At 41.4% G+C, this 144,179-nt stretch overlaps 4 protein-coding genes across 9 annotated transcripts in view; 2 read left to right on the top strand and 2 right to left on the bottom strand.

Annotated features, from left to right (window-relative positions):
* The window catches only part of ptprz1b (protein tyrosine phosphatase receptor type Z1b), a 97,274-nt gene extending 62,521 nt beyond the window's left edge, over nucleotides 1-34,753 (bottom strand). For all 3 annotated transcript variants that reach the window (XM_054739493.2, XM_054739494.2, XM_015955030.3), the window contains exon 1: nucleotides 34,546-34,753. In XM_054739493.2, the coding sequence (XP_054595468.2) occupies nucleotides 34,546-34,606 (61 nt within the window). In that variant the 5' untranslated portion in view covers nucleotides 34,607-34,753. The remainder of the gene's footprint in view (nucleotides 1-34,545) is intronic.
* Nucleotides 34,754-47,868: 13,115 nt separating this feature from the next.
* coa6 (cytochrome c oxidase assembly factor 6) lies at nucleotides 47,869-48,905 on the top strand. Its single transcript, XM_015955064.3, has 3 exons — nucleotides 47,869-48,041; nucleotides 48,193-48,348; nucleotides 48,459-48,905. Exons 2-3 carry the CDS (start codon nucleotides 48,205-48,207, stop codon nucleotides 48,552-48,554), a joined length of 240 nt encoding a protein of 79 aa, XP_015810550.1. The 5' UTR covers nucleotides 47,869-48,041; nucleotides 48,193-48,204; the 3' UTR covers nucleotides 48,555-48,905.
* Nucleotides 48,906-50,523: 1,618 nt separating this feature from the next.
* On the bottom strand, nucleotides 50,524-98,200 carry slc13a4 (solute carrier family 13 member 4). The gene is made up of 16 exons (XM_015955057.3): nucleotides 97,946-98,200; nucleotides 71,536-71,664; nucleotides 64,164-64,300; nucleotides 63,884-64,059; nucleotides 63,283-63,346; nucleotides 61,444-61,483; nucleotides 61,241-61,327; nucleotides 60,813-60,997; nucleotides 55,437-55,556; nucleotides 55,176-55,277; nucleotides 54,872-54,973; nucleotides 54,564-54,676; nucleotides 54,163-54,290; nucleotides 52,603-52,764; nucleotides 51,078-51,215; nucleotides 50,524-50,930 (listed from the first exon to the last, which is right to left on the bottom strand). The coding sequence occupies exons 1-16, from the start codon at nucleotides 98,066-98,068 to the stop codon at nucleotides 50,793-50,795; spliced, it is 1,944 nt and encodes a 647-aa protein (XP_015810543.3). The 5' UTR covers nucleotides 98,069-98,200; the 3' UTR covers nucleotides 50,524-50,792.
* A 5,664-nt stretch (nucleotides 98,201-103,864) lies between these two features.
* zgc:162331 (sushi domain-containing protein 3) lies at nucleotides 103,865-139,947 on the top strand. 4 transcript variants are annotated; one of them, XM_015955085.3, is made up of 7 exons: nucleotides 103,865-104,005; nucleotides 107,577-107,655; nucleotides 109,183-109,446; nucleotides 136,278-136,469; nucleotides 137,816-137,969; nucleotides 138,043-138,228; nucleotides 139,473-139,947. In XM_015955085.3, exons 3-7 carry the CDS (start codon nucleotides 109,200-109,202, stop codon nucleotides 139,807-139,809), a joined length of 1,116 nt encoding a protein of 371 aa, XP_015810571.3. In that variant the 5' UTR covers nucleotides 103,865-104,005; nucleotides 107,577-107,655; nucleotides 109,183-109,199; the 3' UTR covers nucleotides 139,810-139,947. The 4 variants fall into 4 exon arrangements, with proteins under 4 accessions (XP_015810571.3, XP_015810560.3, XP_054595474.2 ...); XM_054739499.2 differs by lacking the exon at nucleotides 103,865-104,005 and adding an exon at nucleotides 104,840-104,980; XM_015955074.3 differs by lacking the exon at nucleotides 107,577-107,655 and having other exon boundaries at nucleotides 103,868-104,005.
* Nucleotides 139,948-144,179: the final 4,232 nt, after the last annotated feature.

Genomic DNA, 144,179 nt, shown 5'->3' with positions numbered 1-144,179 from the left:
GATTTTGCAAGAGGTTTTGTAAATTGTGCTTGAAGCTGAGGTTTTGTGTTTGATGCTTTGAGAAAAGAGAGCAAGGTTTCAGGAATTGTGCTTTAGCAATTGAGAAAAACTGTAATAAGAGGAAAATGTGTTCTGTTCATTTTGTAGTTTTATGAAAATATTCTTGCTTTAGTCTACAGGTGGTCTAAATATTTCCCAAGAAGTTCATTTACATGTGAATTCAAATGTCTTATTGAGGTTCTGGATTGTTTCCTACCTGATTCTGCTTGAAAAAATGGTTTTCACCAAAACCACCTTGTATTCAGGATCGCCCAATATTCATCCTTTTCCATCTAATCAGCCGTTGGCAAATTGGAAACTCATATATGTTTTTACAATCCTGAATAAACTTTTGCCAGGCAACAAAGGAAAAATCTATATTTTTCCAGTCTATGAACACATTATTGCTCAGTGCTTTTATGTAGATGTATTTTACTTGGCCAAAACCAGTATTGGCAGGTCAGAACTGATTTTGATTGATATCAGCCTTCTAAATTAGAATTGGTGAATCCAGAATTGTTAAGGACCTAATCGTTCATTAGATCCCACATAAAGACAGATTAAGGATTAAAGCCGAAAATTGCAGGAACTATTTAGAACATCTGCATGCTGAAGTAAGAAACTTTTCTGAAAATTATTTTTAAAGGTTTCTGAACTTGTGGACATAAGATTTGGAACGTTTTTTGCCAGTTTGATATGAGATTTTATGTTTAGTGGGTCTTATTAGGCAAAACCAGCACAGCTGACAAGGATGTATGATCTGAAAACCAAAGCAGGAGAAGAAAGGGAACTCAATGACAAACAGAAAATATAAAACCAAAAACAAAGCATGTTCTCTTTCTTTGATGCTGCTCTGAGAACACCAGAAAAGCCCATACGCTGAGAAGATGAAAGCTGTGTTCAGTCAGATTTAGGTCATGGACAGCTACAGCACCACCAGATCGGCAGCACTAATTCTGCCCATGTTGCACAGCTGAATGCAGACTAATCCTATAGTTTTAGTGTCAAAACCAAATCTGCACATGCAATATCATTTTATACATTGACACTTTTTCCTATAAGACACTTATATTAGAAAGAAATTCTTGTAAAAAGCAATCAAAGCTGAGCATCAGAGTGAATTTAATTAAATTTGAATGTGAAATGGCTGCTGGTGCAAGACAGGCTGGTCTGATCTGGGATTTGAACTCCCAACCTCCAAGGGTTTACAGACAATGGTCTAAAAGAAGAGAAAATATTCAGTTAGATGAAGTTGAGTCAATTAAAATAACTTGTTGAGGTCAGAGGAGTATGCAACGCTCCATCACCTGCATTAATCACCTATACCGTTAAATATCTCAAACCCACAGTATGCACCAGATTAAATTAAATATACACGTCCCTTCCCTGACATTGTGTGTGTGTGTGATTGCGATGCCCACCATAAATCACAACATTGTGGTGTAGTTTTATTACAATTTGTTGTTTCTTCATCACTATTTTCTGTGATTGCATTTTTATTGAAGTATTCTTAATAAAAGATAATAAAAGCTTTCTAGAAAATCTGTAACTGTTCCAAAATGCTATTCTTTTTCATCCATTCAAGAACAGGACTAATAGCTGGCTCTGGTTTTTGATGGACGTATTAGGTCATAAAGGTAAGTTCCCATCAGCAGTGACAGGCAGATACAAAGGTCTAAAGAGGCCTGTGCAGTAGCTGTCATTCATCCGAGGCGGCAGTGGGATGACGTAAAGACACGCTGTTGAACATCTGAAAAGCCAAAGGAAGAGAGGCCCTGGTGTGCTGTGTTTTAAAGACTGGAGAAGATAGTGATGGGCTTTCATTGCTGCAGGCTGTCCATGTATGAAGCTCAGAACTGAGTTACTGAATTATTTTCCCCCCATCTGCTTTTTGAGATCTCCCAGTGCCTGGCATCATAGGTTTACAGAAACATGGCAGTTCTCAGGAAAGTGGTTTTATTTCTATTAAAAAAAAATAAAAGGCAAATTATTGAATTTATTGGTCTGGAAAGAGGTGACCAGTTAAGAGTCTTTTTTAAAAGACGCAATAGTTCTATGGTGTGTAGAAATGATGTGTTTTATGTGCAAGTGCAGTTTGCTTACAGAGCCAGCAGGTCTGTAGATGATGGTAGCAACATGGCTCTACACTTTCTGCAGCATCTGGACTCCCCCGGTAGCTACGCCAGGATCCTGTTTGTGGACCTCAGCTCTACCTTCAACACAATCCTCCCAGACCTCCTTCACGGCAAACTGTCCCAGATGAATGATCCTGACCCTACCTGCAGGTGGATCACCGACTTCCTGACGGGCAGCAAGCAACAAAAAAAATAAAAATAAAAAAAACACACACACCTACAAGTCAGGCTGGGGAAGAATGTCTTTGACCTGCGGACCATCAGCACCGGCTCCCCTCAGGGCTGTGTTCTCTCCCCTCTGCTCTTCTCCCTGCACCTCCAACCACGAGTCTGTCAAGCTTATCAAGTTTGCAGACGACACCACCTTCATCAGACTCATCTCTGACAGGGATGAGTCTGCCTACAGAATGGAGGTCAAACGGCTGGTGTCCTGATGCCACCACAACAACCTGGTGCTAAACACCCAGAAGACAGCGGAGGTTGTTGTGGACTTCAGGAAGCACACAGAACCCCCCAAACAACATGTTTCCTCACTCAACAGTCACGTCTCAGCCTGCAGGTAAAACATGCTCTGCAGATGCTAACAAAACCTTTATAAATGCTGAAAACTTATAGGACATGTCCAATCCTTGCCTTAAATGTAGTCGATAAAATTCTTATAATAGATTTTAAAGTTTTTGAGAAGTCTTTTGAGCTCATTTCAAAAATGTTGATACCATGAACCAAGTTCTGTTTAATGGGGAAAATACTAAAACATTATAATAATAATATTTGAGATGTTTGTTTGGGGCTGAATAAGGATTAAAAGGACAACCTACCTATGGTTGTCCTTCACTAACCAGCCAACTACAAACCTTTCCACCAATCTGTCCTTTGGAGACATTTTGACTTATATTCTCGTGTCCATTTTGTCTCTGGGCAGGAAGTGATTCGGCAACAAGAAACCATCTACTGTAGCTTAGAGTAAACCAAAGCTTCCTCCCAGTTTTTGTTTTTCTTCTGGCTCTTATTGGCTCGTGTCCAGCCAGAGGAGCATGTTTAGTTATGGCCTATCCAAAGTGTAAAGGCTAACATCTAACTTTTCACTCTTGACACTTGATTTTATGTTTCGACATCTTTGAGTAAATCTCTTCAATCAGACTACAAATGGAGCTGTCTGTCATCACATGATAACACGCTGTTCAGCCCATGGCATATACATTTCTGAGTCAAAGGAACTCCAGACGACAGCTGCCACAACTCCCCAACACACAACCTCCTCGTCACATAAAACACGACACCTGTTGACCTCATCGTCACCGACGCACATGACTGGCCTATACGTCTGAGGACGGACTATAACTTATATAGTGTTCAGCTGTGCCGAGTGTCAGCTGGGTAAATCAGTGGGGTTGACCTCTCAGTTACTTTTCTCAGTCTGTTGGCCTCAACCTGAGCTGCTGCGGCTCCTATGAGAGGATAGATTCCTACATTTGATAGTGGGCCAGAGGAAACGTAATTCACAGGCTTTTCCAACTGGAGTTATTTTGTGATCTAAAGATGAACGTGCGGGTGATTCACATACCTGCAGATTCCCAGTGTGACCGGCTCTGCAACCGTTTTTTTAGCACTCTCATGACCAAAATCCCCCTCCTCAGACTTCAAGCACTGCTTGAAAACCTACAACTCCCATCTGCAATCCACCAATGAAAATACATCCAAGGATTGACACGAACAGCTAGTGACGGGAGTGCAACACGAGAGTGGAATTAGCAACATTAGCAACAGTGGAAGCTACATGCAGGAACAAGCAGACCGCTCCAATCCAAAACCAAGGATTGGACCGTCCGGTTGTCTGTCTCACCAAACCACTACACTTCCACATTTACCTGGGTCCTTCATTCACTACACACTCAAGTATTTTGCAACAGAACACCACTGGTGAGAGAGGTTCTCGGCTCAATAATATCAGAAGAGGAGAAACAGCCGGCTACCACCACTTCAACTTTAGGACAAACTACCAGAGTCCCATAAAGAAAAACAACATTTGAAGTCACAGAAAACAAGATATTTGGACTTAGAAAACTGCAGCTGGTGTCTTCTGCTCGCTCTCAATGCAGGTTCTGGTATCAGGCAGACGTGGCCTAGGGATGAAGGTCGACAGGAGGGGTGAAAGCGTTTGTGTTTAAAAGCTAGCTTGTTTTGCAGATTTGCCTTTGCAGGTTTCATTACTTTTTCACACAGAGCAACGGTCTTTTAAATAGCTTTGTTCTCTTAATGAAAGAAACCACCTGAAAAGTGCATATTGTTTTTAATCAGGTGGTTTTTGTGTCGTTTAGAAATTCTTTTGTCAAAACATTCAAGTGCAAAAAAAATTTAAATTAAAATAGAAAAAAGATATGAGGACAAAAAGTTTGTAATGGTTTCATGTCTGGGATTCCGTGACTCAACGGGATGCTTTGATATCCCGTTTCATCTGAGATGATTATCTTCTACGTCTGAAGGAATAAACGAAGCCTCAGAGTGAAGTCCGGCAGCAGAGTTTAAAAGTTAATAAGATTAGGCTCAATATTAAACGTAGGATGCAGTTTCTAAGCTCAACAAGCAACGCATTGTTCCTCAGGGGACACCATGACATTAAAGCTGCAATGTAAAACCAACTAGAACTATCTTTCACCGAAAGCTCTCTTTTTGTGTGTGCATGCAAGTGTGTGTGTGTGTGTGTGTGTCACTCCAAAGGAGTACAAGAGCAGAAAACGTGTGTGTGAGTCAAACGGTGACCATGAGAATATATAAGACTTATGTTGGAGGTGTTAATGCATTCGAACAGCTGGGCTGCGCACGCACGCACACACACGCACACACGCACACACACACACACACACACACACACACACACACACACACACACACACACACACACACACACACACACACACACACACAACCCGTGTCATGTAACTCCCTATACATCCAGCCGGATAGGATTTCCAGAATTCCTTTACAGCCATTTGACTCCATAAAAGTCCAATAAAACTCAGATCCTCTGAGCTTTAACCAGTTGCATTAACGCTGGGGACGGCTGGAACATGATCCCTGCTTTCACTTGATGTTGGTGGGACAATAAGCTGTTTCAGGTAATCTGTTGCCAGCAACAGCTAATTTATTTTTTTGAAAATATCACCTGTTATAGCTACGGTGGCAAATTTGGAAAACAAATTAGCTTCAAACATTTTTCATGCCTCTTAACAATGCTCCAACATAGTCTCTAGCTATAAATATGTTGCGGAGATAAAAAAAAAACTGGAAAGATTAATTAACTGGTTCTCTTGCATTTATCTAAAAAAAAACACGATGAACAAGTTTCGGACTCAAACCAACCATTGGACCATCTGGTTGTTGGTCTCACCGAACCTCTGCACTTCCTGGGTCCTCCACTCTTTACATACACACGTCTTTAGCAACAAAACACCACTGGTGAGAGAGGTTCTCGGCTCAATAATATCAGAGAAGGAGAAACAGCCGGCTGCTACCGCTTCAACTATAAGACAAACTACCAGACTCCCATTAAGAAAAACGCAGTCATGGACAACAAATTTCCCTCTGGGAATAAAAGAGTATTTTTTAATTGAAAAGACATTTGGACCCAGCAAAGAGCGACTGTGTTTAGCGCTACCTCGTTTCCTCTGGAAATGCCGGCGTCCGGTTCCGGCAGAGCAGTCTCAGGGAAGACACCCAAGGGAAGGGGTGAGTGATCCGTGACCATGTTAGCGTTCAAAACCTAGCCTGTTCTGTAGATTCGCTAATGCAGCTTTAAGGATTTTCTCGCAAAAATATTGTATTCGTTAGCATAATCTGGTACATCAAAGGTTGAATTTTGCATAATGACAAACAATATTTAGAGATTTTATGTTTCTTATACAAACATTTCCATTTGTGCACTTATTTCTCAACAATCTGAGCAAAACAAAGTCGGTTTAAACCTAAAAACTGGTTCTTAGATGGATGGAGTACAAATCATCACAAATGTCCTCCAGTGATAACAATGGAAGACCTAGCCTGTTGATTTTTACAAATTTAAAATGAAGTCATAGATTATCCTGGGACTTTATGCATCTTCAAAAAGCAGATTCCATTCACATAATAGTAAAAGATGGTATTGTACAAGTTGAGCATTTATCAGAACAAAAGCTCAGAACACTGGTTTATGGAATCATGGAATTTACCATAAAACAAAGAAATTACTGAATTTGGTAACAAGTATCTGATCTAAGATATACAACAATTTCTGATCAAATTATGTTCTTTCAGTATATATTTCTAAAGCAGAGCTCCATCATACCCATTACCTGATTTTAGACCCTTCACACTCACACCTTTGATGATGAAGCGCTTTAAAAAGAGCATAAAAGGTATGATGGTTTCCTTATTAGATGGTAAATGAGACCCCTTTGCATTTGTTTGCCAAGATAAGGTGCTGAGGAAACAAAACTTTTTATTTTGGACAAACAAAACTAAAGTCTCATGAAAGGATTTTCTCTACTGCCTTCTGTGAGATGTAGTCTCACATTTTCACTGACCGCCTCACTTCTTTACCTGATCTTCATTGTAGCTTCTAGATTTTCTCACCCACAGAGTCCTATATGGTAGGTACATTTTCATGTGTCCAGTCGAGTCCCAGAATCTCAAACAAAGTTGTTTCCCATCTCCTGTGTTGTTTATTTTGTACACAGACCACTGCAGAACATCTGAGGTCTCAGACTTTGATCATGGTGATGCCTGACCTGATTTTAATTTCTGGTGTGATGAAAACTCCCTGATCTTAATGTGTCTAAGATGAACGAGCTAATCACTGACTTTAGACATTCTTATTGAGAAGGTTGAAATTCCTACAAACACCTTGGGGCTGTATCTGATTCTCAGTTCATCTGATGTAAACACAGAACTGATTGTTAAACCAAATCAACAAAGGACTCATGTTAACATGGAGGGTTAACTCTTTGATGTCTGCGAAACCGTTCTCTGTAACTTCTATCAGTCTTCTGTTGAAAGCCTTTTAACTTTCTCCATCTGCCGGATCAAGGGTCTGTCTGTGAGGGAAACAGCCTGGAACAACGTGGTGAACGTGTGCTTTAAAATTATTGGAATCCAGCAGTGGGACTGGGGCTCCCTTTGGATGAAACATGTGATGAGAAAGTCTGAAGAATGACCAACCAAGTGGACCACATGCTCTCAGAAGCATCATGTGCAGCAAATATTTGAGCTAACCAGTCATCGTGTTTATTTATTTTTTTCTGTTCTTTGCGATATGTGTATTGCACATGCCGATATCACAATGAAAATACATTTGCAATGTATTGTGCAGAGCCAGTGGTAGAGTCGTATTACTGTTTGCCAATCAGAGACGAGATGTCCAAATACCAGGAAATAAAACTCCAAATCCTGCTGTCTTTTGCTCACCACTCATCTGGAGCACCAGAGCTTATTTCCCTCAGAGATCAACTCACAAGGCATTCATTCATGCTAGAGACCACTGCAAATGTATGGACAAAATGAGTGAACTTGCACTTTAATATTTAACCACACACTAAGAAACCTTTTCAGGTGACAAAATGTTATGAAATGTCAAAAGATGGAATTATTCCCTAAATTAACACTGTTAGAAAAAATATAACTTATTTAGTTGGACCCTAAACCAGACATTCTTTGTATAGACGTGTCACTTAATCTTCTTTTCCATCACAGTAACATTTGTGTTAGTGAGTTTGTATGGATCACTCATGTTGCTAGATTGGATCAGCTGGAGAAGAATGGGAAGGACATCTTCTATGATTGGTGGTAATAATTTGGGTAGGTTGAATCAAAAAGCATAGCTGTACAGTTTCAACCAATAACTGGGTCACTAAAAACTGTATAACACCAGTCCTGTCCAGGATTGGTGTTGTACTTCAAAAAAGCTCGAAAACAGGATTGGTGCTATTCCCTAAAACCTATAACTCTGATATTGTTTGTTCCCATGGAACTCCATCTCCCATCTGGGTCTTCAATAGTTTAGAGAAGTGTTTCTCACATGTTTAAACCCTAAATAATAAAGACTTGGGTTGGGTAAAAACCAGGAGTTACAAAGATGTTTCCAACACATGTTGGCCCGAAGCTGGGAAATCGCTAATGAGCTGGATGAGCTACAGAGCCTGCAGGCAGGAGTTGTAAAATGAGGTTATGAATTAATACTGCTCAGATGCACATGTTCCAACTCACACTTTGAGGTGCTAAACAGTCACGCTAAACAAAAATACCATGATCCCGTTTTTTCTTTGAAAGCAGATTAATTTTTCACTGACATTAAACATTTTGTCTCTTTATATATTGTTTGATCTTAAAGAAGTTATATGTTTTTTAAATAAGGATTTGAATGAAGGCAACGGGACTTCTATGGTTTCTTGGAGACATTTTGCTTCTCATTCGAGGAGCTTTGGCAATTCTGACAGGAATATGGGAGACTCGAGCTTATAAACTGTATCTGTCTATTGTTGCCTAATGAGCAGAAACTACCTATGAATAAAAACAGAAGAGAAATTTAGAGGATGTATATTTAAATGTCTGCTTTTCCGTTCTGTTCTAATACTTGAAATTTTGAGTTAACAATTAACCTCTTTTATTAATCCAAAACAGTTATAAAATGTTTCATGACGTGGTCAGCTTTTGAAAAAAAAAAAAAAACTTTAAATCAACAATAGCTTTCTGATATCTTCAAATCCCAATTTAAAGTACCAGAGGGATTGACAAAAATAATCATTTGCTTTATTGTGATATATACTGATGTCAACCGATATAAAAATGAAAATCGTGATAGGAATCGCCCAGCCCTACAGGTACATGTTTAAATGGGACACCTAAACATTGCTCTCCCTGCAACACTCCAGCTCCTTCAGACCGATCCTGAGGTGTTCCCAGGTCAGAGAAGATTCAGTGGGATGCAAAGGTTTGGGCAGCCTTGTTAATAGTCATGATTTTCCTGCAGAAATCGCTGGTTGTTGCGATAAAATTTTCAGTATAATATATCATAAGAGACACACACAGTGATATCTGAAAAGTGAAACAAAGTCTATATGATTTACAGAAAGTATGCAATAATTGTTTAAACAAAATTAGACAGGTGAGTAAATTTGGGCACTGTTCTACTTTATTGATTCTAAAACCTTTAGAACTAATTATTGGAACTCAAAAAAGGTAGCCGAAGTCTCCTCCCTTTCGAGTCGGCTCATGGGTTCACGGAATAACGAAAAAATCTGCTTTCCCTTACACCCTAGATCACACATATGTTGTAAATATATTTAAATGAAAACTAATGAGATTTCAGCTTCTGTTTCCACAGTTAGGAACATATTGAGGAAATGGAAGAGCACAGGTGCAGTTCTAGCTAAGACTTAAAGTAGCAGACCAAGAAAAATCTTAGATAAACCGAAGAATGATGAGAACAGTCAGAGTCACCCCACAGAGCAGCACCAAACACCTACAACATCATCTTGTGGCAGATGGAGTCATTGAGCATCGTTCAGCTGTTCCGCGTAGTTTACACAAGGAGATGCTGCATGTGAGAGTGATGCAGAGGAAGTCTTTTCTCCACCCACAGCACAAGAGGTATGCTAAAGCACATTTGGACAAGCCAGCTTCATGTTGGAATAAGGTGGTGTGGACTGGTGAAAGTAAAATTGAGTTATTTGGGCATAACAAGGGGCATTATGCATGGAGGAAAAAGAACACAGCATTCCAAGAAAAACACCTGCTGCCTACAGTTAAAACATGGTGGTGGTTCCATCATGCTGTGGGCCAGTGCAGGGACTGGGAATCTTGTTAAAGTTGAGGAACGCATGGATTCCACTCAATATCAGCAGATTCTGGAGACCAATGTCCAAGAATCAGTGACAAAGCTGAAGCTGCACCGGGGCTAGATCTTTCAACAAGACAATGACCCTAAACACTGCTCAACATCTACTAAGGCATTCATGCAGAGGAACAAGTAGAACGTTCTGGAATGGTCATCTCAGTCCCCAGACCTGAATATTATTGAAATGCTGTGGTGTGAATTAAAGACAGCTGTCCATGCTCAGAAGCCATCAAACCTGAATAAACTAGAACCCCCCCCCCCCCCCCCCCCCCCCCATCCCTGATGGAACGGTCCAAGTTTTTCTGGTTAAAGACCAAAGCTGCTGAGTGTCACGGTGTGAAGACACCAAGATAACTTAAACTACGTCATCTGCAAAACACAAGGCTGTACCATTTTCAGTGATTTACTGATGCAGCCAGCAGGATGTGAATGATTTTATGTTTATCAGTTCAGAAAGTCCAGTTAATGGTCCTTTTTCAAAACATACATTAAAGTCAGTTTGAGTGGAAAATCCATTCAACATGCCTCCCATCAGCATTCAGACTAAATCTGCTTCGTTTCCATGACAACAGCCCACAGTGTCATGACAACACAAAAGAGCTTAATGGTGTCTAGAAAACCCCGACTTCCTGTCAGCTTCTTGCTCCGATTCCTTGCATCACCGCGGATACAAACCCATCCCATACCCTTCCTGTTTTTCAGATCCAGGTCATGCCCTCAGTTTCTCACTTTTGTGGCGGACGCTGAACGCAGGCAGACTTGCACGCCCGCGGATAGTAACACAAAGAGGCATGCATACACTCACAGACCTGTGTCTGTGTGTGAGTAAAGAAGCTGGTTAGCTCTTAGGGGATGGGGGTCAATCAAGATTCAAACCACTCATTGGTCACACTGGCAGATCCCTAATGAAGTTTCACACAAGGAGAAGAAACTTTATGCTGAGCTGAGATGCTGTTAACTTCTGCTCCACCAACAGAAAAGCTTTTTTCATCAAACAAATTTGTTCTGGCTGCCACTGAACTTCAGTGCTGCTGAAAAATAATGATTTCTCTTCAGTTTTAGGATGAACACCCAGAAATAAAACTGATTTTATTAGCAAGCTTACTTATAAAATTATTGTGCTTTTACGTGGCTTATGATGTTTTTGTGTTGTTAGATGGCATCAAGATTGTTCTATTTAGGTTCTGAAACTTACTTTTTTACAATTATTAGTCATTTACTGCTGGAGCTCAAAAACTGGTGGTGTTCATCTGGTTTGGGCAGATGATGGTTCTGTTAACTTCTTCAGGCCATGACCTTCAGCACACACTGTGGTCACTCTTAGCTGGTATGATAGTCAGATCCTCAAACTCTGAAACTGTTCTGAACAGATGAAATGCGCGCTTGAAATTGGGAGTGAGTCTTTGAGTCTTTACCTCAAGCAAAGAGGTTCAAGTATCTTCATGTCTTGTTCACAAGAGATGGACAAACATCTGTTATAAGGAGGGTGTTGATTCTGTCTGTTACAGACAGTGTTGCCAACTCAGCGACTTTGTCAGTGTTCCTAACGACTTTTTGACCCCCCGCAACGACTTTTTTCCCAAAAAGCGCCTAGCGGCAAACCTAGCGACATTTCTCAGGACCCGTTGCTACTTTCTGTAGAACTTTCTTGTAGATATTCCCCACAGATTAGCAACAAAGAAACCATTTGCACTCTGAACCGTTCTACCAGGAGTAAGGAAAGAGAATGATAATCTGCACATGTGCACGAGAACTGACCAATCATTAACCGTTTTCGACTGGGCGAATACAAAGGTACAGCTGCAGAGCTGGAGACCGCCGACTTACGTCTACTGCTGCTGCAGGCTCACGCTTCTACTAGAGACGGCGCAGGCGTCAACCTGCCATCTCTGGTTCTGCAGCCGTCAGACACTTTGGTTTTTCCTGCATTTGGCAAATACAGTCATCGGGAGTTTCAACTACCGTCCCCTTTACACGCGTAGCTCTGTGGCTCATCTGAATTTCCTTCAGAGACACAGGGATGGTTATACCATGAGACACCCGCTCCATTTTGCTCGGTGCACCGTTATTATCACGATGGAGAGAATACACAAAAGAGAAGTTGAGAAATTATGAGGTGTAAAAACCCCCAGCTTTTTAGGAAAATGTCTGTGAGAATGAGAGCAGGAGGTCTGAGGTATATCCTACAACAGAACTGTTTGGATCACCACATCATATCTGTCTTAATGCCGCTTTATTGATACTTCTGGAATTTATTTTAAATATCAAAGCAATTTGGGCCATTTTAATCATACGAATTAATAACATTAACACAGAAAATAGTTTTTTATTTTATTTTCCTCCCTTTTAGTCCTAAAAAGACCAACATGTTCTTAAAATCTTCAGTATGTATATATATACACATCTTTTAGATGCTATGGGGAAAATGAAAATGAAAGCCAACCTGGCGTGATGATGTCATAAATATGCAAATTAGCAGATTTGACATCATCTGGCGACATCTGGGTGACTTTCTGGGTCAACTTCAGCTACTTTCTATCAGGGGGAGTTGGCAACACTGGATACAGAGAAGGAACTGTGGCACAAGGATTAAGATAATCAAGAAGCCTTAAAGATTAGTTGAAAAGCTCCATCTTCCAGTGTTAGCTTGGAGTAGAACTCCTCATGGAAAAGGGTCAACTGCGGTGGTTTCAGCATCTGATCGAGTAAACTTCTTGCTTCCTCCCACTGGAGGTTTTCCAGGGGCTTTAAAGGGATGCTATGTAATGTTTTAATATTTTTAAATAATTTTCTTGAGCCAGAATGTGCTATAATGACCATTTAAGGGTTGATGAAATGTTACTCAGACCCCACCACCCTCTGTGGCCAAAATACCACACTTGCAACTTCAGAGTTGGCAGGTGGTGGAGGGAGCTGTGGAGTGGAGCTGACATGGTGGTGCTGCAGTCTGCTTTCAGCACATTTCCTGCATGTTTTAGATTGTGGACACAGCTGATTTGTTTGTGTCAGTGATGAATCACTCCTGTAGACATTAAAGCTGAGGAGCTTTAGATTAAGTTATTAAAAAGACGAACGCACAGCGAGGAGATACGTTTCACTTTCAGTATAATCCTTAAATTTTATCTGAGATTTTTGTGTTGAATGTTTTTTTTCCCTATCATCAGCAGCAAGGTTCTCTCCTTAGCTTCAGACCTTGGTGCCAGCCTCTTAAAAACAACAGTAGCTTTTGTATGTGGTCATAGACAGACACAGACAGCCATTGTGAGCAGCTGTAACTTCAGACAGACTTTCTCAACTGGAGAGACCACAGAGAGGCCATTGGCATTTGTTGACTGAACATTTGAGCATTGCTTTCAGGGACTTAGTTTCACTTTTCTGCTCCTTTTCACCCTTTGTTCTCTGGTATCCTACCATCGTCCTTTTCAGCTGCAGATCTTCTGCTCCCCGGCTACTTCCTTTATTTATGTGGAATGTATTTCCTTTCTTTGTTTTTATGACACAGAAATATATCTGAACATTTTAAGTAACTCTGACAAAAAGTGCTTGAACAACTATTGGAATTATCGGGTTGTTTGCTGTCCTTTCTTTTTTTGTATCTCCGCTCCAGTCACAATCTAAATTCTCTCTAGTTGCTACCTTATTTGTTACAGATTCTCACTCTGCGTCAGCATCAGTGTCTGGAGCATTCTATTCCCTAGAATTGTTCAACATATAGCATACCATACCATATACCATACCATACCATATAGCATACCATACCATATAGCATACCATACCATATACCATACCATACCATACCATATAGCATACCATACCATATACCATACCATACCATACCATACCATATAGCATACCATACCATATACCATACCATACCATATACCATACCATATAGCATACCATACCATACCATATAGCATACCATACCATATACCATACCATACCATATACCATACCATATACCATACCATACCAAGTTTATTTATAAAGCACATTTAAAAACAGCATGACAGCTGACCAAAGTGCTGTACAGTAGTAATAAAAAGGAAAAAAAAAACAAGATAAAAATCATATAGGAGATAAAAGGAATAACCTAGAAATTTTAAAGAAACATACTAGAGTAAAAAACAGAGTCACAATAAAAACATTAAAACAATAAAAGCTTGGTCATTGATCAAAAGCTACATGATAGAAGTAGGCCTTCAGTACAGACTTGAATCCACCCAGTTCTCTGAGATTTTTTTTTAATAAAATTCAGACTGTAAAGAAGATATCAAACTCATTTGTGGACACATATTTGCTTCATGTCGGGGGAGTGGGAGGTCGGTTTGTGTGTTCACTTATTTAGTGAACACAAGCCTCCCCAGTGACCTCAGAATTCGGCCTGTGTGATCAGATCTACAACCCGTCTTTGTACGTTTGGACCTGTATTTAGAGCTCTCCTTTAGCAAACGCATCACCCAGGATGCTAGTCAGAACCCAGTGGGAGCAGAACCTTTGTCACAATTCAGTTACCAACTAAAGATGATGTTCTTTTCAAAGTATCAAACTACAACTAAATGGGTCATCTCATAGAGCACCCTCGACATGCTGGCCTTACCGGAAAGAATTACCACCGTTTACCTTTAGCGTTGTATTGCGTTGTAGAGTGTCGGACTGAGCTGAGTTTACTGTCCAGGCTGCTCAACATTAAAGAGATCCAGCGGTCCTCGTGGCACATACAGCTATAGAATAATCGTATAGCAGACTACGGCTAAGTGGATTAAAGAATGGAGCACTTGTGAATATATGCTTTGGATTGGGAGGCCAGATGAAAAAGTGCTGCTTGGAGAGGAGAAGATGGAGAATAAGATGATAAAACATCAAAATAATCAATTATTCAGTGTAACAACTGTGGATTTTTACACTGCTAACTCAGTAAGATCTTAGTGAATGCTTCTATCCTTAACTTGGTTTGGATGGAGCTGTTTTTGTCATCTGTTTCTGTCTGCAACAAAATGTGAGCTATTTAACCTCTATCGTCCTCTTCCAAACCTTTCACTAAACAGAGATTTTTTTTCCATTAAAAACAAGAGTTAAGAAGGTTTAGGACAATCTTTCTAACACGATTTATTTCTGTTAGAGCTGATTTGTACTTTATTTTATTGGTTTAGATGATTTATAATCTGTTAAGCTTTGTGTGTGTGTGTGTGTGTGTGTGTGTGTGTGTGTGTGTGTGTGTGTGTGTGTGTGTGTGTGTGTGTGTGTGTGTGTGTGTGTGTGTTTTTATATGCCAATAGGGACCCTAAACTAAAGCCATGACCGTGTGGGACAAGCTGAGGTCACATGTGTTTTGTGCAGTTCTGACCTGGTTTGATAGTAATAAGTTTCAGGCAAAGTAGGCTACAGTGAGAATGTATCTTGCTGTAAATAAAATCTAGTGCATCTAGAATGAGAAAAAGCCATTTCTGCATGATGATGTAACAGCATTACTCATTAAAGGTGCAGTAGAAGATGTATTTGGGAGCATTTTTTGACATTTTGCTTCAAATGCTCTTTACGTGGAGCTGTACAGTGGGGCAGTGGTTAGATCTGTTGCCTTGCAGTAAGGAGGTCCCAGGCTCACATCCCAGCCTGGGGTATCTCTGCATGGAGTTTGCATGTTCTCCCTGTGCATGCGTGGGTTCTCTCCGGGTACTATGGCTTCCTTCCACAGTCCAAAAATATGACTGTCAGGTTGACTGGTCTCTTTAAAAATTGTCCTTAGGGTGTGCTGGGTTGATTGTCCTGTGTGTCTCTGTGTTGGACTGGCAACCTGTCCACGGTGTACTCCACCAGCTTGCTCGAAGAATGCAGGAGATAGGAACCAGCACCCCGTGACCCCGCATGGATAAGCTGATACAGACAATGGATGGATGCTCTTCACATACTGATGGCAACCAATATATTAAATGTTTTATATAGAAATTAAATCTGTTTATTCACCTCATCCAAACATTGTGAACATTCGGTTCTTAATTTTTTGATAATGATGCATTCATCCATCTAACTGCTTGCCTATGTGCTTACTCCATAGCCGTTTTGCCAACAGCACCACTCAGCCAGAAAAAGCGTGGTACAGCGTGGTTTAACACAGCTCACCTCAGAGTAGGAGGTTTTCCCTGCCAGCTCCATGACTAACAGTGGGTGTGCCCCTCATTGCGCTCAGAGGGAGGGGGGACCTGCAGCACTCGCAGGGAGGCTGGGCCATTACTCAAGACAAATTTAGCATGAGGTGATCAGTAAACAGTGTGAGGTGATCTGTATGCTACACAGAAACACAACTCAGCACTAAATGGTGGTGAGGATGAATATTCTGCTCAGTTTTATGGCTTTTTGTCTAACTGAACCAGGAAGAGGCAGCAGCCAAAAAGCACCAAAGCAACCTGTGACTCCTCCCTCTTGCAACTGAGCAGACGACAGTCATGATGCTGGCCTGGGTCAGCAAGCTTGGAACCTCAACGAATCAGAGACTCAAAAACAGTGGGAAAGTAGGGGGAAATACGTCCAGAAAAGGTGGCCAGACAGAACCGCACCCACCTGGGTCATGCCGATTATTGCCATTGGAAAATCCTTATACATGCACAGATCTTGGCTCAGAGCAGCTGAACAGGAAGTGAAGCCAGAGCCAGGCTGCCTAGTGTAACGGTCCAAATTTTCTGACCTTTGGATTGTTTATTAAGATAGTGGTAGTCCAACAGATTTTCAGGAATGCAACTCCTATCTTTAAGATGGAAAACACATTGCATTCATTTATCTTCTTTAGTCAAAAACACAGAAGGAAACAGAAGTTTTCTATCTCCACTATTTGATTTACTCAGAAATGGGTTAAATCCATAGTTCATAATTTAAGGAAACTACACTCTGGTTTACAACTGGTTGCTGTAAACCAGAGTTGAGCTGTTTTTGGGTGATTTCAACCATACATTGCTATGTATGGGTCTACGTGCTTCAGAGGCAAGCATTGTTGCTAAATACCTTTGAAAATAACCTCACAGTCTGATATCAATAGTAATATAACATGACAAGTTTATTAAGTAATATTTGTATGACCAGCAGCAAAAAAAAAGGTATCTCGCTCTCTCTCTCTCTTTCCCTCTCTCTCATTTCTTCCCTAGTGGATGCCAAGTGTGAGTTTTGGGAGTGTTTTGTAGCTTATTTGTAGAATACCATCAGGCTTCCTATTATGCCAGCGAATGCATCCTCTTCTGGTTCAAATGCTCACTGAAAGGCAGATGGCATCTCAGCAGTAGAACATATGATCACTGATGTCACATTCAACATGACCAGAAGCACAGTGTCCGAACTTCTCCTGGTGAGATGAGGAGAAAACCAATACTAACCATTACATGTGACATGTGACATGTGAACGTCTGCTACAGGATACACGCCTGTTCTTTGCTAGTGGACGGATGTGTCACACAGTTATCTGCTTTCCCAGTTTGGCCTAAACACTCTATATCTACATGGCTGTAACCGTTTAGTCAGATGTTTGCTTACTCAGAATACAAACAGCAGTTTCTTTGGTTGTGCAGGACCCAGTTCACTTTCATTATGGTGACTGCCACATGAGCCCTGTCAGTGGTTTCAGTGAGTCTTATAATGAATTTCAACATCCTTATGAAATAAAGGAAAAGACAGAGAACGTAGATGTTGTTTTTCCCAGCAAATTAGTACTGCTCAAAATATCAGCTGGTGAGTGAAACTGGCCAAACTTCAGCATGGTCGCTTTGATCAATGATCCGCCAATCTGAAACTGGTGGTTTTTGTTTTCTCAGTTACACAATAGCATCAACAGATCTCTGAAGTGGATGCTTTTACTTCTACAATCAATGTTTTCAAAAATAATCAATATCTTCACACTGAAACTTTTATATTATTGTATGTTTCCTTATGTCACAAAGCTACATGAGCTGAAGACCAAATCATCTACTGGGATATTTGCTACTTAGCTAATTATTTAAATACAGCAGTTTAAGGGAGGAAACATCAAACAGGAATGTTAAATGAAAAACAAGGGAAGCTGGAGTCGGCTGTGAACATCAGAAGGAGGCAATGCATAGCATGAACCACGCTGAGCTGAATCTGATTATTAATCTATAACCAGCAGGTCTCAAAGGGTGCTTCACCTCCAGATTTAAAACATTTGTGACTGCATGTTCTCGAGCTAAATTGTCACAACAAAGCAGGAAATGTGTGCCATGCTTCTACTCTCCTACGACTACAGAGTGACAAGTGTGATAATCGCTGAAATGTAGGGCGTATAGGAGGAACCGTGCAGGAAAGCATATGGCTCAGTGAGGATGGCTGGCAGAGCCGACTGGAGAAACAAGGCCAAACACAGCCGCCACAACTTCACGCAGATTTGTGTGTGTGTGTGTGGGGGGGGGGGGGGGGGTGCAGTTCAGACATATTGGAGGCCAAATGGTTGGATCAAAAACCTTTTACTTCACAACATAAATATCAGCTAAGACATTTAAATGTGAGCAGGGGGTTGGTTTTATTATATTGATAAAATAAATACAGAATCGTATATATGAAGTGAATGTTATAGAATATAATAATAATCTATCAAATCCAATGTTTTGAAATTTAGAGGTTTAATTGACCAATAGAGATGCACAAATTCAGGTTTTGAGATACCGATATCTGATTCTGGTACAGCTCTGACCTGCTTAGTCCATCTCCTAAAACGATACCTAACAAAGTAATGTTTGAACAGATATCTGAATAAATTTAAAAAGCATGATTCTACAAGTAATAATGTCCTCATTTGTATTGCTGGGACAATCAACAATGGTGTGTTCACAAAAATACAAAAACTAGTTTGAGTTTCAGATTAACCAATTCCTCATTAAACTGGTTAGGGTTAGCATGACTTAAATGTGCACAGCCAAGAATAAATAACAGAGATTTTTAGTAAAGCATCGATGATGGTGATTGAAGAACAAAATTAGATAGCAATATGTAAGAATGAAGTAAGAATGACATCCCGTTCTCAAATTTAGTTACTGCAGTCCATTTCTCTAAACAAACTGTTACTTCCTCACTCCTTGTCAGGAGTTTTGTGGCTGTTAGCACCAGAAGATTCTAGATGACAAGCAAAGACGAGTCATATTCAGCAAGTTGATGAATACATAGATTTATATGGTGTTTGCACTTGTGGGTGTTTTACAGTAGGGAGCACTTACTACACTTATTGAGGTTTTTCTCCAGCATTACAAGAAATGTCGTCGTTTCTCGTGTCTGTTATAGTTCTGAAAGACTCATTAAAGGAAGTAAAACACCACCATTTACTCATTTTTTCACTTCACTGCAATATCTATCCAACTTCAGCCACTTATCCGGAGTCGGGTTGCAGGGGCAGCTGTCTAAGCCGAGAGGCCTAGACTTCCTTCTCCCCAGCTACTTGGGCCAGCTCCTCTGGGGGAATCCCAAGGAGAGAGACATAGTCCCTCCAGCATGTCCTGGGTCTTCCCTTGGGTCTCCTCCCAGTTGGACGTGCCTGGAAAACCTCACTAGTGAGGCATCCAGGAGGCATCATCCTGACCAGATTCAAGAGCCCACCTCAACTGGCTCCTCTCGACATGGAGCAGCAGGTCTAGTCCAAGCGCCTCCCGGATGACCAAGCTTCTCACCCAATCTCTAAAGGTGAGCTAGGTCACCATATGAAGTAAACTCCTTTTGGCTGGATGTAGCCGCAATCTCGTTCTTTCGGTGACTACCCAAAGCACCAATACACCTATCAATCCCATGCTCTATTTTTCCCTCACTCGTGAACGATGCCCGAGATACTTAAATTCCTCCACTTGAGGCAGGAGCTCATCCCTGAACTGGAGAAGGCATTGTACCCCGTTCCAAATCAGTTGATATTCCTCAATACATATATAAGTCAAAATTAGAAATAACACAAAATTTGGTAGAACGAATGAATTGAAGCCATTTAGTTTGCATTTGATTTTTTTTTTCTTTTGAAACATTAACCCTCTGGAGGCAGGCGTTGCAGATTTGCAACAGTTAAATACCTACCTGGTTACTCCACATACGTATTTCATGAGCATTTTTTAACTCAGAAGTACCCTTGAAGGACTTAGTTGTTCGTCCTTTTATCGAAACTTATTTTGAGCCAGAGAGGGTTAAAATATGTAAAGGGGGTAGGGCCTTACAAGTGCAAACTTCAACGATTGTCACAAATTCTTTTGTTTAGGCCTGTCAGGTCTGACTGGCTTCCTCCCCCACCATTGAAGCCAACTTACCACCAGGTAGTGGTCAGTTGAAAACTCAGCTCCTCTCTTCAACCGAGTATCCAAGAAACGCGGTCTCATATCAGATGAAGCGACAAGAAAGTAAATCATCGAACTGCGGCCTAAGGTATCCTGGGGCCAAGAACACATATGGACACCTTTATGGTGTTTGTTATGAACAATCCATGAGGTGATTCAGATCAGGGGGACGATTCTTCCCAACTACACCTCTCCAGGTCTGTAATAAAAATGAACTTGTCATCTGTTGTATAATTGCTTTATACAAGTTATTGATCACTACTGTTTGTCAATCACACTTATCATGAGGATGTAATCAAGGAGAGCCGAACATAATGTGATCATGAGGATGTAATCAAGGTAATCCTGGTGGAGGTGTGCAGCTTTGCACGCACATCAGGGAATGTATAAGGAGCAGAGCAGAGCTCAGAGCTGTTAGAGCTGTTTTGAAGGATTCTACCTGACGAGGTTCTTGGATTACATGTGTTATCATGGATTACGTTTTCTAACTGGGGTGTTCAGCTCTCCACCCATAAGCAACGGTAAGAGAAATGTTTTGTTCATGATTGATAACTTGTATGAATGCTGGTTGAATAAAGCCTTGTTGTTCCTCTAATATTCAAGTTGTGTTTCATTGTTTCTGGCGTCGACTTGACAACGATCCTGATTAAATAAATATAAAGTGTAAAAAGAGACTTTGAGTCTTTTAAGGTAATTAAAATAAAATAAAACATTTTATTTTAGAACATTTTTGGCGTCACGAACAGGATCAGTCAAGCTATTCCAGCAACAATGAAGTGTTTTTGGAGAAGCAAAAAGGAGCCGAGTGCTTCTGGGGAGGGAACGCCGATTCCCGTGCCGATTCCCGGCTGGGAAACGGAGGAGTTCCGATCCATTGGTGATATGTTAAGGCAGCGCGGTGGACGCCCTGGGCCGTGGGGAGAGTTAAATGGAGTGGTCAGCCCCGCCGTGGTGCTGGACCGTTTGACGCGGATAGAAGTTAAAAAAAAAGCGCCGCTGGCAGGAGTGAGAGATATGATGTGGCTTTTTGCAGAAGCATGGAAAAAACAGGAGTTAGAATTGAGCAGTTGTAGAGAGCGAGCGGCGCAGGAGAAAATCCATGCTGAAGAAGTTGAAAAATCATGCTCAGAGTTTGAGCAGAGAGTGTGTGTGATGGGGAAAGAGCTAAAACATGCTCAGAATGTTTTGGATAAAACGCTGACTTTTGTGTCTCGAGCGCAAAGGAAGGAAAAGAAGCGACCTCGTAGAGCAGGTCCTGCTCAGATCCGGGCGTTTGTAAAGAATGTTGGTGAAGATTGGAACCCAGAGAAATGGAACGGGGATCTTTGGGGGGATGATGAGGAGGAGGAGTGGGCGATTAAACCTGACCCACCACCTCAGCCCTTGTATCCATCATTACAGGGGATAAAGATGTCAGAACAAAGACCTATTACTAGGCGTCGGCGAGAACAGCAAATTATTCCACCAATACTGGTAGATATGGTGGATGATCAGGGACGGCCGGAACTCGATGAGGCGGGTAATATAAGAAGGATGTTACAACAGCAGCCACAACCCGCCCCTAGGCTGCTAACAACGCTAGAGGATTATTCACAAGATGAGTTAAATCACATGAATGGGAAGCTGAAACAGCGCCCAGGCGAACCAACTGACTCCTGGCTTAATCGCCTTATGGAGGATGGCGCGTGTGATATAGCCATAGATGCCGGTGATGCCATGAGATTTTCAGGATTAAGTACTGATGCACAGATAAATGCTGAATACCGGGCTACAGTCCGGGCATTGCCAGCTGATGAAGATTTCAATGTGGGGGATGCATATGCTCTGGCATGTCATGTAATCTATCCTACCACGGCGGACTGGTCTGAGATTAAAGGGCAATGGCAGACAGTGAGAGATGCCATTCAGCGGCTCACCAGACTCACTATTAGAGAGCAAGTGGCTCGAAACGGGGGAGCTGGAGTGGTGGACTGTAACATCTCTAAGGCAACTAGAGATCACCTCATCAGACATGCCCCACCACATTATAAACCCATGGTGACCAGCTTGTTGTTTGGCGCGGCAGACCAGACTTTTGCCGCGATAAAAGATCGTCTTGGCGAACTCACCACGCTGGGTGATTGGTCTGAGACGAGGAGAGAGGGAGCTAGAACTGAAAATAAACCCAGGATTGATCCACATTCAAGGGGTCGTAAAGGGGGGGCAATGGGCCCCTCTAGAACAGATCTGTGGAGGGCACTGCGACAAGCGGGAGTGCCGTTTGAGGAGATTGATGGATTGCCCACTAATGCATTGATGGAGAAATGCAGCCAAATGGGACTGAAGGTCCATTGTCAGTTCAGACATTGTCCTGAAAAGGACGACAGGATGTCTGTGTCAGAATTGGTTGGAATGTTGCAGAATGTGATCAGGGAGGTGGCGTCGAAGCCTGCTGAACCTTCCGCCCCTCCCAAGGAATCTTCAGAGGAGGAGAGTTCAGATGAGTGTTATCAGGTGGCGGCAGTGAAGCGTAGAAAGAAAAAACAGCACCGAAGGGAACATGATGATGAATAGGATGAAGGTCAAGCTCAGGTTGTTGCCAGTGCCTCAGGATGGTCAATAAATGATATCAGACCACATGTGGAATTACAGATTTATTGGAAAAAATCAGTACAGACAGTAATGGCATTGGTTGACACTGGGGCGGAGGCCTCGGTAATTCATGGCAATCCTGATAAAATAAAGGGAAACATTGTAGAAAAAGGAGTATCAATGCTCCACGAGCAAGTGGCAGACGTTCCAGAAATGGATGAAGTGCCTTTTGAGGTAAAACCAATCCAGGATTCTCCTGTGAAACTGGGGGTAAGATGGAGCGAACTCACCCCAGAGCAGCAGGAGCGAGCCTGGTTCACTGATGGTTCCTGTCAATATGTGGCAGGAACCAGGAAATGGAAGGCTGGGGCATTTAACCCTGGTACACAACAAGTTATGGAACTCACAGGGACAGGAAAGAGTAGTCAATGGGCGGAGTTGAAAGTAGTACACATGGTAATAATGACGGCTGGGGTGCAGGGAGTAAGTATTTATACTGACTCCTGGTCAGTAGCCCAAGGAATGTTAACTTGGATGCCAACTTGGCATGCTACACAATGGAAGATACATTCAAAAGAGGTTTGGGGAGCTGACCTATGGAAGGACATTTGGGAGAAATGCCAAAATATTCCTGTGTCAGTATTACATGTGGATGCTCATACTAATAACAATGATCCTGAATCCCTGCATAATCAGACTGTAGATAAGATAGTGAAAATTCAGGCTGTAAGACAATCAAGTCCTGGATTAGCCAAATGGGCTCACGTTACTGCTGGACATTGGGGTGTGCAGGGAACATTGAAATGGGCGAGGGACAGAGGAATAGATCTCATCATTGATGATATTAAAACTGCCATAGAAGATTGTGAACCTTGTCAACATCAGAAAAAGAGAATCCCTCGACATATACAGGGACAGATACATCGAGGTAAACAAGCGGGACAGTGTTGGCAGATTGATTTCATTGGACCATTGCCAAAAAGTAAAAACTGTAAGTATGCATGCACAGCCGTGGATACGGTGTCAGGGGTACTGGTGGTGCATCCGTGTCATAACGCCAATCAGGAGGCTACATTGAAATGTCTGTCATTAATAGAGACCTATTATGGACTACCTTTGCAGGTTCAGACTGATAATGGTACCCATTTCACTGGAAATAAGATCAAAGAATGGGCAGAGAACAACGCGGTAGAATGGATCTATCATGTAGCATATCACCCGAAAGCTAGTGGACTCATTGAGAGAATGAATGGGTTACTGAAAGAGAAACTAAGGAAACTATCGGTTACTAATTCTTTGGACAAATGGAGAGAAAATCTGACTAGGGCAGTACATCAGTTAAATAACAGACCCGTGGGGGATGGAGTTACTCCACTGATGCTAATGGTTGCCAGGGCAGGAAGGGAAACAACTTCTACTGACCCTCCTATACGAATGTGGAAACTAACTTCTGAGGCAGAACTCCCTGTTAGAGCAACTGCGGGCTCTGTGGGATTAGATCTTAAAATCTTGGAAAGCATCACTTTAGTAACCAATAAAGTGACAGTGGTAAAAACAGGATTGGGAATTCAATGTCCACCAGGAACTTATGCTCATGTGTGTCCAAGAAGTGGTTTAGCTTTGAGGGGTCTAACCATTTTAGCTGGGGTAATAGACTCAGACTATCAAGGGGAAATAGGTGTGGTGTGTCAGCATACAGGTAAAGAACCGTTGGTACTGGAAAAAGGAGACAAGATAGCTCAGTTAGTAATCAAACGGTGTGTAATGTCCAAAGTTGAAGAGATTACTAAACCTACCACTATCACTCAGAGGGGTGAAACTGGGTTTGAATCATCAGACTTTACTGCGGGGGCAAAAGTGTGGGTGGAGCAGCTCAATGGTCCTCCCAGAGCTGGAGAGATTATTGCACAGGGAAAAGATGCTGTGGTAAGTGTATTGTTCCCCGGAGAGGAAAAATGGATTAATATTCCGATAAACAAATGTTACAGGAGAGAAAATTAATGCTTGTCATTCTATCTGCAGTTTTGTATGTATCCCATAGGCGGGTGTCTGAGTGACGGTGGTTGACTGGGTCCCCTTCCCCTACAAAAGGATTGAACCTTTGTCGAGGCGATGGATGGGCTCCGCGGACCTGGTGGTGTCGGATGTTTGGTCATCGTCCTCCATGTCCTCGCTGTCATCGCACTGAGGGCACATTTCTGTTGGGGGCTCACGGAAGGACAAGTGTTGGAAGAAGGGGTCATGGGCCATCTGGAATTGGTTAGCAGTATGTCCAACCGCACTCAAGGCACATTCACATGCAGAGCAAATGACGCTTGCTACTTGGGAAACCTAACATCTACCGGTAAGATGTACCGGTGCAGAGGATGTCTTAAAATCCGAGGAAGGGTGATCAGCCCAGGGGTGTTGGTTCAAGGATCAACAGTAACCTTTAATTCTGCAGCGTGCATCTGTGCATACCATCAGGGGAATGGTACTTGCATACAAAATGGCACAAATTGGAGTATGAAGGTTGATCGCGATTTCCGGATCAGGAATGGAACTGTAATCACAGGAGGACGCGCCTATTTGTACATATTCTGGGTGCTGCCCGACACAGCTAGAGCTACGCAGACAGCTGTAGCTCCCCTGGTTCACACTTGTCAACAAATGGGACAAATAAGGGTAGCCGAATATGTGCGATGGACTGTGAAATTCCCTCCTATTCCGCCTTGCAACAGGAGGAGGCGAGCATGGTATGACACCGTGCTAGGAGGAACTGGAACTTTGTATGGTCTGGCTAACACAGCAAACAATGAGGTAACACGAACTATGCTGTCCAACACTGGAGAATACACCGCACAAGCTGTCACCAAGACTGCAAGATGGATGCCTTCGACTGTATCTAGTCAGCTAGAAGAAAGTGATGTGTGGAAAAGTGTATTTAAATGGAATCTAAAGCTTTGGAATGAAACTTATGATGCATTGCATAATTTGTCACACATAGGTAATTGGACAGTCTGTTCCTTGCAGACTATTCATGCTGAGACACAGAGAAATAGGTTTCAAATACAGGTAATGAGTAATAACTATCATGCATGGCGAACATTATGGAACATCAGTAGTTCATTATGGCTACAGCTACATGCAGAAATGACGATTTGTAATAAATCTATGTGTACTGGATACTGGGATCAGTATAATATGACATCAGTAATGACTGTGTGTAGATATCAGATACTGCCGGTGATAACCACTAAAGGGTTTTGGTATCTCCATGTTAGTGGAGAGTGGTGGGATGTTAAAACAAATCGAACATATGAAGTAAAACACTGTGATGAGACTGATAAGGGTTTAGCCTGCCCATTGGTAAAAGGACATAGCAATCCATGTTTCACTGATTCAAGGGTCGTACTCTGTGATTGGACGGTCACACCCCCAGAGGAACAGTTTTGGCAGGTGGGTCCTAACACCTTATGCGTGGCTACAATGACCAATTCCCCACAGGTACCTTCAGTTCCCTTTTCAGGTTGTCTCAAGGGTATACATATGTGGGAATGGAATAACGTGACCTATTGGTTGAGTAATTACACTGTATCTAGTCGGCTGACTAAGATACAATGGGAGGTTTTACACTCCCCTTGGACACTCTCACTGGAACGATTCAAATGCGCATTGGATGGTTCCACTGAAGTGGCAAAATTGATTGACTCTCATAGGTCCAACCTTTCCAGGCTCATGGTGTCTACTCTTGTGGCACAAGGGGAAATAAAACATGTTGCTACATTGATTGAACAGGCTTCCGCTCATCATTGGTGGGATATATTTACAGGCATGTCGAGTACCGCTAATAAAGTGCTAATTCCACCTATGATTGCAGCATTAATTATAATCAGCATTCTAACATTGTGTAATCTTATTATTTGTTGGTATGTTATTCGATTAAGAAGAGAAATAAATTGGGTAATAATGCAAAGACTACGATGAAAATTAAAGTGGAACTACAAGGTATGTTATAAATGACGTTGGTTTTGATGGGGAAATGGTGATGGATATGTTACATAAATTAGATGAAAAGTTCAAGAGTGGAATGTAATAAAAATGAACTTGTCATCTGTTGTATAATTGCTTTATACAAGTTATTGATCACTACTGTTTGTCAATCACACTTATCATGAGGATGTAATCAAGGAGAGCCGAACATAATGTGATCATGAGGATGTAATCAAGGTAATCCTGGTGGAGGTGTGCAGCTTTGCACGCACATCAGGGAATGTATAAGGAGCAGAGCAGAGCTCAGAGCTGTTAGAGCTGTTTTGAAGGATTCTACCTGACGAGGTTCTTGGATTACATGTGTTATCATGGATTACGTTTTCTAACTGGGGTGTTCAGCTCTCCACCCATAAGCAACGGTAAGAGAAATGTTTTGTTCATGATTGATAACTTGTATGAATGCTGGTTGAATAAAGCCTTGTTGTTCCTCTAATATTCAAGTTGTGTTTCATTGTTTCTGGCGTCGACTTGACAACGATCCTGATTAAATAAATATAAAGTGTAAAAAGAGACTTTGAGTCTTTTAAGGTAATTAAAATAAAATAAAACATTTTATTTTAGAACAAGGTCTCACTGTTGTTGCCCACATGAGTGTTAAAGTCCCCCAGCAGAACGAGGAAGTCACCGGAAGGAGCGCTCTCCATCACCTTCTCCAAGGACTCCAAAAAGGGTGTGTAGTCTGGGCTGCAGTTTGGTGCAAAAGCACAAACCACAGTCAGGACCCGTCCCCCCACACCAGGGCAGAGGGAGGCTACCCTCTCGTTCACTGTGGTAAACCCCAACATACAGGCACCAAAATGGGGCTCAACAAGTATGCCCACCCCTGCTCAGCGCCTCTCAATGGGAGCAACTCTAAAGTGGTAGAAAGTCCAACCCCTCTCGAGGAAACTGGTTCCAGAGCCAGAGCCATGTGTTGAGGGGAGTCCAACTATCTCTAGCTGTAACCTCTCAACCTCATACACCAACTCTGGCTCTTTCCTCACCAGAGAGGTGACATTCCACGTACCGAGAGCTAGCTTTTGTAGCCAAGTATCAGACCGATAAGGTCAATGCACCCTGCCCCTTTGGCTCCTCCCATGAGCTGGGCTCCATGGGTAAAAGCCCTGCCACCAAGCGCTTGCCAACGCACCCCAACTCCAGGCCTGGCTCTGGGGGGGGGGCCCGAAAGACCCGTGTCCGCGCGAGGGAACACAGTTTGAATTTATGTTCTCAAACCTAAACAGACAGCAGTGTGACACTAAAGATGTTGCAGCAAGGAGAGGTAGATGATACTGTCCCCAAAAAATGGTTACAGTAGTTCACCAGTGTGACAATATTTTCATTCTTACAAGTCTAACAAAAAAAACCAACAACAGTGGTTTTAAAAATAAGACAATCGATAAAAAACAAGTCTGGTAATGCTACCAACTTGTGTTATCATAAAATTATTAAATAAAATAGCCAGGGCTGCACTTAAAATATCAGGGTTTTTCCTGCGTTCAAATTTGCATGGCGGCCACCTCCAGCTATTTTTGTGCTGCCCCAGCATGATTTCACTCTGCCCACAGCTATATGGATGTTATTTTAACTGCAGTTGCAGCACTGCACCACTGTGCCACACTGCTGTATCAGCAGCGGTGCACCGAAAAACGCTAAAACTGCTGCAGAAAAGAAGATCAAAAATTGCTTTTCTCACTAGTTGGTACATATCTATGGTTGGTGCTATTGTAGGCTGACCATACGTCCTCTTTCCCCCGGACATGTCCACTTTTGACTCTCTGTTCGGGGCGCCAGGGGGGGGAAGTTTCCTACATTGATCAAAACGTCCGGTTTTTCATCCAGGAGCAGGGATCGAGTTATGGGGGGCTAGATATCTTTCAGGGACAGATCCAGTTTCTACCTGTATTACAATATTTATGGACTCTCAGCGTAGCGGGATTCTGTTGAGTGGAGTGGACGCAGAGCACTGATCGCTGGTGCGCCCGCTGCGTCCGGCACACGATACATTCTCAAGGTGGCACAACAAAACATTATTAACACATGATCATTCATATCTGTTTAAATCCTCTGGTACTCTGTCTTTTAATCGTTCCTGACACGCTCGCTCATCGTGTGCTGCGGTGATTTCACCTCACTGACGCAGCATCGAAACGCGCACTCCGCTTTGCGGTCAGGAGATCCCTTTGATCTGCGTAGTTCAAAAGTAACTGATGAGGTGAAAAAGTAAGAATCCAGGCAGCAGTTTTTCTGGAGAGTTTAGAGGAGATGCAGGAAGATGAGAGAGAGACAGGACAATAGTCACATAAAAACAAGAAAACAAAGCTTGAAAGTAAAATGTAGATAGATTTATCTCCACTACACATTTTTACCTGTATTAAACAATAAGTTATATACATGTCATATTTATACATCTGATTCAATTCAGATCACCTTCAAAACTCAGTCACACACCCAGGGCCGTTTCAAGGCATTTTGGGGGCCAAGGCAAAACAGAACACCCCCCTAACCCATACATAATAGACATGCCACCATTACATTGTTAGCAGCAGAAATTAAATATTACCATTTCCAATACAAATGCGTGTTAATGAAATGCATTATATTTTACTGGATATACAGGTGCTGGCCAGTAAATTAGAATATCATCAAAAGGTTGAAAATATTTCAGTAATTCCATTCAAAACGTGAAACTTGTACATTATATTCATGCAATGCACACAGACCAATGTATTTCCAATGTTCATTACATTTAAATTTGATATTCATAAGTGACAACTAATGAAAACTCCAAATTTGGTATCTCAAAAAATTAGAATATTCTGAAAAGGCTGAATATAGAAGACACCTGCTGCCACTCTAATCAGCTGATTTACTCAAAACACCTGCAAAGGCCTTTAAAAGGTCCCTCAGTCTTGTTTTGAAGGCACCACAATCATGGGGAAGACTTCTGACTTAACAGCTGTCCAAAAGACAATCATTGACACCTTGCACAAGGAGGGCAAGACACAAAAGGTGATTGCTAAAGAAGCTGGCTGTTCGCAGAGCTCTGTGTCCAAGCACATTAACAGACAGGCGAAGGGACGGAAAAAATGTGGTAGAAAAAAGTGTACAAGCTCTAGGGATAACCGCACCCTGCAGAGAATTGTGACGACAAACCCATTCAAAAATGTGGGGGAGATCCACAAAGAGTGGACTGCAGCTGGAGTCAGCGCTTCAAGAACCACCACGAGGAAACTCATGAAAGACATGGGATTCGGGTGTCGCATTCCGTGTGTCAAGCCACTCTTGAACATGAAACAGCGCAAGAAGCGTCTCGCCTGGGCCAAGGACAAAAAGGACTGGACTGATGCTGAGTGGTCCAAAGTTATGTTTTCTGATGAAAGCAAGTTCTGCATTTCCTTTGGAAATCAAGGACCCAGAGTCTGGAGGAAGAGCGGAGAAGCACAGAATCCACGTTGCATGAGGTCCAGTGTAAAGTTTCCACCGTCAGTGATGGTGTGGGGTGCCATGTCATCTGCCGGTGTTGGCCCACTCTGTTTCCTGAGGTCCAGGGTCAATGCAGCCGTCTACCAGGAAGTTTTAGAGCACTTCATGCTTCCTGCTGCTGACCAACTTTATGGGGATGCAGACTTCACCTTTCAACAGGACTTGGCACCTGCACACAGTGCCAAAACCACCAGCACCTGGTTCAAGGACCATGGTATCCCTGTCCTTGATTGGCCAGCAAACTCGCCTGACCTTAACCCCATAGAAAATCTATGGGGTATTGTGAAGCGGAGGATGCAATACGCTAGACCCAACAATGCAGAGGAGCTGAAGACGACTATCAGAGCAACCTGGGCTCTCATAACACCTGAGCAGTGCCACAGACTGATCGAGTCCATGCCACGCCGCATTACTGCAGTTATTGAGGCAAAAGGAGCCCCGACTAAGTATTGAGTGCTATACATGCACATTCTTTTCATGTTCATTCTTTTCAGTTGGCCAACATTAGAGAAACAAACATTTTTTCATTGGCCTTTAGAATATTCTAATTTTCTGAGATACCAGATTTGATGTTTTCATTGGTTGTCACCTATAAATATCAAAATTAAACGTAATAAACATCGGAAATACATTGGTCTGTGTGCATTGCATGAATATAATGTACAAGTTTCACGTTTTGAATGGAATTACTGAAATATTTTCAACCTTTTGATGATATTCTAATTTACTGGCCAGCACCTGTATTTATGTGTTATTTTGGCTAAGATGAGTGTTATTAATACAAACCAAAAATGTTACTGAAATGTAGGTAAAATATTTAAAAATATTTTTAACTATAAATATCAGATGGGGAACAAGGAACTAAACACCAATCTAATGCATATTAGTGAGCCTTTTATAAAAAAGTGAGGGAGTGAGTATGCATGTGCTGGCGCATGGTCAGGATGGTACCACCTCTGCCTCAATTTGAGCCAGGAAAAATCCTGAATATATTTTCTACATTTTCATATAGTTTTTAATAATTATTGATATTGATGAATATGGTTTTTTTTTATCAAAAAGCTTTTTTCTATATCGTCCAGCCCTAACCGCAGTTACTGCTTTTTTACAAACACGTACTATTAGGGCTGCATAATTTATCACAAATGTATTGTCATTGCGATATCAGCATGCGCAATACACATATCACAAAGAACAGAAAAAAATCGAAATGAATGGTCAGCTAAAATGTTTGTTACACATAATGCATTTTGTCAAACGAAAGCATGAAGTTTTGACTAATCAAATAACGTTCTCCACCCATTTGTCCAATCAGGTGGGTTCTCAGGGGTTAGATGCCCGTCCCCGAGGCAGACGGCACTTAATATGGATGGTTAGCAAACACCTGAGTTAGATTTGTTCTGCTCTTTCTGCTGATTCTGCTTTTCCCGAGATCCACTGATTGCCTTTTCTTGTTCATTTTCTTTTTACCCTTTCCGCACATTTATTGATTACAAATTTAGCTTTTCCCTTTTTTATTTTTTTTTTTAGTCATTTAAAAAAAATTTTGTATTCCTTCGTTTTTGGTTTATTTTTTGGCACCTGAGTTAAGTTTTTATTTATTGCAAGTCATATCGTCGTCGCAATGTTAATCACTGTTATCGCGTATCGCAGGTTTTCCTAATATCGTGCAGGCCTGCGTACTACGATCACCGCTTTGACTAGAAAGTACCATGTTTCATAATAGAAGTTTCATGATTGTGTAAAGTCTAAAAAATCTAGATTTCACATTTCAATTAGACTACATATTCAGCAGGGGGAGTGTGTGTGTGTTACAATGTCAACATTATTCAGATAAGTCACACATTGATGCTGTGTTTTACTCTCATTCTGCCAGCTAACACTTGAGTTAGGTCTTCAGAAGAGTGCATATCGCTTGAAAGGAAATAAAAACTAAGTTATTTTGCAAAGCACAAGATCATGTGTCATTGTTTTTGTTATCTTTTAAATCTGAAATCAAAACTTAAATGAAATATTCATAAATTTCCCCAAACCTATGAAATAAAAAAATATCTAATATGGATTATATTTGCTGCAATTTTGTTTTTACATATTTATTTGTGGATAAGATTTATTTTGTTTTCTTATCATTTAGAAAGATTCAGTTTACATAAACATTTCTAATCCTGCTCCTCTTACTATCATGAGAAGCAAGAGAAATGGAAAAGCAGAGAAGCTCTTTTGGATCTCAGCTGAGGATCATTTGATCCCTCGGTTGTATTAAGAAGAAGAAATGTGATGCTTTGCATTCTAAAACTCAATCTGCAGCTACTACTTTGCTTTAATCAGAAACAAGAAACAGGTGAAGGCAGATTCAGGACAGTATTCACATCACTTTTTTTTTCATTGCTATCCTGTATTTGACTTAATCTCATAAAAAAGTCTTATGGCCTTGTCTGAGTTAATCTGATCACACAAAACCTCATCAAACGGGAGCTCAGGATATAAGCGAGGAGGAAAACCTCAGATGTGTTTTCTGAGTGGAATATCACCTCGTTTTTCTTCTGTGGTTCTCAAGAAATTACTTAAAAAGCCAGATAATCTAGTTAGGAACGAATATTAAACATTTGGTCTTTGATTTCTCTCGGCTAAATAGAATTATCAAACGGCTGAACCCACATCAGGTCAATTCTCTAGGAAAACAGACATTCTTTATGAGTTATCTTTTTGTGTTCATTTTAAACTTACATATACATACAAAAGGCTGAGGACATTTTTAATCTAAGATTAACTTTATTTTACACACCTCATAATTACACATGCAGAGTTGGTAACAAGTGAAAACTTAATGCAAATAAAGATGGCAGAAGGAGGGCAAAACACACGACCCATGTCAAAATATGGTCTGGGCTCCCGTAGCAGCACTTCTCTCCTTTTACAGCGCTAACCATGTTTTTTTCATGTGATTGGTCGATCAAGTAGATTAAGTTAGTCAGTGGGTGTATACCCGTGTTTAAACTCAAGTCAAAATGTAACAAAAATCATTTTTGTCATTGCCATTCAAAACTGGCCCTAATTTATTTTATGGAAGTCTACTTTTGGTCTCATACTTTGTACTCTTACTGAACAACACAACTTTGCCACCTGTAGATGCAAATCTGTAACTTGGTGGTTTCAGACCAAGCCATGTTACTGGCTGAGAATTTTAGAGAACTGCGAGAGAACCACTTCATGAGATGTTTTTTATGTTTAATCTCCAACACATGTATAGACGTATTAACGTTAAAAAGCATGACAAAAATGTTTTAAGCTAGTTTGCTTTACAGATTTGCCATTGTAGCTTTAATGTGGGTGGATGCCTTTTGGCTCCAATCAGTGACATCACTCACTCTCAAAACGGTGGTGATTTGCTGACAGCTTAGCGTTTTAGTTTTGTATAGAGACCCCACAGCTGAGAGGGCCGAGCTTTTGTGTTCTACCCGTCACCTTTCCCCCTCCCAGAAATATCCCAGAACTCATCTTGCAGAGTTAGTGTTTACATCTCTTGTTGCTGTTATTTTAATAAGCCACATTTCAGTGATTTGTGATTTTTGTTGGAGGGGTTGCTTGAAGCAGTGTAAGCAGTCACTTTAAATAATCCTTATTATCATTTTCTTTCTGCAAATACTGTTAAAATTCATTTCTCATCTGACTTTTTGCTCTTTAAAATTGAGTCTGCCTGCTCCAGCTTCTCCCCCACCTGTTACAGCCTGTCTCTGGTTCTTCCTAAGAGCCGTGATCTGACATCAGCAACAGCGGTTATCAGGAGTAGCTGTTTCTAACAAAGCATTTGCTATGTGTGCAGAGGCAGCCCTCCGGTGTGGTTTATCATACAGATGGACAGTCCTTTTAAAACCAGTCTCTAAAACAAGAGCCACTGACATGATGCTGCAGCAGAACCATGAGTTTCAGGAGTCTGAAATCACTGCACATGGCTCCACATCCTCATCTGTGATGTCTCATTTGAAAGAAATCATGAGCAGCCAGAGCTAAACATTTAAAACATCAGCGTTCTGATAGCTTCTTCACGCTGAGCCGTTCCAGTTACACGACTGAAACATCACATGCAAACAGTTTCAGTCTCATTTAGGATGTTTACGTCTCAACAGTTCCGTACCTATGTAGGAGAGCAGCAGCAGCTGGGAGATAACGAGGGTCCGCGGAAGTGTGGAGTCCATCGCGTCGGGGCAGAACTGACCGCAGGAGGAGGGTTTATCAGCGAGCTGCGTCAAGAACAGGGGCTAACAGGTCATCGCTCCGCTCGTCCTGCCTGGCTCGGCTCGGCTCGGTTCCGCTGGGTCTGGTGGTTTGAGAAGAGCGGGCTCGCTGGCTGGCTGCTTGGTTGGATAAATGCGGACGCGCGCACATCAGTAGGAGACGGATTGCGCACGCACCGCCCACTGCCATAATGGAAATCACCCTCCAGCCCCTTAATGAGCACAAAATCTATCATCAGGCTGGGAAAAGTGTTTTTGAGTCACAATGTTTTTAATTCAGTTATTTATCGAGTTTAACATGTTGTTTTGTTTTTCCTCACACTTTCATTTAACATGTTAATAAACATACCTGATAGTATGACGAGCCGATTACAATAACGAGTAAAAGAAAAAAATTATTTTTATATAATAATTGACTTTAAATAAAGTTATTGAAATAAATATTAAGAATCTATAGATTAGGAATCACAGCTAAATATATAATGTTAAATTTAAACATCAAAAATCTAAATATGGCATCTTTTAAATTGTGTTTAAGTCACAATGTTTTTAATTCGGCTTTATATTTAGTTTATTCAGCCGTAAACCTTTTGCATTGTTTTTTCTCATAATTTCATTTAACTTCATTGTATGAGGAGCCGATTAAAAAAATATTTTTTACCACAATTAAAGTTAGTAAAATAAATATTTAGAATCCACTTCAGACATATGAAGCTCTATCTAGATTGTAAAATTATAATGTTAAATTTAAACATTGAAATCTAAACAAAGCAGGTTTTAAGGTGTTTTTAAGCAGCAGTGGTAAGCTAAATATCTAGCAAACATGTCAATTGTGACTGAAAACAGTAGCAGAAAACCTAAATAAAATCGGGGTGAAGAGAATCGCCGCCTAACATCTCTTTACTTGTAAGTCTAGCAGTTCTTAGTTTAATTGTTTTGCAGGAAGAACCCAAACATAAATGTTCTATGGTTCAAGAGACTTTCACAATATTAAGATGTTAAATGGGGGATCTCTTCACATTTGGTTTGTGTGGTTAGGCTGACATCTAATGTCCCAGAATCCCTTTAATGATAGGATTGTGTGAGTGTGTTCATCCATGAGTCATTTAACCAACTTTTCTGTCTGGGTTCCCTGCAAATTGATTGAATTGGACTAATACAATCTTACCCTCAAAAGAACTTAGAGATGTTAAGGAGGCACTCTTCACCCTGCTTTTATTTTGGTATGCTAATCCTGTTTCAGGGTAAACTAGACTTTCATGCTATTTAAATACTCAGTTAAAAATCATCATATTTAGATTTCAAAATTTAGATTTAACCATTAAGATTAACATAATATTTTTCATATTTATATTTAAATTTACATATTTAGATTTAATTAGAAAAGGTTTGACTATACATGCATATAAAAATACTTTATTCCAACATTAAAATTAAACTACAGATTTAAATTTCATTTTAAAGTTTTACAGAAATATTGTTTATATTCACGTATAAAGATTGTACAAAACATTATAATGTATAGACGATTATGGCAAAAAAGTAGCAAAGAATTTGACATCATTTTATTGCTATTAGTGAACTGAGTATAACATAGAAGACTGCTACAATGCTAATGTAAAAAGGCAGCATATGTTTGCTTATAATCTGTGTCTTGCATAGAATCGAATCAAATCAAATAGAAATTTACTTTATTGTCATTGCGCATGTCACCAGTGCAAAGCAACAACATGCAGTTTGCATCCATCCAGAAGTGCCTAGAAAATAAACAAACTGTGTGTGTGTGTAAAACTCCATGATTTTACTGTTTTGTTTATGAGGGAATGGACAACCATTTGTTTTTGTCTCTGTCCATTCCCAAATAGTTTTGTCTCTGTCCATTGTGTGTGTGTGTTTATTTTTGGCTAGTTGTGAGTAATTGTGAGTGCATGTATACTCAGTCCATGACTTTTAATGTGGTCAGATATCAGAAAGCAGCATTTAGGAATGTGACAGCTGTAGGAAAGAAGCTGTTCTGGTACCTGGGGGTCTTGCCTCTCAGAGGGCAGGAGGGTGAAGAGTCCAAGTGCTGGATTATTGGGGTCTTTGATGATATTTCCCAGACCCTTTTCAGACACTGCTTCTTGTAGATGTCCTCTATGGCAGGAAGTGATGCTCCAGTGATGCACTGGGCAACTTTCACTCTCTGCAGCGCCTTTCGGACCGAGGCAGAGCAACTGCCATTGCAGACTATTCAGTTGGTCAGGATGCTCTCGATGGTGCAAAGATAGAAATTCTCCAGGATATCTGAAGACAAATGGTTCTTCCTCAAAGGCCTCAATAAAAATAGGTGCTGGTGTGCCTTCTTGACCAGTCAGTCATCCAGTTGAGATCCTGAGATATGAGGACTCCTGGAACTTGAAGCTGTTCGCACACTCCACAGCTGTCCCCTTATGGGTCAGCATTCCTCCAGAATCCACAATGAGTTATTTGGTTTTTTCAGTGTTGAGCAGCAGATTGTCGGTGTCGCACCACTTGGACAGATGATCCACCACCTCCCTGTAAGTGTCATGGTTCTGCTGTCTTCTGCTGTGGTTTGTCCTTCATTGTTTGCAGGTGAGTGTGTTGGGGAGCTGCAGCTGAAGCCAATTAACTCCAGCTTGGCCAGAGGATTTAAGGAACAGCGCTCCCACACCTCAACGCCGATTGATACTCAATTGGTGGGTAGATCCTGTCCTAAATCAGAGATACATGAAAATTAGTTTGCCTGTTCTAACCTGATCTGCATTTTTGTCTGCCCCAGTCCTGGATACTCTCCGCCTGTCTGAGGTGTGTATTTTGTCATCTCGGCGTTGTTCAGTCCTCTGGCCTCCGCTCTCCACCGCTCACCTGCCTTCCTGGATCCATCCCTTCTCCTTCGACAACCTCCACCCTGCATCTGCCTGACTTGTCTCTCCCTCCAGCTCGTACCCTGCTCAACTCATCGGAGTCGGCCCGTTTTCCTTTCCCTTTGGATCAGCGCTCTTTATTATTCTTTGGTTTCTTTGTTTTCCTTCATAATAAAGACATTTATATCATCGCTCACCTTATCCGTGTGTGATTCTCTCATGTGGGTTAAGAGACTTCAGCCCATCATGACAGTAAGCTGGTTCACTGTTACCTTTGATGAGGCCGATCACCATGGTGTCATCTGCAAACTTAATGGTGTTGTTAGATCCATCAACATGTCTGCAGTCATGGGTGAGGAGGGAGTAAAGGAAAGGGACTCGTCACACAGCCTTATGGTATACCAGTGTCCATCTTGATGGTGGATGAGCAATGGTTATCCAGCCAGATATGTTGAAGCTAGCTGGTCAGGAGGTCCACTAACCAGTTGCACATGAGGGAGCTGAAGCCTAGGTCTGTAAGTTTCCTGATTAGTTGTGAGGAAATTACTGTGTTGAACGCTGAACTAAAGTCTATGAAGAACATTCTAGCATAGGTGTTTTTGCTGTCCAGGTGTGAGAGGACAGAGTGCAGCGGTATGGAGACTGCACCCTCTAAATCTTTCACATGAAAGTTTTAAACTCTTATCCTGCAAAACGAAGGAAATGTGTTTTGGTCAAAGATTTTCAAGGATCACTCTTGGACCGCACATGATCCGTTAGCACTCTGAATGTTTTGTGAATGACTTTCATCTACCATGCTATATATTAAACTGTAGTTCAGTGTTTGTTTTTAGTTCCTGTTTATTAGAAGTGGCAGCCATATTGAATCTGGTTGCCTCCAAAGGTTAAACAGCTGTAAGTGGAATGACGACTTTCTCAGAGTTTAGTTAAATGCAGCCAATGGACATTTGTCTATTTACTAACAGACAGGGATGACATCACCAGTTTATGGCTAGTTTAAGGGAAAAGTGTAGAGCAAATTGCAGATTCATGCTTGGTATATGTTGTGAGTGGCTCATCATTCACTTTTCAGCAGTATGTGATGATAAATCTTTTTCTACATTTTGAACCAAAGTCTAAAAGTTACATTAGAAAATATGGGCAACTAGCTGAAAAAGGCCACATTTAGGCCCTGTCCACACGTAGCTGGGGATCTGCCAAAACGTAGATATTTTTCTACGTTTTGGCCTGTCATCCACACGAAAACGGAGTTTTTTCACACGAAAACTGATCTTTTTATAAACTCCGGCCAAAGTGAAGATCTGCGTTTTCTCCGTTTTGGGTGTCTGCGTGTGGACAGACAAAACCGGAGTTTTAAGGTCCGCAACGTCACTTTCCGCGACAAAAAAATGCTGACATCACGTGTGCGACCTGTGTTTACACTAGCCGACAGCATGGATGCCCTCAGAGCTGCGCTCGCTTTATCAATTGTTCAAGCGCTTTTTGCTTGTTTGTTTTTGCAAGCGGAGTTACTGCTCCTTGCGGAAGACCACAGACGAAGGACGAGGTTAAGAAAGGGGGAAGTACTGCCGCCTACAGGTCTGGCATGTCCTTAACAACGTATTTATCCGGGTACGTGTGGACAGAGTTTTTTTTTAAACGAGGTGGTGTGGATGCAAGTTTTTGGAGGGGCGGATATTCGTTTTAAAAAAAAAAATGGCTACGTGTGGACTAGGCCTTAGATTCATTTAGATGTACGTCATTTGTGTTCATTTTGTGTTTTTGCCCTTTTATTTGAAACAGATGCTTGCAAAAAGTAGGATTTGTCAAAGTCCCTTTTAGGAACAAAAAGGGACAAAAGGACTTTAGATCACTTGAAAAATTTTGTTTGAGAAATGAGTTTCACAATGTAAAAAAACCAAAGGTAGAGCTGTTGCTGAGTTGGGCTTGTAGCAATTTAACATCTACAAAACATTTCCTGGCACACAATACGTGCTCTGTTTGAACATAACGAGTACTTCGTATCATGAGCTCATTTAAAAGGTGTTATTCTGACAAATGTTCTTATATAAATGAGGACACTGAAATATCCAAGTTGTAACAGCATCACAGAATGAGTCAGGAACGGGAGCCAGGTCTGTCCAAATGACAGAATCAGTGTGTTGTTGTTGTGATGGTGGTGAGATTTGGCAGCAGCCACACACCAGGATTCCCATGAAGTTACCCAACGTATCACATTGTGTGTGTGTGTGTGTGTGTGTGTGTGTGTGTGTGTGTGTGTGTGTGTGTGTGTGTGTGTGTGTGTGCGCGTGTGTGCGTGTGTGTGTGTGTGTGTGTGTGTGTGTGTGTGTGTGTGTGTGTGTGTGTGTGTGTGTGTGTGTGAGAAAGGAATGAGCGTATTTTTAACAACCAACAAGCTTGTGTTCTTGAAGATGTTTGCGTGATGGAGGCTTGCCTCAGTCACACAATAACCATGCAGCTCTCATTACTTGGTGTGCATCGATTAGCATAAATTATGGGAGATAATCCCTTTAATTCAGGGAGACTGGTCTCACTTGTTGGACCAACATTTCTTTCAAATGCTTGAAACAATATCCTCTCTGCCACTCTACTTCCGGAGACATAAGCCTGGATGGGAATGGGAATTGTGAAAAGCAGTAGTCACATGCTGATAGTAGCAACAGCCATAGATAGATTTTTTTAAATAGAAGTAGAAACAAAAGAAAACACATTCAAGTGGACAGTTCTTTGGATCTAGAACAGAGAAACTAAGAGGAACTGTTTCAGCTGTTTTCTGTTCTAAACCAATTAGGAATACAACCTCTGAATATCCGGATGTCTCTACCATCCTGTTGCGTCAAAAGCTGCACAGGCAGCCATGGATTATGGATTATGTGCTTGCCCTGTCTATTCCCTCGCTTGCTGTGCATTCACACCATGACTGGTCAATAACATAACATCTCTTTTGAACCACCTGCAGGAGCGTATCTGTTCTTCAAATGTGAGATTGGATTTTTAATGAACAGTATCAAGGTGCCTCTTGTATTTCTTTGTTGAATAAAAGAGTTAACCCCTGCTGGCATGGCACTCTGAGCGGACTGGGATATTGACTACCAGTGGTGGCAGCTGGGGGTCAGGATCCATTCCTGGATGCTACCGAGCTGACAAAAACAGGTCGATGTGAGTGTTTGTGTGTGAGAGGAGCCACTGGTGGTCAGTGGCTGCTGTGGTGCAACACGGCTCCATGTGCTTGCTATTCCTGAACACATGTGACATTTGGGTCAATAATGCAACTCATTAGTGCTTACATAGTGCCCAGGCCTCTAGAATTTTAAAATCAGCTCTGCTGTGAAAACAGTTCATGCAAATGTTCTTTTATAAACTTTCACACAGCTGTCATAACAGTTATTTACATAAAAAGCATAAATGCCACCAGCAGCAGCTAAGTGTAGCTCTTTCTAAGCATCTGTGGTTCAGGTCTAACAAGTCTAACATGGTAGCAATGAACTTCGGGGTTGGGTCCATATGGGCTGTGGTACTGATAATAAGCTACAAAAAATTAGCTATCCAGAGTAGGGCCATCTTCTAAGCATCTCTAATATCCAGAAGTTTCTGCAAACACTGTTTCACAAACACATTACATGATGGAAGAATGAATGTGTTCCTGTTGCTCTTGGCCTTTGGAATCACAGGAAGTGCAACAAGTTGCTGATATTTATGTTTGTGAATAATCTCTGAATTTCATGTAGAGAATCACACGATGAGAAACTGATGGCAGTAAAAATGAATCATGAATGAATGTTGCGAAAGCTACTTTAACATTTAGGAGATATGAACGGTTTAAGACAGACTTGGCTATAGTCATAACTGATCAGTCCTACTGGTAAACAGTCAATCTAGGGGGATCTATGGTAATAAACTGGCAGCCTTTTTCCAGTTTACCTGTGAGTCAGAAAACCGAACTGTCAAAGGAAGTTTGTTGCACTCCGGTACATTAGGTGGCGACATGCACCCTTTTGTGACGGCATTCTTCCGGTTAGCCTTTAGCAACATAAAAAGCAAACCAACGCTGGTGGGAGCCTGGAAGGTGAAGCAGACAAAGTTAAAACAGGATATCTCTAAGAATGGACAACAACAACGCTGCAACACTGCTCATTTGATGTCTACTGTTTGATGGTGTTGCACGTTACTTTGTGGCAATGATATCAGAAGAGCACTTCTGCAGTCTCATCTCTTCCGGAAGTTACCAGTATCAGCCCGACTGACCCCTTTACATGCAGATGAAGCTGGGTTCTAACCACACTGTCTGAGTGCTTCAGCGCTGTGACATCCAGCAATGGTCAGTCTTCACCTACAGATTGACCTACATGCCACCAGTCATCTGCAGACATAAATTCCATTCTCTAAAGTGGATTTTACATCCTAGCTTCCAACAAACCCAGAAGGATACTGCAGCCTTGCTGACATTTCAGGGGGAACAAGATGTTAGGCTGTGTTCCCAAACAAAGCCTTCTTTTGATAACACCACAGGATTGCTCACTCTCTGAATAAAGTGACTATTTTCAGCTCATATGAGTTAATCAATCGGGAAATGAAATTAACAAATGTCTTGATTAATCTGTGCTTAAATTCACGGGCGGATTTAGGACTGAAGAAGATCCGGGGCTTAAAGGTTGGTTTATGCTTGACGTGTCCGCGAGGTCCACACGGCGGAAAAGTTATGTCATTTTGCATCATTTTAACAACCACGCCCCTCCACCGCGCCTCCGCATGGCCCAAAATTTCCGCAACGCGCATCTAGGAAATTGTTTAACCACGGGGATGGTCGACGCGGAAAAACATGGCGGACCGGCAAGAACTAGTATGGCAGAGGTTCGTAAATACAGACATTTGTATGATTCAGCTCTCAGAGATCACCGTGATCAACATGTTGTTAATCATTCTTGGAGAGAAATAGCTCGCACTGTAGGAAAAGACGAGGACGCTGTTAAAAATGCTGGAATGCCATGTTGTAAACAGTAATTTCTTCTTCTACTATGGTGTAGTGTTGGATGTATGCCGTAGAGCTCCATGCTGCCCCGTTCAGTTTGGGAGAATATTGGCTCACCGCAGAGACAAGCCGCATGAACCATAAACGCTGCGAGTTGTGAAGCGCGTTCCAGCCGCGAGCTGCATCACCGCGCGGAAAGTGAATGCGTCAAGCATAAACTAAGCTTAACACACACACACACACACACACACACACGAACACACATACATGCGCACGCGCACACACACACACACACACACGTGACACACACTAGTCAACATCATATATATTTGTCTTGTACCACATAATTTTTAATCTGAAGCTACATATTAAGCATATTCAGGGCAGAGTATTGTTCCTGTTAGTGTTTAGTGTGAGATGATAGTAAATATTCCCTTTCTTTCTCCATCAACTTTACCTGATAAGCTAACTTTAGGCAAACCAGCAGCACAACAAATATTTTCAAATAAGACTCACAAACCTGAGTCAACACCAGTGTCATCAAAGCTGGGGTTCTGTCACCGTACTTTTGGTCTAAAAACGTCCTTATGTCCATCTTCACTCATGCGTTTCAGGCAGAGTGTAGAAGAAACCAGGCACTGCAGAAGAAGCCGGCTGCTGAAGGGCTTCTTCTTCAGTGGTGGAGGCTCAGGCAGGCTGTATACAAACTACAGTCAGCTGCTCCCTCTCTGTTGGACTCTGGTACTGCATGTTACTTCCACGTTTTAGATCTGGGGCTTTTCATAAAACATTCGGGGCTTGAGCCCAAGTAGCCGGGCCTAACGCCACCCCTGCTTAAATTAATAAGGTTGATTAATCTGTGCTTCCACTACTGAAGTTTGAAATGTTTATGTTTATGTATTTAGCAGACGCTTTTGTCCAAAGTGACTTACAAGTGGAAAAGAATGTTATTATACTTGAATCTTCACCGAAGGGCCTTGAGTGTCTGTTAGTGCCAGTTTTTGTCTTCTTAAACTTTTGCTTTGTATTATCTTCCATTGGGAAAAGAGAAGGAAACTCATCTGTGGGTAATCCTGTTGTCTAGTAGCTCCGGTTTGGGTCAACTGAAAACAATAAGTGCAATCAGGGCTGTGAACGAGCTGTTTCTCCTCTCCTTGAAAACACTCATCAGGTGCTCTAGGTCTCAACCATTGCAATCAACTGCTGCATGAACACCTGTTTCCAACTAGTAGCACAGTATAAGTTTGGTGGCATAACTGAAGCATCAGCGGAAGCGTCAGCCCTTGTGTCTCAGCCCCTCCGGTGTAAGACACTCCGGGGTAAAGACATACGTGTCTACCTGCGCGTGTCCACAGAGCAGGTACACAGAGCAAACAAACTCGACCCAGACGCTGCTCCATTGACACCTTGCAAAGTGTGCCATTATCCTCTACCTGTGATCACTGGCTTCAGAGGAAGGTCACACACAGCAAACCGCTTTCGCAACCTTCAAAACCTCCGCTCGCTACAACCAATTCCCCCCGTAGACACCCACCTGTCTATGGGACTTTGGAACTGCCAATCAGCTGTAAACAAAGCAGACTTCATTACCGCATATGCAAACCACCTGTCACTCGATGCATTGGCTCTCACTGAGACCTGGATCAAACCATGTGACAATGCTACCCCATCTGCTCTCTCAATTAACCACACTTTCTCCCACACTTCACGTGCATCTGGCCGAGGTGGTGGAACGGGCATGTTAATTTCCAATAAATGGATATATGGTCAGTTGCTACCCATCACTAAATACAGCTCATTTGAATACCATGCCATCCAGGTAACTGTACCGAAAAAATTCTTTATGGTTGTCATATATCGCCAACCAGGTCAACTCGTAGACTTTCTTGATGAACTCGACACCCTGCTCTCCTCCATTCCTGAGCACGACTGTCCCACAATGGTCCTTGGAGACATGAATATTCACCTGGACAATCCCAGCTCATCAGGCTTCCTATCACTAATGTCATCATTTGATCTAAAACTAGTACAAAGTCCTCCAACTCACAAAGCTGGAATAGCACTTGACCTCATTTTCACCAGAAACTGTGCCATAGACTCAATCTCTGTCACACCGCTGCATCTTTCGGATCATTACTTCATCCATTTCAGCATGACTCTACAAGGGAGGTCCACTGCTTCCTTCCCAATGGTCTCATTCCGCCGCAACCTCCGCAATTTGGCACCCAACTACTTCTCCTCTCTTGTTGCCTCCACTCTTCCATCTCCCAGCACATTCTCTGCTTATGAAGTGAATGATGCCACCGAGTCACTCTGCTCCACACTCTGCTCTTGTCTTAATTACTTGTGCCCTTTAGCCACTAGACCTGCTAGATCCTCTCAGTCGCACTCTTGGCTAAATGATACCCTCTGGTCTCTACGCACCAGAAATGGCGCAAAACAAAAGATCCTGGTGATCAATTGAAATTTCATGAATTACTGTCCTCATTCTCTGCCAGCATCACTGATGCAAAGAAAGCTTTCTACACTGACAAAATTCTCAGCTCTACTGCCTCTCAGAAACTATTTTCAACATTCAAAACTCTGCTCGCCCCTCCATCTCCACCTCCTACCAACAATCTATCAGCTGGCACCTTTGCCTCATTCTTCACTGACAAAGAGGCAGCTATAAGCAAACAGCTTACTCAACTGGCCACCCCTGAACATTCACTACCACAAACTCCTTCTAGCCCAACCATCTCAAGCCCTACTGCTTCATTTTCCTCTTTTTCCCCTCTCACTGAGAATTGTGTGTCCAAGCTTCTCATGTGCAGCCGCCCTACTACATGCCCACTTGATCCCATTCCGACTAAGCTGCTCCAAGCTATTGCTCCTACAGTAGCCGCAGCAGTCACACATGTGATCAACGCTTCACTGAAACCCTGTACATGTCCCACCTCTCTCAAGCATGCTCAGGTTAGACCGCTGCTAAAAAAAAAAAACATTTCTTCCTCCAAATCATGTGGAGAACTACTGACCTATCTCTCTCCTCCCTTTTCTGTCCAAAATCATTGAAAGAGTGGCTTTCAAGCAGATCACAGAATACCTCTCTCAAAACTGTCTGCTTGACCCTTACCAATCTGGGTTCAAAAAGGGCCACTCCAATGAAACTGCTCTGTTAGCAGTGACGAAATCCTTAAAAGAAGCTAGAGCGACTGCCAAATCCTCAGTGCTTATCCTGCTTGACTTATCGGCTGCATTTGACACTGTCAACCATGGCTTCCTTTTGTCCACACTCTCTAGCATGGGCATCACAGAGAAAGCACATGCCTGGTTTAAATCGTACCTCACAGGACGATCTTTCAGTGTATCTTGGCTTGGACAATCCGCTACCATGCACCATCTTGCCACAGGAGTACCCCAGGGCTCTGTACTAGGACCTCTTCTCTTTGCCATATACACCACCTCACTGGGTGAGATCATTCGATCACATGGCTTCTCCTGCCACTGCTATGCAGACGACACCCAGCTCTATCTGTCATTTCCACCGGACAACCACACTGTCTCTGCACGCATATCAAACTGTCTCTCTGGCATATCAAAATGGATGAAATCCCACCATCTCCAACTCAACCTCCTAAAACTGAACTACTTGTCATCCCAGCAAAACCATCCATACAGCACAATATCTCAATCCAGAATGACTTCCTATCTCTGGCTCCTTCAAAGGCAGTTCGAAATCTGGGTGTTGTGATTGATGAACACCTGACCTTTAAAGATCATGTTGCCTCTGTTGCTTGTTCATGCCGCTTTGCGCTGTATAACATACGAAAGATCAGACCATACCTAACACAACATGCCACCCAGCTCCTGGTGCAATCTACTGTCATCTCCCACTTCGATTACTGCAAAGCCCTTCTAACTGGTCTTCCAGCCTGTACTGTGAGACCTCTTCAAATGGTCCAGAACGCAGCGGCGCATCTGGTCTTCAATCAGCCAAAAAGAGCACACGTCACCCCTTTGTTCATTGAGCTCCACTGGCTACCGCTAGCAGCACGCATCAAATTCAAATAGCTAACACTCGCATACAAAGTCTGAGATGGTACGGCTCCCATCTATCTGAATCCTCTTGTACAGGCTTACGTCTCAGCCCGGCTGCTCCGGTCATCACAGGATCGTCGGCTAGCGGTGCCTACACCACGCTCAGGACAATCCAGACTCTTCTCATGCAGTGTTTCACAAATGTGGAATAATCTTCCAAGCACTACCAGAACAGGAGCTTCCTTTTCAATTTTCAAGAAACTCCTGAAGACCCAGCTCTTCAGAGAGCATCTTCTAAACTAGCACCCCCCCCCCCCCCCACCACCACCACCACCCCCGTTCGAAAATAAGCATGTTCTTGGCATCAAAATGTGTCTTTAAAATTCACGGACATCATGTGCGAAATCCATGGCACATAACAAGCTGAATTAGAAAATTGCGTTTTTAGCCCCATTGACTTGCATTAATTTTTTTGTTCTTCTGGGGACCCATGGTCCAGAAGTAGTGGGGGTGAATTAGGCTCCCTATAACCATAAACATCAGGACAGAATGCATTTTCTGATTTGTAACAAATGGTTACAAAACTTTCAGCATTACGTTCTTTTACACATTTATCTCTTCACTCATTGCAAGTGATGAAAGGGAATCTGATGTTGTTATTTTGCTGGAGGTTGCACTCCCAAGGACTTTTGACCATAATGGCCATCTGTTGGTAAGGTCTTACTTGAACACAAAAATAATGCTTGCTTGCAATGATTTAGGTATATTGGCCCCTATCGCCAAGGAAAATACACGCTATCACTTTAAAGGGATATTCCACCCAAAATTTTCATTTTGTCTGACAGATTTCCCAGAGTTAGATAAGGGGGAAAACCCACTTTTAATAATTTTTGTATCAAATGATAGAATACTTCTTTTGAATGTGTTTTTGGTACCCTTACTGTTTCATTTGAAATTCATTTCAAATTTACTGTAGTAAAGCAGCAGAATAACGTTTTTATTGACTGATTTGATGCGTTGAGGAAGTTGTTAAATGTCGTGACAGAAATAACAATAACAATCTGAAAAAATTATATAAAAAATATAACATTTGTGCTTAATTGCTGATTCTAAACAAAAATGAAAAATGAGACAAAAATGTATTTAACTAAGCTCAAAAGCTTCCCCTCTGATTGTTTTACCATTTGAAATGACTATTTGTCTGTAAAAATAAAAACTTCTTTTTAATTTTAATTATAACCAAACTGAGTAGACTGGATTTAAACAACATGCTTCAGTGCGGTTTCTTTTTCTATTCTTTTTAAACTGCGCCATCATCTGGCAGGACATGTAAATCACACATAGAAATCACAAGTTAACGTCATCAACATGCGACTAGGAAGTGTTTGCTGTTGAGGTTGTGCTTGTCCTTCACATAGCTCAGTGAAACGTTACAGAATTCCTGCTGTTGTTAGTTTTTAGCGAAGTTAATTTAGTTTTTTGTGTCTTTATGGAATGACAGAGAGAAGCAGCGGCCAGAGAGACGACGAGGTTTCAATCGGTGAGTTACAACAGAGATTTTACAGCAAACTGTTTGGCTGCTAATTAATAGTTTCATTCCTACTATAGAACACTGCACATGTATTAAATATGAGTGAATGAGCTCTTTAAGTGCTTGAATCGTTTTTTTAAGAACATTAGTCTTTCCTCAGAATTGAGCAGTGATGGCAGCTCCAACCTCTTTGGAAAGGAAGATCTGCTGGAGCGCCAGGGACAAGCTCTGGCAGTGTTTAGACGACAACGGCGGAAGAGTAGAATCCTGTCAGACGTTCCAGAGTGACTTTGAGGCCAAGTGCCCTGCTCAGTGGGTAAAATATCCATTTCAAACCCTTTTATATTTTGTTCAAGCAATGAATGGTCAATAGATATTTTTGAGAATGACTATAAATACTGGTTTCCCTAATCTCTTCCCTGGCAGGTGAAATATTTCACCAAGAGGAGAGATTTCCTGAAATACAAGGAAAAGATGCAGACTGAAGGGTTCACACCCGCCGAGGGACCCAAAGAAAGCTAACCACGACTCCGCAGGAAAGCTCCACATAGACTTTCTCAGAGTGAAGCTTTTGGTGGACCTCTTCTACACCTTTGTGTGATGGGATGAGAGTTGCCTTCGGGGATCCAAAAGGATTTTTTTCCCACTTCCCTGAAATGATCTGCTCATCTTTTTCTAAACAAACTTGTTGGATTTCATTACTACTCTGCCACTCAGTCAGTTTTACCTCTCAAAACTGTTAAATATACATGAAGTTCCCAAAAGCAGAATAACTGTCAGTATAACAAGCTGACATGAAGACTATACTGTACTGTCTACAGTAAGAGTAGTGTGTGTGTGTGTGTGTGTGTAAATAAATCAAATCAACAGTGATTGAGGTGGTTTTATTGTCATACGTGCATGTTTATTGTAACTAGTTTGTATCAGCAGAATAAGAACGTCACCCTGTGGTAAAACGTGATTTAATGTTACAGCTCATTTCAGACATCTAAAGGCACCTTACAAACTTGTGTGTATTTACAAAGGAGTGTGGCCCTAGGGTCAAAGGTCACTGCAGGTAATACCAATATTTATTTAAAAAACTGATTCGGTTTAAACTTTTAATACAGTGATATAAAAAATTACATGTAATTTTCTGTAAAAATATAAAGTATGTCTTTAACATTTCTGCTCCAAACGAGGTTTGGTACAAACCTTTTCTTTAACAGGAATCAGTGTGACTTGACAGTTGATTGGCCTATTGCACGTTCAGTCCCGTACTGACACCATCAGACGGTTTGTAATACCCCATCTTGATTCGGCTCTTTCATGCCAGAGCTGAATTTCCAAGTTCAATGTTGTTACATTTCAGATCTCTGTGTAAAAAACAATTATTTTTAGAGTTTTGTTTGGTGTAGGTACCACTTCATAACATGTGTAAAAAAAAATATATAATTTGATCAGTGAGGGAAACCGCCTTGATTCTAATTAGGAGGTTCTCTACTGTAAAAATAGCACAAATACAAAAAGGTACCAGATTGGTTCTGAAAGTTTGCTTCAAAAAGCAGGAAATGTGTCACATTCTTGCTGGTTAACTTGTAATATTTACAGTCATTTAGCAAGTTGGCAACTAACGCTTCCCAGATTTAGGAGAACAGAAAATAAATAGAAGATCTTTACTTTTGTGGCCTTACAGCAAGGCAGTAATATGCTAATGGGGTTAGTCTCACAATAATCATGGAAAATAATAGGAATAAAAAGGAGGTAATAAGAAAAAAGCTCCCTGCATAGTAGGCACTAAATCAGTTAAAGAAACTTTTGGCTCAAATAATTTGTTATTTAAACCCTGATTATCCAAAGCTAGGAGCCGGTAAAGACATTAGTGGACAGTGTTGGACAAGATTTCAACACCGAGACATACAGAACATAAAGAAAGGTACCATCACACATGTACAGTACATAGAGGCATGCGCATGTATCTGTTAAACTAGAAGAAAAAACTAAAAGGGGGGTTTTCAATAACATTGTATCTGCTGTAGATAGCTATTTGCCTCAGTTTATGAAGAACAGATTCGATCTCATCCTATCAACCTGCCAGCAGCCATGTTTGCCACAATTAAGCACTTATAAAGGTGAGTACAGTGGTGATCATTTACAGACGGAACAAAAGGTGCAAATAAGCTCAAAATTATATTTTGAACTAAATCTAATTTTATTATTCAAAGTACGTTTCAGCACTTAATAAAATTTCAAAAACATTAAAAACCTTAAAAATAATGCTTTAAAATTCAAGCAAGTGCAAAAGCTATCAAACAAGCCATTTGCTTATTAAACCGGTTCAAATGAATGTCTGTTTCTCCAAACTGAGGCTTAAAGAGCCATCTCCAGGTGAAATATGAACCTTTTACCCGACATGTTCTTAAAAGGAGCAGAACTCCTTTAATTCATGAGCCCAGGCCACTGACGCGCTCTGAGGCAGGTGTGATCATACATTCAGAAACAATATCAGCTCTTAATTTGTAGCAAACACAGTTTTTATTGATTCACTGAAAACAGTTGGCCTGCCCCATTGCTTGTATGAACCACCAACAGACCAGTCCTAGATATTCTATTGAAGCAACAGGGAATTCTTCCAGCTTTTTCTTTCGTCTTCTGTCTTTTTTATGCTGGCTTCATCTGTCTAATCCTGAGGAAGAATCAATTTGCTGGATTTTAATCATCACAGGGACCCTTCCTTCCTTCAGTCTTTAAATGAACCCTGCACCCCAGATCCAACGGTGGTTATAAACTTCCGGTGACGTTCCTGGCCACTGCCCAGGCTGGGAACTCAGTCAGATTAAAGAGGGGAACCCCCCAGGTGGTGATGGCCAACATAACCACAGCCACACCGATCAGATTGACTCCAAAACCTGCTTTGACCTGAGCACGAGAAGAAACAGAACACACAAAATCATTTAGGATCGACAAGTGTGTGTGTGTGTGTGTGTGTGTGTGTGTGTGTGTGTGTGTGTGTGTGTGTGTGTGTGTGTGTGTGTGTGTGTGTGTGTGTGTGTGTGTGTAATATACCATGTCGCTGATCTTCACGTGGCCGTAGCTGAAGACAATAGCGTTGGGGGGGTTCCCCACTGGAAGCATGACCCCAAACGACACACACATGGTGGACGGGATCAGTGTGTGGAGCGGGTTGATGAGCAGCGTCTCCGACTGGACAGATAGGAATGACAGAGTGTAGTTTTAAAATGTTACCAACACACACGTTACAACACCACAGAGCTGTGGTGACTTTTAAACCGTGGGTCAAAATCCAAAGTTGGAAGAACTTGCTGGCCACCAACATTACATTATTACATTTATTTTAGTCACAGGCACTTTGGACACGCTGGGAGTTTATCTCTCCTTAGGAGAAGAAAGCTAAATGTCCTCACAAGTAAGCAAATTCAGACTAGTGTCCAATCTTCTGAAAATTAAATATATGCAACTTAGTAAAAGGAGCACTTTCAAAATAAAACCAAAATGTGATTTTTAATTAAAAAAATATCCAAACAAAATGAAAACCTTTGAATTAGACTTTTTTTTTAATCCCACAAATAAAAAAAGGGCTAAAAGATTTTCATTTCATGCATGGCAGGAGTTTCTGAGGTGAAAGTTTCTCCAAAAGCAACCAGGTGAACTTTAAACACAACAACACCCTCAGACTGAATCTAAAGCAGGGGTCTTCAGTTAGATTTGGTCAAGGGCCAGGGTTTTCCCAGCAGACACTGTGAGGGCCAAATGCACTTCTAAAAATAAATGTCAATTATTTTTGTATCTTAATATTTGATATATTAACTTTCCTTCCAAATTTATGTTATTTTTTTAGCATTTATAAGTGTTTATGTACATTTCCTTTACTAACCTAAGCCACTAGGGGGCGACAGTGACATATTAGACTTCCTATTTGTGAAGCGGTTCTGCTCTCCATCACTTAGACTTGTATTTCAAGCATGCTATTTGCTAAAAAGTGCTTAATCTTTAGTTATTTTTCTCCAAGAAAGCATTTTTGTAATTTTATTTTACTCAATAAGCTTGTTTCCTCTCTTGTCTCCTTCTCATGGGTCCCCGAAAGAACGAAAAAATAGATATGGTTCAAAAGAAGAATATAAGAGGTTGTATTTCTTTTAATAGAAGAGAAGGTCTGAGGTTCCAACCTCTAAACTCTGAGCAAGTGAACCATTAGATCACATTAAAGGAGCTCTCACAACTATTTAAGAGTTGGGTATTTAGTACTTATTTGTTTGAACTACTAAAGCTCCTCAAATGAGAGGCAAAATATTTTTTAAGAAAAAATAACTTTTTTTCTAAGTCTACAAGGATTAATATGACCTAGATGACCAAGAACCTTCACAAGGAAAGAAGATTCACAATTTCTTCAAAAATCTGTTTTTCATCTTTACACAAAACAGAAAGTGGAGAAAGCACTAAATGAATCTGTGCAAACAACACAATGTAGTTCTCAAAGGATCCAAAGAATTTTCCTTGCATTAGATTTTGTTGCTTTTATCTCCAAAAACCCAAAATGTTTCAGGAAATGAAGTAAAGAAAAGTATCGTACCAGTGCTGACAGGATGGGCAGGAAGACGGTAAGAGTTGCAGGGTTGGAGGCGAACTCTGTCACCGCTGACACCAGCAGGCAGGCCAGCAGGGTGACGGCCCAGGGGGGAAGTCCATTCATGGGCTCCAGCTGTCTGCCGATCCACACAGAGAGTCCCGATACCTAAAACACACAACATCACCCTCACATTCATGCACAACTAGTTTTCCACTTTAGTACAACAATCCTTTTACTCTTCAGTTTAAATATGAAAAGTTGCATCTAAGAAATAAATGTTCTGATAGTTCTAGGAACTTTCACTCAGATGCTATTAAGAGAGGAAGTTTCTTCTACACCAAAAGAACAAGTTGCACAACTCAGGTTTATGTGTAAAAAGACCTCGCCTGGTCCCTGGATAAATGATGAAACTAGAGCTCTTGGATGCCAGTGTTGGGTCTTTTAGAAGAATTGGAAAAGGGACAAGCTGCAAATATCTCTCCGTTTACTCAAGGACTTCTGGACTCACTGTCTGAAAACTGTTAGATCATCCAGGAATAATTACTACGTGACATTGTCACAAAACATCTTTGATATCAACACACACACATTAATTCCATGCTCTCACCTCACCCTCTCAACCATCATGTGTGCAGTGGTACACCCACGGGGTTGGCCAGCCAGGAGGAACTTTTCATCTTTCGACCCCATTCCTCTTGATGACCTTTGCAACATTCTTTCGGTGATGAAGCCCTCTGGCTCACCTGAGGACTCCCTCACTGTTCATTTAAGATAAAACTGACGCAATCCAGTTTCCCCCTACGAACCAGCACGCCACATCCATCAGTCTCACATCCTTCCCTCTTAATCTCAAGTCCTGTGCCACTAACCTGGGGATCAAATTGGACTCCAAATTAACTATGACTCCACAGATGAACGCCACAGTTAAGTCCTGTTTTTTTCTAACTATGCTGGTTAACTTGTCTGAAACCCATTCTGAAAAGGCCTCACTTAGATGAGTCATCCGTGCATTCATAACCTCTAGACTGGACTACGACAATCATCTATGAATCGCCTCTGAAAGGTTCGGAATGTCGCGCCTCGGTTCCAGACGAATACGGACAGATGCATTCACATCACTCCTGTACTGGAAGATTGGCATTGGCTCCTCATGCGTTTCTGTGTCAAATTCTAGGTCCTTGTCTTTGTTTCTAAAATTCTTCACATCCATCCAGGCCCCTTCTTATCATCAACCCATTTTTGCCACAGCGGTCACCGAGGCTACCTGATCACCTGCTCTTATCTGTTCCCAAGTGAATTATAAATCCTGTGGGGAGCGAGCATTTTCTTACACCGCCCCGAAACTCTGGAATGAGCTTCTGCACGTGAGGCAGGCCCCATTGCTAGCTCATTTAAGTCTACTTTACTTTAATCTTGCTTTTGAACGCTGATTTTATCATTGTATCTCACAGTCTGACTTTTTAATGCTACTTTTATCATTGTTGTATTTTGTATCTTTGTTGAGCTGCCATGCTGTTTTAAAACGTGCTACAGAAATGAACTTTGTTCGTGCACGTGCATTACCTTGCACCCGGCAGCAAGCGCGTAACCCCCCCCAACCAGGATGACGATCTCCCATGGCATCAGCCTCTGAAAGTCCTTCCAGGTGATCATAGGAGCAAGTGGATCAGAATCAGAGTCATCATCATCATCTGTAGATTAAAAGAACAAAAATATTTAAATACATTTTTAAGCAGCATGGTGCAGTTGTTGGGGATGTGTGTATGTTAGAAACTCTTATTGTGAAGGATCATTTATTATGGGTTTGTCAGTTAAAGGCTTCCTGAGAAGCCCACCACCCTTTTGAGCAGCCAGGCTCCCCCTAGCTTTCCCATAGTGGTGGCGTCAGAGACAAAAGTCCAGATTTCTGCAGAATGTTGGTGTCTGGTGTGCTGTAGAGCTCAAACTGTTTAACAGAAACTGACCTGACTTCTTACAGCTGGAGGAGCAGGAGGAGGAGAAGGGTCGCCTCGCAGGAATGAGGAAGAGCAGGAAGCCTAGAAGGACTGATACTGTTGCATCAGTTCTGTAACCCTTCCTGTGAGAACAGTCATGTACAGATTTAACAAAAAGACACACAACTCTTACTTTGACTTATTTAGATGTCATTAAGTCTGAAAAAAATTCATCCATGGTGGCAATGTGAGGAAAATGCTTTGGAGGTCTGAGTCACCACACCGCAGACGGTAACGCCACTGATCAGCAAGTTAGTTACTACATCACTAGTGCTTACTTTTCGAAGAGGGACGTCCAGCCGGGTACGAAGCCAGGCTCTCTGGTGAACCACAGCAGTGTCATTAGGATGAAGAAAACACCCGTCACCACCTCAGGGTAGCTGAAACACACACAGACCACAGCAAGCAGGTTACACGGGTGTCATGGAGATAATTACATCGCTGCTGGAATTTTCTCTCATATCTGTAATATTTGAATACGGAGAAATTTTATTTAATTCATTGATTAAAGCAGCTTGAATATAAGTTTCATCCTAAGCAAGTCAGATGCAGGTGGGGGGGGGGGGGGGGGTCTTCACACACCTGATAGGTCCGAGTTTTTCGTACTCCTCCTGGATCCTCCTCTCTGACATCATCTCCCTCTTCGTTTTGCGTTTTTTACTCAGCGAGCAAGTTTCTCTGAAACTGAGCACAGAGCGACAACAACATCATCCCAAAGAGCGCCAAGCAGCCGGAGGGATTATCATGAGTCCGTAATGATAGGCTGTAGATGCAGGCAACCACAGTAATAACACGCCTGGATGTGACCGCTAGCAGAACTGAACCACCCTCAAATGAACTCACTTGCAGCCAAGGAAGAGGAAGTGCAGCCACAGCCAGGTGAGGACCAGCATGATGATGGCGATAGGGAAGCTGAAGATGAACCAGGTGCCAAAGTTTATCACCTTTGCATCCGGATATCGACTGGAGGGAAAGACAGGATCAATATTAGGGATGTAAGAAAATATTGATATGGCAATATATCGTGATATTTTTCCCAGCAATATTATATCGATATTCAAAAGCCGTGTATCGGAAATATCGATATGGCAATATATCATGATATTTTTTCCTGCGATTATTACATCGATATTCAAAAGCCGTTTATCTAATTCCTGAAAGAATTTACATGCAAACATTTGTGTATTTTCTTTTCGTTTTGTGCAATTCAATCGCCACCCGCTAGTTGGCAGCAGTGTGCAGCGGGTTTTGTTTCCACCACTGAAATGTAAATCCCTCCATCATGGTTCAGATACCTCATGTTAAACATGTTACGTATCAGTTTGGACTGTTTATTGAACATTCTTACAATAAATTCAGTAAAAAAAATTGCTTGTAACGTCTGACTGAATGTATCGCAATATATCGTGATATACCGTATCGTCTCCCCTGTATCGTGACATGTATCGTATCACCAGAATTTCAAAAATACACATCCCTAATCAATATCATCAACAAGATCATTATAGGTCCAGCGGGCATTTCCCTAATATTTCTGCAGAGATTACTTGCTCTGCCACACACTCTTATACATGAGAGGCTGTACCTCGTCCACTGTGTGGGAGGAGCCTATAGGAGGGTTTGGATCCTTCTGAATTATTAGGGTGGTACTCTGATGGATCCAGGCCTGAGTCTCTGTATCATCTTTCTGCTTTTTAAGTTAACTGATGCTACTGAATCAATCTTTTTTTTTATGTTCATCTGTGACAACGTTAAAGTGTGGCTTGGTAAACCTGGGATCAAAAGAACCAGGGACACTGAAGCAGATTCAACGAGGAGTAACCTCACGAACCAAAACGTAACAGTTTCAGACCTAAAACTGGAGAATCAGAATCTTTAGCACTGAACCTTTCACTAGGAGTCTTCATTAAAGTGACAGTATGGATTTTTCTGGCGATAAGGGGCAGTAGATACCTAAATTGTTTCAAGCAAGCAGTATTTCTGTGTTGGAGTAAGACCTTACCAACGGATGCCCGTTAGGGTCAAAAAGCCGTGGGGAGGGCAAACTTTAGCAAACTAACAAGCACATCACGCTCCCTTTCATCACTGGAAACAAGTGAAGAGGTAAATGTCTAAAACAAAACATTTAAGAATGATAAAGTTTTGTAACCATTTGTTACAAATCAGTAAATGCATTTTGTCCTCAAGGGCTCCCGTAGAAGGAAACATGGCATCTAAAATGGCATCGCTCAGAGCCTTAGACCCACTCCCATGTATTTTAGGCCTGATTTTTATGGTTATATGTTATGAAACTGCCAATATTTTTCAACAACTGGGCATCATTTCATTCATTTTCAGCAACACTTTGATGGATGTTTCCAGAAACTAATGGTAAAAAGTACACATTGTCTCTTTAAAGAGCAAGTCACCCTCAAATTAACTTTATTTGGCTGATAAACTGTATAAACAAGTGTCCAATAGTGCTGTAGACATACAGTATGTAATATTTATTGAAAATTCTAATTTCAGCCAAAACCCGTCAATATTGCTCCTTCTTTAGAGTATGCTTTATTAAGACACACAGGCTGTTGGAGACTGAAAACTCAAGATGGGCAAAAAGACTGAGGACAAAATAAAATGTTATTAAATACAAAAAATGTAATTTTTCACTGGAGTATCTTTTAAAGGCTCACATTAAAGGCTTGTGTATTAATTTGAGTATTACCATTATTTTTCTATTAAACTGACTATCAGTAAAACTGCTTGTTTTGTGGAGGAAAGTGTTCATTTTAATACTTGTTATGGTCAAAGAAAGGAAATATTTCGCATATAGCCCCACCAAGATTTTGTTTCACCAGCTGCCACTGCTCAGTTCGCCAGGCAACGCCTCCTTTCAGGAAATGTGGGTGGAGTTCGACTCTGGTAGGGAGGTGACTTTAAGGCCAGGCGGACACCATACAACCTTTTGACATTTTTGAGCCAATTTTCTCCTTGTGCGAGAATCTATGAGATCAGGGGCGAGTTTTGCGTAGTGCGCCGTGTAATATTCACGGGGTTACGAGAGGTGTTTAACACCTCATCTCCCAATCAGCAATCGGGAGCCCTCACAAATTTCTGGCGTGTTTGATTTTTTGCTTGTCCCTCGTGGGGGTATCGCACTGTTGAAGCGACGCTGCAACCCAAAAAGTACCAGAACCGCTCACGGCACATGCATCAGCACGGCTCGCCAGCCGTTTCCCTATTAACACACATTGTTCGTTTTTATTTATGCTCTTTATTTTGCACACAATGACAAGGACTGTCAAGAAAGAATGTTTATGTCATATTAACCTGACAAAACATTGATTTACTTTCTTTCTTTCGTCTTCCTCCTCCAACCCCCATAAATCCCTGTGCGTCCTCCTACAGCAATCCCGAGGGACAACAGACATCAATAACAACACAATAAAAAGTCTGACGTGTTGTTTAAAATCAGCTAATTTTAGCAAACGTGTTGCTACCAGATGTACAGTAGGAGCAGTCAGGCCGCAATCGAGAACCGGGTTGTTCAGTGTGAGCACATGACTCGTGAGATTTTCTCTACAAGGAAGTCGCACAATTTGAGATGGAGCTGAATGCCACGAGTAAAAAAGTTGCAAAGATTTACTTCTTCAACCATCTGCTTGACTGTATTTCCCGTTATTTAAGGATTCTAGCACCCCCACACAGAAACCCTCATCTGGCCTTTGTCCAGCAGGCTACAACGTGAAGAAGACCATTCTGTGAGGCTTAAAACAGCAGTGGCAGAAAATCCTTTCAGCTGGCAGCATGAAGGCTGATTAGTTTGATCTCAGACCCTAGGAGGTGCCTACTGGACACTGACTTTGGCTCTACACTTGTTTGGCCCCCTATTGGGGGGGCACTGTGACTCAAAGGGCTATATTTAATAGCTGAGGTTAGTATCTCACTGGACCATGGGCAACAAGTTGAAAATGCTAAATTGTGTGCTTGACTGGGCCACTAGGCTCCAGGAATGGCGGCAGAATTTGTTTACACGTCACACTCAAACCCGGCTACATTTTAACTTTTACAGCTGACACCGATCACGTTCATGTGACAGTTGAGTGATATTCCGAACTGAAACATTTTAATCATTCAGCTTTGATGTTCCACAAGAATCTATACACTGGTTTGTCAAAATAACCAGAGGTCGAGCCACCACCATGACCGCGGTGACAACTTCCAGCCAGGCCACCGTGATTGCAGTGTGTGAAATGTGCATCTGAAAATAAGCAGCTACAGCTAATATTAATAATGGCTGTAGGTGTCTGTCTCTACCGCCTATGTACTGTCTCACACTCAGCCCCGTGGGTGGGTGTGAGACAGAGACTGAATCTCCAGCAGCTAGATAGGATTTATGGTAATAACTCTAAGTAAGCTTGAAAGCTCAACTTCACTTCTTTTAAAAACTGTTGTACCACAAAACAGTGCCAAACTTACAGTAATTCAAACAAGCATGAAAAATGTGGCAGTTTTAATGGTATGATGTCATTTCCTGTCAAGTTTTTAAACGTTACTGTATACTGTGAATAATGTGTTGAACCTTGATTTTTAAGAAAATGGTGAATCACACTAAAATCACAATATCAGTTAGAAAAATAGCTATTCAGTCTTTTCTTAAAGATTCGAAGGAATCTCCTATGCAGATGACATCCAACTGTACATCTCCTTTGAGCCCAATGAGATGTCTAAGCTGCAGCTGTTACACTCCTGCTTAAAGCTTGGTTTATGCTTGACGCATTCACTTTCCGCGCGGTGATGCGGCTCGCGGCTGGAACGCGCTTCACAACTCGCAGCGTTTATGGTTTGTGCGGCTCGTCTCTGCGGTGAGCCAATATTCTCCCAAACTGAACGGGGCAGCATGGAGCTCTACAGCATACATCCAACACTACACCATAGTAGAAGTAGAAATCACTGTTTACAACATGGTATTCCAGCATTTTTAACAGCGTCCTCGTCTTTTCCGACAGTGCGAGCTATTTCTCTCCAAGAATTATTAACAACATGTTGATCACGGTGATCTCTGAGAGCTGAATCCTACAAATGTCTGTATTTACGAACCTCTGCCGTGCCGGTCTGCCATGTTTTTCCGCGTCCGACCGTCCGCGTGGTTAGAAATTTTCCAAGGTGCGCGTTGCGGAAATCTTGGGCCGTGCGGAGACGTGGTGGAGGGGCGTGGTTGTTAAAATGACGCAAAATGACGCAACTTTTCCGCGCGGAGCAGTGCGGACCTCGCGGACGCGTCAAGCATAAACCAACCTTAAGACTCCATTAGAACATGGATGGCTGGGCAACAAAGCCTCTGTCAGGAATCTTGGTGTGACCTTTGACCCAGCTCTCACCCTAGATTCTCATGTCAGTTCTCTTGTTCGCTCTTCCTTCTTCCATCTCAGGAACATTGCTAAGCTGAGTCCCATTCTGTCCCACTCTGAACTTGAGACAGTTCTCCACACCTTCATCTCCTCACGCTTAGACTACTGTAACTCTCTTTTCACGTGTCTGAGCAGAACCTCCCTGAACCGTCTACAGGTGGTTCAGAATGCCTGTGCTCGGCTTCTGACCAAGTCCTCCAAACACACCCACATCACCCCGCTTCTCCTCCAGCTTCGCTGGCCGCCAGTCAACTTCAGGGTTCATTTCAAAATCCTGGTTCTGGTCTATAGGGCCTTACATGGACAAGCACCATCATATATTGGTGATCTTCTCAGTCCCTACAGCCCAGCAGGTCCATGAGGTCCAGTGACCAAAGCCTACTGGTTGTGCAGCGCACCAGGCTAAAGACCAAAGTTGTACTCTCTCCCCCTGAGCCTGAGATCAGTGGACTCAGTGGTCTCACCCGTTCAAGCTGGCTTTGGCGTGACCTTCGTCGTTCCTTGTTCTGTTCTTATTCCGCTTTTCCCGGGAACCATTGATATCCCTCTTTCCTATTCATTTTCTCTCTCCATTTTCTTACATTTTTTCCTCCTTTAAACACATTTTTAATAATTTTTGTAAACTTTTTATACCTTTTTTTGTTTTTTGTGAAGCCTCTTGAGAGGTGCTTTATATAAAAGATTGTTTACTTTTTTTACTTCTTTACATTACAGCAGTATTAATACAGGAAATTGTTATCAGCATCAGTGCATCATTAATGATTGCCATATCAAATACAGGCCATTTACCATTTTTATTATTACAGTGCTTTGAGCCAAGTGTACCTACGTGTTAAACTGTTCAGCAAAGATGAGGTTGGTTGATGTGCCGGTGATGGTAATGAGCCCTCCGATGGTCGCTGCATACGTGATGCTAAGCGACAAGCATTTACAGATCATGTGATCCTTCTTGGTGGGGTACTGGGAGTCTCTTCTGGCTCTCACCCTCTTCACATTTGGGATTTCAATGGCAACCTGGTAGAGTGATCACAGCGTTATTATCACTACTGAAACGGCAAAGATCTCTTGTTCTGCCTCACACTTGGCAAACTCATCAGACCCAAACACAACTTCCCCCTTTTCAATTGAGTATAGACAATGTCATGCAGTCAAAATGACTACCCTAACCATAGACTAACACAGGAAATAACCAGAACAAACAGCATTAACATCACTATAATTAGAGGAGGCCTGAGAGGGGCATCATGTTTTACAAACCTGTGGCAAGTGTCCGTTGGTTTGTCTGACAAACGTCTTGTTCAAGACTGGCTGAAGTCCCAACCTATTCACCTCACCAATCTGTCCCTTAAGATAAAAAAAACAAACAAAGATTAAAAGAAACACTAGATCACCAGTAATTTGGATTTTCTTCAAATAGTGCATTTTTTTAATATCTACCTGCTAAAATGCCAACGTCTTACCTCACTTAGTGAATAAAGATCCTGTTTAGTGTTGTCATTCCTGGGCAAAAAGGAGACGAAAGGCAGAAGACAACAATCAGCAACAATAGTAACTTATAGACTACATTTTTGTCAGATTAAAGTTTATTTATAAAGCTCAAAATCACACAATGTGGATAAAAATAAATTAATAAAGAAGCATTCATTTATTTATTCACAGACAAGGCTGTGTCCCTTAAAATTAAGTGTTGTAACCAGATTTGCTAGAGAATTGCATGTTAAATTATTTTTGACTGTTCTAAGTACATATTTGTAGTACACACAGATTTAACCAAACTGCATAAGAAGCTGTTTGGTTAAATCTATTAGTTTATTCTTTTCATCATCTTTCAATTGCTCCAAAACCACAACTTCTTTTAAACTATCTGAAAGTAAGAGAAACAGGTAGATGCACTGTGTACCTGGTGCATCCACCTGGCATCATTGTGTGTACATGTCACTAGCATGCAGTGCTTTTTTTATTTGGAGGAGGGGGGTATACTGCTTTTTGTGCTTTTCTACCGATTAAAATAATTCAAGTGCCTTTACTGTCACAATACACATGTACAGTGAAACTGAAAGCAACACTAGACACAAATAGATGTCATAACTGGGATTAAAAACATAAAATGTTGGGAATCATTATGAAATTATAGTAAAAAGGCTGGAACATGCATAATTAAGACCAGCTAGAGAAACTCATTCATGCGTTCATTTACAGCAGGCTGGACTATTGCAATGGTCTTTTGACTGGTCTTCCCAAAAATGCTGTGAAGCACCTGTAGCTTCTTCAGAATGCTGCTGCTAGAGTCTTAACAAGAACCAAGAGATCTGAGCACATTACTCATGTTCTTAGATCTCTACACTGGTTACCAGTAAACTACAGAATCTATTTCAAAGTGCTACTGCTAGTTTATAAATCATTCAAAGGCATGGGGCCAGAATACATGTCAGATCTCCTTCAGGTATATACGCCCAGCAGGGCTCCAAGATCCTTAGGAAGCGGCCAGCTGGTAGAACCTCGGGTCAGAACCAAACAGGGTGAACCTGCTTTTAGCTACTATGTTGCACACAGATGGAATCAGCTTCCTCATGACCCCAAATGTGTTCCCCAGCTCTAACTTTTAAATCAAAATTGAAAACCTTCATGTTTTCATCAGCCTTTGAATAAATGTTCTTATGCTGCACCTTCTGCACTGTATTTGCTCACCCTTTAACTTTATTCTTTTTTTCTTTCTTAATTGTATTTTCTGTCATGTTGATTTGAATGTTCTTGCTAATGAAAAGTACATTGAATTGCCTCTGTGTATGAAAAGTGCTATATAAATAAAGCCGCCTTACCTTGCCTACCAGCTACAATGTCTAATTAGATCATTTCTGGCTCTTGAGCAAGTCTAATGCTGCTGCAAAATCTTTGTAGCATTTATGGCAGAATCATTTGTGTTTCACTAAAAAATGCTTTTTATAAACCAGGGATGGACAGCTCCCTTTGTAGAGGGCCAGCCTGTTTTAGTTGATTCACCTGCTGAGCAGCTCACTAAGCTCTGCAGACGCCTGTGATATACCTGCTGATTGAAATCACGTGTGTTTAAGCAAGAAAATAACTAAAACATGCTGGATAACAGGGAGTTGTCTGCCCCTGCCACAAACAGTCAAATCACTATGAAATAGTTTTTTGGACAGAAACAAAAACCTGCATATCATCAGCGTATGTGATGATGCTGAATCTGCCGAGAGCAGCTGAAAGCAATCAAAGCTTATTTTATTGGTAGCAGAGCAAAATCTGAAATCTGAAATGAAGAGTAGAACTTAGACACATACTGTTCGTTCTGGTAGAGGAGTTCCAACTGGTTCTTGTCCAGCGTCTCATCTTTGCTTGAAACAGCTGCAAGAAGAAAGTGTCGTCATTGCAATATAATGAAAGAATTAGGGATGGACAATATATCAGCATCAATATCGGTATAGGCCAATGTTAGTCAATGTAAAAAAATATCGGTATTGGTCGAATAAATAAAACCAGGCCAATATTAATAACTGAAATTTTTTCCACCTTGTCTCCATTTGTTTATCTGTTTCAGAGGGTGAGGGGAGTGATGTGTATTTGTTTAGCCACGTGACAGTGATTGTAATAATCTCAGAAGCAACAATGTGTGTGTTGTGTGTACATAATAACGTAAATTCAGCTTTAATCATTTTCATTTTATACAAAATCTGCTGATTTTAGAAGCATTAATGTCAGTATATCAGTATCTGCAATTATCGGTTATCGGCTATAACAGTGATCTTGATATCGGATATTGGTATCGGCCCAAAAATTTCATATCAATGCATCACTAGAAAGAATAAAATAAAAAGAATTCCGGTGTGAACACTGTTCCAAATGTTTTTTAATGTGTACAAAGACATTCAGAACCAAACGCACCACTTTCGTCCTCTTGGGCGTCTACCGTTTCTGAGTCATCATGGCAGTCGGCCAAACCAGTACAGATGAGCTGCTGTAGGACAGCCTCGGCTATTGGCATCACCATGGCAGTGGTGGAGGTGTTGCTGAGCCACATAGACAGGAACACAGTGCAGCACATGAAGCCCAGCACCAACCTGAAACAGAACAAAAGGGGTCACTCATACCATAAATGTTTCAGTGTTCTCAGTTCTCTGTGCTTTAGGTGCATAATTCAGATTTTAATGAGCAGTATACTGACATGCCCGGTTTCGCTCCTGCAATCATCACCATGCGCAGAGCAATACGCTTGTGCAGGTTCCACTTCTCTATGGAGGCTGCCAGGCAGATGACTCCCATCAGCAGCAGGGTGGTGTCCTTACAGTACTCTGCTGCCACCTGAACTCACATGAATACATCAAAACACCATGAACTACAGAAGAGATAAATCAGTTAAAGCCATGGAGGCATTAAACAAAGATCTTAATAAACAAACTCAGAAGGAGGTACACGTCAGTGACGTCAACGCTGCATACAAGTCCTTCATGAAAATACTGTTGAAGTCATATAATGATGACTGCAAATTAATCAAATCTACAGGTAAAAGGGAAAATCAACCTTGGATGACTAAGGGATTAAAGAATGCGTGTGCAAAAAATAATAGTTTATATAGGAGTTTTTAAAATTGCAAACAAGGGAAGCAGAAGATAGATATAACAATTATAAAAATAAATTGGTAATAATAATTAGGAAGCAAAAAAAAAAGATTATTATGGTAATCTATTGAATCAGATTAAAAATAACACAAAAGCTACTTGGGGAATAATAAACAGTGTGACTAATAGAGAGAAAACAAAATCCAGTATTCCAAATCACTTTGTCAAGGACGAAAAAGATATATATGATGATAAAGAAATGTAGGTAGGAGTTTGATGGAGAACAAACCAATTTATGATGATAAAGAAATGTAGGTAGGAGTTTGATGGAGAACAAACCAATTTATGATGATAAAGAAATGTAGGTAGAAGTTTGATGGAGAACAAACCAATTTATGATAATAAAGAAATGTAGGTAGGAGTTTGATGGAGAACAAACCAATAATAGAAGATAAATTGACCACAATGATTAGTACTGTCAATAGTATTGTCCTTGACAAAGTAGATAAAGAAGAAATACGAAACATTGTAAAAAAACTGTGGAAACAAAAGATAAACCTATTATCAGGATCTGGACATGATAACTGTTAAACCATCATAGAATCCGTCATTGAACCATTCACTTACATTTGTAATCTATCACTTTCTACTGGAAATTTTCCTGATGCAATGAAAACAGCGAAAGTCATTCCTTTGTACAAGAGTTGTGATAAACATAGTTTCAATAATTACAGGCCGGTGTCACTGCTTCCACAGTTTTCTAAAATATTGGAAAAAGTATTTGTATCAAGCTTGGATAAATTCGTCGAAAAAAATAATATTTTAAACAATGAACAATATGGGTTTAGGACTAAACATTCCACAGCAATGGAAGACATGTCATGGAAATCCCATATTAGCTACATAAAAGGTAAAATTGCCAAATCCTTAGGAGTATTACACAGAGTCAAGTTTTTACTGACTAATTCTGGTTTGTTGGCATTGTACAATTCACTAATTGTTCCATACTTGACTTATTGTGTAGAAATCTGGGGAGCAACATACAAAAACTATACACAACCCTTATTTATTTTATAGAAAGAGCTCTGAGAATCATCAATTATAGTGGCTGTAGAGATTCATCGAACCCATTGTTTATTAAATATAAATTACTGAAATTTCATGATGTAAAAGACTGGAAAATCATACAAACCATGTATAAAGCCAATTTAGGTACTCTGCCAACAAACATTCAGGGGATATTTGAAAAGAGAACTAGTAATTACATGCTGAAAGAAACTGATGTGTTTACAAAAGCTAGATTTAGAACTAAAATGAATGAGTGGAATATATCTGTAAATGGTGTTAAATTATAGAATAACCTTAAAAGGGAAATTTAAAAAACTGTCATTTAATATATTCAAAAAATGTACCAAATAGAGTGTACTAAATAATTATGAAAATGTAAATTAGATCAATGATCATGATCGCACTGGAATTTAGAACAGGAAAAGGTTTAAAATGAATGTGTATGCGTGTCTGACAAATGGTAATTATATATAAATTGATTATTTCTACTGGAAAAGGGGGCAGAAATTATAAGATGTTTTTCTTCATTCTGCTCCTTTTCATTCAAATTAGATTTTTGTTATGTATTTCTTATTGTTTATATGTTTTATTTGTTTTTATTTTGAATTAAATAAATGAAAAAAAAGAAAAATAAAATAAAACAAAACCATCAGTTCAAATGTTTGGTTAAACCCAAACAGGAGAAGACATGAGGGAGTCTCTCCCTTTCACTCATTCTGCCCTCCCGTGTTCGGATCAGCTCGTACAGTTTTCTGTTTGTTCTTTTTAATCTGCTCCACTTCCCACCCGCAGCGATGGTGGCCCCCAGTGTTGTATAAGCCCACATCGCCTCACCTTTCACCTAATAAAACCAGCTGGATTTTCTCCAGCAGAACTGTTTTATGTTGTTACTGTGCACTGCAGTGGCTGTGCGGTTACATAATTGGGTATGCATTATTAACCGATGAAGGTTTCTCCAGGGGAAAAAATAAATAAATAAAGGATATTGGACAGTTAATCTTTAAAGGGGTCATATTGTGACTTATTTTCTTAAGTTATAATGGTTCTATGGTCGATACCAAATATATTCATGAAGTTCTTTGTACGAAATCCCTCTCACATAAAGAGATTTCAGCAGTTTTATTCTTGACAGTATCAGTACCCTCCAGAATGAGCCGCTTCAGGGCTCTGTCACTTTAAGATAACAAGCTGGAGCAAGCCACACCTACCCCTCTTACACTCAGGCTGCTATAAGCTGAGAAGCTCTGATATCCGAGACAGATTTTGAGAACAGCCGCTGCTCCTCAAGCAGCAGCTCTCCCTAGCATGCGAGAGGTGGTTCTATTCTAATAGCTGTTTGAAATGACTTCTTTTAGACATATGAAGCATTTCCATTGTCTGAACTTCAGGGCAATTTCTGGGAGCGGGAAACTGACCCAGAGATACGATGGCCTGGTCCTCACAGATGTTGCTTCTCCATGCAAATTCTGCCCTTTCACGACTTTGCACAGACGTCACTATATCACGGCTGCTTCGACAGCGAGTAATGTCACTGACCAGCGCCAACAAACAACACAGCCCTGTGAATTACACTGTCTGGAGGGACTTCTGCCATGGTTTTTGGTGTTGGGAGTTTAGTAATGGCGATTTTAAAGCAGGATGCTTGGTGCTTATTTGCTTGTATTTCTATTCTGCTTCACAAGGAACTCTTCTGATTTCACTAATGTCGGTTGTTTTGAACGGCGTCTGCTGATGTAATTTTCAGGTACCGGTACTCAGAAAATTCCCAAAAGCAGCCGTTCGGCCGGCTCGGTGAAGTGGAGACACGCTCATTACAGGAAGTTCCGGTAAGTTTCCCTGAAGTAACGGTAGTTTTATAGTATAAGGTAGTATATTTTGACTTTTCCAACTTTTTTCAAATAAATCTGACTTTTTCCTCAACGTTTTAACCCCATTTATGTCAAGTATGAAAAATGTTTTTGGACATTTTAAGCTAAATATGCTACTATCTATTATTTTTATAGTGAATCAACTTAAATCTATTTCTTCTTTAAAGTTTTGTAAATTTTATCGTACTGCAATACAATGAAAATGCGGTTTTCTTGCAAAAAGTAATCTCACCATCAACTTCTGACTCATATCTAGTTTATATTCCAGTTCCTAATGAACTGGTCTACTTTGACCTGTATCATAAAGTCACATGAAAGCTGGCAGAGATCTGAGAAACACACTCAGACCTGAACTCTTGGAATGTACTGAACAATGTTCAGAACACAGTACACTCATTCACCTCAATTCTTTCCACTGTACATTTACATATACAGAAGTCTGGTCAGCAGACTGTAATCCTAGCTATTTCTCTGGGTTTTCCCCACTGCTGCTGAACCCAACAGGAAGTTCATTGCTCAAAGAAGTTCCCTTTCACGTTTTCGCTTTAAATTCCTACCGAAGAGATTGTTGGCTGTCACAATTAGGGTACTTTACATACCGTGTCAAAAATGCAAGAGATTATACTATACAGGTGGGAGAGACTGACATGTTCAATCTGATCAGAATTAAAACTAAATCAGAACAAAAATAAGTCATTTTGATGCAAAGTCTGAGGAAATCCTTCTTTCAAATACACTGCCTGGCCAAAAATGAAGTCGCCACCTGGATTTAACTAAGCAAATAGACACGAGTCTCCTATTGGATAATTACTGCATGGGCGATTATCTTTCTGCTGGCAACAAGTCATTTAACCCCAACTGGTGCAATGAACTGCTTCTCATTTCTTGAACAACCACATGGAAAGACACATCTTCTGGTAGTGGAAAAGATGCAAGTCTGTTAGAGAAGGGTTAGATCATTAGATCATTGGCATGCATCAAGCAGAGAAAGCATCCAAGGAGATTGCAGAACCTGCTAACATTGGGTTAAGAACTGTCCAATGCATTATTATAACCTGGTCTGATGATTTGTTTCCAGTGTGAGTTGGACTCCGCCAAGGCTGCCCTTTATCCCCGATTCTGTCATAACTTTTAAGGACAGGATTTCTAGGCGCAGCCAAGGTGTTGAGGAGATCTGTTTTGGTGGCCTGAGGATCAGGTCTCTGCTGTTTGCAGATGACGTGGTCCTGTTGGCCTCATCAGAACATAATCTCCGGCTCTCACTGGAGAAGTTCACAGCCGAGTGTGAAGCAGCTGGAATGAGAATCAGCTCCTCTAAATCAGAGGCCGTGGTCTTGAGTTGGAAAAGGGTCGAATGCCTTCGGGTCAGGGATGAGGTCCTGCCTCAAGTGGAGGAGTTTAAGTATCTTGGGGTCTTGTTCTTGAGTGAGGGAAAGATGGAGTGCAAGATCGATAGGCAGATTGGTGCTGAATCTGTAGTGATGGGGGTGTTGAACCGGTCTGTTGTGGTGAAGAGAGAGCTGATCTACATTCCTACCCTCACCTATGGTCACGAGCTTTGGGTAGTGACCAAAAGAATCAGATCGCAGATACAAGTGGCCAAAATAAAATTTCTCCGCAGGGTGTTTGGGCTTTCCCTAAGAGATAGGGTGAGAAGCTCAGTCATCCGGGAGGGGCTCGGAGTAGACCTGCTTGTTACAGCTGTTGCTATTTGTCCCAGAAATATGAAGCTGCAGATGTCAATCAGTGCTTCTCCTCCTCCTCCTACCTGCACAGCTGCACTCACTTGGACTGATCACCTCCTGAGCAACATAAAAGGAAGAGCCGCCAGGAGGAAGGGAGAGACTGGATATGTGCCAGTTCTCTCACCTGCTCCATTTGTTTTGTGTTTTAATGGCTTTTAAATGGGTTTTAGTTGTGTTTGGACTTAGTGAAGCTTAAGAGCTTTTAGACATTTTTAACAGATGAGGGACCAGTGAGCTGGCTTCCTCTTTGCTACCAAACTTTTGTACAGTCAGTGGACTTTATTTTGTGAATGTTTGGGAGCTTTTCAATATCTGTTTTAAACGTAAACCCATGGCCATTTTACCAATGTGATTGAAGTACTTTTAGATTTGGAGCTTTTTGTCTTTTTACAATCCTAAAATAAAAACCTTGTTTACAATTTTAACACCTGAAGCACATGCATCTGTGTTACTCCCTGTCCTTCCCTTTTCCACAATTAGAGGATGTAACACTGCTGGTCCTCCACATCAAGAAGAGCCAGTTGAGGTGGTAGAGTGATGGTGCATCAGGGTAAGAAGATAGGCAGATGAAGTGATGCACCCATCATGTCTAGTGCCTACTGAACAAGCCTGTGGGGGCAATGCTATGATCTGGGGTTGTTGCAGTTGGTCAGGTCTAGGTTCAGCAACAGGATGTGCTCCAAGAATGAGGTCAGCTGACTATCTGAATATACTGAATGACCAGATTATTCAATCAATGGATTTTTTTCTTCCTTGATGGCATGGACATATTCCAAGATGACAATGCCTGAATTCATCGGGCTCAAACAGTGAAAGAATGAGACACCATTTTCACACATGGATTGGCCACCACAGAGTCCAGACCTTAAACCCATTGAGAAACTTTGGGATGTGCTGGAGAAGGCTTTGTGCAGCGGTCAGACTCTACCATCATCAGTGCAAGATCTTGGTGAAACATCAATGCAACACTGGATGGAAATAAATCTTGTGACGTAGAAGTTTATAGAAACAATGCCACAGTAAATGTGCTCTGTAAAAAAAAAAGCAAAAGGTGGTCCAGCAAAATATTAGTGTGTGTGACCTTTTCTTTGGGTTGGGAGGTTTATTTTGGCTATGCAGTGTATAAAACTTGTTTGAGTAATAAAAAAATTAAAAAAACTAACTAAAGAACACATTTAGATTTTTTTTCTCCTGAAATATGAGTCTCATTTATTAGGTAATAATTAAATGTAATCAATGTAAATTAAAATTTGTTTCACAAGATCCCTTAGTTTTTATTAAATATTCCATCACTCTTATTGGGTGTGTTAAATAAAAAATTTGATTTTATGTTAGCTTAAAGGTATAGCGGAGGATGTTTCAGAATTTCAGGGAAGAACTGCCCTCTCCATGTTTAGAAAAAAATGTGCACGAGAGAGAACGCCCAGTTATTCTCGTGCACGCTCTGTTCACAACTAGCTGCTGGCCTTGCAGCTCACTTCTTCTAGCAGTAATCTGAAATTGATTTCTCTGAACAGCATGCCAAACTTTAGCTTACCTGTCGAGCAGAAAACTGGCAACAGAGGCGTCTGTGGGGTGCCTAACCTTTGCTTATTGCAAGTGCAGAAAGTGAAAACTAGCCAGCAACGAGCATGTAAGACTCCACATGAATGGTTCACAAGAACAACTGATAGTTATACAGACCAATGGTTCAGATGATCTACGAAAAAGATCCTCCGCTATCCTCTTTAATATTAATAATGTAAAATTATTCAAACATGCAAAAATGAAACATCCATCCATCCATCCATTGTCTGAACCCGCTTTGTCCATGTAGGGTTGCGGGGGGGCTGGTGCCTATCTCCAGCGGTCAAAGGGCTATCAGGCAGGGTACACCCTGGACAGAGAGCCAGTCCATTGCAGGGCAACACAGAGACACACAGGACAAACAATAATGCACACACACAAACACACACCTAAGGACAATTTAGACAGACCAATTAACCTAACAGTCATGTTTTTGGTTTGTGGGAGGAAGCTGGAGGACCCGGAGAGAACCCACGCATGCACAGGGAGAACATGCAAACTCCATACAGAAAGATCCCAGGCCGGGAAGCGAACCCAGGACCTTCTTGCTGCAAGGCTCTAACCACTGTGCCACTGCGCAGCCCCCCAAAAAAATTTATTAAAAAAAAAAGAAAAAAAGAACAATTTCATTGTTTTTTTTTTCTTGATTTTGAAGTTAGAGGGCTGAATGACGGTTTGTTCACTTAGCTGTGTTAGCTTCATTGACTGAACCCCCTTTTGGACCAACTCACCTCACTTGACTTGAGAACACCAAAGAGCGGGTAGAGGAAGGCTGGGACCAGAGCGGCAGCACCTAAGGGAACAGCCTCAGACACCCAGTACACGGCTGTCACTATCAGCACGTACGCACAACACGCCTCCTGCAACACAAAACAGAAAAAAACATCAGAAATAAAACAATAGCTAATTTTCTTTTCCAGATAGTTATGTCTAATTATGTATTTATTATTGTGTAGTATAATGTGTTTTTCCTGCACATGGTATTATTTGTTTAGTTGCTAATGTGACCAAATGCTCACAGATAATCTCCAGTGTTACATTCATCTAATTGTTATATAATTTTCATCAATCAGCCACTAATACCGCTGAGTTGCACCACCAGCAGGCTTAGCAACAGGTTCTCCAACACAAAAACTAAAGACCAATCCCGTGACATTTATTAAGACCTGCCGAAAATAACCTGATCGAACCATCACACTACAGGAAACGTAGTGTCACACGTTGTTTCCTCAGTAAAAACAGCTTTACGTTTTATTTAATCTTGTGTTACACATGAGTCATCAGTTCTCCACTACTGCCACATGCTTTCACAGCGTTTACGTAAAAAAACAACTTTTACTTTTACTTGCCAGTAGGAGGTGAGCTAATCTCAAACTAATCAAACCCAAAGTGGGAAAGAATTAACCAGAGTGGAGCAGGTTCAGACATCACAACTGTTACTAAAACTCACTTAGCAGAGTTTTACCAATGAATAAGCAACATTATACTAAAGAAGTAATTATTTTTGTTATTTGGTCAAATAGGAAATTAGAAAGAACAAACCTAGTCTTTACAGCCTTTAAGTAGACACTACGGATTAGACCTTTAGATGTGACCATACTTGACCCCCGTGCACTCTTTGATCATTTATTTATAACCTAAACCAGAGATTTTCTTTGTAATTAGGGGAAAAGAAAAAGAAAACAAAAAAAGGCAACTTTGCTTAAAGAAAAAAAATCTGCCGATGTGTAATATCAAAAATTATTGGTACTGTTGTTTCTCTTTCAATGACAACGTTTACATTTTATGCGCATATTACACATCAGACTCTGCTTCTTCTGCTCTAATTCAACACCATAACATGACAGATCTGAGGGTAAGATTATAGGGTGATGGTAGCACAGGAGTTAAGTGCTTGCCCCGTAATGGAAGGTTACAGGTTTGAGCCCCGTTCAGTCTGCCGCTGTTATTGTGTCCTTGGGCAAGACACGTAACCCACCTTGCCAGCTGGTGGTGGTCCGAGGGACTGGTGGTGCCTGTGTACGGCAGCCTCGCCTCTTGTCAGTGAGCCCCAGGGCAGCTGTGGCTACAATGTAGCTCATCACCACCAGGATTTGATGTAAAGTGCCTTGGGGGGTTCCAGGACTCTAGAAGGCGCTATATCAAACACAGCCCACTTACCATTATGAGACACAACTTGTAGAATAGTAGAAATGTCCCCTGTGTAGTGAGCGTGTCAGGAAAATCTAAGGCAGAAAGTAACTCAGCTGTAGGGCTGAACGATTTTAGGAAAGGACTGAATTGCAATTTTTCTAGCAGAAATTGCGATTTTGGTTCAATTCACGATTTTCTGCAAATAAAGGTCCAACATTAGCCTGCTAAGCCATCCTGTAGATTAAGTGAAAAGATGGTCTAGATTCTAATCTAGTACAACAGATCATTCACATTAATATTTGATATTTAATCATACAATAAGAACAGTTAAAGCTATTATTATTTTCTCCCATTATTATCTTTTTTATTATTTAATGTGTTTGTGAACATCTTGTGCTTGGGATGTTTATCTAGAGAGGAGCTTTATCGAAACAATTTCTACTCCAAAAATGCAAGGTGGAAATCTGTAGGTAGAAATAGCTTTTAAATGTATTAAATAAAAAATGCACAGTTTTCCCTGCATTACCAAGGCAGGCTGGCTGCATGTTTTTCGAAGCCGTCTGGTAGTTTTACCTCACTGAAACGTCAGTTCCGTGAGAGAGATGCACGCATTCTGACACCTTAGCTTGTTTGAACTAACGTATGCCACCAGAAACATTCAAACCATTTTTAAAAGAGAAGTTGAGCTTTCGAGTCAAATAAAGTGCGCGACTCCGCACTCGTGCTGATGAAGCATAAACCAAGCTTTAGAAATCAGCCTGATCCTGCTCTGATGTGGGAGGAGTCTCACTCTCTTTTACTCAACAACGTTCTCTCTCTCTCTGTCCCGGGCTAAGCTACGGTGCTATTATTATTGGCTCTAGCAGCGCTGTGTGGGAACATAAAACAAGGAAAATAACCTGAACATGCAGCTCTGTCAGCTGTGAAGTTGGGCTCTGGACGGTACACCCCACCCCCTCCCCCACATTGGCTTTTGCCGCCCCCATAACGCAGGGGGAAAAACCCGGATGTAAAAAAAATGTTACACAACTGATCCTAGATCAGTCAAATCCGCTAAAACGGCAGCTATGATGGTCACATGATCGTGCTGTTTGAAATCGCAATTTTGGTCCAAAAACGATAGATCGTTCAGCCCTACTCAGCTGCTGTTGGAGTATGATATCAAAACAGAGGGGTGACAATACAATATACTGTGATAGTAATTTTTAAGACTGAATTTAATTAGAAAACTCAGGCCAGACACGTCCAGGACACATCCAGTGTTGCACCAGACTGAGGACAGTACAAACTGCTGCCACCTTGCAGTCGGAGTCAAACAAAAATAGTAAATGTTTGCAAGTAAATTCTTAATTAAAAATGGTACACTGCTTTTAAATACTGATTCAGTATCATAACATGTATTATATCGTAATATTTCAATGCATCAATATTTTCCTACACCCCTAGTGCAGGGCGTCCTTTCAACCAATAACAGCTAATAGAGATGCTCCATCTCAGGATCACATCATCTGTTGCATTTGGGAAGATTATAAATCTGTCAAAGTGCATCAGCTTCATCTGAGAACTGTCACTGTATCTTTAAACGGAAGTGTTGTATGCAGGCCAGTCCTGTAAACACCAGGCTAGTTTGGGTTTAGGGCCAAATAAGACATGACTGCAAGTCAACCTGGTGGATCAACTGTACATTCTACAGGGCAATAAAATCGCTGTCAAAACCAAAAGAACGAGAGAAAAAAAAACTTTTCCTTCGCAAATCAATGACCTTCCAGCTAAATGGAGATGAGGTGTTAAACATGAGTCTCTGCAGAACGAGGTTTAAGGTCACAAGAAACTGATTTAAGTATTGATGCTCTTTGTAGTTTTCACACCTACAACAGCAAAACATTATCAAACCACAGATAAACGTATCAATAACTTCATGTTGGTGAGTTTATGTAATTTTGAAGATAGGGACAGCAGCAGGTCAGGAGGTAGAGCGAGTTGTCTAGTAATCGCAAAGGTTGCAGGTTTCATCCTGTAATTTGGTAGGATTTATTTTTATACCCAAGAGTACTATTTTAAAGACCAGATTCACTGAGAAACCATTTTTGTACTTTTTGTTTTTGAAAAATGATCGATCACTCAAGAGTTTCACATGAAGGCTAATCGAAAAAATTGTTTTCTACCCCTATTTCCGGCATAAGCTGCCAACAGAATATAGACAATGAAATGCTTGGATTAGAATAAACAGTCAGATGTACGTCACATTCTCAAATTAGTATTCATGAAATCACCCATCTTGGCTTGTAACAGGCTGTTGTTCATTTAGAGTCCAGGAAACAGCAGAGAGCGTCTCTGATAGTACAAGCTAACCATTAGCATTAGCAACTCCACCACACAGCAGAACTGCTTCAGGCTTGTGTTATTTGTAAAGATAAAACATCAACATTGCAGAGCAAACAGGGTCAGTGGTAGAATCACGTTGCTATTAGCCAATCAGAGTCAAGATGTACAAATATCAGGAAATAAGGCTTCAAATCCTGCCGTGTTCCACTCATTTATCCTCTGGCTCCCTTCTAGTTCCTGAAATAGGAGCGCCAGAGTATTTCCCCACAGAGAAAGACTCAAAAGGCATTAATTTATACTAAAGACCACTCCAAATGTATTAAAAAATGAGTGGCATTGGTCATTAAGCTGACATTGCAAGGAGATTTGTGTAACACCTTTACATCACAAGGTTTGGCTTATGGAATAAATGGGTCGGACTCTAATATCAGCTAGTTCAAAAACATTTTCATAGATTTCCTGTTTCCGCATACTGAATTTATTTCTTGATAATATCAGCTGTAATGTCGCTCCAGGTCTTGTCTGACTGTCAACTGAACACCATGTTCACAGACTTCACCCTGACTGACACGTTTTTATTCTGACAGGGACATTACATTCCAGGAAGAGAAACACCTCGAAGAAGTTGCGGAACACAACAACGCTCCAATGTGGTTCATGATTTCATAAAAAAGGATAAGTGTCACCACAAGACCCAGAATGCGATCCACTGGACTACTGCATGTGGGAGTTCTTCCTGAAGAGGAACTGAATACAAAAAAATTAGGAGAACTGTCAGAAAACTTCCACTATCATGGAAAAGTGATCCATCTGCGAGGGAAATGGGTTCCAATCCATCGTTTATTGAAGGGAAATCAAGTATGGCCACATGAAAATGGATAAAGAACAAAATTAGCAGGAAATACTCAGGACATCTGGGGATTAAAGCAAAGAAAAGAAAAGAAAGGTTGGCCAAGAAAAGGTCTAACAAACAGATAAAAGAACCAAATCAGCGGTCACTGATCATCGATCATTGTCCTTGGTTCATCAGGACACAACCTGATAGGAATCTCCAACCTTTCATCATCGGTTTAGTTTGTTCAGGTTTCACAAGTTAAAGTGCTGAACCATCTGTGGGACTCAGACTTTACACCTAAACGTGTCAATGAGCAAGTCATTAGGGGCTGGCCAGATCAAAAGTGAGTTTACATCAGATTTTTTGTTGATTTTCATTGTTAGAAAGCAGGAAACATAAAGAAGCATCGAAATTCTGGAAATGGGAAACGGAAAAATCTGACTTGAGCTGGACTTTATTTCCATCACTAAATCTCTTGCAGCAGAGCATTGTGGATTATTTTCACATAAATCTGTGACTGGCACAGAGGAAGCCCTCTAACATAATACTCAGCAGCAATTTTAGACTTTCTCTTTTAACTTAAGTACAAATTTTTATCCTCAGAAATAAAAACTTATGCAGCTCATTCACCACATGACAGCGGTCAGAAGTAACTGAATCCAATCCATGGATTGACTCATGTTTCTGTTCAGCTCAGGAAACGCCCATGAACAAAGATGTTAAATGGGCCAGATGGATTACACAAACAGACAGAAAATTGGACAGGATGAATACTTACTAGAAGACAAGCTTGTCGTCTCTCAGCACGAGACAACATGGAGATGAAAATTTCATATTTTTAGGCCCGAGCAGTGATAGCACTGCGAAGGCCTATTGTATCTGCCCTGTTTATTTTTCTTCCGCCAAGTAAATTGGCTTTTTGGAGGTCTTAACATACTCAAAAACTCAGGAATTTTTGCACACATGTCAAGCATGGTGTAAAATTTTGTATTTTAAAGGTCCCAAAAATTTGTAATTAAACTAGCTCCACAGCTCCCCCTAGAATGTGAAAAATACCCCCCTCCATAAACCTTAGTTTGTCGTACAGTTATGAAATTATGTATCCTTGTAGTACTCAACAATCCGCACAGAAAAGCCTCTGCAACCATGGTCAACATCAAACAAGAAGTTGGCCATTTTGGTTTGAAGTGGTGATTTTGACCCCGTTTTGGCCTTTTCTAAGGTCCGCTTCTGATTGATTTACTCGATCATTTTTCGCACGATCGTCTCGAAATTGTGGGAAATTGCTCAGAAGGGATGGGCGATCAAATAGAAAAAAATAAAACAGACTTTTTGTGTATGCTTAGGGGGCGTGGCCAGGCCTCAAAGTTCGACTACTCGCCAATAAAATATAAATGGCTATAACTTCATACTCAAAAAGAGTATAGTTACAAAAATTTCTGTGGTCATTTGACATCCAGCCACAAACTAAACTGAATGGTTGGATGATGACATCACACAAGCCCCGCCCTCTCAGGACCAAAAAGGTCAAGTTTTACTGTGATAGGTCCCAAATCGCCCCATTTCACTTAATCACCACAAATTTGTAGCTGGTAACTCAAGACAATTGGGTGTTTCTTGGCATCACTTTATGGGAGTTTTCAAAAGAGGGCGGGGCTGTGGCAACACGGCGAAGTCAGGTGTGCCGCCATGGCCATACATTTGCCTCCCATTTCATCAATTCTAAAGATATTGCCACGAAACTTCTGGTGAGTGATCCTAGTCTGGCCCCCCAAAAAATCTGATGTGAAAATCTGGTGGGCGTGGCCTTTTTTCTTAAATAGTGCCCCCTAGGACCATTAAAATTGTCAGCCCCAAGCCATGCTTTGACTGAGAATTACAAAATTTGGTACACTAATGTAGTGTCTCAGGACCTACAAAAAAGTCTCTTGGAGCCAATTCAAAGTTGCACAGGATGTCACCCATTTTGGGCCAAGTACTCGATTTAGTGGTTTTTGCACACGTTGTTTGGAGAATGATGCCCCGTCGCCCCTTTCACCGATCACCTTCAATCTTCTGCTATATACTCTTAAGCTATAGGGGGAAGAATTCAACTGTTGGATTTTTCGAATGTTGAAAGGTGTGGGCGTGGCTAAGCCTCAAACTTTGACCTGTTGCCACACCACTCTTTTTTTCACAGCTCCTTATTGGACTCCTTACACCCAATCACCAGCAATCTCTGGCAAATAGCAGTAGACAAGTTGAGGTAACTTCGTGTCCAGTACTGGCAGGTTTCAAAAAAAGGCGGGGCTTTGGGAGCATGGCAAAATTCGCCATCACGCCATGTAAATATGTTTGCCTCTCATTTCCTCAGTTATCATGATATCGCCACGGAATCTCTGGTGAGTGATCCTAGTCTGATCCCCAATAGAAATGAACATGATAGGTTAGTGGGCGTGGCCTATTTTCTGAAATAGCACCCCCTAGAACCATTAAAACTATCAGCCCCAAGCCGTGCTTTAATTGAGAACTACGAAATTTGGTACACTAATGTAGTGCCTTGGGACCTACAAAAGTCTCTTGGAGCCAAGGTCAATGTCGCACAGGAAGTCGGCTATTTTGGTTCAAGTACTCTGTACTCTGGGCTGCATGGTGGCGCAGTTGTTAGCACTGTTGCCTCGCAGCATGAAGGTTGCAGGTTCGAAACTGGGCTCGGCTGCGGCCTTTCTGCGTAGAGTTGCGTGTTCTCCCCACGCATGCGTGGGTTTCCTCCGGGTACTCCGGTTTGCCCCACAGCTCACAACATGCCCTATAGGTTATAAATTGTAAGTCGCTTTGGATAAAAGTGTCTGCCAAATAAATAAACATAAACAAAAGTACTCGATTTAGTGGTTTTCGCACACGTAGTTTGGAGAGTGATGCCCCATCGCCCTTTTCACCAATCGCCTTCACACTTCTGCTATATACTCTTAAGACATAGGGGGGGGGGGGGGGGATTCAACTGTCGGATTTTTCAAAAGTTGAAAGGTGTGGGCGTGGCTAAGCCTCAAACTTTGACCTTTCGCCATTACATTACTTGATGTAATAACTCCCATGTGCATGATCAGATCTATATCAAACTTTGTCTGTGTGATCACTGACCACATCTCAAGACAGTCACAATGTGGACAGCTGACATCACCTAAGCCCCGCCCCTTGTCAGCAGGAAGTCGATTGTTTTATGGTGAAATGCCCATATTTGTCCCCTCTAATTTAGTCAACATGACACTAAGGTCATGCACTGACTTCATTATGCTGTAATGACCATTCAGTTCTGATAGCTTTCCAGAAAGGGAGGGGCTTTGATGCCACGGTGAATTCTGGCATGACGCTGTGACCTTACGTTTGACTGTAACTTCCGCAAACAGCCTCCGATCTGCACGAGACTGAACATGGCAATCAACAATCATGCCCTTTAGCCATTGAGGCACAAACGGTTGGTGAACGTTGTATAATATCACCACAGCGCCCCCTACATACATTTAAAACTGTAATAACTCATACAGACGAGGTCACAACTGCACCAAACTTGCTATATGTCATCACACAAAGGCACACAACACAATCCTGGGGTCATTGGTTGATAACGCTTTAGCTCCGCCCCCTGACAGATATTAGGCCCTGAATAACACATGCATGATGCAATTCACACCAAACTGCACACAAATGATTGTTGTCAACCTACAAACTTCTTCATGGAATATTTCCTAAATTTGGAACAGTGCCCCTAGATACAATAAAACCTTTGTAACTTCTGCAAAAAAGCTCCAAACTATATCAAACATGGTGGGAGTCATCACACAACTGCAAACAACACATGTATATGCTCACTCGTTCAAATCACTAACTCCACCCACTTACAGCCTTTTAGCTCTAGATGACCCATGCAATGTTTGATTGATGCCAAATTAACAGAAAACCATCTTTGATTACTGTAACCCAGAAGCTAGAACCTTAATGAGGTATTAACTAATTGGCTTACTAATATGATCCATCCTCAATTTAGATAAAATATAAAATATAAATTAAGGAAATTAACAATACTAATTAATAGATATCTAATTAACTAATAGATAATTTCATAATGAATTATTGGAAGGGTGAATAACTAAAATAACGAGTTTAATATTAAACATCGGTTAAAACAAGAATCTTGAACATCCCTAACAGAAACAGAAGAGGAAAGCTGTATACTATTGGTCCAGGTGGGAATCTGAAATTTCATTGGCTGAGAGAAATAAGTCCCGCCTCCGCGAAATAAAACCGTGCGACGCAGCTGAGCGAGAGGAGAGACAAACGGCTGTGCAGCACGCAGATACAGAAAGCAAAGACTGAGCGGTTAGAGAGAGAGAGAGAGAGAAAAAAAAAACAACGGTCGAGGCCGTGAAGAACCCTGATTTGGGTGCCGCATAGATAGAGGGAGAGGCGGACTTGACTCCTTCTAATAAGAGCTAGGAACTTGGAACCAACGCGGTGAGTAAAGAAAAAAGAAGAGAAAAAGCTAACGATGCAACTTAAAAAAAAAAAGGAAACTTAAATAGCTTATTAAATTAATTCCATTCTTATAGATTTGTGTGGAGACGACAGAGTGAACCAATCCTCTGTAGGAGGGAACCGTTGGAGCGCGTTGGTGAGTGAATGAGATTAAATTCAGTAAATTATTAAATTCAAAAAGCTAATTACAGCAACCGAGGTGACAGCAGTGGGCTGCTAGACGTTAGATCCCAGGAGTTAACATCTCAAACTACCAGTTAACGGTGGTAGGGCATATAGGAGTTAACGGCTCAAACCGCCAGTTAACGGCGGTAGGGCATATGGGATTCCCAGGAGTTAACGGCTCAAACCGCCAGTTAATGGTGGTACGGCCTAGATGTACAAGGTCCTCAGGGGCGTTATAGCTAACGCCATAGAATTAGCAATGCGTCCCTTAACCAAACATTTAATAATAAAAAAAAAATAGATAAATAAAAATAAATAAAAGCTAACTGATTAGGGAGGAATTATTTTACAAAGGTGGACCAAAGGACCAGAATTTATATTTTGTTGAATTTTGTTATAGAACATTTTATTTATTTATTTATTTATTTATTTATTTATTTATTTATTTATTGTGTTACAGATATACAAGGTGTCACAATGCTGTATAGAAACACAACTAAATGTATCCTTGTTGTCATGAATGTATTTCTTGTTGAATAGTGTAGAGTAATAGAATCTAACTGAGCCTATTGAGCTGAACAATTGTTGTCATACGTAATTATATTTCCAGAGCTACTGAGAATTATTTTAATAGACAATCAAATTGATGTTATGTTAGTTGAACTGTGAACCCAAACATGATTGGCTATGCCAATAGAGTGAAGCATTTGTTTAAGTCTGTAAGACTTTATGCTGTGATGTGACGAGAAGGGTCGATGCCAACTCGCTAACAGTCCTGTTGTTTACAGGCTGGGTTTTTTTTTTTCCTTGGGTTTGATCCCGACTCCTATGATCACTCACTTGGAACGAGAACTGGATTTCTTCCTGACGAGGGAGATGGCGAGCCTTAACCACTGAACGAACCAGGACATCTCAAGTAACTGAAGAGCAGACTGCTCTCTTCTGTGAACAATCTCAACGGTGTGGTAGGAAAAAATCGCACCACCGGACTCTGACTTTCACCCCAAGCGTGGGGATTTGACTTGACGCCGGCTGACTTGTGACTCATATGATCAAATCTCATACCGACCATTTTACTATTGTCGATTGTTTTCATCTGTTTTTGTGTGTTATCTTTATGTGTTATATTTCCCATTTTTATTAAAATTTAGTATATAAACCGTTTCATGCTATACCCGTGACTCCAGTCATTCTTAAACAACCTCCAATTCTCCCCGAACCTAATTATTGGCCCATTTGTTTATTTTTTCTTTTAATTATCTTATTGTATCCTGTAATCCGGTTACATAAAACTTGGCGAGCCAGCCAGGAGAATTGTAGAGTTGTTACCTTAGCTAACCATTGACTGACATCATAAGAGTGCCTGGAGGTCACAGTGGTTTGCCATTTTGGCATTATTGGTACTTTTGAGTGTTTTAAAATGGAAGTTGTGAAAACAGAAAAGGTCAAAGTTTCAAATGCTGTTTTAATCAGTGGGTTAACTGATACAGACCTTGATAACGAAGTCTTTGGGTTTATGGAAGGATTCGGACCAGTTAACAGGCGCATTAAGTTACCAAACTGTGATCAGATTATTGTGGAGTTTCAACATGAAGCCACTGTTAAGGAATTAAAGAAACAATGTTTACCCTATGACAAACCTTGTACTAGGAACCCATATGTTTTCTTTCATATTCAAGACCTAGCCAGCGCGTACAGTCTAGAAACTAGCACATCTGCCACTGATGCCTATCTGTCAGAGCTCAGGGACATAGCTGCGCGTAGCAATCAATCATTTAAAGACCTTCTAATGGAGGAACTGGCAAAAATTGGGGAATCTTTAGGAAGGGATACCCATGCATCTGAACCAGTCACTGAACCAGAGCCAATGCTCCATAGTGACCAAGTTACATATTCCCTGCCTTTAACACCAGAAGTTAACTATATGAACAACTCAAAGGACAATTGTCCACCTACAGAGACTGGAAAACAAAACCCTTGCATTCCACCAAATCTTTTAAACACACCTGAGGTTCAGCGAGTTATTGTGGAACACATTGTTAAAAGCAGTGAGGTTATCCCTCCGCCTACTTCACAATACAGACTAAAACCGTTCTCAGGGCGAGTTCCACACCCTTCTTTTGAAACTGACTATGATACTTGGCGTAGTAGTGTAGTGTTATGCATAAATGATCCTTCACTCACCAAGTCCCAAATTGTACGAAGGATCGTGGAGAGTCTGTCAGCCCCAGCAGCGAGCATCGTTAAAGCTCTTAGTCCAAAATCCGACCCGGAAACGTACCTTGAACATCTCGATTCAGCTTACGCAGCTGTCGAAGACGGCGACGAGCTCTTTGCTCGCTTCTTAAACACAAACCAGGACAGTGGTGAAAAACCTTCCGATTACTTTCAGAGGTTATACACCTTGTTAAACCTAGTTATTCAGAGGAATGGAATTTCCTCCAGTGACGCCGACCAGCAGCTGCTCAAGCAGTTTTGCAGAGGCTGTTGGGACAGCTCGCTGATTTCAAACCTGCAACTCGAACAAAAGAAAGACAACCCGCCTCATTTTACAGCACTTCTCCTCAAACTGCGCACTGAAGAAGACAAACAGGCTACTAAAGCAGCACGCATGAAACAACACTTAGGGGCACAACGAACTAGAGTGTATTCAAATGTGCAAACAACATGCTCTCAGAGTAAAAACACTTGTGAACTGGAAATAGATGATAACTGTGATGACTTACGCAAACAAATCGCTGAGCTCAGGAGCCAAATTGCACAGCTTAAGGTTAACAACACAGATAAAAAGGCAAAGAAAACTCAAAAAGAGTCAAAACCCCGTGTGGGGACTAAAATTCCAGATGAGCCCAAACAGATTCAGCAGATAACAGCAGTGGTGCCTAGACCAAAGCCTGGATACTGTTTTAAGTGCGGAGAAGATGGGCACATAGCTTCTAGCTGTAGCAACGAGCCAAATCCAGCACTAGTTGCAACTAAAAGACTTGCTCTTAGACAGAAGCAGCGCGAGTGGGAGATGTCAAAGCCAATTGCTCAGTCTCCTCCTTTAAACCGGTAGAAGCTCCTATCGTGGGACAGATAGGTGCTAAAGTAGAACCAAGTCCCTCTAAGGAAAGGACAGAGAGACTTTTTTGCAAGCCAGTTCATGCTCATTCAGTGCCAAAACTTCCCAAAAGATTAGTGGGTGGGCGATGCACAGCTACAGTCTCAGTTAACAGTGTTGAATGTAATTGTTTACTGGATTCAGGGTCCCAGGTAACCACCATTGCCAATTCTTTTTACCAAGAACACTTACCTGACCTCTCAATTAAACCCATCAGTAATCTGTTAGAAGTCGAGGGCGCAAACGGTCAAGCAGTTCCTTATTTAGGATACATAGAGATAAGTGTCACATTTCCAAAAGAGCTCGATCAGTCTGGACTTGAGTTACCTACCCTTGCGTTAGTGGTTCCGGATATAAGCTCAAACTCTGATACACCACTACTCATTGGCACAAACACACTCGATCCTTTGTATGAGCAATTGTCTGCCAATAACTTACCTGATTCCAAGGCACTCTCTTATGGGTACCAACACGTGCTAAAAGCCTTAGCAGTCAGAAAAAAACAAAGCAAAGATGGACGAGTTGGTGTGGTGAAGCTTCGAGGGAGAACCCAAGAAGTTCTCCCTGCAAATAAAAAACTGTTACTAGAAGGGTTTATGCAACCCAGCCAAAACAAGCATGAGCCTTATGCACTCATTGAACAACCCACCAATGGTTCTCTACCAGGGGGTATAATTGTAGACTGTTGCCTCATTTCCTTACCTTCACATGGTCCATACAAAGTACCTGTTGTACTAAGAAACGAAACTAACCATGACATCACATTACCCACTAACTGTGTGATCGCTGAGTTAGTTAAAGCCGATCGTGTTATGCCATATCCAGAACCTGACAAAAGTGATCAGAAAGTACTTGCGGCGTGTAGTTCGCAGCAACAGACTTCACCTTCAAACCCTCCTCTCAGTTTTGACTTCGGTACTTCGCCCTTGTCCGAAGAATGGAAAGGGAGGATCACCAACAAACTTAACACTTACTCCGATGTGTTTTCGCACCACGATCTTGATTTTGGTCATACACAACAGATAAGACATCACATCAACTTAAAAGACGAGACCCCATTCAAACAGAAATCTCGGCCGATCCATCCACATGATTATGAAGCTGTGAGAAAACATTTGGAAGCCCTCTTGGAAACCGGTATAATAAGAGAGTCGGAGTCTCCATTTGCCTCACCAATAGTGGTAGTTCGGAAAAAGAATGGTGAGGTACGTCTATGTATAGACTATAGAAAGCTTAATCTGCAAACCATTCGCGACGCATATGCCCTGCCTAACTTGGAGGAGTCCTTTTCTGCTCTCGCTGGATCACAGTGGTTTTCTGTGATGGACCTCAAGTCAGGTTACTATCAAATAGAGATGTGTGAAAAGGATAAACCTAAAACTGCTTTTGTTTGCCCGTTTGGGTTTTATGAATTTAACCGTATGCCACAAGGAATAACAAATGCTCCAAGCACTTTCCAACGGGTTATGGAAAAGTGTATGAAGGACATTAATCTGAAGGAAGTGTTAGTTTTCCTAGACGACTTGATCGTCTTTTCCAACTCCTTGGAAGAACACGAAACCAGACTTTCTCACGTTCTTGAACGGCTTAGAGAATACGGACTCAAGCTATCACCAGATAAGTGTCGTTTTTTCCAGACATCTGTGCGTTATCTTGGACATATAGTATCTCGAGATGGCATAAAAACCGATCCAGATAAGGTGGAAGCACTCAAAACATGGCCGAAGCCTCAGACTTTGAAGGAACTCCAATCTTTCTTAGGATTTACCGGTTATTACCGACGCTTCGTTAAAGATTACTCAAATATTGTCAAGCCACTAACATCTCTCACGGCTGGTTATCCACCCAAACGGAAAAACTTTAAAACACCACCATGTAGATCAAAGTACTTGAACCCCAAAGAACCCTTTGGGAATCGTTGGAGCCAAGACTGTGAGAAGTCCTTTCAAACTATTATTGAAAAACTTACCACTTCGCCAGTTCTTGGCTACGCGGACGCAAAACTCCCATATCTAGTACACACAGATGCTAGTACGACCGGACTCGGTGCAGCGCTATACCAAGTGCAAAACGGTGTCACACAGGTAATCGCTTATGCAAGTCGCGGTTTAAGCTCTAGTGAAACTAGGTACCCTGCGCACAAGTTGGAGTTTCTAGCCTTAAAGTGGGCCATAACAGATAAGTTTCATGACTATTTGTATGGGAACACATTCACTGTCATTACTGATAATAATCCGTTAACTTACCTCTTAACAACGGCAAAACTCGATGCAACGAGCTATCGTTGGCTAGCTGCGTTGTCCACCTATAATTTTGACATCAGATACCGTGCAGGTACACAGAACGTTGACGCGGATGGCCTGTCTAGGAGGCTGCATGATAAACCTGAAGACAACTCAAAATTCACTGAGGAATGCCAACGACTAGATGAGTTCCGATCTCATCTTTTATCCTCTGTCAAAGAAGTCGAGCTTCAACTTCAAGCCGAAGCAGTGAAGGCAACATGCCAAAAGCACATGGTCTTGGATGAGACTGATTCTCCTTGTGGTTTAGTTCAGTCACTTGCCATGTCTGCAGCGGCCATTCCAGACCTATTCCAGTTGGAAGACAATAGTGACAGTTTCTTTGCTGTGCCCAAGTATAACCATGCTGACCTTGTCTCCTTGCAGAGGAAAGATCCAACCATTGGCCGAGTCATTCAGCTGCTTATGACTGACAATAAACCGCCAACTGATACTATTGCAGAACCCCCGGTGGTTCTTAACCTTTTGAGAGAGTGGAAACGGTTTGAGTTTCAAAATGATTTACTGTACCGGAGACGCCAATTAGGACCAGAGACATCATTGCAGTTAGTCTTGCCTGATTCATTACGTTCAACAGTCATGCAAAGCCTACATGATGATATGGGGCATCTTGGGGTTGAACGTACGACAGATCTCATTCGGTCCCGTTTTTACTGGCCAAAAATGGCTAGTGATATCGAAATCAAAGTTAAAACTTGCGAAAGATGTATCCGTCGGAAGGCCCTCCCTGACAAAGCTGCTCCAATGGTGAGTATTACCACCACCAGACCTATGGAGTTAGTTTGCATGGATTTTCTCTCCATAGAACCAGACAGTAAGAACACTAAAGATGTCTTAGTGATTACAGACCATTTTACAAAGTATGCAGTGTCCATCCCAACCAAAGATCAGAAAGCCACCACCGTCGCGAAGAACCTGTGGGAACATTTTTTAGTCCACTACGGGTTTCCTGAGCGTCTTCATAGTGATCAGGGACGGGATTTCGAATCACGTACAATCAAGGAACTTTGTTCTTTACTTGGTATCCGTAAAGTCAGAACGAGCCCTTATCACCCTCGTGGCAACCCCGTTGAACGGTACAATCGTACATTACTCAGCATGTTGGGAACTTTACAAGCCACTGAGAAACATCACTGGCGCGATTTTGTAAAACCACTTACTCACTCGTACAATTGTACAAAAAATGACGTGACGGGATACTCTCCCTACGAGCTAATGTTCGGTAGGCAGCCTCGGTTGCCTATAGATATTGCCTTTGGGTTACCGCATTTGAACAAGCCCTCTATAACTCATTCTCAGTATGTTAAAGAACTGAAGAGTCATCTGGAACAGAGTTATGACATTGTCATAAAAAACTCTCAAAAAACAGCGAGGAAGAACAAAGAACGGTTCGACAGAAACATTCGTGAGTCCACACTAGGTGTGGGAGATCGTGTTTTAGTCCGAAATCTTCGCTTAAGAGAAAAGCATAAATTAGCAGACAAATGGGAGCAAACAGTGTATATAGTTCTCAAACAGATGGAAAACTTGCCAGTATACACTGTAAAACCAGAGAACGGAGAACGACCCAACAGAACACTCCACAGAGATCTTTTACTGCCTTGTGGTTTTCTCTCTTCATTAGAAAATGAAACAGAACGCGTTACGAAACCTAGCAGACCTCATACAAGACAGAGTTCAGCCTTAGAACCTGACCCAGATGAGCCACTTGACGAAGAGGTAGATGAGTTTTATTACTCTGATCTTCCACAAGTGCTAAACCGACCATCCTATCAAATAGCGGTCACCTTGCCAAATAGGGAACTCATAGCAGATTCAGGACCGGTAAATAATATTCAACAACAAAACACACTATCCTTACACACAGGGGATCGCAAGGAACCAACCTTAGCTGGTAATGAAAATGCTGAATTGTCCTTACTTGACAAAGGCATCAACACCGAAACATTCTTACCTGACAGAATGAGTGAAACTGCGACATTCTTACCTGAAAGAGTGAAAGAAGCAGCAACATACTTACCTGAAAAAACGAAAAAAAACGAAGTATACTTACCTGACGTAGAAACGGGGGATGAAACTAACACAAACCTACCTCAATTGGATGGTGTCCTAAAGTCGCAGCAACGTGATGTAAGTTTTGAACCCATCATACACGATCAGACACATACATCTGGAAAGACCAAAGTCTTAGAGAATAGCTCATCAGCTCTGTCGGAAACAGAGAGCTCACTTCGTCCTGTCTCAGTTGAGAATCAAACCGAAACGGATGAGCATGATACTGTGCAACCAGAGATGTATGTCAGGAGATCTGAACGAAGTAGTCAGCCTCCTCAAAGACTAACTTACTCTCAATTGGGCAATCCACTAGTGACCGTAGTTAGGTCCCTTTTCCAAGGACTTAATAAAGCTTTTATTGACTCTCTTACTCAAGAAGTTGTGTACCCCGTAGAAACAATGCACAGGGACGTGCATGATATTTAATGGGGGAGGATGTAACCCAGAAGCTAGAACCTTAATGAGGTATTAACTAATTGGCTTACTAATATGATCCATCCTCAATTTAGATAAAATATAAAATATAAATTAAGGAAATTAACAATACTAATTAATAGATATCTAATTAACTAATAGATAATTTCATAATGAATTATTGGAAGGGTGAATAACTAAAATAACGAGTTTAATATTAAACATCGGTTAAAACAAGAATCTTGAACATCCCTAACAGAAACAGAAGAGGAAAGCTGTATACTATTGGTCCAGGTGGGAATCTGAAATTTCATTGGCTGAGAGAAATAAGTCCCGCCTCCGCGAAATAAAACCGTGCGACGCAGCTGAGCGAGAGGAGAGACAAACGGCTGTGCAGCACGCAGATACAGAAAGCAAAGACTGAGCGGTTAGAGAGAGAGAGAGAGAGAAAAAAAAAACAACGGTCGAGGCCGTGAAGAACCCTGATTTGGGTGCCGCATAGATAGAGGGAGAGGCGGACTTGACTCCTTCTAATAAGAGCTAGGAACTTGGAACCAACGCGGTGAGTAAAGAAAAAAGAAGAGAAAAAGCTAACGATGCAACTTAAAAAAAAAAAGGAAACTTAAATAGCTTATTAAATTAATTCCATTCTTATAGATTTGTGTGGAGACGACAGAGTGAACCAATCCTCTGTAGGAGGGAACCGTTGGAGCGCGTTGGTGAGTGAATGAGATTAAATTCAGTAAATTATTAAATTCAAAAAGCTAATTACAGCAACCGAGGTGACAGCAGTGGGCTGCTAGACGTTAGATCCCAGGAGTTAACATCTCAAACTACCAGTTAACGGTGGTAGGGCATATAGGAGTTAACGGCTCAAACCGCCAGTTAACGGCGGTAGGGCATATGGGATTCCCAGGAGTTAACGGCTCAAACCGCCAGTTAATGGTGGTACGGCCTAGATGTACAAGGTCCTCAGGGGCGTTATAGCTAACGCCATAGAATTAGCAATGCGTCCCTTAACCAAACATTTAATAATAAAAAAAAAATAGATAAATAAAAATAAATAAAAGCTAACTGATTAGGGAGGAATTATTTTACAAAGGTGGACCAAAGGACCAGAATTTATATTTTGTTGAATTTTGTTATAGAACATTTTATTTATTTATTTATTTATTTATTTATTTATTTATTTATTTATTGTGTTACAGATATACAAGGTGTCACAATGCTGTATAGAAACACAACTAAATGTATCCTTGTTGTCATGAATGTATTTCTTGTTGAATAGTGTAGAGTAATAGAATCTAACTGAGCCTATTGAGCTGAACAATTGTTGTCATACGTAATTATATTTCCAGAGCTACTGAGAATTATTTTAATAGACAATCAAATTGATGTTATGTTAGTTGAACTGTGAACCCAAACATGATTGGCTATGCCAATAGAGTGAAGCATTTGTTTAAGTCTGTAAGACTTTATGCTGTGATGTGACGAGAAGGGTCGATGCCAACTCGCTAACAGTCCTGTTGTTTACAGGCTGGGTTTTTTTTTTTCCTTGGGTTTGATCCCGACTCCTATGATCACTCACTTGGAACGAGAACTGGATTTCTTCCTGACGAGGGAGATGGCGAGCCTTAACCACTGAACGAACCAGGACATCTCAAGTAACTGAAGAGCAGACTGCTCTCTTCTGTGAACAATCTCAACGGTGTGGTAGGAAAAAATCGCACCACCGGACTCTGACTTTCACCCCAAGCGTGGGGATTTGACTTGACGCCGGCTGACTTGTGACTCATATGATCAAATCTCATACCGACCATTTTACTATTGTCGATTGTTTTCATCTGTTTTTGTGTGTTATCTTTATGTGTTATATTTCCCATTTTTATTAAAATTTAGTATATAAACCGTTTCATGCTATACCCGTGACTCCAGTCATTCTTAAACAACCTCCAATTCTCCCCGAACCTAATTATTGGCCCATTTGTTTATTTTTTCTTTTAATTATCTTATTGTATCCTGTAATCCGGTTACATAACCAAAGATTTCCTCTATGGGATTTTGTTGTAAATGGTCACAGCGCCCCCTAGATGGGTTCAAACTTTATCAACTTCTGAAGACAAGGTCAGAATGGCATTATACTTGGCTTGTGTCATCACGTGACTGCACCAAACTCATTGATGTGGTTGTTGGTTCAAATCCCTTTAGCTCTGCCCCCTTTCAGCTCTTTAGCTCTAGAAAGCACACTCAATGTCTGACTGATGCCAAACTACCACAAAACCATCTTTGACTCCCTACGAAGACCTCAATGGGATTTTGATGTAATTGGTCACAGCGCCCCCTAGATAAGATTAAGAGTTAATTACTTCCTAATACAAGGTCACAATGGCATTAAACGTGGCTTGTGTCATCACGTGACTGCACCAAACACATTGATGTGGTTGTTGGTTCAAACCCCAGTAGTTCCACCCCCTTTTGGCTCTCTGGCTCTAGATAACACACACAATGTCTGATTGATGCCAAAATAACAGAAATCCATCTTTGTCAACCAAAGCTGACCTCAATGGGATTTTTCTGTAGTTGGTCACAGTGCCCCCTAGATAACTTTAACCTTCAATGACTTCAAAAAACGTGGTCAAAATAGCATTAAACTTGGTCTGTGTCATCACAGCACCAGTGCGGTAAAGACAGAGTATCCCCTAGTGGTTAGATGTGTAATTTAATGGTGGGCTCAGAGAAGATGCTGAGTCAGGGATTAGGTGCAGACAAGGAGACCGTTTGCGGTTTCTGGTGTCGGGGTGGTCGATGTTTACGTTCAGTGGACGTGCCCGGGTGCACCAGACTGCCGGCCAGGCCGGAGCAGCGCGGAGCTGCGAGGGCCGAACGACGTTGCTTGCAGCTTTAATTAAATATGAGACCTTCCTCAGACACTTTGGAGACAGCTATCTGATCCAGATTTGTAGATAAAAGAGCTACTGAATGAGTCAGCTGATAACAAATGTCTTAGCTCTGATCAGCATCGTGTTGACTCAGCTAGTGAATACTGGCTAGTTGGTTGACTGATTTTTACAGGAAATAAATTTTAACATAAAACATCATAAATGCTTTAATGATTCTCCCAATTAATCTGACATTTTCACATCTTTAGTTTGAACTTAATCAGAATATCCTTTTTTTCTAGACATATTTCATATGAAGATGTCATATGAAGAATTGGAATGTTTATTATGTGAAGTGCCTTGAGACGACTCTTGTCGTGATTTGGCGCTGTATAAATAAACTTGAATTGAATTGAATGTCCCACTGCGTTTCTGATCTCTGTCTCTCTGACCTGTCCTGACTGCATCCTACAGATGTTCTGTTCCTCTGCAGCTGGACTCAGTACCACTCCACACACACACACACACACACACACACACACACACACACACACACACACACACACACACACACACACACACACACACACACACACACACACACACACACACACACACACACACACACACACACACATTCCTAACACAGTCTGAGTTCCCTGCTGTCGTCACGGAGCCACATGGAGGCTAATCCAGCATAGGGGCCAGAAGGCTGATTACATAACTTCATTGTCTCAACTGTTTTCCTATTTTTTCCTCGTAGAGAAGGTTTTCTTCCTTTGTTCTTTAACAGCCACATCCTGCGATTTTCACTCGTTCCAGGCCACTGCTGACATAAGAGCATGGCTTTCAGCTAAGAGTTCTGATTGGTTCAAGGAACAACTTGTGCAACTTTTTCTCTCATGGTCATAAAATGATAATACAAACAAAACAAACAACCTGCTAGACGGTTTTCAGTCAGGCTTTGGACAACACCACAGCATCGAGACTGCACTGATTCAGGTATTAAATGATATTTGTCTCAGTACAGATTCAAGCAAAACATCTGTTCTGATGATGCTCAATATCAATGCAGCTTTTGATACTGTGGACCACAACATCCTTCTTGATAAGGCCGTGGGTGGGATTATCAGGCACAGTCCATAGTTGGTTCCGATCTTATTTGGAAGACAGGGGTTATGTTGTTTTCACTGGTGATCCCAAATCAAAGCAAATCACTATGACATGTGGGGTCCCTCAAGGCTCAATTCTTGGACCACTGCTCCTCAATCTCTACATGCTCCCCCTGGGTCAGGTCAAGCACAGTAACAACATTGCCTTTCATAGTTATGCAGATGACACCCATATCTAACTGGCTCTACCACCAAGTGACTGTGGTCCCCTAGACTCACTTTGCCAATGTTTTGAGTGAGTTAATGACTAGCTGCAGTCAAACTTCCTTCATTTAAATAAAGACAATACTGAGGTGTGTGTCTTTAAAAATAAGGATAGGATGGAGATTATTGCTCAACTTGGCTCCAGAGGAATAAAATAAAAGACCCAGATTAGAAATCTTGGCATCATAATTGATTCAGACCTGAGCTTTACTGGTCACATTAAGGCTAAAACTAGATCAGCATTTTATAGTCTTCATCAAATAGCACGGCCCAGGGGTCTCATGTCCAGACAGAACCTACAGAAACTTATTAATGCATCATTCTCCAGCAGACTGGACTATTTCAATGGTCTTTTGACTGGTCTTCCCAGAAAAGCTGTGAAGCAACTATAGCTTACTCAGAATGCTGCTGCTAGAGTCTTAACAAGAACCAAGAGAACTGAGAACATCACATCTGTTCTGGTTACCAGTAAACTACATAGGGCTGCAGCTATCGAATATTTTTGTAATCGAGTACTCTATCGAATCTTTTATCGATTAGTCAAGTACTCTAATAAATGACCCTTTTGTGTTTGTAAACCATTATGTCAAATAGCATGCTATAAAACATGAAAGACCTCTTAAAATAAGCAAGCAATTGCCAGTTATTCTTCAAGTTTTATTCAAAATTACTTTTCAAAACTTCAGCACTTCAACCTCACAGTAAACAAACGCCTGTGCAAAAAAAAAAAATATACAACCTGAACCGATTTTACCCTCATGCGAGAATCTACTAGCCTGTGGTAAGCCAGACAAAAACTAGGAGGATAACTGTTGAAGTAGAGCTGCGAGAGGCTACGGCCCAAACAGCACCAGAACCGTTCACGGCGCATGCACCAGAACCGTTCACGGCGCATGCACAAACATGGCTCGCCAGCTATTTCCCTTTTAACACACGTCCGTTTTAATTTCTACACTTTTTTCTCTCACACAATAACAAGGATAGTCGAGAAAGCATGTTTGCCGTGGTTATGTCAAATTATGCTGATCACAAAACATTTATTTACTTTCTCTCGTTTTCCTCCGCCATACATAAATACCTGTGTCCTCCTGCAGCAATCCCGAGGGACAAAAGACGTCAATAAGAACACAATAAAAAGTATGACGTGTTGTAAAAACTGCTATTTTTAGCACATTTTTAGGTCCGACGTGTTGCTACCAGACAGTGTGAGCTGAAACTGAGTGCAACAAATGAAAAAGTCGCACAGTGTCCGCAGAATATATAGCGGACCTCAGAGTCCGCTTGCAGAAGTGACATTTACATGTGGATGTTTCCTGGTCAGGTGCTGCAGCATGGAGGATGTGGTGTTGTGGTAGGCTAAATCCATTTTACAGTATTTACACTGGACTACGTTTTCCGCCTTACGATGTGAAAAATGGTCCCATACCTTTGACATTTTCTGGTTTTTTCGCACTCCACCGGGGTCCACATTGTCCACCATGGCTTAAGAGAGAGTTAAGTTACATTCGCTACTCGCGTGTGCATTCAGTGCAGTGTGTATGTGCGTCACTTATTTCGGTCCGGGTGAAACATGACCCCGGGCGATTGCTAAGCTATTAATTAAACATGAATTAAACAAAGCCTCGAGGCAGAGAATTTGACTCGAGGCTTTTTTGTACTCGAATTATTCGAGGTACTCGAGGAATCGTTTCAGCCCTAAAACTACAGAATAATTTCAAAGTGCTTCTACTAGTTTATAAATCAGTCAATGGCATGGGGCCAAAATACATGTTGTATTGCCTTTGTGTATATAATCCAAAAGGGTTCAAATGAAGACAGATTCAGAACTGACAAAGATCCTTGGATGAGAAGCGAAACATCTTCAATAAACCAAAGAAGTCCAGTCGCCTTCGTTTGAACCCCTTTGGATCACCATGGCCTGAAGGACTGAAAACCTTCAGCAGCATATTCTTCCTGTATATACTCCCAGCAGGGCCCTGAGATCCTTAGGAAAAAGTCAGATGGAGGAACCCCGGGTCAGAACCAAACAGGGTGAAGCTGCTTTTAGCTACTATGCTGCACACATGTGGAATTAGCTTCCTTATGACCTCAAATGTGCCCCAACTCTACTAACTTCTAAATCTAAAGTGAAAATATTTATGTATTCATCAGCCTTTGAATGAATGTTCTTATGCTGCACCTTCTGCACTGCATCTGAAATAAATGTGTGTATTTAATTTGATCTAAATGTATTTGTGTATTTTAATTGTGCTGTCACATTGATTTTAATGTTCTTGCTATTCTTGCTAATAGAAAGACTCAATTGCCTCCGTGTATGGCATGTGCTATACAAATAAAGCTGCCTTGCCTAGATAAATACATGCTGCAGAGATGCTACTTTATTGTGGAAGGGTTTTTGTGCTTTTGTGTGAATCACAGCTACATTTCAAAAGCAATGAAAAAAAGTTCATTAATAGTAAAAGAAAATCTTTATAAAGTCTAATTTCATTTTTTTCTTAGCCTAAAATTATTGTTATTTTACTGATTGAAAAACTAAATTACAAGAGAAACATGGAATTGTTTTCCATCTCCACATTTTAATAAAAGCAAGGCAGCTTTATTCGTATTGCACATGTCACACAGAGGCAAAGACCTTTTTAGGTGTAATTTTTAAATAAGGAAATTTTTAAATCACATTTAAAATATGCAAATAAAATTCAATAAAAAAAAGAAAATACAAAAATGTAAAGGATTGAGGAGTTAATAACCACCTTTAGAAAATAATATAAGAATGTTTTACTTTTTCCTTTGTCTTTTGTTTTTAATTTAATTTTATTTATTTTAGTCCTGGTTTGGGGCTCCTACTGCGCTGTCACGTTCTCTGGTAAATGAACATGTACTATAACAGCCTTATGTATACACATACATCAAAATCTAATGGAATAACAACTTAGCTGGTGCTGTCAACTCACTCAGTTGCTTTTTAAAGTCTATTTTTAGGGTTTGTGGTATTGATCAGGTACGTTTTGGCATTCAGAATAACAGAAAACAGCCCACATGGAGAACAAATGACCCTGAACTCACTCATCATCTCTATTAATAAGACAACTGTTTACTGCTTAACTCATTTATCAGATAAGTTCTGATTATATTCGAAACTCTGTCATTGTCTGTTTAAATCAGACAGGACATTTAGTTTTTTGAAAGAAACAAATCTAATCTATTTATCACTGGCTGACAGAGATTATCTCCAGCTTCCTGAGTATCTGTGTGCCTGAGTTGATGTAACAGTGGTAAAACAGGTAGTCACAAATATAGGAACATTGGGAAATAACAAGATTTTGAACGTGGGAAACACAATACTTTGGTATTTTCTTTGACAATCTCCGAGTTTATTATAACATAAAACCCGATTCTCATGTAAATTTGACCTCAACTGTAAACAAAAGATCCTGGATGAAATATCTTGATCAGCAACACAAACTGTCTGCTTTGAATCAAAGGGCTGAACCCCATCTCATCAACATGTGGCGATGTCTCCCCTACACACACACAGAGAGAGAGAGAGAGAGAGAGAGAGAGAGAGAGAGAGAGAGAGAGAGAGAGAGAGAGAGAGATGATTGGGAAAGCTCGGTACAGAGCTCATCAAAACGACAGTGTGCCTTTGAGTAATTCTCTGCTTCCCATTGACACACACACACACACACACACACACACACACACACACAATCTGTGCAGTTATCACCAACAATCAAGAGGAAAAACATGTCATCTAACAACCAAACATTAATAGCTGATCAGATATTTAGGCTTTTTACAGCCCAATTGTGGTCATCCTACAATCAAAGCAGCATGAATAAGCTGCATGTTGCATAAAATGATGCCTTAAGAATCGTACTCAAAATACCCAGAGGGGGCAGTGCCGGTCAGATGTTTGTAACAGCAGGCATTTGTACTTTTAAAGCACTTTTAAGAAAACTAATATTCACTTTTAGAGAACGAGTGGATGGTTCTGTCAACAGTATAATTTTAGCAATCACAGATCCTGCTGTGAGCAGTTGTCACTATTTGTCCAGTATAAGGAAACACTGGTTCAAGTTTTTGTGTGGTTACTCTTAATCGTGTGGAGCATCTTTATAGTAAGTTTTAAAATAAATTTAGATTTTTATTTTATTTTCATGCTTTTATCATTTTTATTTGTTCTATTTGTTTTTACCTATTTTGTTTCATTTATTGTTTTTAATGTTTTGTTGTTTTATATTTTTCTTTATCTGAACCTAAGACTCTGTCAATAAAGATTATCTATCTATCTATCTCTCTATCTCTCTATCTATCTATTTATTTATTTACAACAAAGGTGCACCAGAAAAGAAATCAGCTAGTGATCAGTATTGGTCAATATTCAAAATAATGATTTTTATTTATTTAAGTAATTCATTTCTGTCCATGAACATAAAAGAAAATTCCACATTTTAGGAATAAATTATTTCTCATGCAATTTTGGGATAATCAGAATAATAAAATTATTATAAAAATAATCAAAGTAACCTGTTCATTCCATTTTAAATCATCTGCCCAAATTGGTATGGCAGCCATGAGTGGTTCAACAATTTAAAATTGGTATCTGCCCTTGAAGTAGAATCGGCATATATTTAAAGTACACAAACTTAAGTCAGATGAAATCTGTTTTATGACTTTTAAAAGCTGGTGCTTTTATCACCTCTAAGACAGGAACCCTTATTGTTGTCTCACATTTATTCTCGTTATTAACTAACCTATAATTTTTCTGGCATCTAAATAGCGTCCAACAATTTTTAAGTTTGTAATTTGAAAACAATGGATTTCTTTCATGCATGCATAATAAAATATACTTTTTCATAATTGTTCTAAAGCATCTGTAAGCATGAAAAATATAAATGTAATAGTTTTCATTCAACATGAGTTTCGACAGTTATTTGTTTTTGACACATGAAAAAATAGGCCAATTTATCAGTTCATGCATGGGCAGGCTAGAGACAAGATTGCATCAAACTGCTTTTATTAGCAGGAGTTGGGAACTCACGCTGGTGGGGTGGAGAAGCGGCAGGGGCAGCAGGGACAGCGGGATGAACACCACCACCATCAGCTTCCTCGCCCTCCACAGCTTCCTGAACACATCCATCCTGGCTGCGGCCTCCAACCTCATGGGTCACCCTGGGCTCTGGGTCGAACCGGACTCACGTCAGTAGAACCGGTGGGGAGAAATGCTCTCACCTCCCGAACCTCAACCCTGAACCGAACTTTAGAGAGGAAGTTGGAGAGGGAAGGAGCCCAACGTGGAGAGTAAAGTTGTTTAGTAGTCCGGACCGGTGAGCGTCTCCTCTACCTTCACCTGATCCCCGCGAACCACTCTTTCCTCTCCAGGTCCTCAAGCTCCTCGACACGTCAGGTGGAGCTGCAGCGCATTTATAGCCAGATCGATATGCTGATTAGTTATGTCTTAGCTCCGCCCACTCTGGTCAAATCCGACCAATCAGAGTGACAGGAAAGTTTGCCCAAGTCTGTATGTACAGTCTATGGTCTGCATGCAGGATCAACGCTGTGAAGCACAAGAACTAATGATTCTTATTTTGTGCGGAAGCGTAATGCATACACCAAAAGCAAAATGAATGAATGAGTAAATAAATGATAAGGCTCTGTTTTCTGAATTAACGAGATATATTAGTAAAGTAAATGCTCTGTTTTCTTAACTAATTAGATATTAGCTTATGAAAAGACTAATAGTCTCAACAATTCACACAGGATGGCTAGGTTACTAGGTTTGCAGTGAACACAGGTTTTTTACAAAAACAAAATTTATTTTAAAACATGTTTTAAGGAAATATTAAATAGAAATTTGCTTTTGGTTATGTCATGGTGTTTTATTTTTGGTATCAGTAGCAGACCTCGTTTGGGACCCCAGGGTAGACAAATTATGGGGTCATCTGCAGATGTTGTCTTGAATCTTTTCTCAAAAAGGCAGAGCAAGCTTCAACTTCTTACATTTCATTTGCAACATTAGCATTAATGGAGCCCTCAGTAATCGTCAGCACTGTAAAGAAATCTAACATCTGGCAGTGTTGCTACAACCTTCTCACTCTCTACCTGCTTCTTTTACTTTTCAGAGCCCTTTGAGTAACTTCACTATATTTTTTGCATAATTATTTCACTTAAGTTATTATTATTACTTGCATCAGATGACAAACTTGTTCTTCAGTCATTCACTTCCATTGCTATAGTCCAGTGGTTCCCAAACTGGGGTCTGGGACTCCCAAGGGGGTCCCCACAATTGTGTCTATGCTGAGGTTGTAAGGTTAGCAAGATTTTTTTTAATTACATTTATAAAATCCCAGTAACAGACAAGTATTATCAAAACTCCATGTTAGTTACAACTATGTATGTCTTTATAAAGTTTGTAAATGATCACAATTATTGTGTGTATTCTTGTGGGAGTTGGGGTTGGGAATCCTGGCTTGTCTTGAACACAGGCAAGGTGGTCCTCAAGGAACCACTGGTCTAGTTAAGCTGGGTGACAGGGGTCACTGAAACACTTTCACACAAGCCGATCTAAAACTTTCTTTTAGAATGACATGGTTAATTAATTTTGAAGGAAAGAAATATCTCAAGCATCTCTAAGTGTCACTGGACCCTTAAGTGTTTGGGGCCCAAGGCTATCGCCTATGTTTGACAGACAGTAACAAATTCTGTCAATCTGAACTTTCCAGAATTTATTCTCATTGACCTAATAAAAATCTCAGTTCCTTCATTTTTTACTACACAAATATGTTCTTTAATAAAGACCATATATTGCTGAAATTTTGGTGGTCTTAGCTCTTTCTACAGCCAAGTTACATGTGGTAACAGATGCTATCAGGAGCACACTGCACTAATTAGTTCCCCCCATTCTAATGGACAATTTTTATCCAACCGTCTTGATTTTTGGTGCAGGCACAAGTCTTTGGATGGCTAACAATACTGTTAATTTTGTCTTACCTCTCTGCTTCCCTCTAGTGGTCAGATGATGAGACAACCGCAACAGTTTTGGTTCCACAAACATTCTATTTGAAAAAAGAGTCAGTAAACGCACCACTTCCATTGCTGTATATATTTTTCTGTTTTCGGCTTTCTGAATAAATAAATAAATTATAAAATAATGTTGAATTTTGGAAAAAGTAAATTATGTATTTCTACAAGCCCTAAATAATGCAATTTCATTGGGCTCTGCCTATTGGAGCAGGCGTAGCAGTGGGCCGCCATCTTGGATGAGCCCCCATTCATGCATTTATTTATACCAAGGAAGGTCTTTGTAAGCCAGCCATTCCCACTGCTTCTAAACCATGTGATAAATTGGTTTTCTATTCTTGTAACCCACAGCCTTCCTACTCTGGATGTTAGACAAGATCAGAAAACCAATGGAATTAGAAAAGAAACACAGAAAGAACACAACAAGGACATGTAACAAATATTAACTAAAAGTTACATCCATTCATCCATCCATTACCTACCTTTAGGTAGACATGGATGTCTGCAAACTTCATGTGCCTTAATGAGCGGAAGACTGAGGCAGCATTGTTTGGACCTATAGTGGCCATAAAAGCCCCATTCCCACCTGTACCGGGTCGGCCCGGGCCGGGTAGCATAGGTTGTTTACATATCTGGGTGGCCTGGATTTTACCGGGCCAACCAAGGCTCATTCTCGGCCCTCTTCCCGAGGGGTACTGCTTCAGGCCGACCAGGGCCAACACGCCCACTGCTGACGGCAAATTCACACCTTCCATTAGAGCAAGCCTCTGATTGGTGGGTAGAATCAGCCCATTCACACCTTCCATTAGAGCAAGCCTCTGATTGGTGGGTAGAATCAGCCCACATGGGCTTAAGACAAGGATGTGTGGAATCAACCGGGCCAGGCTGGGGCCGACTGGGGCTACCCGGCCCGGGCCGACCCGGTACAGATGGGAATGGCCCAAAAGATATCTCTACAATCGACTGTGGGGTGTTCAATGGTCAGCTGAGTGCATCAGTAGCAAACCTTGGGGTTTCCTTTGACACCCACATTAACGCAGTGGTTTCCTTGCCCTTTAATCACTTACGTTGCTTGGCTAAGGTGAAACCATTTGTGTCGAGACATGACCTCGAGACTGTGGTTCATGCATTTGTCACGGTATGCCTGGTCTACTGTTACTCAGTCCTGCTTGGGGTGAGTCAGGTTACTTTAGCCAGGTTAGAACTTGTGCAGAATGCTGCTGCCAGCTAGCAAAAATATTATCACATCACCCCAATCCTGGCAGCCATTATAGCCATTACAGCCATAAGTAAGGCTAAAGGAAGATCATAGTCTGGGTGGAACAGCCTGGAAGGATCGATCACCTCGACTTATATATCTGGTCTTTGGAACTCCTAGAAGGTTCTGGTGTGTTTACCTGAGGGCTCGGCTTGGAGCATAAGGCTTTAACAGTTCGGTAATATAGGGAGGAGCTTGACCAAGTAGAGCATTGAAAGTTATACTCAGGATTCTAAAATGAACTCTAAAGTTAATGGGTAACCAGTGCAGAGACATTAGAATGGGAGTGACATGTGCTCTTCTGTTTGCTCCAGTTAGGAGCCTTGCTGCAGAGTTCTGGACCAACTGAAGGTGGTCGAGGCCTTTTTTGGTAAAACATGTGAAAAGTGTGTCACAGTAATCTAAACGGGAGGAGATAAAAGCATGGATGACCATTTCAAGTTCATGTTTTGACACCAACCTTCGCAGTTTGGAGATATTTCTAAAGTGATAAAAACAGTTTCAGACCAATGTTTTTGAGTGGCCTTCAAGAGACATTGATTGGTCAAAAACAACACCCAAAGTCTAAAGGGGCAATGATCAAACATTTGGTCTTTTTAGAGTTTACAGTACCTGAAGGAAGTTATCTTCTAGCCCAGCTCTACTCAATAGGAGGCCCCCTCTTTCTGGCCCCCCAAAACCCACATAAATATTATAGCTGTTTCCTCGACACAGAGAGAGGATTTGTGTCTTTATTAATGTAAATGACAAATCATTTTGTTAGGAGCCTGGCGATAAAGTCATAAAAGTGGGGCGATAAAGTCATAAAAAGTAAAAATATTTGACAAGCCATATGTGGTAAATTAAACAATTAAAATGTTTCAAATATAAAGTAGCCGTGTAAGGATGAAAATCATCTTGATGAGTTAGAATTCAGTAGCTTTTGAGCAATCTGAAGGTAATAACCAATTACATCCAGTAGGCGGCAACAGCGAGCTGGAATCAGACTTTAGAGATCTACAGACAGAAACGCTTCAACATTTTAGCATCAGATAGCACATAAAAATTGAGATTGTTTTCAATTTGCTGATTTTTAAATAATCATATGAATATTTATTATAAAACAGTACAACCACAATAAGAATCAATCACCTGCAGTGTTTTGGTTTTCCACCACAAAGCAGAAGACATGAGTGGAATTTGCTAGAGCAAGTTTTGGAAAAAAAAAAGTAAATACTGTTAAAGAGTTAGACACAAGTCATTTGAAATATGACAATTTTGGCAATTTAAAGTACTGTAAATAAAATTATGTTACTGTAATACATGAAGAGAATATTTCAAACTTGCTTTAAGGCTTTTAAATGTTTTTCAAACATTGGAAAAATGAAATAACAAACTGTGTACTTCATTCCTTTGGGGTTACAGTTTTTTATGACTGCTTACACAAATTCAATCAAAATGCATGTAAGGAACTAAAGCCTAGATTTGCACATCTATAAACACAATTTTATAAACACTTTAAGACTAAACAGTGGGAGAATGTAGGAATTACTTTTCTTTAACATTTTGAACTGCCAGTGAGCAGTAACTCAAGTAGCATACAGAATGTTCTACATCAAAAATTGCAAAACACAAAGTTTTGATCAGTGTAAATATTCTGTGAAGTGAGAGTTTGATGTGAAAAAACATCAGCTCATTGAGTTAAACCCGTTTAATCTACAACACAATTAGATCCTTGAAAACTGCATGGAGTAATGAGGAGGAAGACAAAGTGGAAATCGCTCAGCGTCAGTTCTCCTTTTTACACTTTCCCTCTGCTTTCAAACAAAACTGATCTCCATCTCATCAGCATGTGACGATATCTCTCCCACACACACACACACACACACACACACACACACACACACACACACAGAAAGAGAGACAGAAAGAGAGAGAGAGAGGTGGGGAGAGAGTGAGAGAGAGAAAGAGAGGGAGAGAGAGAGAGAGAAAGAGAGGGAGAGAGAGAGAGAAAGAGAGGGAGAGAGGGAGAGAGAGAGAGAAAGAGAGGGAGAGAGAGAGAGAGGGAGAGAGAGAGAGAGAGAAAGAGAGGGAGAGAGAGAGAGAGAGAGAGAGAGAGAAAGAGAGGGAGAGAGAGAGAGAAAGAGAGGGAGAGAGAGAGAGAGAGAGAGAGAGAGAGAGAGGGAGAGAGAGAGAGAGAAAGAGAGGGAGAGAGGGAGAGAGAGAGAGAGAGAGAGAGAGAGAGAGAGAGAGAGAGAGAGAGAGAGAGAGAGGGAGCTCAGCTGACGGGACTGCTCGGTACTCATCACAATAGGACAGTGAGGCTTTTGAATGATTCTCCGTTTCCCTTTGTCTTGCTCTCCCTTTTACACACACACACACACACACACACACACACACACACACACACACACACACACACACACACACACACACACACACACACACACACACACACACACACACACACACACACACACACACACACACACACACACACACACACAAATGCCATGAACACTCTACAGCCCTTAGAAGACACCAGGAGGAAGATCAGCAACTATTTGTTGGTTGATGTTGTTTTTGTGCTTGTTGCAGCTGAGTCCTTCGTCTCTTGCTAGTGGATGAACACAACAATCAACTTCTTTACCTTTCACTGCTTCCTGGTCCATCCAGTCTGCAGCTTCATGGGACTTTCTGGGCTCTGGGTCGGACTGAATGGAAGTCAGCAGAACCTAAAATGAGATTTATCAAATGGAAAAGCCCTAAACCTGATCCAAACTTTAAAGAAGGAAAAGGAAGGGAGGGAAGGCACCTAAATTGTTTTTTCTGCAGCTCAGTGAGGTAAGAAAACTCTCATGAATCTATTACTAATGGTGTTACAGTTTTTCTCAGTTGCTTTGGTGCAATTCTCACAACAGAATTGATCTCTGCACCACTGCTAAGGCTCTTCTCAAAACAATTAGTGCAAACTACAAAACATGGTGGATAACTTGCAAAAGTGAGTCACTTCATCAAAAAGAAAAGCCAGTTGTTCAAAAGCAAGTGCCTTAATCAAAACAGATAATATATTCATCAAAAGCAAGTAATTATATCAATCAAAGTGTCAGGGCTGTCACAATTACAAGTAATTACACCAGCACCTTTGGTCACAAAATCAAATGGTTTGAACATGTTCTCCTTGTGACGGATTTCTTTGTAGGTGCTTCCCAATGACATGTCAAGTCTGGACAGCATGCATGGCATGTTGAAAACCATAAATTGTAAAGGAAAATCAAGACGCTTCATATGCACTCTTGATTATAGAGATATAAGGACACCTTTTCGTCAAACTTTTTGACAGGTCTTTTGTTCTTTGACCTCATGATCTTGGCCCCCCTTCCCTAGCATAAATTAAATTGTCAGGCATATTGTTCGTTGACCCGATGACCTTGGCCCCCCTTTCCTAACTTAAATCAAATTGACAGTAGTCTCTTTTGTGAAGATCTATATGAAAAGAAAATGACTGAGTGTAATGGCGGATTAAGTTTCCTTTTGTGAATCATTTTAGTTACGCTTGATAACTGTTTTGTGTTAGCCCCGCAGTTCCCACAGCCCCTCCCTTTCATACCCTGATCGCCTCTTTAAAAGCTCAGATTCATTTCAAGGGTCAGACTGAGATCGTGTCAGAATGGTGAAAAGCCAAAGAAATGCCTCTAAGAAAATGATGAAGGAAGAGGAGATGGATGAAGCACCAACCCAAGAGGAGAAGGAAGAAGTGTCTACATCCGATGCTTCAACGTCAACCCAAAAGGTGAAAGAAGAGAGTGTGGATATAAGGTGGGTCCTTATATCTCTCTGATTATGTTTAACTGGAACTGTTCACAGCATTGTGCAACTGGGGAAATACAGGAAAACAAACATTTTACAGCAAACAAAAACTCACTTAGACAGTAAACCATACTGCAGTAGTTATGAAACAAACAAAAAAAACTGAACAGACTGTTGCATATCAATTATTGATATCTAGATGCTCCCATCTGTCTGCCTTCATATTTTCATCAACATCACAGGGAATGTCAGCTTTATCGATTCTTCTGGAGTGTCGAATCCATCCTCTGCAGGACTCTGCAGTGGTGTCATCACAAGCTGCATCCATGGCTGTTAGCAGGGTCATTTGGGTATGTGGATGCCTGTCATATACCTTCCACCTCCAGGAAGAGAAAAACTCCTCAACTGGATTTAGGAATGGAGTGCAAGGAGGAAGAAACTCCATAAGCATCCTGTCGTGTGCTGCAAACCACTGCCTGACTACAGCAGAGTGATGGAAGCTAACACACACCAATTTTCATTAGTGTGAGATAAGGTTCACCTGAGAAAAGTAAGGACAATGACTATTCAGCCGGTACAAGTATAAATAATTGTGACATTCATGATAAAAGCAAGGAGATAGTGATGAATAGCAAGTCAAAAGTGACCATTCTTTAGACATTTGTACTTACCCAACTTCTTCATGTCCAAAGGCATTTGCCTTTGGATGAAATGAACATGAAACCGCCACTAGGTTGTGCCAAAACGACTACATGTTGTGGAGGTTGAACTAACTGTTGTGCAAAGTTTATTTCTGTTGTGAGAAATGCACCAAAGCAACTGAGAAAAACTGTAACTTCACCACCACCTGACCTCTTCCTCTGTGGATAGGGTTTCCCCTCAAGTCTTTCTGGTCAGTGTCCAAAAGTAGCTCCCAAATGGGACCACTGATAATTTAAGGTTGGCCCACTGAGATAAAAAATTATGACAGAATGTCAAAAGCTATAGAAGTTAAATGAAAATACTGGTAAAGGAATCGCTTTATATTTATTAGTTTGCTTTGGTTTACTCTGCAATACCTTTTCACTGCAATAAATAAAATAAGTGTAATGTGATGATTGGTGAGGTCAATTTTGTTGACCTGAGGATGAAGTTTCTGTTTTTGCAGTTGATGTGGTCCTGTTGGCTTCACCAGAACGTGATCTCCAGCCTTTGCTGGAGCGGTTTGCAGCCGAGTGTGAAGCAGCTGGCATGAGAAACAGCTCCTCTAAATTCGAGACCACGGTCTTTAGTCGGAAAAGGGTAGAATGCTTTCTCCAGGTCAGGGATGAGGTCCTGCCCCAAGTGGAGGAGTATCTTGGGGCCTTGTCAGGGGCATGAGATCGATAGGCGGATTGGTGCTGCATCTGCAGTGATGTGGGAGTTGTACCGGTCTGTCGTGGAGAAGAGAGAGCTGAGTCAGAAGGTGAAGCTCTCAATTTAGTAGTGACCAAAAAATGAGATCATGTATACAAGACGCCAAAACAACCTGACCCCAGACAGGCAGACAATGATGAATGGACGGCCAAATAGATGTAGATAGATAGATAGATAGATAGATAGATAGATAGATAGATAGATAGATAGATAGATAGATAGATAGATAGATAGATAGATAGATAGATAGATAGATAGATAGATAGATAGATAGATAGATAGATAGATAGATGATAGATAGATGATAGATAGATAGATAGATAGATAGATAGATAGATAGATAGATGATAGATAGATAGATAGATAGATAGATAGATAGATAGATAGATAGATAGATAGATAGATAGATAGATAGATAGATAGATAGATAGATAGATAGATAGATAGATAGATAGATAGATAGATAGATAGATAGATAGATAGATAGATAGATAGATAGATAGATAGATAGATAGATAGATAGATAGATAGATAGATAGATAGATAGATAGATAGATAGATAGATAGATAGATAGATAGATAGATAGATAGATAGATAGACAGACAGATGGATGATGGATGGAGGGTTGCATGCAGACATTTATTTCTTCATCGTTTCCATGTTTGCTTGAACAGGAACAAACCTCAGAGTTCGTCTCATTTTCAAATTCAATCCTCTGACATTTTCTTGGTTTAAAATCAAAGTTATTTTTTTATTTAGTGTTTTTGTGTCACTTTAGTGAAGCTGTAGCTGTAAATAATGCAGTCCACCTCATCTCCATGTGGATACCTCACATTGGATAGATGGATGTTTTCTCAGAGCTCACAGACACTTTATCTGTCCTTCACTTTGAGTCTTGTGCGGTGCTCCTTCCTTCCCCTCTCATATCAGTGCTCAGTATTTTTGTTCCTTCTCTCACTCTCTGACTCTACCTATTTTCCCTTTCTCTGTCCGGTTCTGTCTCCTATTTTTGGTTTGAGACGCATCAATTATTCACAACCTTTGCACGGACTTTCTGGCTGGAGAGCTATTAACAAGAGCCTTATGGGTGATCAAATTACACCTGAACATCCACTTCTGGCACTCACTGTCCCACCCACCCACACTCACTCTCTCTCTCTCTCTCTCTCTCTCTCTCTCTCTCTCTCTCTCTCTGGTGTCAATGTTCAGATTTCAAGGAGAGCAGCGAAGGTTTGCAAGAACCAACATCCCAGATGCAGTGGAAAACACCAGCTGTTACTAAACAGAGGTGTGGAGTTTATTAGGAATCAGGTTTGCTTTGAGGGTTTTTAAGCATTCTGATTCTTATTTGTCAAACACGGTTTTGTTTGCCTCTGGAACCAAAAAATCCTGCACAGCAAGGCCTTGGCACACCTTCATGCTCACAGCTGGTCTCCGCCAAAAAGACCTCAGACGGAGAAAAACACAAAAATAGTAACAAAACAAAACATTCAGCCTGCATCAAGATGTGCAACCATCTTTCACAAAATGTTAGATTCTAGCTATTACATTTAAAATAAAATTCATCTTGTTCATTTTAGTATTAGTGACTCCTAACCCTAATGGTAACCTAGTCAATGAACTACTAGAAAATCTGTGTAATGTTTTAAAAAATAACATATAATGTTAGAAGGTTTAAAATACAAAAACTAGTTTAAACTAGTTTCATAAACAGCATCACATTATGGCCATGAAATGGTACACAGGGTCTTGATCTCTTGATTCATTTTGATTGCAAAGTGGTTGTTTTGGGATTATTTTTGGAGGAACTTGGTTCATAGTCCCTAATGGGGCTTAGCATTTATTCCAACTGTTATTTTTCCTAGAGTTTGGCTCCAGATTGTCACCAAAATAAAATAACTGGTGTGAAGACACTGTTCAGTCACACATTATTTCTTGTTGTTACACTCACTGATGAGTCACGTAAAGAAAGGATCCAGATCTGCACAACAGTGCCGATTATTTTGAGAGAGTCTTGGTAACTGAGCACCCTCACAAACATTTTGGGAGACTTTGGAAATGCCATTTGTGATTTGTCACCCACAGTCAAAGAGAAACTAGCTTCAAATAAAAAATCAATCACCACTAAGTTTTCCAGCTCACATGTCAGTAGTTTTCATAAGCCAACAGATTCATTCAACTCCTGAAACTCTGCTGTTGCCTTTAGTTTTGGTGCCACCCCAACATTATCAGTGGCCCCCATCTGGAAGCCCTTTTGGAAATTTTCTGGAACAGCCCCTGTGCCAACAGTTTGATAAATGTAAATATGTATTTAAATAATTTTCAATTGATGATCTAGACATTTCAATATTCCTGACACTCAGCCCTCAGGAGAAACGGGTTGAGAGGTCGGAGAAGGAAAGAACACTGGGAATATCAGGACTTACAGCTCAGCACGTAAGTTACGCAAGAGCTCAGTCAGCTCAGCTGGAGATCAGTGAGGGAGAGTAAGCAGCAGAGCGAGTGAGTGAGCTGAGTGACGAAGAGGAGGAGGAGAAAATAACAGCAAGTGAGCAGAGAGCAGACAGATTACAGCTGGATCTACCTCAAACACACAGACATGAACCCACACAGAACCACCATCTCATTCCCCTTTTCCCCTCATCTCACCTCCAGCAGGACTGGATCATGAAGGGAGACACAGACGTGGTCCTCATCTGTCCACAAACGGCGTGAGCCATAAAAACGGGAAACAACAAAACAGGAATCTAAACAGAAGAAACTTTTCCTGCTGGTTTCTATCAAGCTTTGAGCTCCTTTCTTCATGTTCTTGTAGACTTCTTCCCAGGCACCATGACTCTGAATAAGACACCAAGCAGAGCCGGGACCCACCTCTGGATGCTGCTGTGCACCTTGCTCTGTACTCTGGTTCTGGTGAGAGGATCCACTTTGAGCCTAGAGGACTCACAGCTCAGTGGCACGTCAGTGCCAGAGGACTGGGCCAGCACGACAGTCCCACTGCAACCAGATCTGCAGACCGAAGCCCAGACGGAGGCTCTGACGGAGCTCCAGACTCAGATCATCACCAACAACTACACAGGTGGGTCCATTCAGAGGTTAGCCACTGACCTCCTGTGATTCTCAAACTTTCCACTACTTAGAGTTTCAGTTGTTGAGTTTAAACTTTGATTTCAGATTCAAGTAAGTCTTGAATGATAAAAACAAGGAAAAAAACATTTTAATTAATTTCCCAGTATAAATTACTCATAACTAATAATATCTGTAAGTAAGTAACTCAGTTCAAAAACTACTGGCAATTTGAACAAATTTCAATAAAAACAAAATAATACCGGGGCTGCACAGTGGTGCAGTGATTAACACTGTTGAATTGCAGCAAGAAGGTACCAGGTTTGAATCCCAGACTGGGGCCTTTCTGCATGGAGTTTGCATGTTCTCCCGTAATCATGTGGGTTCTCCGGCTTCCGTCCAAATCCACAATATGACTATCAGGTTGATTGGACTCTAAATTTTACTTAGGTGTGTGTGTGTGTGTGTGTGTGTGTGTGTGTGTGTGTGTGTGTGTGTGTGTGTGTGTGTGTGTGTGTGTGTGTGTGTGTGTGTGTGTGTGTGTGTGTGTGTACAGTTGTTTGTCCTGTGTCTCTGTGTTGTCCTGTGACGGACTGGCAAGCAGGGTGTACTAAGGGGGAAGAGAAAATGGATGCCTGGATGGACAAAAAAAAAAGATGTGAACACATTTATTTGGATTCATTTGACCATTTAATTAACTTCCGAAAGATACTTTTTCTGGAGTTTCACAAGTTAAAACAGCACAAAGTTTGGAGTTCTTGAACCAACCTGAAGCCAACAATGGAATATTCATATAGCGTCAAATCCCGATAAGAGTGGTCTCTTATAGCACTTCACAAAGTAAACATTCAAATTGGGTTCAGTTCATTACGCCAATTTGTTAAAGGTTTCCTAGGAACCCAGTGGATTCCATCGAGTCACCGACTTGATGTTTCAGAGACTTTACAGCAAAACCCACAAAGCAAGCAGCAGTGACCTGAAACAAAGAAAAATGTGAAACAAGCTCTGAGATCCTCTCAAACTCTTCTGAAAGCTTCTTCTCGACTGAAGAGATTCACTCATTTGCTTTTGTGAAAATCCAATTAATAAATTTACCAACTAAAGCCCTAGGACACGCTGGAGGAACTATGTCTCTCGGCTGGCCAGGGAATGCGTTGGGATTCCTCTGGAGGAGCTGGCCCAAGTGGCTGAGGAGAGGGAAGTCTGGGCCTCTCTGCTCAGGCTGCTGCCCCTACGACCCGACCCCGGATAAGCGAATGAAAATGGATGGATGGACCTAAAAAGGAACTTTGTTCGCCAGCAGAAAAAGTTCAGATTCTTGTTGAATTTCACACTTTTCCACCGCTTCATGGTTTTGTGCTTGGTCAGAGGTTAAAGAGTCACGACGTTCTTGAGGAGGAGTTTCTGTTGAAAAGTTAATTGCGTCATGATAATGGGAAAATGTATTGTGATTATTATTATTATTGGTGCTTTAATATTGCTTTGGAAATAAACAAAAAACTTTCTTACAATTTACAATTATCACACAGTGAAGCAGCAGTATTACATGAATAATAATAATAATAATAATTTCTTCAGTAGAAACATTTTCCTTACATATTAAATTCCTAAAACCAACCAAACTACCAAATTTACAAGAGCACATCATGATGTACTCAGCACTATGAGAGGGTTTTGTGTTTTTCAAGCAGAGAGGAGACTCTGAGACTGCTTTTGTCTGAGGCTATAGTCCACATGTAGCCGGGATTTTTTAAAAACGAATATCCGCCCCTCCAAAAACTTGCATCCACACCACCTCGTTTTAAAAAAAGAACTCTGTCCACACATACCTGGATAAATACGTTGTTAAGGACATGCCAGACCTGTAGGCGGCAGTACTTCCCCCGTTCTTAACCTCGTCCTTCGTCTGTGGTCTTCCGCAAGGAGCAGTAATTCCGCTTGCAAAAACAAACAATCAAAAAGCGCTTGAACAATTGATAAAGCGAGCGCAGCTCTGAGGGCATCCATGCTGCCGGCTAGTGTAAACACAGGTCGCACACGTGATGTCAACATTTTTTTGTCACAGAAAGTGACGTTGCGGACCTTAAAACTCCGGTTTTGTCTGTCCACACGCAGACACCCAAAACGGAGAAAACGCAGATCTTCACTTTGGCCGAAGTTTTTAAAAAGATCCGTTTTCATGTGGATGACAGGCCAAAACGTAGAAAAATATCTACGTTTTGGCAGATCCCCGGCTACGTGTGGACAGGGCCTGAGGCAATCATTGGTGATCTTCTCAGTCCCTACACCACCAGCAGGTCCCTGAGGTCCAGTGACTAAAGCCTACTGGTTGTGGAGCACCAGGCTAAAGACCAAAGGTAACAGATCATTTGCTGATGTTGTTCCAGCCTCTGGACCTCTTTCCCCCTGAGCCTGAGATCAGTGGACTCAGTGGTCTCCTTTAAAAAGCAGCTGAAACTCACCTGTTCAAGCTTTGGTGTGACCTTCATCACCCTCTCCTTATTCTGTTCTTTCTACCTATTCCACCTTTCCCGGGATCCACTGATTTCTTTCTTTCCTATTTATTTTCTCTCTCACCCTTTCCTTACATTTTTGATCACATTTTTAAAATTGTTCTCATTTTAAACATATTTTTAAAAATTTGGGATTTTGTGAAGCGCGTCATGATTTTTATCTTGTGAGGCACCATATGAAAGATCACTTTCGTTCTTTCTATTGTAAAGAGTTTAAGAGGCTGCATCTTAGCTCTGCTCATTGTGAATATTTAAGGAGAGTAATGAGCAATAATGTAAATCTGAAGTAATCTGAATAGAAACAATTCATTTCAAGAAAGACTAAGACTAAAAAGAAAAGCCAGCTAAAGAGTTATTCAATTTTGTCTTAGCTGCAGCCAGATCCAGAAAACACCTTCAGTTCATCGCAGTGTTGTTTTCTTGTGTTGCATTGATGGAGAGACTGTCTTAAAAAAGCTTTACCATAAAATTTGAATTATATTAAAAATGCAGTCAAACCACAGGTATGATCTCTCAGGGGCTTTAAAACCAACACGTGCTTTATCTCTGTCATCTCCTTTGTGTCAGGAAAATTGAATCTTGTCGTTTTCAAAAGCATGGTCACCCTTTGTAGTTTTAATGCTAAGTTCAGTTTATAAGGTAATACTATCCATAAGCCATGTTAACAGACTATTTAATTCGGTGTGTAGACAGCTCTTTGAACGGCCTCAGTTTGGAGAATTGTTGACTGGACTGACACGAACTGCTAGTCAGAGCAGGCCCAGTTCCAGAGGGGATGTCTGTTATTTAACAGAACTCCAACTTCAAAAATTTCAAAGATGCTACTATTCTACATCATCGTTTTTTGAAGTTATTTGAATAAAAGCTCGTGGTCATTTTCTAAAGCAAATAGAATCTGGCTGTAGAACAGTTGGCAGGAAAGTCACAAAATGTTTGCCAGGGCAACTTTATCAATTTCCCTCTGGGATTAATAAAGTATTTTTGAATTTGAATTTAATTGAATGTGGAATGCAAAAAGTTGAGATTAAATGTTAATTGTTCGTAACTTTTTCACAGAACTGTCTCTTTAAGGTTACAGTAAACATGTTAGGTGTGAAGGAAAGGTTAGACCTGCGTGCTTCTCCTGTGCTTTTGAGAGCGTTGCTGTTCTTCAGGTGCTGCACTTAAAAACAATTCATCATATCCAGACTGGAGCTGTTCAGGCTGAAGAAAAAAGCTGCAGCATCGCTCGCATGACTTCACCTCCACTGGAGCATGCGTTGCTCCTCTCTTTCCCTTCCCTTTCTTTCTATTTTTATCACTCAGTTGATAGATCACTCTCACACTTTCACTTTACACTACGTTTTATCTCTTCCTCATCTTTCTTTCTGTCTTTTTCTCTTTTTCCATCATTGTGTTCATCCATTCTTAGTGGCCACGTCATCACGTGTTTGCATGAACAGCCTGCAGCACATGGAATAAAAATGCAACCCTCACGTGCTTGATACACACATCACCCTGGCACGCACACACACACACACACACACACACACACACACACACACACACACACACACATACACACACACACACACACACACACACACACACACTCAAAAGAAATGGACGTGTTCAGCCCAAACAACACCAATCTTCTTAAAGGTTTAGAGAGTAAACACAGTTGCTTATTTCATAATGGCAGCTCTAACCAAGCTGGAATAAGCAGTTTATGTTTTCACAACACACACACACGCACACACACACACACACACACACACACACACACACACACACACACACACACACACACACACGCACACAAACACACACACACACACACACACACACACACACACACACACACACACACACACACACACACACACACACACACACACACACACACAAGATCAGCTGGCTGTAGTGCGTGCACGAATTACACCAAACCAGAGATTTCCTGTGACAGACATTCAAAATCCCGAAGGTGTGATTAACATCAAAGCTCCAAAACACAGTGTGTGTGTGTGTGTGTGTGTGTGTGTGTGTGTGTGTGTGTGTGTGTGTGTGTGTGTGTGTGTGTGTGTGTGTGTGTGTGTGTGTGTGTGTGTTTTACTTAAGTGATAAATAAGAGCTGCCCTCCAGATTTTTGTTTTACTTTTTTATTAATTTAATTTTGGGTTTCCTATCAGGAGCATCAAGGGATATTTTGGTTTCATGCATATTAAATTAGTCTGAGTTGTCATTTATGTTGTTTATCAGTTTTAGATAAATGTTAAGGTCTTTCTGAAACTGGCAGCCTATATAGAAAGACTGATATATGTTAATTGATTCATTCAATCTGTAAAAATGGACAGCAGGTTTGCATACCTTGCATGACATAAAATGGTTAGTCATCTCTTGCTAAAGCCAGTCAGCTAATGCTTTTTCTTGAGACTGTTTGTCTGCCAGCTAAAAAAATCACAACAATTTTTTCCCGGATTCTTATTTGAGAAGGGGTCGCAACAGACATTTGTAGGCAACTCTGGCTGCTGTGCCTGTTCTTATGTATACTTGGTAAAAAGGGGGTTGCAGGTTTGCATCCCACTCCATCTGTCGTAGTCGTTGTGTTCTTGGGTAAGACACTTCATCCGCCTTGCCTGCTGGGGATGGTCGTAGGGAACCAGCAGCACCTAATGCAGGGGTAGGAAACTTAAGTCTAGAGAGCTGCTATTCAGCACATTTTAAATGTTTCCCTGCTTCAACAACACACCTGATTTTAATTAGCAAGGCAAGGCAGCTTTATTAATAGAGCACATTTCAAACACAGAGGCAATTCAATGTTCTTTACAATTATCAGGATATAATATGAAAACAACATAAAAACACAAATGGAATTACAGTTTGAGCTAAAGGAGAAGACAAAGTGAGAAAGAGTGCATGTTGCAGTGGAGATAACGCAGCATAAGAAACAATGCTTTTAAAAGGTTGATGAGTACATTAGGGTTTTTAGTTTTGTTTCAAACAACACTAGGGTTGGGGCAGATCTGAGGTCATGGAGAAGCTGCTTCCATATGTGAGCAGCATAGTAACTAAAAGCATCTCCACCTTGTTTTGTTCTCACCAGTGGTTCTACCAGCTGAGTGTTTCCAAGGGATCTCAGAGCCCTACAGGAATGAGATCGGACATGTATTCTGGTCCCATGCCATTGAGTGATTTATAAACTAGTGGAAGTAGAAGTAGAAGTACTTTGAAATCTATTCTGTAGTTTACTGGTAACCAGTGTAGGGATCTAAGAACAGGAGTGATGTGCTCCGTTCTCTTAGTTCTTGTTGAGACTCTAGCAGCAGCATTCTGAACAAGCTGCAGTTGCTTCACAGCTTTTTTGGAAAGACCAGTTAGGAGACCATTGCAGTGGTCCAGTCGAATAGAAATAAAAGCATGAATAAGTTTCTCTAAGTCTGGTCTGGACATGAGACCTCTGACTCTTGACATTTGATGAAGGTGATAAAATGCTGATTTAGTTATAGCCTTAATATGTCCAGAGAAGCTCAGGTCCGAGTCAATGATAACACCAAGATTTCTAATCTGGGTTTTTGTCTTTATTCCCCTGGAGTCCATCTGAGCAATAACATCCATTCTATCCTTCTTGTTGCCAAAGACAATAACTTCTGTCTTGTCTTTGTTTAGTTGAAGGAAGTTTGACTGCATCCAGTCATTTACTTGCTCTAGGCACTGACAGAGTGAGTTCAGTGGACGACAGCCACTAGGTGATAGGGCTAGGTAGATCTGGGTGTCATCAGCATAGCTATGATAGGTGATATTATTAAGTATGACCTGACCCAGGGGGAGCATACAGAGAATAAAGAGCAGTGGTCCTAGAATTGAGCCTTGGGGGACCCCACATGTCGTGGCGATCCGCTTTCATTGGTTGTCCCTAATAGAGACAACATCGCCCCTGTCTTTGAGATAGGATTGGAACCAGCCAAGCAATGTGCCTGATAGTCCCACCCAGTTTGTGAGTCTGTCGAGAAGGATGTTATGGTCCACAGTATCAAAAGCTGCACTGAGGTCAAGCATCATCAGGACAAATGCTTTACCTGAATCAGTGTTGAAACAAATGTCGTTTAATACCTTGATCAGTGCAGTCCCTGTGCTGTGGTGCTGTCTAAAGCCTGACTGAAACCCATGCATAATATTATTTGACTCTACAGTTGTTTGTTTGGATCTTTCCCACCTTTTCATTGATTGTTCCAATCAGACTGAGATTAGAGATCGGTCGGTTGTTCAACACTGAGGGATCTCGTTTTCTCTTCTTTAGAAGGGGTTTCACAGCAGCAGTTTTCAGTGATTTAGAAGAAATTCCTGACATTAAGGAGCAGTTAACAATTTCTAGTACCTCGGCTTTTAGGCAACTAAAAATAGTTTTAAAGAAGTTTGTAGGAAGGCTGTCCAGACAACAAGTGGAGGAATTTAAGGTCTTTATGTCATTCAGTGTTTTAGTACCAGTCATGGTGAAATTAGGCATTTTAGCCAAGTTGTTGCTGTGTGGCTGTGTCAGTGGTCTGGTTGTGTTAGTTGATTTAGAGGAATTAATGGCTAATCTAATGTTTGTGATTTTTTTCATTTAAGAAGGATGCAAACTCATCACATTTGGTCTGAGATATGAAGTCCCGTGCTAACTGTGCTGGGAGATTAGTAAGCCTCTCGACTGTAGCGAACAGAACATGGGAATTGTTAATATTATCATTAATGACTTTTGAGAAAAATGCTTTTCTCGCAGGTGATTAACAGGCCTGATGAGCTGCTGAACAGGTGATTCAACTGTGTTGAAGCAGGGAAAAAATCAAAACATACAGTCAGGGCTCTGGCTGGGCCATTCAAGAGCAGTCACAGAGTTGCTGTGAAGTCACTCCTTGGTTATTTTAGCTGTGTGCTCAGGGTCATTGTCATGTTGGAAGGTAAACCTTCGGCCCAGTCTGAGGTCCTGAGAACTTTGACGAAGGTTCTTGTCCAGGATATCCCTGTACTTGGCCGCAGTCATAGACAATAGAAAGAGCATGTTTCACGGTCGTAAAGGATGTGTGAGCCTTTGAAGCTCAGTTTCTGTCGATACAAGCTGAGATTCCTACTGCAGCTCGTCCAGGAATAACCAGCTCTTGCTAGGAAGCACAGATTGGACTCAGGTTACAATGTTTTTACAGAAGACTTGAGGAGCAGACATGCCATCATGTCGTTGGCTTGCTGTTTGCAGTTGGGTATTGTTGACTTGAGTTTATGAGCCTTGCCTTTGGAATTAGACGCGTTGTTCTTGACGTCTTGCTTTTCCAGTTCAGTGACTGACAGAGTCCTGATAAGTTAAGGGTAATTCAGCTTTAGAGAAGGCATAAGCCTCAACATTAACACGGCAACACAACCTATTGACCTGAACTGAGTAGGTGAGGGTTAATGTTGGCGATAATCCACAAACGAGGTCTATCAGTAGCCTAAGCTGGCCAAGACCTCACAGCAAATCATTTGTATCTGCGCTAATATCTCCCCCTTATTCAGAAAAATATTTCAGTATGCATATTTTTCCACTCTTTTCTTGAACTGAGTGCAGTAATTCTATGTTTTAAACACTGAGCCACCTTGTTTGGCTTCCGTGGAGTCGTAATAAACAACAGATGTCCTTGTTAGGTGTCAAAGTTAAATCTTGCAACAGAATCCTACATCTTAATATAAAAAGTTCAGATTTAGATACAGCCTTATGACGGTAAGCGGATTTCTGAGTCTGTTAAGCAAAGATCGTCAGCCAAAAGTCTAAAATGTAAACGTTAACACCCTCCATCTCATTAGCTTATATGGGCAAAGCCAATTACACCTGTCTATTCCAGGTTATTCCTAGGACAACAAATCCTGCTGACATGCTAACACAGCAGCAGTATGTTGAAGCCAATTACCTTTACCCACTCAAGGTTTTCTATTTTCGGTGCTAAAGCTAACTGTATAGCATTAACACTGAACAGCAGATTGGTTCCCATTAAATCACTAAACAAGAACTTTGTTTGTTAGGGATGTTTGATATCGGCTTTTACTCTACTTTACCCTCCAACTCTACATTTCCAATATCTACATAAACCAATACCAATAATAGTGCTCAGTCCTCCTCTCATGAAAAATAAAGAAAAACTAAATCATTTTAGGTAACTAACATCACATATCATGCATACTTAAACTTTAAACACTATCTGTGCAAAATATGATTTTTACTGACATTTAGGAAAGACCAGTTTTGCCAAACAAATAAAAAAAACTCAAAAACTAAACCTTGGTTCTGTCATATTTGCAAATTTTGAGTGAGAGAAGTAGCTGAAGAGGCTGATGTATAATATTGGCATGGTATGTAACAGTTTAGTCATTAAAATTAAAAACCATTACATTTTAAATCTGCTATAGCGAATCTGCAAACAAGCTGCAAACACTCGCCCCTCCCCTCAGGTATCTTCCCAGAGATGCTTCTGCCGGAACTGGAAACCTACATTGCCAGAAGAAACAAAACAGTGCTCAACACCATTCAGCGTTTTCTAGGTCCAAATGTCTTTTGTTGTCCGTGACTTCAAATGGTGTTTTTCTTTTTGGGACTCAGGTAGTTGCACTGCTGTTTGGTCCCAGAGCAGCCGGCTGTTTCGCCTTCTCTGATATTATTGAGTGGAGAACCTCTCACACCAGTGGTGTTCTGTTGCTACTCATGCAAGTGCGTAATGAGTGGAGGACCCAGGGAAGTGCGGCAGTTTGGCGAGACAGATAACCAGATGCTCCAATAGTTGCTTTTGGTCCAAAACGTGTGATTGGTGGAGGTGTTCAGACAACTGTGAGAGAGCCACTTCATTATTTTTTTTATCTCCACAATATATGTATAGCTTTACAATGTTGGTTTCCAAATTTGCTATTGCAGCTTTAATGCTAATATCAACCAAAAATAATGTTAGGTTGCATAAATGTATATACAGCATTAGCCCTTTCATGTGAGCAGTGTTGGGATTTCTGTTGGCATGACAGTCCGGCAGGACTTCTGAGGCAAATCCACATTAACGCCCCTGCAGAGTCAAGGGTATTTATGTTGGCAGCTTACACTATCTTCACTTTCAGAGTCCTGCAGGCTTGGTGAGCTTCAGACAAAGACTTCCCTCTGTCTGCTGCCAGTCAATTCAATATAGCTGTTGGCAGTAAGTCAACTTCATTATTACCTTCCCACAGTTTAAAAGTGGCCGTTGAATGAAGTCTCTTAAGTGAGAGTCAAGATGAGCCTTGCCTCTCCTTAGGTTGTTGAAGCAGTGAGAAATCATCTCAAGGGTCGGAGCCAGGAAACTACAGATGAACACACATCCAGAAACTGGTTTAAAGGTTTATTAGTTTGGTGGTTACTACTAAGTGCACACGTAATGTCAAAAACAATATTTCCTGTATGGTTGGGAGTCAGCGCAAAGGGCCAATTAGTGTGGCAAACTGAAAGTGTGATGATGCCATCCATAGGTGGAAGGTACTAATGGTTGATTATTGCTAGTTAATGTTTTTAGAGACAGATGAAACAGGTGAAATGGCCAGAAAAAGAATATGGCAAATTAGAACATTTAGAAAATTACAAATGGATGCCAATTGCTTTGTTTTAATCTAAGATGAAACTAAAAGACATTGTTTTTACGTACAGACTGTAAAAAAAAAACTTGAAAACTGTTTAAACTGCTGCAAGAGGCTTTCAGAGGTTACCATAGAAATCATTTGGGATGTGCTGATGAATCATCTAGCTCAGAGGCATCAGTGTGAAGCAGCTGGGATGAGAATCAGCTCCTCTAAATCTGAGACCATGGTCTGGATTCGAAAAAGGGTAGAATGCCTTCTCCAGGTCAGGGATGAGGTCCTGCCCCAAGTGGAGGAGTTTAAGTATCTCTGGGTCTTGTTCATGAGTGAGGGAAAACTGGAGCACGAGATCGATAGGTGGATTGGTGCTGCATCTGCAGTGATGCGGGCGTTGTGCCAGTCTGTCGTGGTGAAGAGAGAGCTGAGTCAGAAGGCAAAGCTCTCGATTTACCAGTCGATCTACGTTCCTACCCTCACCTGTGGTCACGAGCTTTGGGTAGTGACCGAAAGAACGAGATTGTGGATACAGGTGGCCAAAATGAGTTTCTCCGTAGGGTGGCTGGGCTCTCCCTTAGAGATAGGGTGAGAAGCTCGGTCATCCGGGAGGGGCTCGGAGCAGACCTGCTGCTCCTCCACATCTAGAGGAGCCAATTGAGGTGGCTCGGGCACCTAGTCAGGATGCCCCCTGAACGCCTCCCTGGTGAGGTTTTCCGGGCACGTCCAACCAAGAGGAGACCTAAAGGTAGACCCAGGACACGTTGGAGGGACTATGTCTCTCACCTGGCCAGGGAACGCCTTGAGATTCTCCCGGAAGTGCTGGCCCAAGTGGCTGGGGAGTGGGAAGTCTGGGCCTCTCGACTTAGGCTGCTGCCCCCCGCGAACTGACTACGGATAAGCGGAAGAAAATGGATGGATGGATGGATGGATGGATGTCAAAACACTTTTAAAAAGCCCCACAATCAATATCCAAATGTCTAATTTTAAGGCAATCTCTCTAAAATTTTAAGAAAAAACACAAAAAGGTTGTAAATAAATATAAACTGAGGGTTTAACTGGCATTTTTACTAATCAGCATCACATTTGTATATTTGATTTCAGTTTTTACTCGAACATTAAAAATAAAATAAAAATAAAAGAAATATTTGCAGGCAAAACATACCAGAAAATAAAGAAAACAGATATAGCTCTCAAGTCTGTAAAATATAATTAAAAAATAATAATACTTAAGAGCAAGTACCCAGAGAAACAGTTTTTACTTGTTCTTTTGAAATACAACTGGAGCCTCTGAGTTTAAAATTCAGTCTAAAAGTGAAAATGGTCTTTTACCCTTATTTCCTGCATCAGCTGCCAATAGAAAATAGATAAGCAAGTGCCTGAATTAGAAAAGCCTGCCAATTCCACGTCACACTGTAAATTAGCATTCATGGACTCCCCTACTTTGGCACAACTGAAGAAATTTGATACAGCAGAGCACATCTCAGACAGCAGAAGCTAACCATTAGCATTAAGAACTCCACAACACAGCAGAACTCCTTCAGACTTATTTGTGGAGATAAAACGTCAATGATCAAACATGGAGGCAGTGGAAGAGCTGCATGCTGTAAGCCAATCAGAGGTGAGATGTCCAAATATGAATAATTATCAGTAAAACTTCAAATCCTACAGTTTTCTCCACCAACTAACTTCTAGTTCCTGAAGCAGGAGCATCAGAGCTTTTCTTCCTCAGAGAACCACTCACAAGGCATTCATTCATACTAGAGACCACTGCATGTGTTGAAATAGTGAGTGGATAAGAGCTTTAAGAAGTTCAAACTGTTTTTTCCCTCTTCTTCAGTTTGTTCTGTTCTTTAAACAAAACGATCAGCAGCAGAACCTCTGATCTTCTGTTTTCAGAGTCCTGTGGTTTATCGTCCACCTGGTCCAAACAGTTCTTTCCTTCCGGAGTTTAGTGACTTTCTATCCTCCACTGTGAAGCTGTCCAGACTGGTGATTGTTGGTGATTTTAACATCCATGTTGATGATCCCTCTGATCACGTTGCCATGAATTTCTCCAGCCTTATGGACACCTTCGGATATACCCAGCATGTTTCTGGCCCCACACACACCAGGGGGCACACTCTAGACCTTGTTTTTACCCTTAGTCTAAACGCTGACAGTGTTTGTCCTGAGGATGTTTATACTTCAGATCACCATTGCATTTTCTTTAACTTGTCAGTTTCTGCGTCCCCACCTCCTGCTCGCCGTATGGTTAGTTGTTTTCTTAATGAGAGCACAGCTAGCAATTTTTCTGCTGCTTTTGATCCACCCTGTTCTTCTGATAACGACCCAGATTCCTTAACTTCTCAGTTCAATGAGCACTGCCTCTCCATTCTGGACAACATCTGTCCTGTCAGAACCAGATCAGTTCCTGCAGTGAACCCTACTCCCTGGTTTAATGACAGCCTTCGCAGCCTGAAGCGCCAATGCAGAAAAATTGAGTTTGTGGAAGAAAACCCATCTCCACGTCTATCTGCTGCACCTAAAGGATCTTCTGACATCCTTTAACTCTGCAGTCAGAGACGCTAGGGTTTCCTATTTCTCCAACCTGGTGTCCCAGAGCAAAGGGAACCCCAAGGTGCTGTTTAACACCATCAGCAGCATCGTCTCTCCTGCCACTCCTACAGCCTCCATCCACTCTGTTGCAAACTGTGAGAACTTTCTGTCTTTCTTTGTGGACAAAGTCAATAAGGTTAGATCTAGCATCTCTCCTTCAGCCTTATCGCTGCCTCTCCCAACTCCAACCAAGCCCATCATCCTAGATAGCTTTGCTCCTGTTTCTTTGCCTGAGTTAACCAAACTAGTTAACTATGAAGACCTCTGCATGCCCCCTCGACATCTTACCCTCATCTTTGTTTAAAAGTGCTTTTCAGTCCATCGGTCCCAGCGTGCTCTCTATAATTAATGCTTCTCTGGTTTCTGGTCAGGTCCCTGCTTACTTTAAGAGCACTGTAATCCACCCGCTTCTTAAAAAACCGAGTCTCGACCCCTCTCTCCATAGCAGCTTCAGACCCATCTCTAAACTTCCGTTCATCTCCAAGATCTTGGAAAAGGTTGTGGCTAAACAACTCACAGCTGCTCTTGATGAACATAACATCTATGATAGCTTCCAGTCAGGTTTTTGTAGAGCTCATTCTACTGAAACAGCTCTTCTTAGGGTCTCTAATGACCTTCTGACTCACAGTGATGCAGGGGACTGTTCTGTTCTGGTCCTGCTGGACCTGACTGCAGCCTTTGACACTGTTGACCATCACCTACTACTGGAGAGGCTGAGGGACTGGGTAGGCCTATCAGGATCTGCTCTGGAGTGGTTCTCCTCTTATCTCTCTGGGCGCTCCTTTTCTGTGGCCGTCTCCAAGTTTAGGTCCTCCACCACCTCTCTTACCCATGATGTCCCACAAGGTTCTGTGCTGGGGCCTCTGCTCTTCCTCCTCTATCTGCTTCCTCTTCAGCACATCCTGAGCTCGTTCAAAGGAATCTCCTACCATCTTTATGCAGATGACATCCAACTGTACATCTCCTTTAAGCCCCATGAGATGTCTAAGCTGCAGCTGTTACACACCTGCTTAGACTTTATTAAAACCTGGATGGCTGGGAGCTTTCTACAGCTGAATGAAGATAAGACTGAGATCTTCATCTGTGCCCCAGACAAGCTGGTTCCCAAAGTCAGAGACTCTCTTGGTCAGCTTGCTTCTCACACCAAGCCTTCCGTCAGGAATCTTGGCGTGACCTTTGACCCAGCTCTCACCCTGGATTCTCATGTCAGTTCTCTTGTTCGCTCTTCCTTCTTCCATCTCAGGAACGTTGCTAAGCTGAGTCCCATTCTGTCCTGCTCTGAACTTGAGACAGTTATCCACACCTTCATCTCCTCACGCTTAGGCCCTGTCCACACGTAGCCGGGGATCTACCAAAACGTTGATATTTTTCTACGTTTTGGCCTGTCATCCACACGAAAACTGAGTTTTTTCACACGAAAACGGATCTTTTCAAAAACTCCGGCCAAAGTGAAGATCTGCGTTTTCTCCGTTTTGGGTGTCTGAGTGTGGACAGAAAAAAACGGAGTTTTAAGGTCCGCAACATCACTTTCCGCGACAAAAAAAGGCTGACATCACGTGTGCGACCTGTGTAGAGCCCTGCACTGAAGCCCTAGGCCCTCGGGCCGGGCTTCGGGCCAACGACTGTGCAATTACCTCGGACACGGGCCGGGCCGGGCGCCTTTATTTTTAATCAAATTCATTAAAAAAATTGAAACAAAAACGCAGCAGTAGAGCCCTGCGTGGGACTGTTTTCTTCATCCCGCTCCTGCCCGCTCCCGCTGAATTTCTGACAATTACCGCCTGCAACCGCAACGTGTGTGTTACACTCCCGCCCGCACCCGTAGCGTGCATGTCTACTCCCGCCTGCACCTGTAGCGTGCATGTCTACTCCCATCCGCAACCGCAAAACTCAGAGAAATTATTACCTCACAATAAAAGAGATGTATTGAGTTTGCGTCCTCTCTGGTCTTGGAGAAAAATGTCACAAACCGCGGCTCTTCCATCCATCTGATGCGGCTCTCTGTGCTTGTAAAATAATGAATGGATATTTAAATAAAAGGCTTTATATTTTACTGAATTAATTTTATATCTGTAAGTCAATTCTATGTAAAGATTGTCTGCGTAAACCTGAACAGGTCCAACTCAGTCTTACTGTGAGACCGGGTTGACGCGTCACGCTTGTGCGTAATCATATCGGCGGTTTCTGAGCTGAAGATGTCAGATTCTGGGCTTCTCCTCAGACGGCTCATGGATGCGTTGCCAAATTGGAGACAGGAACAAGCACTATTCAGCCAAAGTTTCATAATCAGGGAACATTTTGTAAGTGACAAGTCTCTCTGAGAGACAGGGTTTGGAAAACACTCGCTTCAGTGGGAGGAACCTTCCAGCATGTGCTCTGGTTCTGCGATGCGCTCCAAGCCAATCTCCACAACTTCAGCTCGCCTCGCTGTGCACATATGCGCTGACAGCAAGCTGCGCTGAGCAACTCAGATGTTCAGATGGGAATCTTTTAGCTACATCTGCGATGTGTGTAACGAATAAAATGCCAGTTCGTCTGCATGCGTCGGGGTAATTCTTTCTATTCTTTCTCCATCAAAATAAACCGTCAAATACGGGAACTGTCCGGTCAACACAAGCCCTGCTTTTGACTGTTTTGTTTTCTTGTGAAAATTGTTGGAAAGAGATATAATTTAACTTGATTGCCACCAGAGCCAGTGCGCCGTTATCTCCGTGACGGTAAATGAGGGAAAAACAAATTGATCGGATCCTGCACGTCTTTTGACACATTGGTCAGGATTGACGCACTTTGTTTTCATTTAGTTGGTTAAAAAAAAGTCGGGTTCGGGCTCGGGTCGGGCCAGAGAATCCTGAAAACCTTTTCGGGTCGGGTCGGGCTGGGGCTCCACCCCCTCGGGCCGGGCCGGACACGGGCTCAGACTTTAGGCCCGTGCAGGGCTCTAGACCTGTGTTTACACTAGCCGACAGCAGGGATGCCCTCAGAGCTGCGCTCGCTTTATCAATTGTCCAAGTGCTTTTTGCTTGTTTGTTTTTGCAAGCGGAATTGCTGCTCCTTGCGGAAGACCACAGACGAAGGACGAGGTTAAGAACGGGGGAAGTACTGCCGCCTACAGGTCTGGCATGTCCTTAACAACGTATTTATCCGGGTACGTGTGGACAGAGTTTTTTTTTAAACGAGGTGGTGTGGATGCAAGTTTTTGGAGGGGCGGATATTCGTTTTAAAAAAAAAACGGCTACATGTGGACTAGGCCTTAGACTACTGTAACTCTCTTTTCACGTGTCTGAGCAGAACCTCCCTGAACCGTCTACAGGTGGTTCAGAATGCCTGTGCTCGGCTTCTGACCAAGTCCTCCAAACACACCCACATCACCCCGCTTCTCCTCCAGCTTCACTGGCTGCCAGTCAACTTCAGGGTTCATTTCAAGATCCTGGTTCTGGTCTATAGGGCCTTACATGGACAAGCACCATCTTGCATTGGTGATCTTCTCAGTCCCTACACCCCCAGCAGGTCCCTGAGGTCCAGTGATCAAAGCCTACTGGTTGTGCAGCACCAGGCTAAAGACCAAAGGTGACAGATCATTTGCTGCTGTGGCCCCCAGACTCTGGAACTCTCTTCCCCTGAGCCTGAGATCAGTGGACTCAGTGGTCTCCTTCAAAAAGCAGCTGAAGACTCACTTGTTCAAGCTGGCTTTTGTATGACCTTCTTCACCACTCCCTCTTTATTCTGCTCTCCCCACCTATTCCACCTTCCTCAGGATCCACTGATTTCCCTCTTTCCTATTCACTCTCTCTCTTTCTTAAAATTATTTCTTTTAAATCCCAATTGTCTATTTTTGCTCATCTTAAATATATTTTAAAACATTTTCTAAATGCTTTTTTATATTTTTACTTTTTTTTTGTGAAGTGCCTCGTGATTTTTTTCTTGAGAGGCGCTATAGAAATGATATTTTCTTCTTCTTCTTCCTGTGACAGCTCTAAGAGCTACTGCAGCAAGAGGCTTCGCTGAAACTTTGTTACCTTTTAAGTTTTTATGTTTTAAAGGCTGCAAATTTAAACTCAGCTCAAAATACCAAATAAAATGATTAGATGTTTGATGGCCTAAACAGTGGAAATGTTTCCCCTTCTCTGAAGCACAAGTACTGGTGCATGACTGGAAAACACCAATGGGTTTTGCGCAGGAACATTTACTATGCGAGAGGGGGAGGGAGAGCAGAGGGATTATGTAATCATTTGTGGTAGAGCACATCAGCAAGTTGCAACAGAAACAGATCCACTGATGGAGAGGACACAGAGGGATGATTATTGAATTTCCCATGGGATTAATAAAGTATTTTTGAATTGAATTGAATTGAATTGATGTTTGAGGTCAGATCACATAAGTGAGCAGCTGGAGTGACTGAAAACAAAAGAGGACAGGAGCACGTGGAGAAAAAGCAAGTCAGCCAAGAACGCCATCCTTCATTAGCTTCATTTAAGGCTTTCAGTGTCTGTTCAACTCTGAATCAAAAGAATAGTTTGAAGCATTGTTGATCCTGGGAAAAACAGGCTGAGCATGGCAATGGAGGCTCTGTCCTGAAATTGTGATGTCCAGCCGTGAGATCTTCATCTCAGTTTAAAGTTCAAGCTGCAAAAATCTCAACAGTTTTGGAGGAAATGAAGTATAGAAGCATGTTCTCTCTTGTCTCATAAGAAGGCGTGGTTGAATTTTTGATGCAAAGAGACTAATCTTCATGTAATCACAAGCTTTGATGACAAAGACAAGGTCAAGGAGTGGGTGTTTGTTTGGCACTAGCAGGTTGCCATGATTGTCAGAGTATTATTAGCACTTCCTTTGAAGAACCTGTCTGACTGAGTCACATATTTAAACCTTTTTTTCCCAAGGGTCCATGGGTCTGAACCAACAGGGCTGATCAAACAAAACCAAATCAACCCACACCTACTGTTGTCAAACACACAAACTGATGCAAAATAAACCCCAAACATTTTCATTCCCTTCAGTATTAGCTCTAGGTTTTATTACAGCTGGGCACCAACTGGGACGTTCAGGGTTACTGCACACTGGTACCATTGTTCCTTTTCTCTGAAAGTCAATCTCCTGGGAGTCAAGGGTCTTGAAAAAGGAAAGAAAAAGAAGTGAAGAAAAGGTTTATCCACTGTCTTTCCATAAAGAAGTTGCAGGCTTTCAAAAAGTATTACTATTATTTTTAAAGAATGTGAAAAGCTTGTTTTAGGTTTGGTTATTCAGTTAAAATACACATTTTATAACTTTTTGCAATGTCTACGTAAAACAAAGACCTTTTGAACTAGGAATCTTCTAAACAAGGATTTTTGTTTTTGTTACCAATCAGAGTCATGTAGAATAATCTACTTGCCTCATTTAACTGTTTGCAACTGTTTTGCGGAATATGAGTAAATAATTAAAAGTTAATTTAGGTGAGTTTCTGTAGAAGATCACAGAGCAGGGAAACAGTTTATCCACACAAAACACAGTATTTTTTTTCCTTCCTGCAAACAGACGTCTTAATACCACTGGCCTGTTTTATAAACACAGTTTTAAACAGCAGTTATATCTTGTGAACGCTCTTTATCAATCTCTGGTTGGATTTTGTTGAACAGTGAACTGGAATTTCCCAGTATGCAGCTGAGACAGAATAATATTTGTAAATGATATTTCAACTGTGTTTATAAATTCCTTTAAGAACAGTACCAGTGAAGACAGTTCTATGCAGTGCTATAAGCTAAGTGACTGATCATTTAAAAAGTCACCCACAAGCATCAAGAAGATGAGAGACAAGAAGCTCACTTTATTCCAGCTAATTTAACTTCTGGTTCTTGTTGAAGTGGTGTATTTTGTTAGTCTGAAAATCCATCCAAACATTTATGGCCTTGCCACACCCCGTGGACAGAGTTAAGTTGTAGGGTCTAGAATCTACGGTTGTCTTTCAAACTATCTCCACATTCAACTGAAAAGCACTAGGACCAATCAGAGCAACGAACAATGTGACACACTTGAAGCAACAGAAATCAGTCAACGGGGCAGATCGCCATACAAACTGTTGAAGAAAATGAAGAAGCAGTACCTCTAGCTCAGTCTCAAAGAAAAGTCAGAGTCTAACTTGTCCTAAGTTGATGCCAAAGCCGATTCAAATAAGCGCTGTTCCTTAGCCGCCGCCACCATGGTTGTTCAGCTGCGTTGCAGCTCTGCCTTCATTGTAAAAAAATAACCTTGAGTGCTCTTCTTTGCCCTTCCTGAACTTAGCCAAGACAATGGCATTACTAGACAGAGCTGCAGAGCTATTGCTATGGTTTGTCTAGATTTCTAGGCTAGTGTTCTGTCTGGAATTAAGCAAAATAAAAGTGAAACTAACTTAGAGATTTTACACATGGAGCTCATAACATTTTCATTGTTAGATTGTCTGAGCCCACTTCCAGCTCCTGATGAAAGCAGATCTTTCCTCTGCCAAAAAGTTGGTGCCTTGTTACAGCACAGCTGATGGATACTCACAGAGTATGTCATCAATAGAAGTCATGGATTTATTGTTGCCATAGAGATCAAACAGTGATCAAACTGCCTGATTGGTGTGACATATGGAGACCCATAGATAACTGTTTTTTGGTTGTTGTTTTTTTTTTTACGGTGTGTAAAATAATAAAAATAAACTACATTTTGAAAGGTAAAAAAGGTTTAAAAACTTGAAGTAATATTTTTTATTATTGGGATATAATACAATTTTATTATTGGGTTGAGTCTTTATACAAAATTCTTCTCTCAAGTACTTTTTCTAAATAAATATTCAGTGTCTCATGATTAATCACATTCAGTAGTAATAAAATGATTTCTAACTTATAAGGAACAGTAAATGCAGCTGCAGGATTTCCACCCTGATACAAGCAGCTTTTGGGGTAAATCTGATCTGCAAATTGGACGACACACACACACACACGCACGCACGCACACACACACACACACACACACACACACACACACACACACACACACACACACAGATGTTCCAAAAGTCTGTAAAAGTAATACAAGTTCTGATAAGCAATGAGCCTATGAGCCTTTCTAGAACATAAATATAATATGAGGACTCCTTTTTGGTTAATAAAAATAGAACAGATCAACTCAGATAAATGTCACTTGCTTTAATATCATCTGCTGCCTTCATTCAGATGCAAAAATCAGTCCTTTGTTAAACACAAGATTTTTCAAGAGAAGCCATTTAGGAAGAAAGCAGGATCACCTAAAAGAGCAAAGGCTGCACAACTACACACTACCTCAACTTACAGAAACATACCTAAATGTCTTTCTGTGACTTGTGTAAACTCTAAATATAGTTTATACTGTGAAAGTGAAGATTGTCAGTCATCCAGAGCATGGTAATCCAAAGGGGTTTAAATAGAGGCAACTGGACTTCTTTGGTTTCTTGAAGACGTTTCTCTTCTCCTCTGAGGGGTTTTGTGTCAGAACCCAAGCCCCCGGACCAGCCTCTCCCAGCTAACCGGCCTCCATCTGGGACCACATTTCCCAGCATGCTCCTCGCGGGAACTCCCGGCACTCTCCCAGTCACACCCAAGCCTATATATGGAAGACGCCGCACCGGCTCTTCACTCAGTCATTGTTTCATTGAAACCCATGATCAGAGTTCTCTACCAAATAATCCAGACATCAAACATCCATACCAAGCTCAACTCCCATACCCAGTCGACCATCGTGACATTTTGTCAGTTCTGGCTGGAATGTGGGAGAGTCAAGCTTATAAACTGGAGCTGTCTATTGTTGCTTAAAGAACAGAAACTACCTATGAATACCCCTCCTCCCTACCCCAGATGAGATGTTAGCCTCTTTTGTGTGGGAGTTGTATTGATTAGATGCGGGAGGGCGTGGCCTTATACTTATAGAGCTCCAGAGGGGGCAGGGTTTTCTCACCCGTTCAGTGCAAATCTCATTCACATCCATGGGAAAAACCAATGCAGTTTTTTGATAATTTATTTAGAATGGTGAACTGCTGCTCCTCTTCTAAATCTGATACCATGGTCATGAGTCGGAAAAGGCTAGAATGCCTTCTCTGGGTCAGGTCCTGCCCCAAGTGGAGGAGTTTAAGCATCTCGGGGTCTTGTTCATGAGTGAGTGAAGAGAGAGAGCTGAGGCGGAAGACCAAGCTCTCGATTTACCGGTCGATCTATGTTCCCAACCCTCACCTATGGTCACAATCTTTGAGTAGTGACTGAAAGAATGAGATCGCGGATACAAGCGACCAAAATGAGTTTTCTCCACAGGGTGCCCTTAAGCCCTTTTCAGATAGACATTCTGGAATATGTGTGGACAATTCAGTCCGGTTTTTAACCAGAACTGTTTTCAGCCACAACACTTTTGTACCGGAACTTGTCCTTTCGGCTGCCTTCACACATCAGGGAAAGTAGTATAGTGCGGCGGGTGTACATGCGTCATTTTCCCAAACAAAGCTATTCAGTCAAACATGGCCGACGAAGAGATAGAATTCCTCTCACTGATCGGACTTATGTTAAGCATAATTCTGCGCACATGAAGACACATAAGAGACCTGGATGATGACACTCAATGGTTTATAAAGGAATCACGGAAGCGGTGTGAAGCGCTCCGTTGCACGTCTAGGAGATGGTACTGTAGGAGGCGAGCTGCCATGGTTCGCCGCATGGTACAGGAGCGAGCTATCTAGTTGCGCACAGCGCCCCCCAGTCCCCACCTCCTCCCCCTCCTATCTGTCCGGAACTCGACCTCACCAGTCTGAAGCAGCCACCCTGTCAGTGACAAGTGCGGTCCTGTTACTAGGGGCTTCATCCGGTTCAGTTACGGAAAAGGTTATCCGGATGTTTGTATTCAGACACAAAGGTCTTAAGGACAGAGTCCCGAACATTTCCGTTTTTCATGGCCTGTCTGAAGGGGGCTCTAGAGATAGGGTGAGAAGCTCGATCATCTGGGAGGGGCTCATAGTATACCTGCTTCTTCTCCACATCAAGAGGAACCTGTTGAGGTGGCTCGGGTATCTGATTAGGATGCCTCCTGGACACCTCCCTGGTGAGGTTTTCCAGGCACATTCAACCAGGAGAAGACCTAGAGGAAGACCCAAGACACGCTGAGGAAGACCCAGGGCATGCTGAAGGTCTGTGTCTCTCGGCTGGCCAGGGAACGCCTCAGGATTCATTCAAAGGAGCTGGTCTAAGTGGCTGGGAAGTGTGAAGTCTGGGTCTCTCTGCTCATGCTACTGCCCCCGCGACCCAACCCTGGATAAGCGGCCGAAAACGGATGGATGGTTGGTGAACTGCTGCCAAAAGTCACAACCCTTTTTTCCAGATCAAGCCATGTTTTGATGTATAATTTACATGTTGCTTTTTCAAACTATGAGACAACTGTCAGTTATGCAATACAATAACTTCTACATTAATACACTTCTATATTCATAACATTGTGAAAAAAGTGAATGGTCTTGCATCCTCAAATAAAAAAATTACCGGATTATAAAATTTTCAACACGTATCTCTTTGAGTTTGAAATCACTTTTTGTTTAATGTTTAGTTTAATATTAATGTGCAAAGTCGTGTTAAAAGTTGTATTGATGGTAGCACGACATGGCACCACTATGACTGCCCATGGCTTGGACAGAAGTCAATTAAAGCACAGTCTGTATAAAAATTAAATTAAATGTCTTCTTGCCAACGTGCATCTTTATCACCAGCTTTTGGGTACCAGACATATGCAAAATGAAAACATCAATAAAGGTCCATGCAGGGAAAGAGTTTGAGTTTGACCCTTTTTATAAACCAGCTTGTCCCTGTTTCCCTGTACTGTACTCTGCACGCACGTGTCTGGCGTGTGTGCTTTGATGTGTATGAGGGAGGGGATGCCATCGCTTTATCACAGATCCCTCACGGTCTCCACTGCTGCAGCAGAAATCCTCCCATCTGTCGCTCCTAATCAGCAGAGAGCAGCTTGCATGTTCACAGGGCCTTAGACTGGGATGGCATCCCCTCAAAAGAAAACACACACACACACACACACACACATTATACTAATGCTGACACAAAAAGCATTGCACTGCATCATCACGCACCCCTCAGGCCATTTATGATATGGCAACATTAGCAAACACAATACTGCCATGAAGCTGCACAGATATTATGTACTTTCATGTGTTTACGAGGAAATATTTGAATATACAATTAAAAAAAGACGCACAACTTGCAACAAATCTCCCTAGGTTATTGTTTTCTCCTAGCATATTTGTTTGGTTTAGTATTTTGCTAAATATGTTGAACAAGCTAGCAGGTAGCTAGCTAGCTGGTTGTATAGCTAGCATGCATTTAGGCAGTAACCTTGAGAGGAAAGAAATTCTGCCTCTATAGATCCTTCCTGAAAAAAAGCCTACTAGTTTTTTTTACTATTATAAACTGTGAAGTTAAAATGTGTCATTTTTTTCTCCGTAGGCTAACTTTTTTTTGTGGGAAATGTGTCTATGTTAGACATCATACTGTAAGAGAACTTTAGAGAATATGTCTGTAATAGCTGATCATTGAAATGACACAGATAAAAGAACAAGAACATTTTTCCTTTAGAATTTTAATAGTAAAGTTTTACACTATTTTAAAGGCTCACTGAGAAACATACAATTGTTCATTTTGAAATACGATCGGTCACTCTGACACACATGCTGAATGTGAAAATAGCCTTCTACCTCTATCACCTGCATTGGCCACCAAATGGAAACAGACAGGGAAATGCTCGGGTCAGAAGTTATCTACGTCACAATGTAAACTTAATATTCATGGACTCATGCATCGTAACCATCGACATAAATATACTGGACAATTCATTTCCATAGGCTCCAATATCATGTTTTTGAGGCCAAATGGGAGGTGGCCACCACCGCCATTTTGACCCTGTCACAGGTTCCGGCCCAGACAATTCCACCAAAGGGAAGAGAGGAGGAGCTGAGGATGGGGCTGTAAGGCTGGGATCAACTGACGACACCCGGTCGAACTAGCTACAAGCTAACCTGAAGCTAACCCAAAGCTAATGCGGAGGTTGGATGGGAGCTAAGCTAACGGAGGTAGCAACCTAGCTACAACCGGAGTTAACTGTGCACAACACTAGAGCTTCTGAGTCAGAGATACGCCGGGCTGACCGCTGGGTAAAACCGGAACACGGAGGTCTCCGAGACATCCACAAGCCGGCAGCCGCACAGCAGACAAGCGCCGCTGCGATCTGAGATGCGCAGAGCTGCCGCTGGGGAGAACCGCGTGGAAAGGTTTCCATCCCAGAGCTCCACAAGCCAGCAGCCTGCGCAGCAAACAGAAGCCGCGATCAGACAGAGATGCGACGAGCTGCGGGGAGACCCAGCCGGCAGCCCGCACAGCAGACAGAAGCCGCGATCAGACAGAGATGCGCCGAGCTGCGGGGAGAGGAGAAATGGGTGGAAAACATCGGTCTCCCGAGAGCTCCACAAGCCGATAGTCGGAACCCAGCTCCACCAACATGTTATATTTCAACCCATTTTCTAAAATGCAGCATTGTGTTAAATGCACTAAGTTTTGCCCTATTACATTTAAATTTCATGGTTAAACAGTACATGTTAAAATCTAAGCTCAGCTCGGCAGTGACCTAAAACACATAAATATAATTTTACTTATCGAAAAAAATGAAGCGGAGACTCCTTGGACGCTCTATTAGTGCAATTAATGCCACAGCAAGTCATTTTGTCCAACAATTGCACAAAAAATATCCAAAAAAGAATACACAAACACAGAGACTCAAAATCCCGGAGCAGTGTCCAAGCCAGACCGAGGCTCTACTGAGGCCTTTCCACGGAGCTAGCTCTGTGGTCACGTGGGTCTGAGGCGGCGGTCACGTGGGTCTGATGCTCATTAATTATACAGAATTTTAGGCTTTTAATACACTTAAACAGAAGAGTGAGAAAAAAATGTCACCCCCCTCAGAGTTGTCATGAGTGTAAACTAGATAATTTAAACAAAAAACATGTTTTGGTACCAGGCTTAAAAACATGTTTATTTCTGCTGTGAAATTGGTATTTTTAACATGGGAGTCAATGAGGATTTGCTCGCTTCTGACACCAGCCCCCAGCGGATGAGGGTGGAACTGCAATTTATGGTACTTCCGGGATTGCTTCAATTTTTGTAACTCGTGACTGTGAAAAGCTGTTGTTCATTTATTGGTCAGGAGAAAACAGAGTGCATCTCAGCTTGTTGAAGCTAACCGTTAGCATTAGCAACTCCCACAACATGGCAAAACTTCTCCAGGCTGTGTTACTTGTGGAGATAAAACATCTTCATTGCAAGACAAACAGTCAGTGGAAGAGTTGTTGTTAGCCAGTCAGAGTCAAGATGTCCACATATCACACATATTAATGAATAAGACTCTATATCCATGTCCTAACCCATTGAGAAATAGGTGTGCAAAAACTTTTTTTCACAGAAAATGACTGACAAGGCATTCATTTATACTAGAGAACACAGCCAATTTATTATACTAATGTGTAGTAATGTAGTGTAGATCCAATTTAAGTTGTGCGTTTGAGTGTTTTATATACTTTTAAAGCTACAACATTACGCTCATGAGGGAAAATGAAAACAGCTATTGCTATTAAGTTCAAACTAATGGGTTCAGGTTTTGTAGCCAATTACATTGTAGAATGATTATTTTAGTCAGTGCTGGGGCAGCCGGTGCTTCACAAACTGCTCCTGAAGGATAAATCCAACAGCTGTTCAGCAGCTTTTTAAGCTCTAGAAAGGATGGATAACTTTGTTACCAATTGGTACAAAACATTTTCTGAAGATTCAGGAATGCAAATTAGTTTTCAAATGTGAACTCAAACATAAAGTCCTAAATAAAATTGAAGTTTATTAAATTTTTTTAAACTGCTGAATCATGAGCTACTCAATAAATCAAAGGTATCAAGCTGTGCAAATATGAAGTAAAAACTAAATCAGGGACTTTTCATTTTAATTAAGAGTCATGGGACCTTTTATGTAACTAGTACTGGTTAGTGTTTGAATCTCTGCATGATGATCTAATAATAGATTCTGCATCATGAGTATGTGTGTATTCTAGCATAAGGAGGGTAAAAATAGCACTTTCTGCCTCGCAATGTCTACGTCACTACCCATTTACCAGCGTAAATTCTAATCTCTCAGCTAGTCTCCCAGAATGGAGACACTCTGATCTTTGTTTACTGTAAAAGGTTCACACTGCAGCGAAGAAAAAAGGTCCTGAAAGAAAGAAGGAAAGGTATAGGGTGAGGATTAACAGAGTTAGGAGACCTTATAGAAGTTATTTATCCTCAAGTAATGAAAATTTTAATACATTTGTTAAAAAATATGAACATTTGTCCTTATAATAAACCCTAATCAATGTAAAAAATAATCTAAAAATCTGATCAGTTGAAATATGGACCAGTCAGGGAAGTACCATATGACAGCAGGATGACATTTCTTGACACACATTCATATCTGCTCCATCTGCATAAATAAAGAAGTGTTTTTGCCTTCTTTTTCTACAAATCCTAAACCAAAACATTCCACTTTTGAGCTCTGTCAAGTTGTATTTTTGGAACAAGAGTCTTAAAAACCATCACTCGTGGCATTTTATTCAAGTATAAAAAAAATCAAATACAGATGAACGTGGTAGACATTTTAACATTTAAACTGACAACAGCCATGAGATATGTGAATCATCATGACTCAAAAGCTGGGGGAAAGATCTAATTTGAGTTTTTATTTTTTAGTCAGGAAATTTTGGAAAAATGAAGGAGGGAGGTCTATAAACTGATACAAACACCATGCAGCCAAATGAGGTGCTTTTTGTTTTCTTTCAACTTCTGCCTTAGTTTTCTTGTTTCTTCTGTTTCGCGCGCGTGTGTGTGTGTGTGCGTGTGCGTGTGCGTGCATGCGTGCGTGTGTGTGTGCGTGTGTGTGTGTGTGTGTGTGTGTGTGTGTGTGTGTGTGTGTGTGTGTGCATAAAATGGAGTTAGATACATTTTATCACTAATTGAGACAGAAATAAGTATTTTATGTGATCTCCAAACCCCAAAAATGCACCTTTACTGGGTACTGTACATAAAACATGTACAGTAGAAAGAGCTAACACATTTTTTCTCTCCTCTGTTCAGGTCTATCCTGTAGCCCCGTCCTGCCACCCCGCCGTGGTTCCTTCTATGTGGAGAGTGGCACCGGCGTATCAATCGGCAGCGTGTTAGCCTTCTGGTGCAGAGAAGGGTACCAGCTGGTTGGTAGTGGCAAGATTTATTGTGATGTCAGGAGAGGCAAAGCACAATGGAGCAACTACCTGCCTGTCTGTGAAGGTATTAACTACTCGTATAAAACAGATTCAGCTTTCCAAAACACAGTATTCATCATTTCTGACATTTCTCAATAGCCAATACCTTCAGTGTTGCCAACTTCTCAATAAAGAAAGTCTGAACCAGAACCTTTTGTTCAAGCCCATACTCCCTGTGCACCCCCCACAGGGTGCCTACTAAGGACATGGTCATTAACCTTCTATAGATCTGGAAAATCTTCAGAGGCCCGGGGGGGGTAAAAACCATATGCTCCTCTTCAAGCTCAGTGGCCTGGTGGTATGGGTGTTTGCCCTGGGACTGGGAGATCGGGATTCAAATCCTGGTCAGGTCATACCAAAGACTTTGAAAAAATGAGACTCAATGCCTCCCTGCTTGACACTCAACATGAAGGGTTGGATTGGGGGGTTAAACCACCATATGGTTAATGAATGCAACATGTGTCTACTGCTCACCACTCCCCCATTATCTAACAGTCAGACCCCATCTCCAGCACCTTGTAATAGACCTTTCCCAAGAGACTGAGGAGTGTGATCCCAATAAAGTTGACACACATTCTCAGTCCTCCTTTCTTAATAGGGACCACCACTCTAGCCTCCCACTCCACAGATGCCATTGCCAATATCCATGGATGGTATAGAGTCAGCAAAGGTAGTCCTACAACAGTCACACCCAGTGAATAGATCTCATCAATCCCTTTTTGCCAGGCCCGCAAGTTTTTACTTAATCTTAAACTCCCCAGTCTGTCCCAGAGATTAGTCAATGGACATATCTCTAGAGCAGATTGGAGATATTCCACCACTTGACTGAACCAACAGATGATGTCAGCAGCTCCCTATCCCCACTGTAATGGGGGACCTTTATAGGGGCAAAATGCCAAAGACAATGATAAATGATAAATGACCCGCACTTGTATAGTGCCTTTCAGAGTCAGAGGACTCCAAAGCACTTTACACTACAGTGTATCATTCATCCATTCAGTCACACATTCACTCACTGATGGTGATACAGTGTAGCCACAGCTGCCCTGGGGAACACTGACGGAGGCAAGGCTGTCGAGCACAGGCGTCACTGGTCCCTCCGACCACCACCAGCAGGCAAGGTGGATTAAGTGTCTTGCTCAAGGACACAACAGAAGAATTCTCTGTCCGGAGCCAGGACAACGCACCTCCAAGGATTTTTGGGGAACTCAAACTCATCCACAAAAATGAGATGGCCATTCAAGGAATCAAACTCCTATTTCATAAAAACCCATCAAGCTCCAAAATATTAAGTGAGGAGTTTGACAAGGAGCTGATGTGAAACAATCTGATGTATCATCTTTTTTTTAATTCATGTTTTCTTGATGACAGCGATTCCCAGGCCAGAGGATCGTGGTCTGAGAGTAGCCGTGTTGGCTTCTGTGGTGAGTGGCATCGTGATTTTTGCCATGTCCCTGTCCTTCCTCGTCTGCTGCCTACATGAGCGATCCAGCAGAGGTCGTACCAAGAAAGAAGGAAGGAGCAGGTGTGACTGAAAGCATGGTGTTCTTCGGTTGTTCTTAAACTGACCTGGGCTGATAAAAATCTGTCTTTCACAGACGAAGAGATAAGCGAGCAAGCCGTCGCAGTGAATGTTGGCTGGAAACAGAAGAAGGGGAGTGGGAGGCCTTCCCTCCTCCCAAGATCTTCCATTTGTCTCAAAGGATGAATCCTCGTCTTGCTCCTGACAGCCCCCTCTACCTGACCGGGGGACTCAGTGGCTATGAAAACAGAGGATACCAGAGGTAAATTGGTAGCAGGCATGCCTCAAATCATATCAATACAGACAATGATGTCTGTTACAATGAAAATATTGGTAATCCACAGAGATCATTGTTTTCATTAAATGAAGTTCAAGTATCTTTGTTAACGATGGTGCAGGTAAGATTACAGTCACTGAGCGGTGAAATCTGCTAAGGCCCCTGCACTTGCTGATGACGTTACACTATGGCATTGCTTTTCGGACAAACTACATTGTACCCAAAACCCAGACAAGCATTATTGTCAGTATTAGATAATCAACAAAAAGGCTCTCAAAACAATTCATATTTGTGAAATTTTCATGTATTTAATTAACACCCTGCTTAATTATATATGTACAGAAAAAAGATGTCACGATGGCGGTATAAAGGGGGTATGGGGGTGGTCAATGCACGGCTGCAGATTTCCTTTTATCTTGGACATAACTTGCCTTTTTATTGCGATCAAAGCCGCACTCATTAAGTTTTTCTTACAAGCCGCTCCTAACGGTGTCAAAATTTACGCATCACGATCATGGCACGTTTATAAGATACACCATTGCAGTAATATTATGCTGATTTACCAGCACGGTGTGTCTTGTAAAAAGGGCTAATGTAGCCAATAATGTAAATTGTCTGTATTTGTAAAACGCCTTCTTAGGGTTTTACAACCCCACAAGGTACTTCACAAAACAATCAGTCATCCGCCCATTCACATACACATTTACACACTGGTGATGATGAGCTATGTAGCCACAGCTGCCCTGAGGCGCACTGACAGAGGCGGGGCCTCCCATACACTGACCACCACTAGCAGGCAAGGCGGGGTAAGTGTCCTGCCCAAGTACACAACAGCATTCTCTGGTGGGAGCCGGGATCAAATCTGCAACCTTCCGATTACTGGAAAACTCACTCTACCTCCTGAGTTACTGCTGTCCCAGTAGAGTGATGTCATCAGCAGGTACAGGGTCCTAAGCAGATCTGGCTATCTGAGCTCATCTGGTACCTACAACAATACAGTGGAGTGAGAGATGGACCAGTAGGTGTTGCTCTGGTAAGTTGAGGTTAAGATGCAGCTGAGCTGAATGGTTCCTTATTTATGGATCATCTATGTTTTAGCCCTCAGCCCATGGGCTCGAGATTTGGAAGAAGATTGAAAAAAGTTAGTTCAAGAAATCATCAGCCAAAGCGGGTACTTAGCCTTTATGAGGAGTTTCTTCTCATTGGTTGTGTGTTTCATCTTTGCTCAGGAGTCAGGAGAACTTGCTGAAGGCCTCTATGCCTGGACTCTACCGATCCGAGTCACAGCTCTACCCACATGTCGTCCTACAGAGGGTCCCAACCCCAACGGCACCATCTGCCCCTTCTGCTCCATCTGCCCCCCTCTACCTCCACCTTCCCTCCGCGTCTTCTGCAGTGTCCTCACCGGCTCACACCACCACTCAGAGCCAGCCACGAATGGTGGCACAGTACCCCACGCCCACGTACCCTCCCCACCCCAACACAGCTGTGCCCGCCTACTCCCACCAAACACCAGCGCCCATTTATCCCAACCCCAACCCACCTCCGCAGAGGCCGTGGCAGTAGCTTTGTTCTTCGTTCTTTTTTCCCCCGAGCACTGTGTCATTTCATCCTAAAGTAACACACTGAGAAACAACATCTTGGGCACATTTTGGAGATGTGTGAAGTCGTTTTACTCTTTTTTTTACTCCAGTTTTCTCCCACCAAACAGCAGATATACCTTCTCTATAATGCAGACATGAAGGACATGCAGCAAGTATAAAGTACCCCCTTGTACTGCACAGTAATGACCCATTCCTGCCATTGGGGCGCTACAGGAAGTTAACAGCTGCAAATCCTGTCTTTCCACTGAACTGCGGCCGGCAATGATCAGAGAAAACTCTGCTTTTCTGTTTCAGACTGCTTCATCAAGCCTGTGAGGAAATGTGGAGGAGATTGGGATTTCAATAAAATTTGATTCATAAATGAGAATCTTGCCATAGCAGCCATGCTTAGGCAACTATTAGCTATGTTTGTTGTTTAATTTAGAGAAAATATGAAATAAATGAAATCCCATCAGCTTCCTATCAGGTCCAGTTGATCTGATGTAGCTTTAAGTTAACTGTCTGGTATATATTTTAATTCAATAAGTTGAATCTAACTCTAACAGAGCTGCGTGGGACTCTACGAGAGCCATTTTTGTTAATACATTCTGAATTTTTCAGATTTAGAGTTTAGCAAGTACACTGTGAAAATCTCACTGTTGAATCCCCTAAAGGAGTGGATTTTGAACTGTAAGCATTTAATAAAGCAGTGATTCTCCTAAACAGAATTTCATTTTCTCTCTGCTGATATGAAATGATGCCGAGCCCTTTTGAGTTCAACCCAGGGTCAGCTTGGGCATGGGAGAGAAATAGATTTTTAATATTTGTGATGTAACTAATGTTTAAGTTGCCCACCCAAGCTTGAATCAACTGTCCCCAAAGGAAATTGCACTGTAATGTTGATGCATTTAGGTAAAATGTCTTAACTTGAAACACTTTTAGTTCTACTCAGATTTGTATATTCATTAAAATGCAGAGTTTTGTTTTTAATGGTGAGATTTAAATAATAAAGCTGCTCTTTACATTCTTTTCAGTTCAGCATCTTGGGCGGGACAGTCTGGGAGATGAATTATACTGAGAAGTGTTTGCTGTATGATCATAGGTTTGCCAATAAAGCTCAATAAAGAGAGTTTTGCTTTTTTTCAACAGATCACAGAGTTTAATTTTTATTTTCTGGTTCTATTTCTGACAGTAATTGAATGCATATTGGCCACCATGTTACTTACAGCCAGAGGTTTAGCTCAAAATCCAAAAACCTGATGGAGTTGTAGCCGTTCTTATGTTTGCTACAGCTGGGGCAGCCATTAAGAAGGATGTTGACTCCGGATTGGATCATCTATGTCGGGATCCCTGTTCAAGTTTGTGTCCACTCCCCGCCCATGCCTAGCACTACTTGGGTTTCTTTCCACCTGATTTCTCTGGCAGAGATGGAAAGGCTAGTGTCCCATCAAAAACCCGCTGGCTCTCTGTTTGCTGTCTTGCCACCTCGTCTTTGTACAGAGGCTCTCTCCGCACTGGGTTCGTTTATATTAACTGTTATAAATGGTAGCCTGTGCTCGTGTGGTTCCAGCTTCTATAAAAGCTGAGGTGGTTCAGCCAATTCTGAAGAAGGCAGGCACTGATAATTCAGTCTTGGCAAATTGTAGGCCTATCTCCTAACTTCCTTAAACTGTTGGAAAAGGTTGTTTACCACCAGTTTTGGAGGGTATAATTGAGACATTTCAATCGGGATTTAGGGCTGGACAAAGTACAGAAACCACGCTGATGATAGCATTAAATGATATCTTTCTGGCTTAAGTGCACCCATGGTACTGCTGTTATTGAACCTAGCAGCAGACTTTGACACGGTCAGTCATCACATTTTGCTTGACCACCTGGAATATTGGGTGGGGATGACAGGGTCGGCCCTTGAATGGCTGTGGAGTTTCATTTAAACAAATTCAGTGGCTCATTTACAAATGAAATTTGAAACAAAAATGAAGAGTTGAAGGGAAGAAAAGCATGTTGAGACATCTATGAATATAGAGATGATCTTTGGTTGCAGAGTGTCACGCTGGCAGCAGGAAAATTAAGTGGTTTGTCTGAACAGGGCTGAAGAGTAGATTGTGACACAACATAACTTCTGCATTGCTTTAAAAAATAATTGGATGGTTAAGATTAGTGGATTTTAATTATTATTTAGACAGGAGACTAAAAGTTGGAACTAAATTATTCAGTCAACTATTTTCAACATCTGACTTGCAGCATCAGACAAAAAGGTGTGGACAACACTGTAGGCTGATGTCACAAGTCACAACCAAGTCAAAAACAGGGTTTTCTGGAGAGAGTCTTCACAGATGGAGTCGACTCTGACCTCTCCTATAGTCTATCAGTCCATCTACCCTTGTTTGTAACAATCTGAAAACTTTAGCTTTGATGCTATTTGCTGGGTTCCTTGCATAAGAAACTTTTTTCTGATTGGCTTAATTAAATGACCTGTATTGGAATTTCTACTGTGTGAAGTGCCTTGAGATGACTCTTTTCGTGATTTGGCGGTATATAAATAAACTTGAATTGAATTGAAATGAATTAGCATCCTTGAATAAGTTTGCCTCACCTGAACTGTGAACTGAAGTCTCTCCTCAGATGAGAAACATCTCTAAGAAAGCTAAAAAAGGATCCAGTTTCCTTGTTTTTAAAGCCAAACTGCAATGGCACGTAAAATGTAATTTCTCTATCCAGGATTATTCCACACTAGGGCAAGGCGATATGGCTTAAAATCAATATCATGATATATTGAGGATTTCACCTTGATAACAATAAATGGACAATAACTACAGGTATGTGCAGAAACAAAAGTTGTCCACTAGATGGGGCTGTCACATGTATTACAGTTTTTCTCCATTGCTTTGGCTAATTTCTTGAAAGAGAAATTACATTCTCAAACCTTTTAGATCATTTGGCGAAACACTCTTACAGTTTAGCACAACACTATAGCTCACCTGCCAAAGCTCATATCTCTTCCAAAACTGTTCACCCAGGCTTCAATCTAAATCCCTTTCTGATTTAAACAGACAGTGTCTTCAAAATGGCAAAGATCCTTCTCAATAGCTTTGGCTCTTTTCTCGACCCAGATCGGACATTCTCATCATTCTTGGTGCTTTTGTCAAAATAAACCTGGATGGTTGATCACAACATGCTTTATCTGCAAAAGCTCATATCTCTCCTAAAACAGTTCACTCGTGTCAAAACTACATTTCTTACTAATCTGAATAGTCAGTGCCCCCAAAATGCATCGTCCCTTTGGCAATGTGTGAGTACTGCCATACAAAATGTTTAGATGTTTTGTCACTACGGCAGAGGACCAACAACATACAACCGAAAAGAATAGCCTCCAAGGTTTGACATCGCAGATTGCACTCACACTACCAAGAAAATTATAACCATTTTTTATCCACACGCAAAGAAAGTTTCATACATAAGTAAAAAGTTAATGTACATTACAGTAATACAGTAAATTGTATGAACACAAAATAAAAAAACAAGGACGCATTCAGTGGTCGCTGTACTCATTCTCCCGCTCTTGTCCACTGTCTTCACCCTCCTGATTATTTACACTCTGTTGTCCTTCTGGCCACAGATTCTCTTCCACATCACAGTGGATACTTTCTCTTGCAATGCAACGAGGAGAGAAACGGCGTGCATGCCGCAACCATCCACTGCATTGATCTCCTGTAATGTCGTCACATGCTGCGTCCATAGCATGGAGCAGGGACAGCTGATCCTGAGCATGATGCTCATACACTCTCCACCTCCAAGCAGATAAAATCTCCTCTATCGGATTGAGGAATGGAGAGTAAGGTGGTAGGACCTCCATGACCATCCTTGGATGTGTTGCAAACCAGCCCCTAATGAGTGGGCTATGGTGGAAATTGACATTGTCCCACACAATTACATAAATGGGTAGGTGAGGCCCTATGAGACCTCTCTCATTTTCAGGGATAAAATCGGTAGAAAAGCGATCCAAGAAGATGACGAGCTTGTGTGTGTTGTATGGACCAAGACTGGGGATGTGAGTGGCCACACCAATGTCAGAAATGGTAGCACACGATCAAGGAAAATACCTGTGTATGACACTCCCCTTTCGTTAGTCTAGTTTCACCTGACTGTCAATGACTGTCATCAATGTATCAAATATTCAAAGAAATTAAAGGGACTTTAAGGAGTTTTGAATTTTTATGCTTGCGATTGCCCCCTCAGGCCAAAAGCGTAATGGCAGCTTCAATAGTAGGCTCGTGCACGAGGCGCGCATGCTGTACGTGCACACTCCTTTATGAAAATAACAGCTGAGACAGTCCCGTGTGTGTGTGTGTG

The sequence above is a fragment of the Nothobranchius furzeri genome, chromosome 1 (assembly GCF_043380555.1).
Source record: "Nothobranchius furzeri strain GRZ-AD chromosome 1, NfurGRZ-RIMD1, whole genome shotgun sequence".
NCBI classification, from domain to species: domain Eukaryota; kingdom Metazoa; phylum Chordata; class Actinopteri; order Cyprinodontiformes; family Nothobranchiidae; genus Nothobranchius; species Nothobranchius furzeri.
Note: the sequence above shows the minus strand (reverse complement) of the source record. Positions and strands in the feature narration are given on the sequence as shown.

Excerpts from the sequence above, each read along its gene's own strand:
- coa6 (XM_015955064.3), top strand. The coding sequence starts at position 48,205 with ATGGCAGCTCCAACCTCTTTGGAAAGGAAGATCTGCTGGAGCGCCAGG. Across the intron at positions 48,349-48,458 it reads CCAAGTGCCCTGCTCAGTGG|GTGAAATATTTCACCAAGAG; the intron begins GTAAAATATCCA and ends CTTCCCTGGCAG.
- slc13a4 (XM_015955057.3), bottom strand. The coding sequence starts at position 98,068 with ATGAGGTTGGAGGCCGCAGCCAGGATGGATGTGTTCAGGAAGCTGTGG. Across the intron at positions 55,278-55,436 it reads TTCCTCTTCCTTGGCTGCAA|TTTCAGAGAAACTTGCTCGC; the intron begins GTGAGTTCATTT and ends CTCTGTGCTCAG. Across the intron at positions 52,765-54,162 it reads CGCTTGCTGCCGGGTGCAAG|GTATCGGGACTCTCTGTGTG; the intron begins GTAATGCACGTG and ends TGTGTGTTTTAG.
- zgc:162331 (XM_015955085.3), top strand. The coding sequence starts at position 109,200 with ATGACTCTGAATAAGACACCAAGCAGAGCCGGGACCCACCTCTGGATG. Across the intron at positions 137,970-138,042 it reads AAGAAAGAAGGAAGGAGCAG|ACGAAGAGATAAGCGAGCAA; the intron begins GTGTGACTGAAA and ends TGTCTTTCACAG. Across the intron at positions 138,229-139,472 it reads GAAAACAGAGGATACCAGAG|GAGTCAGGAGAACTTGCTGA; the intron begins GTAAATTGGTAG and ends ATCTTTGCTCAG.